The 143,163-nt window shown below is 41.7% G+C and overlaps 6 protein-coding genes and 1 long non-coding RNA gene across 15 annotated transcripts in view; 4 read left to right on the top strand and 3 right to left on the bottom strand.

The window, feature by feature from the left end:
• Nucleotides 1–15,372, top strand: part of glra2 (glycine receptor, alpha 2) — a 17,172-nt gene extending 1,800 nt beyond the window's left edge. Inside the window, exons 3-9 of one of the 9 annotated variants that reach the window (XM_021321879.2) lie at nucleotides 4,129–4,156; nucleotides 4,233–4,300; nucleotides 6,790–7,013; nucleotides 8,745–8,827; nucleotides 8,928–9,280; nucleotides 11,179–11,328; nucleotides 14,130–14,402. In XM_021321879.2, the coding sequence (XP_021177554.2) occupies nucleotides 4,129–4,156; nucleotides 4,233–4,300; nucleotides 6,790–7,013; nucleotides 8,745–8,827; nucleotides 8,928–9,280; nucleotides 11,179–11,328; nucleotides 14,130–14,402 (1,179 nt within the window). Of the gene's footprint in view, nucleotides 1–4,088; nucleotides 4,301–6,789; nucleotides 7,014–8,744; nucleotides 8,828–8,927; nucleotides 9,281–11,178; nucleotides 11,329–14,129 lie in introns of all 9 variants that reach the window. The other 8 variants (XM_012873266.3, XM_012873262.3, XM_012873264.3 and 5 more) reach the window with 8 other exon arrangements.
• A 16,293-nt stretch (nucleotides 15,373–31,665) lies between these two features.
• On the bottom strand, nucleotides 31,666–43,687 carry fancb (FA complementation group B). The gene is made up of 8 exons (XM_012873246.3): nucleotides 42,540–43,687; nucleotides 41,324–41,479; nucleotides 41,148–41,237; nucleotides 40,291–40,419; nucleotides 35,585–35,757; nucleotides 34,530–34,948; nucleotides 34,204–34,444; nucleotides 31,666–32,184 (listed from the first exon to the last, which is right to left on the bottom strand). Exons 1-8 carry the CDS (start codon nucleotides 43,452–43,454, stop codon nucleotides 31,743–31,745), a joined length of 2,565 nt encoding a protein of 854 aa, XP_012728700.2. The 5' UTR covers nucleotides 43,455–43,687; the 3' UTR covers nucleotides 31,666–31,742.
• Nucleotides 43,688–44,599: 912 nt separating this feature from the next.
• Nucleotides 44,600–71,965, top strand: mospd2 (motile sperm domain containing 2). Its single transcript, XM_021321851.2, has 15 exons — nucleotides 44,600–44,992; nucleotides 45,076–45,133; nucleotides 45,478–45,633; nucleotides 47,641–47,727; nucleotides 48,912–49,066; nucleotides 49,973–50,033; nucleotides 50,188–50,226; nucleotides 50,318–50,442; nucleotides 51,665–51,838; nucleotides 59,393–59,508; nucleotides 68,342–68,435; nucleotides 68,541–68,637; nucleotides 69,836–69,956; nucleotides 70,568–70,670; nucleotides 71,445–71,965. Exons 1-15 carry the CDS (start codon nucleotides 44,969–44,971, stop codon nucleotides 71,595–71,597), a joined length of 1,563 nt encoding a protein of 520 aa, XP_021177526.2. The 5' UTR covers nucleotides 44,600–44,968; the 3' UTR covers nucleotides 71,598–71,965.
• Nucleotides 71,966–77,351: 5,386 nt separating this feature from the next.
• On the bottom strand, nucleotides 77,352–82,790 carry LOC105933635 (ankyrin repeat and SOCS box protein 9). Its single transcript, XM_036139226.1, has 7 exons — nucleotides 82,587–82,790; nucleotides 82,419–82,498; nucleotides 81,068–81,175; nucleotides 80,623–80,773; nucleotides 80,264–80,398; nucleotides 78,150–78,341; nucleotides 77,352–78,022 (listed from the first exon to the last, which is right to left on the bottom strand). The coding sequence occupies exons 1-7, from the start codon at nucleotides 82,669–82,671 to the stop codon at nucleotides 77,871–77,873; spliced, it is 903 nt and encodes a 300-aa protein (XP_035995119.1). The 5' UTR covers nucleotides 82,672–82,790; the 3' UTR covers nucleotides 77,352–77,870.
• Nucleotides 82,791–82,914: 124 nt separating this feature from the next.
• On the top strand, nucleotides 82,915–85,749 carry LOC118563612. Its single transcript, XR_004931303.1, has 3 exons — nucleotides 82,915–82,972; nucleotides 85,121–85,338; nucleotides 85,427–85,749. It is a non-coding gene; the product is annotated as an uncharacterized LOC118563612 (long non-coding RNA).
• Nucleotides 85,750–89,986: 4,237 nt separating this feature from the next.
• On the top strand, nucleotides 89,987–102,411 carry gpr143 (G protein-coupled receptor 143). Its single transcript, XM_036139225.1, has 9 exons — nucleotides 89,987–90,582; nucleotides 94,911–95,020; nucleotides 96,156–96,250; nucleotides 96,604–96,696; nucleotides 98,405–98,514; nucleotides 98,598–98,706; nucleotides 100,136–100,253; nucleotides 100,345–100,600; nucleotides 101,839–102,411. Exons 1-9 carry the CDS (start codon nucleotides 90,327–90,329, stop codon nucleotides 101,934–101,936), a joined length of 1,245 nt encoding a protein of 414 aa, XP_035995118.1. The 5' UTR covers nucleotides 89,987–90,326; the 3' UTR covers nucleotides 101,937–102,411.
• A 342-nt stretch (nucleotides 102,412–102,753) lies between these two features.
• Nucleotides 102,754–132,184, bottom strand: tbl1x (transducin beta like 1 X-linked). The gene is made up of 15 exons (XM_012873255.3): nucleotides 131,840–132,184; nucleotides 111,978–112,084; nucleotides 111,405–111,550; nucleotides 110,115–110,334; nucleotides 109,288–109,420; nucleotides 108,867–109,008; nucleotides 108,708–108,771; nucleotides 108,499–108,596; nucleotides 108,112–108,172; nucleotides 107,237–107,358; nucleotides 107,086–107,160; nucleotides 106,868–106,995; nucleotides 105,878–106,043; nucleotides 105,695–105,796; nucleotides 102,754–104,739 (listed from the first exon to the last, which is right to left on the bottom strand). Exons 2-15 carry the CDS (start codon nucleotides 112,033–112,035, stop codon nucleotides 104,713–104,715), a joined length of 1,542 nt encoding a protein of 513 aa, XP_012728709.1. The 5' UTR covers nucleotides 112,036–112,084; nucleotides 131,840–132,184; the 3' UTR covers nucleotides 102,754–104,712.
• Nucleotides 132,185–143,163: the final 10,979 nt, after the last annotated feature.

The following is a 143,163-nucleotide window of genomic DNA, read 5'->3' as shown; positions in this document are numbered from 1 at the left end:
TGCTATCTGTTGCCAAGGAACTGGGCCTCAAGAAACTCAATGGCAATGAGCATTCTCTCCAGTTACCAGCAACAGTGAGGACCTTGCTTAAACTTAATTACAATCCTCATCATGCCACTGCTGGTTATTTCTAATCTGAAAACCATCTCCAATTCAATGTCAACCTTTATTAAATGTTAGATCAGAATCAGGAGCTGGAAATATCGCAGCCACTCAGAAATAAGACCCTGGTTTTCACAGCAGACAGGGATGCCACCATGATGGGGCCAGAAGATTTATGGTACCCCAGGGGCTAGGCTGCAGACTATACCGACCTCCTCTGTTGTTGTTGTTGCTTTGATGCTGAGGACACACACGGCTTCCATCACTGGAAGGGTTTTGAGTGTGAAAAGCCTTCCCTTTTGGGGGGCTAAGGCACACTCTCAGCTCCTGGGGTCAGGGAGGCCATTTGTAACAGTCTATGGACTCCAGTAGGTAAAGCAGTTTAAAGAGGAAAACACAAGTGTACAGTGTCTTGCCCTTTTTTTTTTCATTGGTATTGCTAAGTCACGGACCAACGCACGGCAGCACACAACTGTGAGACGGAGATAGAATTATGACATCCAAAAAATGTGGTGTTTATTTGTAGTCATCTCCTCTTAATTTTACGTCTCTGTTAAATTATGTACAACCAACTGCCTATGGTGAATAGAGTCCACCTCTTCTTAGTTCAAGCTCAGCATAAATGCAGATATTCTGTGAAAACCTTAGAGGTTTGTTATTAAAAAAAAACACTTGTGAACAAACGGCGTGGTGGAGACCGGGGAACATGTCCTACTGCTCAGGGATTAAGCTGTGGAGAAGTTTACAGCAAGGCGAGTTTAAAGAGCGACCATGGAATGGTTTAGATAAAAGCTTTTTTTAATACAACGGCCTCGTCAGAGTCCGGCTCTAAGTACAATTGAGAATCTGTGTCTAGGCTTAAAAATTGCTGATAACAGCAGATCAAGGCAAGGCAAATTTATTTGGATAGCACATTTCAGTACGAGGACAACGTAAAGTGCTTTACATGATTAAAACATGGGAAAATAAAAACAGAATAAAAGCAAGTAAAAAAAACTATTGGAATCAAATGTAGGAAAATAAAATAAAACATAGGAAAATGGAAACTAAAAGCAAATATTAATGATTTTAAAAACAGTTGGACTACAAACTTAAACTAATGATGTTTTAGTAAAACAGTTTAACTAGAACAGTCAAAGGTAATCCTAAGCAAATGTGTTTTTAATCTTGATTTAAAGGAACTCAGGCTTTTAGCACATTTAGTCTTCTGAAAGTTTCTTCCAGATAAGTGGAGCATAGGAACTAAATGCTGCTTCTCCGTGTTTGGTTCTGGTTCTGCAGAGCAGGCTGGAGCCAGAAGACCTGAGTGGTCTGGAGGGATGATACGCTGATAACAAGTCTGTGATGTATTTAGGTGCTAAGCCATTCAGTGGTTTATAGACTAACAGGAGTATATTAAAGTCTATTCTCTCAGCTACAGGGAGCCAGTGTAAGGACTTCAGAACCGGGCTGATGTCCAGTTCTGAAGAGGCTTCATTCTGACTAAGCCTTAGCTACTGTGCTGTTTTTTCAACATTTAGATGTACAAAGCTGGTAGAGACATACCCCAAAAACACGTGACTGTAAGTGCAGTGAAAGATGGCCTGACAAATCATTAACTCAGGGTCGCTAATTACTAATGCACAAAACACTTTTTATATTTTTACTGAGAGAAAATCTATTAGAAACCCTTTGTGTTTGTAACTGACAAAAATTTCCACCACATCATGTTTGTGTCTTGTATAAAAATACTTAATAAAAACCATCAGTGTTTGTAGCTGAATAAAATGTCTGAATAATTTTATTCCCGTTGGGGAAATCCCGGCTATGCCAACATTTCTCTGATAGACTTGAGATGATTGGGGAAAATGTTTTGTTTTTAAGGTTATAATGAGCCATAAGACACTGACTTTGATGATTCAACTCAGATCGTTTTGATGCTAGATGCAGGTTTGACGTTAGCACAGGGATCTCTCTGTATTAAACACATAAATCTAAGCATCTTGCAGTCAGAAAGCAAACAAATCCGCATTAAGCGTCTGTGCGGTAAATCGTTAGTTTTTGCTGGTGAACTTGCTAGACGTACTTTGAAGAGTGTCGAACAGCCTTTCTAAAAAGGCTGACCTAGATTTCCTTGCCGAGTTTGTTGTGAGGAGATGTTGCCAGTCACCTTCTTTTTTTTTTTTTTTTGCTGTAAAAAAGTGGAAACTTGACGACAAACGGAGGCAAATATTAATACAGAGGGCCATGAAATATTGATGAGGGAAACACAGGGGAAGGGCAGCGGGAAGAGCTTACAACTTCACTTTTCAGTCTGGGGGAGGAGATTTGCCGTGATTCTAAATGCAAGTCTCGCAAAGATATTTTAGTTTAGGCTGTTGCGGAGAAAAGAAAATACTCTACCTAATGGAGTGTGGATACCTTTTCATCAATTTTTTAAGAAAGAAAATGCCAGTTCATGGTTCAGACCTGAAACAAACCTTTCACCTTTAAGTGTAGTTACTTTCTTAATTGATTACAAATAAACACTATGAATATATTATTTATGAATTAGAAATGGGATTTAATGTGGTAGAGCAGCACAAAAGAGTGCATAATTCTGAATTCTAGTTACAGATAAAACCTCGCCAAAGTCTGATTTGTATTCTTATTCTGCTCCCTTTACTCTGATACCCCTAAAAAACATGCTCTACATCCTCTTGCCTTCAGAAGTCCCCTTATCAGCAGATAGAGACCGCCTGTCTCTAATTTAATCTCCACCTGAGATGATAGACCCATTAGGCAGAGCATTAATTGGAGGAGTAGCTAAGAGAGCCACAGCAACTCTGGAGGAGCTACAGAGATCCAGAGCTCAGGTGGAACAATCTTGCAAGAGAACAACAGATGTACCCTTTAAAGTTTGCTACAAGAGGGACATAATCAAACATTTGGAAAGGGACGCTTTGATCAAATGAGACCAACTCTCTGTGGCCTATTTGTAAAATACTGTGTGTGATATAAAACTAACTCTGCTTATCAGCCTGACTACATTTTCCCCACGGAGAAATGTGGTGGTGACAAGGTCATGCTGTAAGGATAGAAACAGGGCTCTCCTGGAAGAAAACGTGTTGGAGCTTGCAAAAGAAACAAGACTGGGATGGAGACTCACCTAGAGGGTCAATAGAATAATTTTCATTAAAATAATGTGCTTGTTAGAATTGCCTAGTCAAAGTCCAGACCTAATTAAGAATCTATAGCAAAGCTTGAGATTCCATCCAATCTGATCGAGCTTTAGCAGTAAAAAGGAGTTGGCAGGAAGTATTGATTCAGAACTACCGAGTGCAAGGGCACGCCACACTTTCTGGATTTTTATTTTTTAAAATCAAAATAAAAAAAACTGTTTGGAAAACCATGTATCCATTTCCGTTTACTTCACAGTTGCGCTCTTGTATTGGTCCGTCGCATAAAATCCCAGTAAAATCCATTGACGTCTGTGGCTGTAACGTTTGCAAAATGTGAAAGGGGGTGTGTATACTTTTGCAAGGCACTTCATCATAAGAGAAGCCGCTTTTTATATGTTAATGGGAAATTTTGCTGATCAGATAATTCACTCCTCAGCTGACACACCACTTTGCATGTCTGCATGTCTTTGATGCTGTGTGCACGAATCCTCTACTTAATGTGTTAACAACAAATTCCCCCCCCGAAAGGATTACCTCCATTAGACATCATTACAAACATCATTAAGCCGATGCACATAGCCGATAATAATGTTACGTTCGATTTTAATTGCTCTTTCGGAGCATTCAGCCAAAAAAGGCAAGTGTAATTTCACATGCAACACGCCGCCATCCGGATAACATAACAGCATACTGCTTGTTGTATTGATGCATGTTCGAATACACGCTGAAGCAGGAGCGGCCCCAAGTTCCCTCTCACCTCAGACTCCCTGCTAAAAGATGTGGTTGAAGGCGTGTGTTTTTCGTTTTGCCCCCCCCGGTCATTGTCATTGTCATTCCATTTCACAGGTCCTCCTGTAAACGTTACATGCAATATTTTTATCAACAGCTTCGGCTCTGTCACAGAGACGACCATGGTGAGTGCTTCTGGATTTTATATTGATATCTTCCCTGTCCAATTTGTCAATGTGTTATTTATCCCTCAACCTGCAGGTCCACCAGTTAATGTTACCTGCAACATATTTATCAACAGCTTTGGTTCTATAGCAGAAACTACAATGGTGAGTGGAGTGTTGTGCAAAGCCCTGACCTCCCCTCTGGAGTTAAGATTGAATCGTTATGTTTTTACCCGCTGTTACTTTGTTTTTGTTTGTTGTTTTTTTTACTTTACCCCATGCATCTTTTATTTAATTGATTAAATTGGCGGGTTAAGCATTGATTTCTGCCCCCATGTGGCCCTTTGCAAACATGTTTTCCTCAGGTCCGCACTCCAACAAACCCAAACAAGTAATCTGGTTTAGGGCAGGCCGAGCAGATAAAAACGGGGTGGTGGTTTAAAACTATGTACATCAATCTGTCAAAGCGGAGAAAACGTAGCATCTATGAGAACATCTAAACTAATCAAGATCAAAGGATGCTTAATGGGAGATTATAACCACTTAGATAATAAATGGAAAATGTTAATTTGTGCAGGGAGCGGGGAAGACGTAGGACTGCCAGGGATTTACACAGCCTCAGACAGGCATGGCAAATACTTGGAACCGCCAATATGCTGACGAAATGTCAAACAACATAAGGGCTTTTCATCAACATGACATATCAATTACTCTAAACAACTGAGCTTTCTGACAGTTCATACTATTAACAGTAGCATCAGAGCTCCACTCATCCAGCTCCGCTAATCCATCATTTATTTACCTACTATAAAGGCTAATTCTGACAAGGAACCAATGGAGAAGGTCAGTTTAAGGAAAATTGTAATGCAACCCAATCAAGAGACGACATGTAAGGGTGATTAAGACTTTACACCTAGATGATGGATGTTTCCGCAAAGCATTCATTCAGAATTGGGTTCACCCGGCGTCCTTTTCATTAATTGTTCAGTGTCGTATCGCAGTGTTGCAGACTATTGTTTGACAAAAGGAACACAGTTTAGGTTTTAAAGCTTCATACAACTAAAAGTAGCATCTGAGTGCATGTTTATGTGGAATTTAGCTACTTTATATGTTTTTTTTTCTCTTGATGAAAGAAAAGATAGGTCTTATGACTTTGCATGAACATCACAATTATGCTGTTATTATGTCATTCTTTGTCCTGAATGGGATCATCATCCGACATTTAACCCCAATGATTCTTAAAAACAATAATTGGGTGCACAAGTAGGAAGCTATTGTTGTCTTTGTCTAATTCACAATAGACGCGCAATATCTGCTTGAATGTTGCACCTCAGCCGCATGAGTTTAGTAGTCATGTACAAGCTTTTGTGGCTGGATCTTTGACCACTCTTGGAGGTTAAATTAAACTCAGGTGGGCCATTTTTTCTATCAGGAACGGTGGAACCTATTTAATTTGGTACAGGCTGAGCTTTTAAACATCGCCTGCAAATTGTCAGAAAGGATTAAGCTCCTCTATTCCTCAAGCTCAATGGTAGTCTGCTTCATCCAGACTTTGTTCGAGACCATTGTCTTGTTAGAAAAGCTAGACTGCCCAGACTTCAACCATTCAGCTCTTCATTTGGAGACGGTGATTGAAGAATCCTTTATTATTCCGTCCATTTTGTACAATGCATTAGTTTCACAACGTGACAATGCCACCACCTGACCCATCGAGGCCGAAGCCTTGATAAGTTAAGACATTTTCAAAGCTTCAGCACCATTAACTGTCTGAGTTAATGTATGTTAGCAGGTGAGCCTGTAAAAATCCTAACCTGCACTGCAAAAACTTATCTAAAAATAAGTAAAATGTTCTTAAAGTTAGTGTATTTATTCTTTATTTGTGCAAGTAAATAAGGTGATCTGCCAATGGAATGAGTATTTTACCCCTAAAATAAGATAATTCGACATCCTGCACTTTAAATAAGATGATGGAGATGAATTGTTCCTATTTTAAGTGCAAAAATCTTATTCCGTAGACAAATCATCGTATTTACCTGCTCAAATCAAGGACAAATACACTAATTTTAAGAGCATTTTACTTATTTCTAGTTCCGTTTTTGCAGTGTGAGTAGATTAGGAAAAAATCAGCTATGAATAAAAACTTGTGAACCCAAATGTTGTTTTCAGAAATGATTATACTCTTAAAAAATTAGTTAAATAAATCACGATGATGATGATGATGATGATGATGATGATGATTAAGATGATGATGATGATGATGATGATGATGAAGAAGAAGAAAACTTTCGAAAAGAGCTGTATATATATTGATGTTCTCATTGTGTGGCTGTGTACATTTTACATTAAGTAACCAAAGTTATGGAAGCAGAATGTGTAAATCTACAAATTACAGTTTAAGTGAAACAACACACGCTTGGAGTTTTGGTAAGGTTGCTCGCTTGCTTCTTGAATTACGTCATTTATCGATGATAGAAAGACATTTACAAAGATTTGACAATTTATTACCAGTAATTATATCTTTTACTTGGTGAAAGAGTCATATTATAGCACAACATGTGCGATTGTTACTTCATATTTCCATCGTCGGCATGCATTCCTCATAGCCCCAAATCGCTGTGCAGCAAAATATGCAAAGCCTCTTGTGGTCTCTGCAGGATTACAGAGTGAACATCTTCCTGCGGCAGAAGTGGAATGACCCACGGCTGGCGTACAGTAAATACCCAGACTCCTCGCTCGACCTGGACCCGTCCATGCTGGACTCCATATGGAAGCCGGATCTTTTCTTTGCCAACGAGAAAGGGGCCAACTTCCACGACGTCACCACGGACAACAAGCTGCTGCGCATCTTTAAGGATGGCACTGTGCTATACAGCATCAGGTGACGTGGAGCATGTTTAAATGTTAGAAAGGTAGAAAATATGCCTTGCAAAAGCAGACATGCCATTTTTTTATAAAGCTGTACTGTGTTTACCACCAAAAACCTCAATGGATTTTATGGGGATTTTATGGGAAAAATCGACAAAAGATGTGAGACTTGGCAGGAGGTTCACTTTCACGTTTCAGAGGAGCCTGGTCCAAATCTAAGTCCAATTCAGAATGTTGTGACAAGACTTAAACACTATTGCTCACAGACTCCCTCCGTCTACTTTGACAGAGCTAGAGCTGTTTTGCTATAAAAAAAAAAATGTGCAAACATATCTTTTATCTAGGTGTGCAAAGCTGGCAGAGATATAAACGTGCAGCTTTAATTTATCTGAAAGGTGCCTCTATACAAAGTATTGACACAGGGAACCAAAATATAAATGCACAACCATTTTGTGCATTTATAATTCAGATTTTCTTTGTAAAATAAATGTAAATCAAGAATGCTTTTCCGTCCTTTTCACATTTATGCGCTGCTTTATGTTGGCCGATCAGAAACAATCCACATAAAATACCTGGAAGTCTGTGGTTGCAATGTGACAAAATGTGAAGAAATTCAAAGAATATGAGAACCTGCAAGGCACCTCCAACTTAGAACAGAATGGGGTTAGAAATATTTTGGGAAAAGCTTTTATAATTAGGAATGGTTTAATACATTAAAAATGATTTCTGGATATTTTTACCTCATGTCTAAAAGCTAACGAATTGTTAGTAGTTGCAACTAGCATAAGTTGTAGTTGCAGTTTATAGTTCTGAGTAAAATAGTGAAAGATGCATTCCCTTATGAACCAAAAACCTCTGCAGCCGGCATAACACCAGAGCTTGTTCAGTCGCTGCTTTCCTTAAACTTCCTCAGACTTCAAAGACTCTCCATCTAAAGCATGCAATTTTAAATTGATTTCATCTGGGATGCTCACTCCTTTGAAATACTCTAATATGTTGAACATCAGTGGATTTCTAAGGCAAGACAGATTGTTTTTATTCTTATTATTCCTTCACAGAAAGGAACTCTGATTGAAAAGCGCAAGCTCATCCAAAGGGCTTTGAGTGGAAATCTGAAGGAGAGAAAGAAGATTGTATTCTCTTTTTCTTGCCTCTAAGCAGAGCCGAGCTCGCAGACGACACCATCTGTCGTCTCTGGATGTGCGACATTTAAAGGCTCTTACAGCTGTTACTGTAAACATGGCGCAGGTACAAGATTTGAAAACAGGTTACCTCCCATTTCAATGCAACCCCCCCGCCGCACGCGGCATTCAATTTCTTTTCTGCAAAGATACGATGCAACGCGGATCAATTTTGAGTCCATTTGGAGAGCAGCTCAGGGCTGAGTGGTGCACAGGTGTAGAGGTGGAGTGGGCGAACGAGAGAAATCAAAGTTGGTTAACCACACACTTCAGTCGGGGGTGGGGGAGAAATGACAGAGCGGGCAGACCGCCGACCGCAATGCATTACTGAAACAATAAGTTGCAGTAATGAAACTGTGATGGGAACCCGCTGAAGGGAATCCAACAAGACATATTGCAGGTTCTCGGCCAGACCCAGTGCAGAGACTCGTGAAAGGTGCCGACAGTAATGTGATTCTTCAATCTGTCGTCAAATCACGTGTTCTGGCACTAGTTCAAGGTTTCATCGGATTAATCTGCTGAACCCACTTTGGTTTATATTATGACCTTCTCTCGCATCGCAGGTTGACGCTCATTCTGTCCTGTCCAATGGATCTGAAGAATTTCCCCATGGATGTTCAAACTTGTACGATGCAGCTGGAAAGTTGTGAGCGCTGATCTTTTGTGTTTTTTTTTTTTTGAACGCACATCCCGAGTTGAAAATCCGCTCTTTATCTAAACACCCTCTGTCGTTTTGTTGTCTCCAGTCGGCTACACCATGAACGACTTGGTTTTCGAGTGGCTGGAGAACGGCGCCGTGCAGGTCTCGGAGGGACTCACCCTGCCGCAGTTCATCATGAGGGAGGAGAAGGAGCTGGGCTACTGCACCAAACATTACAACACTGGCAAGTTCACCTGCATCGAAGTCAAGTTCCACCTGGAGCGGCAGATGGGCTACTACCTGATCCAGATGTACATCCCGTCTCTCCTCATCGTCATCCTCTCCTGGGTGTCGTTTTGGATAAATATGGACGCTGCTCCCGCGAGAGTGGCGCTGGGCATCACCACTGTGCTTACGATGACCACTCAAAGCTCTGGCTCTAGAGCTTCTCTTCCAAAGGTACAGTTTGCCTTTTTATTTCTATTTGACCATCAGAAGTATTAAAGATCTCATACTTTAGTGCTAAGTGCCACATTTTTTTTTCTCACCAGTCATTCAGAGGTACATACAACACTTCTACTTGAACATCTTGCTGCAGTACACCGTCTTGCTTTTGTGCTCCTTGCCCCTATATTTAGCTTCATCCATCTTCCCGGATCACCATGTTTTATGGTGGGAATAATGTGTTCAGGTTCCTGACCAGTGTTAGTTTTTCGCCAAACATAGAGTTTTGTACTTAGAGTTTGTTTTAGTGCCATCCGACTAGAGCACCCTCTTCCACGTGCATGCTGTGTTCCCTAGTGGCAAATTGGACTTCTTATGGCTTTTTTTTGTGCCACTTCTAAATACAGGCCAATTTTGCACAGTCCACAAGTAATAGTTGTGTTAGGAACAGATATCTAACCTTCACCTTTGCCGCTCTGAGCAGTGGATCTCTGCAGCTCCCCCAGAGTCGGCCTCTTGGCTGCTTCTCTGATTGAGTCTGCTCGGCCGGCTTGTCAGTGGAGGGGAACCTAAAACGCACACCAGGGGGAAAAATTAGGATGCATCATGAAATATTGTTTTTCTTTCTTTTTCATGTCTATTTATGATTCGTCTCCAGAAAACACATTTATTCAGTTACAAGTAAACATAGAAAGTGAAGCTATATGTATCATATTGAGCACATGTTGTTAATGGAAAACTCTAATGTGTGCCGTGAAGCCTTGCTCTTAAACATCATTGAAGTTCTTCATTGTATAATTGGTCGACCCTGAAAAGAGGATGGTTCATATTATTTCACTAAATGGTAAAAATGAATGTGGCAGTCATGATCATAAGCGTAAGGGAACCTTTCTAGGTTCTTGCTTTATTCCTGACCACTTAATCTGACCAATGAGAGGAGCTTTATAGAGTTTTCTGTTTTTACGAAAACTATGCAGTGTTTGTAACGCATAAATCAATTGCATTCATTACATTTTATCCCTTAAATTTCTTACCATAATTAGGTGAAAGTAGGTGGCACTCCTAAAGCAATATTTCAAAACAAGAGGCCCTAATTCGTAATTCAGACCAACACAAATCCAAATCCTAAATGGCAGGGTAAAATAAATGAAAATAAATGTACAGTCTATTCAAACAACAGGGCAACGCAAACTGGCACAAACACATTTAATCACAAGCAAGACCATATTGGTAGAACTGCTGATCCAACGTACCCTGAAGTCAAAAAGGCAATTGTTTTCACACGTTTGTTACAGAAAACACGTATGCATTACAAACAGCAGGGCGATATTGCAAACGCTTCCTTTCAATTACGGAAAACAGCCACGCACAGTCCTCCAGGCACAGCAGGATCTCAACAATCAATCCATCTCATCATTATCAAAGGCTACAGCCGGCGTCACGACAGACGTGAAAAAACACACGCGCGCGCTGATAAATATTTCAAGAGAAGCTTTTGAGAGCTTTGACTCATGGAAACAATAACTCTGCGTCCTCAGAAAGCTGAGTTGCTCTCTCCACATGCTAATCAGCTGTCATGAAAGAGGCGGGGTCTCTGGGATGAAAAGGAAAAGCTGCGAACATCATGTTTAACTTTCCAAACATTACAGATGAAAATCAGCACTACTGATTATTTCCCATTGTTCGGTGCCAGTCTAACACTTGACACTAGCAGAAACGGAGGAAGACGCCTAAGCAAACGCCGCAAATATTTACATCAAGTGAAAACTAAAAAAAAAAACAAAGGAAACTGAGTTAAATTTCCTAATCAGTTCAGTTTGAAGTGAAATCAGAAATTCATGCTGCATTTTGTACTGCAAGTGGATGCTGTCACCGTGTTGGGTCTAACAAAGAAAATCTGTTTTGTCTCTCAGGTCTCGTACGTGAAAGCCATTGATATCTGGATGGCTGTGTGTCTGCTCTTTGTATTTGCTGCATTGCTAGAATATGCTGGGGTTAATTTTGTCTCCAGGCAACAGAAAGAGTTCCTCCGCCTGAGGCGAAGACAAAGAAGGAATCACAAGGTAAGGCTTCAAAGACTTTACAAAGTTGCTGTTTGGATAGGACACTTTTAGGCACTCCAGTCTGACTTTGGAGCTCAGTTTTCCCCTTCATCTACATACATAAATGATGCCTTCAAAAAGCAAGTATTTTGAAAGCGGCTGCTGCTGCGGTGCTCTATTGATGATTCTGCATCAGAAAAACCAGGCCAAGCCCATTTGAGCTGCATTAAAAAAAAATAAAAAATGTAGCTACATCTGAACAAATGCAAACACTTCTTATGAAATCCTCCCCTATGGGTCAAGCCTGAAAGGTCTACTGCTTGAACTTGCCTGTTCTGTATGCAGTGGAAGTTTAAATCTGAAAAAAAAAAACATGTGCCAGACATGATGAAAGTAATTTAAATTAAATTCATTTTCCAGATAGCAAACATAATCTTGAGATGGGGTAGCCTACTCACTTTTAAAAACTTTCAACCCAGGGGGCGCGGCAACGTGAAGAAGTCTGCTTTGCAAAAAAAAAAAGGCTAGCCGTATTTTCAGGTCTGTCGGGGATTTTCTGGACGTAGTCCTTGAATGAGCCTAAACATCTGATTGACTTTAGCTGATGCTGTTACTCAAAGTCTGTCGCGCTAAGTTTTAGAAGTTTCTCATTTAAGCTAGCACTTTTATCTGTAATCCAGCTGGAACAGTCATTGTGACATTTGACACATTTCTTTACTGTAGAATATTTTATATACTGTTGTTATTACCACCTGTGATGGTGTATGATTGCATATTAAACATAGGATTTTTTTTTCTAAAATCTGTGATCTAGAGGTATAAAAATATTATCATCTGTGAATATTTTTTAAAGTTGTGTGACAGAGTGTGTCTGGTGTATATACTTTTAAAATATCTTGTGTAAATTGAGCTTGCAATTGTATGTCCTTGTTTATCAGGTAAATAAAAGATTTGGTACAGGTTGAACCATAGGTGGCGACAACAGCAAGAAACTAATATTTCACAAACAAAAGCAATTGTGAAACTTGTGGTGTTAGAAAATCAGAAAACTTCTAAATATTGAACATTTCTTCATACTGATGGTGTGTTTAGTTTAAAGAGCTCATAGTGAAATTGCAATGAGCTTATCTATACTATCTTAGTCACTGATATGTTTTATTGATGCAATGATCTCAGTAAAAACACAAAATAAAAAACCCTTCTTGCCTAATTTTGAACAGTCACGCAAAAAGAACACATAGGCACTGATCCAGGAGTACTTTCTAGGTTAAGGAAAAGTAAAAAGGCAATGACAGGAGTGGCTCTTTCAGTGGCTTCATCTCGGAAAGATGAGCTCAGGAGATGGGCTCTCAGTCGGTTTTCAAGTCTAGAGGATGATAGAGAGCAGATAGTTAGGCACAGAAAGGCTTAGACAATAGCCATGTCTCAGAGAAAGATAGAAGTGACCATCCAGTAGTTCTGCACCCATTATAGAAGGACACTGCTATTTCCTAAAAGGCCGCAGAAAAATCTATGAGAGTTTGCTAAACACACATGTTCATGACTCCAAATGACTCAAAATGGGACCTGATGACATAAAGAAGTAGATCTCACCTCCTTTTAAAACAGTTCCTATGGTCAAACATAGCAAGGGAAGAAGCATAATGCAAGTATTGCTTCAAGAAAAAAACTAAAAAAATAGATACAAAATGGGGGAAGATGGAGGAATAAAGACACCCTTTCACCTTGTCTTACATACATAAAGCTTGCTACCAAGAATGGAAAAACACTTTAAAAGGTTTATATATGTTTTATGTAAATTTTGTTGAATTATTTGCAGACCCACTGCAGCCACCGCTTTTATTGGCGCCCCTGATAAAGAGCCGTAAAAGATATCAACATAAATTCATCGTTTATTGCAGAATTGCATCTCACGCTGAAAACTCCAACCCTCGTTTCACTATAACTATTCTGTGGAAGGAAAAAGAAATCCATACGTAAACACCACATAATCTCATTTTATATTATGCAGAGGGTAAGTCAGGATTTATGATAATATTTTGTCTCCACATGCCAAATCTTTTGTCGTGGCAGGCATGGCTTGGGAGGTCAATCGATTTTATGATTAATCTAAATGTTTCTCAAAATGTGCTTAATTCCTTCATGTTTTAGATCCACAATTTTGAAATACACCTCCACACAGATACCTCAACCACAAAAACTGTTAAACCAGCTTTAAGACAAGGAAATGTATCAATCAACTAATATAAGTAATAAATATAGTAGCGCTGTACGAATACAAACCATTTAACATTTAGTAGTATAAGTGTTTTTCTGGTGAGTGTCCAGTTCACACAGCTGTTCAAACATTATTCATAAGGCATCTTCAAACTTTTTAATTGGCTGCGGATGAGGGTTGATATTGTTACCGAAAAACATTGAAAGTAAACATCGAGTGTGTGCAATTACGGCGAAGCTACTGAAATGCCCTTCGGCCTCGGCTCTGCGTTTTAGTATGACAGCAGACGGGTGCGGGGTAAATGGGAAAAACGGAGGAGGTGGTGCCCTGCTTTTGTTTGGCTGAAATTACGATTGAATCCCCCTGCAGCATTCATACTATTGCTTTTTCATTAAAGTGCATCTGGTTATCCTGCGTATTCTAATTCATTTAGAAGAGTTCGTAATATCTGGTGATTAACATGCACGTGTAATCGCTGTACTGCGCAAGTGCACGCCTCTGGCTACTGAGACACAAGGCATGACATTTGAGCTATTGCGGTACATCAAACTATCATCCACACATTCACATGTTTTTTTTGTGTTTGTTTGTTTGTTTTGTTCAGGAGGAGGAAGGCCGCTTTAATTTGGCTGGGTACAACATGAGTCAGTGCATGCCCACAAAGGACGGCTCGGCTGTTAAGAATGCGGTTCCTGCTCCGAACCCCCAGCGCTCAACTCCGAAAGACATAGACGCTATGAGGAAAAAGTTTGTGGACCGAGCCAAGAGGATAGACACGATCTCCAGGGCGGCCTTCCCTCTGGCCTTTTTGATCTTCAACGTCTTCTACTGGATCACATACAAGATCATCCGACATGAAGATGTCCACAAACAGTAATGGATGGTCCCTCGGCTGACGCCGTTGTCTCTTCCCTTTTCTCAGACTGAGAAACGCCAGGGGAAACCGAGAGGCACCGCGGCGACAACGGCGTTGTTTTCTTCAGGGATAATGTACAATGTTCACGCATTACAAAGATAAAATGCTCACGTTTCTGATAACGTGAAGGTTCTTGAATCACGGACACTTTGTTTGTTTGTCGCCCCGCTGCATAGTATCTGATAAAGACTAAGCGAGTCGCCGGACAAAACGGACCAAACCCCCCCCCCCCCCCATGAATCAACCTGCTCTGAAATCTCTACAACCAAGGAAACATTCCACGGATTTGTGACCGTAGCTATAGCTTAGATCCTCAAAGACTGTTTTTGATGCAAAGTTTCTTATCGGGGACGTTCCAACTGTTTTATAGTGTACTGTTGTTTCGGCACTTCTTCGTCTCTGTTCAAAACGAGTCCTCAGCAAGCGGAGCATGTATACATGTATTAAAAATCAAGGAGCTGCACACGTCTCAGGTACGGCTGTGAAGGAAGGCGATGGAGATCTGGGGCGGGGATCTGCAGATTCCGTTTTTATGAAATACCTGAAGCCTTAGATATTAGATTTGGTTCGGATGAAGTGCTACGCTCTTGTATTCTTTCTTTCTTTCTTTCTTTTTTTCTCCACACTTCTATCTAGCAAGTGTTCACGGATAACTGATGTCACAAAAAGTTGTGGGTTTTGTTCACGTGTTTTTCATTTCTGCCCTCCATTTTCACAGTTATTCGTTAAACAGGCGGATTTTTAAACAAATGTATAACTGGGGCCAACAGACTCTGATTGTACATTATTCTGTGTTGTCACATGCATACTTATTTATTCATAATTACTCCAGGTATATTTCGTACTCTGTTTTGTAGATTTAGTTCAATGAAATATTTATTGTAATGACTCAAAGGTTATGTTTATAAAGTTATATCTTTGTGTAAACCTATTCAGTTTCCTCTGCAGACTATTTTCATGTGTCATCGCACCTTCAGGTAAGATCAGGGGCTTTACTGACGATTCAGTTTTACGGAAAATTGGCTTTTCTCTAAAGCATATCGCAAGAAAAGATCACAAATAACCTAAAATACACAAAGCACATGTCTATAATAAATAAACATTTAAAAACATAGCACAACTTTGTGTAATTTCAAACGTTTGTCAGTCGGTACAATCGTTTTACATCCTTTCTACTTACATTTTGTAGCTGTGAACAAATCACTGCCATGCCATGCTTTAATCACTACTTAAAGCATAGCGTGTTAGTTTGTTCTGCCATAGTTAGGCTGTTTCATAAGCGAAGATGAATTGAGTCGTAAATTACAATCTGGAAACTTCCATTATATTATATTTCTATTCATTTTAGTTTTAATGCCAGTTTGGACTGGCATTATCACTGAAATCTATGATTTTGGAGCTGCTGCTCAAACCAGGATAGCTTTAGGTGACCTTCTGCTGGGAGATGCTATTTACTGGAGGCATTTAACCATGTTTCCCTACAGCAGACTATCAGTAGAATAAGGAGGAACACTTCAAATTATCAGCTGGCAGACTGGGCGCAGAAAGATCCGCTAGCAGGTAGCGTTGATATTAAACGTCCATCAGTAGACGACTCGGTTTAGTTACCACGAAAACTCAGTTACAAAGCGACCTGAATCCTCATATCAATGAAATATCAAAGGGGCAACAATGACGAGCATCTACATACAGTGGGGGAAATAATTATTTGCCCCTGTGCTGAATGTGTATGTTTCTCACAATTAAATTAATGGTCCAAATTTATACAATTCAATTCAATGAAATGTTATTTATTCAATTCAATTCAATTCAATTCAATTTTATTTATATAGCGCCAAATCATGAAACATGTCATCTCAAGGCACTGTACAAAATCAAGTTCAATCATATTATACAGATTGGGTCAGATTATACAGATTGGTCAAAAATGTTCCTATATAAGGAAACCAGTTGATTGCATCAAAGTCCCGACAAGCAGCATTCACTCCTGGGGAACCGTAGAGCCACAGGGAGAGTCGTCTACATTGTCCATGGCTTTGCAGCAATCCCTCATACTGAGCAAGCATGAAGCGACAGTGGGAAGAAAAACTCCCCATTAGCGGGAAGGAAAACCTCCGGCAGAACCGGGCTCAGTATGAACGATCATCTGCCTCGACCGACTGGGGTTACAGAAGACAGAACAGAGACACAAGAGAAACAAAAAAGCACAGAAGCACACGTTGATCTAGTAATCTGTTCTACATTAGATGGTAGTAGCGGGTGAGCCGTCTTCTCTGGATGATGTCACAGTTAACAGAATATCAGACCAGGTGTACCTACTATGAAGAAAAAGAGAGAGAGCAAAAAGTTAAAAGCTGAAATGACGACAGTCATTTCAATGTAATACAATGCAAAACTGGAGAACAGTAGAAATCAGTAGAGTGAGAAAATTAGACTCTGATGTCCTATATGGGGCCAATTCACAATACGTCATCTTAAGGCACTTTACAAAGTCAAATTGGGGAGATAAATCAGGCCGCATCGCTAATGATCAGGAAGATCGCCTCCTATCTCTGTAAGTCGGCAGAACTTTGATTGTTTTAGACATTAGACATGTTTTGTTATCTCCAGCCTCCGGGGCCAAATAAAAATGCTGTACTGCATGTAAGATATTAACTCACTAAGATACTGATCTCACTTTAAAGCCCCATTACGTAACTTTTGACCCGCATATTAGCCTATTTGAGATATATTATTCAATTTTCCATGTCAATATACAACACACAGCGTGTATTGATGGTCTGTGCGGGCTGTCCTTCTCAAAAACGGCTATGCAACTTGAGAGACGCGGATCCGTCACTCAAAAAGTCATGTGACCACCCCTTAAACAAGAGAGCTACCACATGCTAGAGGTCTACAGGGGTGTTAAACCTGCAACTTTAAGGTCTAGGCACCCCCAGTGGTCACAAGTTGCATATTGTTGCTTTAAAAATTCTGATTTATTCTTTGGAGGTAAAGTATTATTTTTTTATCATTATTAATATTTGGTCAAGGGGTTAGGTAGGAGAAGGCTCTCTCTTCTCCTCTCCGAGCCAATAAGTCAAGGTGATGGCATGAGCCATGGATCACTGGGTGGCCCGGGGTGACGAAGATATGATCTGACAGTGGGTATCCAAAGAATGTGTGACGATAATGGACTTCACACTGTAGTTCAAAGATTCTGTCACTTTGTGTTTGACTGCAGGCTGACTGGAAAATCGAGATGAGGAAAAAATGTAGAAGAAATCCCCTCCGTGATTCATATTACCCGTTGCTTGAACGGAAGGAATGGGAAACACTGTGGCTAAGTATCCCAGACGGGGTGAATTATGGACAACAGAGTAAAGATGGATCATGTCTTGTTATATACATACATAAACTGCTCCAAAAAAATGAAAGGAAGACTTTTTAATCAGAATATAATATCAAGTCAGTTACATTTCTGTAATATTGATCTGGTTAGTGAAGTTGCAGGTTTTGCAGGTGGATGCCACAGACATTTTTAGTCATTTTGCAATTGACTAGGGTCAGTATCACTACTGGAGAGACAGACATCAATATGTGCCATTGCCAGAGGGTATGCTGTGTCTCCCCCCAGCACAGTCTCAAGAGCAAGGAGGACAGTCATGGAGACAGGCGGTTACTCTCTTTAACCCATCAGCAGGACCGGTATCTGCTGCTCTGTGCAAGGAGGAACAGGATGAGTTCTGCCAGAGCCCTGCAAAGTGACCTGCAGCGGGCCACTGGTGTGAATGTCTCTGACTAAACCATCAGAAAGAGACTTCATGCAGGGCGTTCTGAGGGCCCCGCAACCTAGAATTGGCAGGTTTGTCAGAGGCTCCCTGTTCTTTTCAAAGATAACAGCAGGTTCAGTCTGAGGTTACGTGAAAGAAGTGAAAGGGTCTGAAGAATTTACAAAGCCTCTGTGGGTTGGTAAGTTTTATTTAGTGGCATCCTTTTGTTCCGAACACATTACCCATCATACTGATCCACATCGCAGCATGATTTTCCTATTGAGATCTTGTGTTTTTATATATATATTTATATATTTCTGTTTGTAAATTTTTACTAATAAAAAGTGTGAAAAGGTCTGGTGTGCATTTGTTTTCGGCTCATTACTTGGGAGAAGTTGCTGCAAGGGTAGCTAAGGTTCATTCACACTGGATGGAGAGCATCTGCAAACAGCAAGCGAGTCTTTTTGCAGAATCTAAATTCAATGTAAGTGAGGATTTTAGCACAGGGATATGCTTTGATCTAAATCATTCAACCGTAGCTCTGTCTGTATGTTTACTCGTTCTGCTGGAAGGAAGGAAGAACCTCCAGCCCAGTCTCAAGTCTTTTGCTGCCAAAGAGAAGCATGCCACTAGCATGGTGCAGCTACTGTTGTATGTTAAGTGCACTGTAGGTTTTTAGCCACGTGTAGCAATTGTTTTTGCTTGTTTTCTACCACATATTATAGCTCTTGACATTGCTGATGGCAACTGCGAACAGGTTTTCTTATGGCTTTGTTTCAAATCCCTTTGACAGATTTTCCCTTTGTGAACAGTATTGACATTAAATCACTCACAGATGGAGACTCAATTGACCAAACAGCCATGTTTTTGGACCGCGGAAGGAAGCTGGAGCGCCTGTAGAGTATGTTGACAGTACGTTGAGGCGGATGGTTGCAATGTGACTAAATGTGGAAAGGTTCAAGGCGTATGAATACTGTAGGAGGGCACTGTATGAGAATGAAAGCATTCTCCGACTGCTCAATCAAATGTCTATTAAAGTATTCAGTCGGGCTGAGCTTTGGGGAAGCATCAGAACATCACGCACCAGTTCTTTTCACTCCACAAGCCACGGTCCAGGTTACCCATTACTGTCCCAGTAATGGGTAATGAGTAACAGGCTAAAGGAGGATTCCTCTTACCATGCCCCCCCCTCGTAGACAGGTGATGGTGATTCTACTCAGCTTAACACTCAAAGGTGCGCTCACCTTTGTAATTAGAGGTGGATGCACAGCAAATCCCGGTAATTTCCTGCTCGACGTAGCTGTCAATGAGCAATTATTTCTAACGTCCTGATCACTTCATGCACTGACCTTCACTGTTATCTGAGGAGGAGCAGCTTTCCTGCCTTTTTTTTTCCTCAAATACTACAGCGATACACAAGCAGCTGTATCATGATGACCACACTTCGGTTATCTGGAATAATTTTGTACAGACCTAAATACATAAATTACCTCCTTCAGCTTTTCTATAGACACCACAACCCTGTGGCTGCGATTGAAGTTCCTGTCCTCTGTTCGCGAATAATATTTGCATCCAAAGAGCTCTGGGGACTATCTGTGGTTAAGAAGAACCGGAAGCTTACTGATGGAAGACAAATACCTTTTTTTTAGCATTTCTGGTGGCGCAGATGCAGTATGGAGGCCAAAATGAAGTAACAGTGCATATTTGTGAAGTGAAAGGAACAGGATACATGATTCTCCATCTTTTTAAAGAATAGAAATCTAAAAAACAAAATGTGCATTAGTACTCAGTCCCCATTTATTCTAATACCACTCTCTAAATGCTGGAGGAACTAAGTACTTTCAGTAGAAACTTACGTCGGCCTGTGGGAAACTTAAGCTCAGGACAAATGTAGTTGGTCTGTGAAGGCCTCAGATTGTTTTAAGAGGACATTAGTGAACTTTATGATGACCAAGGAATACATCAAACAAACAAGGAAGAAAGTTGTGGAGAAGTTTTAAGCAGGGGACACAGCAAAAAAAAATGTCTCTGTTCATTTCCCCTCAAAAATGAAAAGGAGTTTCTATGTGCGGTGGCGAATCCTTTTCTCAGCTTGGACAGCGGACCTGCAAAAAGGGAACAAAAAGTAAGTAATTTCTGTCTTGAAATGAGTGTATTTGTTCTCGATTTGAGCAGGCAAGTTTAAACGGTCTACCAATGGAATAAGAATTTTGCGCTCAAAATCAGAACAACTCATTTCCATTATTTTATTTCAAGTGCAGTATATCTATCGTATTTTAGGGGTCAAAATACTAATTCCATTAGAATATGATCTTATTTTCCTGCTCAAATCAAAGACAAATATATTCATTTCAAAAAGATTTTACTTTTAATTCCCTTTTTGCATTCTTGGTTGAAGGTAAGACGGAAGGAGCAAATGTTCCCCATGCAGCAGGACAATAAACACCAAACATATCCTGAACACATCATTCTCACAGCGAGATGAGATACTGGCAGCATTATGCTGCAGGGATGCTTTTCTTTAGCTTTTCTAGCTGCTATTTTAATGCTGAAGACACAATAATTAAAAACGAATCACTCATTGTGAGCATGCCGCTTGAAAATGTCGTGTCTCTAATTGGAGCCTTTCTGTGCAGCCAGTTAACCGGCCCTCCTGAAAGGAAAGGCTTCATTTCACAGGCTCCGCGCGGTTCCGTTAAACAACTCGCGAAGAAAAAAAAAAGAAAGAAAAAAAAAAGACTTGTACCATCGTTACACCGTTTAATGTGAGTCCTACTTTTCCCTCATTCATGAGCTTTATTAGAGTGCATTTTTAGGTCGTGGGGATGCTAGAAATGAAGGTTGCCATGGCAGCTGCACATTTGCTGATAGGACCGGTGGGAGAGAAATGCTGGAAATTAATGTTGTTAAGAGCACTTTGTGCAAGGCTTCACTAGTAGTAGCTCTGACGCTTGAATATAAATATTGAACTAAATCAAATTCTAACTCTACTGCATCACCTTGATTGATTATATTATGATTAATTCAATTACACTCCTTCAACTACAAAACTGGAGGAAGGAGAACAGTATTTGGTGAACAAAATGGAAGAGTGTACATTAAATTGCCACTGATTTTTGTCACTTGGTTAAGATTCCCTTCATTTTGCTTGCTTTATAAAGTCTAAGAGTGGCAGCTTCTGATTTCATTAGTCAAAGCACATAAAAAGCTAAAAAGGCTAGTGTACCTTAAAAAGGCTCATGATACTGACGTCAGCAGCTCTTTAGTAAAACAAGCTATTACGTTCTCACAGAAATTGGCTGCCTGACATAGTATTAAAGTAGCATTATTCATCGTTTGCTGCTATTACTCTTTACTGTCTCGTGCTGTTTGTTCTCTGTCATGATCCCAGTTTAATTTTTACCAAAAAGTGACTAACAAAAAAATTGCTTATGTTTATATTTTCATCCTAATCGCATTTGGGTGAAATACTGCAAACATAGAAGCATTAACATGTTCCTATCATGGATCACATTTCTGTCCCAAGGGGGCCCTCTGCTCCCAGAATCGTATACACAGTCGTGCTGAGCATCAGCGATGTGTTGGAGGTGTAATCAATGACTTCCATTTCTGTTTGGCTGACACAGTGAGATCCCGGGTCAACAAGAGTGGAAACCATGTGATCTTGGTCGATACCAGGCGGCAGGTGAAGAACAAAGAAACTGCAGGTTTCAGAGCATAATGTTTTAATTTATGTGACCCAGATGCTCTTTTCAGTTCTTCTCAATGTCCTGACACAGTTCTGGTGCATGTGCAAAACGTGTTTTTATAAAAATGGATTTGTGTTAGATAAGATGTGATATTGGTTTCTGAGGCAAATACATAAATAAATAAACAAAGCAACCAATTTTGAATGTCTTTGTGTAGACAATTTTCAGGTTTGAAATTGTAGCTGAAGTGAAAAAGTGAGATAAATACATGATGATATCGTCTTTAAGGCACAATGTGTCAATTGCTGTTTTATGCTGATGTCAAAAAACAGTTTTATTTTCCGTCCCCCGTTTCTTTTAGCTCCATAAGCTATGTAGCAAGGGTTAGGTTTTATGTTTTGTATTTTATTTTATTTTGGGGGGGCTGGGGTGATGTTGCCTTTGAAATTACTGTAAGTAACTGGGTTGAAATCTATTCAGAAAAGTTGTAAAGCAGAAAAATGTGTTGCCATGGTTGTGATGCTACTGCAAACAGATTGGGATGCTATGTCTTTTGCCACCCTGCTACAAAGCTTTTTAAAAAATTTGGTCAAAATGTATATTTTTTATTACATTGGTTTTATTAATTCAGTGAAACAACTTGAGCATCATCATTCTAAATTAAAAAGATTATTTTTAGACCTATTTCCTGACAGAAACAATAAAATGATGGAGGTAAGCTTTGTCATGGCAACCAGGAATCCAGCTTGGTAAGACTTAACCACGTCTTGATCAAAATTACAAAAAAGGGAAAACAGAATGGAAATTGTATTTGTATTACATTAAAGAAAAAGTAAGCAAATGCTTTTGAAGAAGCTTTCCACGTTAGAGCCCCAATAAATGAAGGAATGTTTATTAAATGAGATCAGACAGGCTGGTTCCTTTTTTTTTTTATTTCCCGCTGTGTCCAACAGCCTTTTAAAGAGATAAGCAGGATTTTACGAAACCCTAAGCTGCAACCAAGAGGCCCATGGTAACTCAGAAGGATGTGTAGAAATTCACAGCTCACTTCGGGACAATTTCTCTGCAGGAGAGCTATTAGTTAAGCTCTCCACAAATACGATCTTTGCAGAGGAGCATCTACAAGAAATCCATTGCTGAAAGACAGCCACAAAAACTTCTGTTTGCAGTTAGTGACAAGCAACGTAGGAGACCCAGCAAACATATGCAAGAAGCTGCTTAGGTCAGATGAGACCTACGTAAATTGAACTTTTCAGCACTTTTATGCACATCACCTTAAAAACACCGTCATCCCCCACTGTTGAATGCAGTGGTGGCTGCATCATTCTGTTGGGATGCTTTTCTTCAGCAGAGATAGGGGAACTGGTCAGAGTTGACAGGAAAATGTTTGTATTTTACTAAGAAGAAATTATACTCAACCTTTTAATGCAAAAGTTAGGCTTTAAGATACAAACATATCTAAAAAATATAGTTAACATAAACTGCTGTGGAACATGGCAAAACTATGCTCAACTCTGACTAGCTAAAGGCCTCGGTCACAACTAATCTCTGTTTTACAGGTAAGATACTGACTGCTTATAACAACTCTAGTCACACTTTTTTTTTTCTTTTTTTTTAATCAAAAAGTCTGAAAAAGACAAGTGGTTTCAGCAGGTGAAGACCCTGCAGCGTCCTCTCGCCGTTCAGAGCGAATAAAAGTTAACAGATAATAATCAGAAAACCAAATATTTTATTTGGATGGCAGTCAGGGCATTAAGGGAACACCAACACAGATGAATTTTCTCCTCCTCGTGAGCTCCGTTTTCCCCCTGGCCACATCCTAGTTTTGTTTACTGCCACCATTTCAACAGTTTGCTTCATTGTTTGAAGTGACAGAGGTGACTGTATCACACCAAAAAGAGCTGGGAGTGTTTTATGTGGGATAGAAAAGAGCGGAGGAGAGTATCCGTGTGTGGTTCAGAAGGCAGAGTGGCCTCTTAATGCTGCAAACCGGAGCTTAGCGACATCACATTGCCTCAGCAGCATTAGCATCACAGAGCTACACATTAAGGGGATTTTTTTTTTTTTTTTTTTATAAAATATGTGCCACAGAGAGTTACTTAAAGAGGAGCAGACACTTTAAAGCTACAGTTTATTTTCTTCTCTTAAACTAAAAAAAAGATGTTTTTGCCACATTTTTAGCTTAGACTTCTACACTTTTCCAGAATCATTTTTTTCTACATTATTCTGAACATTTCAGTGCAAAACTAAATTTCTGTGTTTTCCAGGAATCGGGGAACAACAAAATACTCAAGCGGACGTATATTTCAGTAGAGCGCTAAAGAGTTATTTAAAAACATTTCCCCTCTTTCAGGATTTGGTCCAAGAATATCCTCTAAATCAGGTCATATGAAATCCATAAACTCATAAAATTTGGATTGTAAGTACAGAGGTTTCTTTAGAGCAATGCTTGTGACCTTTGACACCTTTACTCTGTTTGAAAAAAAGTATGTGCTGTGTTTGGTAGCTAAACTTTGGCATATTTAGGAAGCATGAGTTGAGTTCAGTATAAAACAGACAGCCTGAAAAGCAAAGAAATGTGCCTTTTTAAATTTTAAATGAATGTGAAATGATCTACCTCTGCCTCTCCGCCCACTTGAATGCTTTCTCCTCTGCTCCCTGCTTGCTTGGATTTTCCTGCCTTTCACTTTTTATCTCTTAGCTAAAACTACAGAAAGTTGGATTTAGTTTTTTTTTTTTTTTTTTTTTTTTTTTTTTGCTTCCCGTGTGGACTATTTTAGTTTTCAGCTAATCCACACAAGATGCCTCTTTACACCCCAGAATACTTCTCAGGAAAAACGCTGTCATAGAAAGACTTCAACATGATTTCAGCTAATCAGCAAAAGATGCTCACCTTCACCACAGAGCCCGTTGACACGCTTCTACAAAAAATAGCTGCTTGACTCGGAGTGAATGGAAACACCACGTATGGAAATGAAACAACCCTGCTTGTGATGCCGAACTGTGACCACCAGCCCAGAAACTCAGAGAACAAACAGGTACCAGAAGAAAATTAGAATAAACCCACCAGCAGCTCTCCCTGGACCACTCAGGACGCAAGGCCAAATGATCAAGGATCCCCACACCTAGACACAGAAAACTGGCTGATATTATAGAGAAGTGTCCCAAGAAAAATGAAACAACAACAACGGGTTGTACTCACAACAAATTATAGGAATAAACCTGCTGGAAATGTTGGAATTCCACTACAAAACAAATTTGCTCAGCTCCAACATGACATGCATGAAGATCATGACAACAATTAAAGGTATGTCAACAATCTTCGCTCTAAGCTACCAGAGAAAAAACAAGCCACAGGGCCAAGAACCCTGATATTATGCAATGGATCTGTAAGTGAGATTAAACACCTCTGTAACAAGAACAGAACAGATGTGTTGATTTGTAACTATTTGAACTATGGCCTGGTGTCTAACATATCAGATATCCTTCCAAGGATCATGAAAGAATGCCAGAACCTGGAAAAACTCATAGTACAAGCTGAAGCCTAGGGCGACGCACCCCAGATAAGAAAATCAGAAGTATTGAAAGAGGATTACATTCGTCTGCTAAATTTAGTTGATGGCCTTAATGTCAAGGTATTTCTCAGCGGCTCTCTCGTACCCATTAATTGTGGAGATGAAATTTTTTCAAGAGTTCTGATGCTAAAGAAATGTCTGGGAAAAAAACAGGCAAACAAACAGCTGTAACCTTAATGGACAACTTTGACATATTTTGGGAGAGGAGATATCTGTTCAACAGACATGGTTCCCTCCCTGGGCTGCCACCTTACCGTGGTGGAGGGGTTTGAGTGTCCCAGTGATCCTAGGAGCTATGCTGTCAGGGGCTTTAAGCCCCTAGCAGGGTCACCCAAGGCAGACAGGTCCTAGGTGAGGGACCAGACAAAGCGCAGCCCAAAACTCCCCTTATGATGAGTACAATTGTTGGACCTCGTGTTCCCTCGCCCGGACGCGGGTCACCGGGGCCCCACTCTGGAGCCAGGCCTGGAGGTGGGGCACGTTGGCGAGCGTCTGGTGGCCGGGCTTTTGCCCATGGAGCCCGGCCGGGCTCAGCCCGAAGAGGCGACATGGGTCCCCCTTCCGATGGGCTCACCACCTGTCGGAGGGGCCAAAGGGGTCGGGTGCAATGTGTAACGGGTAGCAGTGGAGGGCGGGGACCTTGGCGTTCCGATCCTCGGCTGCAGAAGCTGGCTCTTGGGACGTGGAATGTCACCTCTCTGGTGGGGAAGGAGCCTGAGCTTGTGCGCGAGGTTGAGAGGTTCCGACTAGAGATAGTCGGACTCACCTCGACGCACCGCTCTGGCTCCGGAACCAGTCTCCTTGAGAGGGGCTGGACATTCTTCCACTCTGGAGTTGCCCATGGTGAGAGGCGCCGAGCTGGGGTTGGCATACTTGTTGCCCCCCATCTCGGTGCCTGCACGTTGGGGTTTTCCCCGGTGAACGAGAGGGTGGCCTCCCTCCGCATCCGTGTGGGGGGACGGGTTCTGACTGTTGTTTGCGCTTATGCGCCAAACAGCAGTTCAGATTACCCACCCTTTTTGGAGTCCTTGGAAGGGGTACTGGAGAGTGCCCCTCCTGGGGACTCCCTCGTTTTGCTGGGGGACTTCAACGCTCACGTGGGCAATGACAGTGGGACCTGGAGGGGCGTGGTTGGGAGGAATGGCCCACCTGATCTGAACCCGAGTGGTGTTTTGTTGTTGGACTTCTGTGCTCGTCATGGATTGTCCATCACAAACACCATGTTCAAGCATAAGGGTGTCCATATGTGCTCTTGGCACCAGGACACCCTAGGTCGCAGTTCAATGATCGACTTTGTTGTCGTTTCATCTGACCTGCGGCCGCATGTCTTGGACACTCGGGTGAAGAGAGGGGCGGAGCTCTCCACCGACCACTACCTGGTGGTGAGTTGGCTCCGATGGCGGGGGAGGAAGCCGGTCCGACCGGGCAGGCCCAAACGTACTGTGAGGGTTTGCTGGGAACGTCTGGCGGAGTCCCCTGTGAGGCGGAGCTTTAACTCCCACCTCCGGGAGAACTTTAAACACGTCCCGAGGGAGGCGGGGGACATTGAGTCTGAATGGACCATGTTCCACGCCTCTATTGCTGAGGCGGCTAGTCGGAGCTGTGGCCGCAAGGTTGTCGGTGCATGTCGTGGCGGCAACCCTCGAACCCGCTGGTGGACACCAGCGGTGAGGGAAGCCGTCAAGCTGAAGAAGGAGTCCTACCGGGCTTTTTTGGCCTGTGGGACTCCGGAAGCAGCTGATGTGTACCGGCAGTCGAAGCGGCAGGCGGCTCGGCTGGTCGCCGAGGCAAAAACTCGGGCGTGGGAAGAGTTCGGAGAGGCCATGGAGAAAGACTTCCGTACGGCTTCGAAGCGATTCTGGTCCACCATCCGGCGTCTCAGGAGGGGGAAGCAGTGCAGTACCAACACTGTTTACAGTGGGGGTGGTGTGCTGCTGACCTCGACTCGGGACGTCGTGCGTCGGTGGGCGGAATACTTCGAAGACCTCCTTAATCCCACCAACACGTCTTCCATTGAGGAAGCAGAGCCTGAGGACTCTGGGTCGGGTTCTCCCATCTCTGGTGCTGAGGTTGCCGAGGTTGTTAAAAAGCTCCTCGGTGGCAAGGCTCCGGGGGTGGATGAGATTCGCCCTGAGTACCTTAAGGCTCTGGATGTTGTGGGGCTGTGTTGGTTAACGCGGCTCTGCAACATTGCGTGGACATCGGGGGCAGTTCCCCTGGATTGGCAGACTGGGGTGGTGGTCCCCCTATTTAAAAAGGGGGACCGGAGGGTGTGTTCCAACTACAGAGGAATCACACTCTTAAGCCTCCCTGGTAAGGTCTATTCAGGGGTTCTGGAAAGGAGGGTCCGTCGGACAGTCGAATCTCGGATTCAGGAAGAGCAGTGTGGTTTTCGTCCTGGCCGTGGAACACTGGACCAGCTCTACACCCTCAGCAGGATTCTTGAGGGGGCATGGGAGTTTGCCCAACCAGTCTACATGTGCTTTGTGGATCTGGAGAAGGCATTCGACCGTGTCCCCCGGGGGATCCTGTGGGGGGTACTCCGGGAGTATGGAGTACCGGACCCTTTAATAAGGGCTGTCAGGTCTCTGTACGACCGGTGTCAGAGTCTGGTCCGCATTGCCGGCAGTAAGTCGGACTCGTTTCCGGTGAGAGTTGGACTCCGCCAAGGCTGCCCTTTGTCACCGATTCTGTTCATAACTTTTATGGACAGAATTTCTAGGCGCAGCCAAGGTGTTGAGGGGATCCGCTTTGGTGGCCTTAGGATTGCGTCTCTGCTATTCGCGGATGACGTGGTCCTATTGGCTTCATCAGGACGTGATCTACAGCTCTCACTGGAGCGGTTCGCAGCCGAGTGCGAAGCGGCCGGGATGAAGATCAGTGCCTCCAAATCCGAGACCATGGTCTTGAACCGGAAAAGGGTAGAGTGCCTTCTCCGGGTTGGGGAGGATGTCCTGCCCCTAGTGGAGGAGTTCAAGTATCTTGGGGTCTTGTTCACGAATGAGGGGAAGATGGAGCGGGAGATCGACAGGCGGATTGGTGCAGCGTCTGCTGTGAAGCGGGCGCTGTACCGATCCGTTGTGGTGAAGAGAGAGCTGAGCCAAAAGGCGAAGCTCTCGATTTACCGGTCGATCTACGTTCCTACCCTCATCTATGGTCACGAGCTTTGGGTCGTGACCGAAAGAACGAGATCCCGGATACAAGCGGCTGAAATGAGTTTTCTCCGTAGTGTGTCTGGGCTCTCCCTTAGAGATAGGGTGAGGAGCTCAGTCATCCGGGGAGGACTCAGAGTAGAGCCGCTGCTCCTCCACGTCGAGAGGAGCCAGTTGAGGTGGCTCGGGCATCTGGTCAGGATGCCTCCTGGACGCCTCCCTGGAGAGGTGTTCCGGGCACGTCCCACCGGGAGGAGACCCAGGGGAAGACCCAGGACACGCTGGAGGGACTATGTCTCCCGGCTGGCCTGGGAACGCCTTGGGATTCCTCCTGAGGAGCTGGCCCAAGTGGCTGGGGAGAGGGACGTCTGGGCCTCCCTACTGAAGCTGCTACCCCCGCGACCCGACCCCGGATAAGCGGAAGACAACGGACGGACAGACATGGTTTCTCTCTAAATAGGTCAGGTGCCAAATGCGTGATTTTCTATTCTGTGAACCATGCCCAATCAGCTTTGTCCCAAAACAAAGATCAAATGACAACAAATGATAAGCCCAGTACATCGCAAACAACCCAAGATAAAGATAGCCAGAAAGATTACACAGAAAGAGACTACATCAAAATTACAGGAGGATTCATCCCAGATCTCAACAGAACAAAAACAGGACTCCCCTTTAACTCCCACAGAGAACCTAAAACCTCTTTCCCCGCGGACGTCGGTCGAGAAGGCGACTACCTCCCCTTTTTCTCCACAAAGCCCAGATGTTACCTTCCTGCAATTCATATTTTTCAGTCAGGTTTCCGTGCTCACCACAGTACAGAGACCGCCCTCGTCAAGGTGTTTAATGACATCCATATAAATGCAGACTGTGAAAGAACCACAGTGCTGGTATTAATAGATCCTCAGTGCAGCATTTGATACTGTTGATCACTCCATTCTGTTAGAACGCCTGGAAAACTGGGTCGGCCTTTCTGGTATAGCACTCGACTGGTTTGAATTCTACTTACAGGAATGGGACTTTTTTGTGTCGGTAAGTAACTTTACATCAGAAGCGACAAAAATTACATGTGGGGTTTCCCAAGGGTCCATCCTGGGTCCCCTCCTATTCAATATCTACATGCTCCCTCTGGCTCAGATAATAAAACAACAGTTACCATAACTATGCAGACGACACACAGCTCTACATCAATCAGCTCTACAGTGCTTAGTAAATGCCTAGAAGAAATCAATGCATGGATGTGCCAAAATTGTCTTCAATTGAATAAAACAAAACTGAAATAATAATTTTTGGACCAGTAGAGGAGAGAACAAAAGTTAGCACACAGCCACAGTCTCTTCAGCTGGAAACCACTGATCAGGCCCAAAATCTGGGTGTAGTGATGGACTCAGACCTGAACCTCCAAAAGCATCTAAAGACAATTACAAGGACAGCTTTCTATCACCTGAGGAACATTTCTAGGATTAAAGGACTAATGTCTCAGCAGGATCTGGAAAACTAATCCATGCATTTATTTTTAGTCGAATTGATTACTGCAACGGTGTTTTCACAGGTCTGTTAAAAAAGTGGATCAGACAGCTGCAGCTGATCCAGAACGCTGCTGCCCGCGTACTCACTAAGACTAAGAAAGTAGAGGACATCACCACAGTTCTAAAGTCCTTACACTGGCTTCCTGTATCTCAGAGAATAGACTTTAAAATACTTCTGTTAGTCTATAAATCCCTGAATGGCTTAGCACCTAAATACATCACAGACTTGTTATCAGTGTATCAACCCTCCAGACCACTGAGGTCTTCTGGCTCCAGCCTTCTCTGCATACCTAGAACCAGAACCAAACACGGAGAAGCAGCATTTAGTTCTTAAGCTCCACTTATCTGGAACAAACTTCCAGAAAACTATAAAAGTGCTGAAAGCCTGAGTTCCTTTAAATAAAGATTAAAAACACATTTGTTTAGGATTGCCTTTGACTGTTCTAGTTAAACTGTTTTACTGAAACATAATTAGTTCAAGTTTGTAGTCCAACTGTTTTTAGTATTTGCTGTTTTATGTTGTTTCTACATTTTATTCCAACTTGCTTTTATTCCGTTTTATTCTACTAAATTTTAATCATGTGAAGCACTGCATTGTCTTTGTATTGAAATGGGCTATGCAAATACATTTGCCTTACCTTTGGGTTTTCTGTCTGTTGAGTCAGTTGATCAATGAGTTGGACAACTTTTGAAGTGGTAATGTGGTAAATCAAAGCACGTTATGTTACAAAAAGACATACATTATCCTATATGTTACAAGAAGAGAGTCTGGAAACTCATTTGTCCTTATTTGATTTTCTATTTCTCTTTACTTATCCAGACCTGGAAAACCCTATAAACTGGTGAAGCTGCCGCTGACCATATGTATCCGATTTGTGTACCGAGTTGAAGATCACTGCAGTGAAGATCGTCTGCACAGCATCAAAAGAGAAACAGCTTTTTTTATTGAATCAGTGAAGAGTGAAACACTATGACCATGGGGGGAAAGCACCACTAAAAGCTTTTGGTCAAGTACAGTCAGGAAATGTATAAAGATTTGCCCTGCCACAACCTCCTGTCCTTAACTTTAGTCTTTATTCCCTGCGGATCAGCACGTAGCACAAGCAGCAGCCACAGATATTAAAGGGTGCCTTTTTAACGCAGAGGGTCTAAAGGGACAGGAAGTGAATGAGGAGGGAGCCGAATCACAACAGCATCCGATTAGGGCTGTGAATCCCAAGAGATCCAACAACAAAAAAAAATCGTCTGAATGTTCGGCCAAAGGGAAATGGACAGATAAAAACCGAAAGAGGCTGAGTAGACTCAACTCTCAACAGTCTTTGTTTGTTGATGTTTTTTTTTTGTTGTTGTTTTTTTTACATGTCCTGTCCTGATTAATTAGGCATACAGCATGGTGGGTCTGGTTGCCTTATGGTGTCGGGAGAAATCTGCTCTCTGGAAAAGGTTTATTCTACCTCTTGCGTAACTGAAATTAATATTTTCAGATTCACAGTTGCCTGCTTATAATGACTAGTCTTAACACAAAAAAAATATTTTACCAATTTTTTATTAAATCTGTGTTTATCAGTGCCAGTGTTTTGTAGTAGAGAAACAGGTAACAAGTACTTTCAACAGAAACCATCTTCCCAACATCTCAGTTGACCCGTCATCTGTGCCTGTTGAAGAGCTGCCAAATCTGCGTCCATCTTGACTTTTGAAATGCTTTTGATCATCTCGCGATACCTCCCGGCATCCACCAGGGGGCTCAGCCTCACCCTGCTCTTCTCCACGTTCTGCTGCCACGCCTCCCTCCTACACCTAATGAGCTCCTCTGCAGAACCAGGCCCTTGAATCTCCTCGTGTCCAGTGCGCCCCTTATTGCTCTCTTCTTCCTCTTTGCCACACAGAAGTGAGGATAAGCCCTCTCTGAGTGACAGCACCTCTTTTTCCAGAGCAGAAGCAAAGTCTTCAGCTGTGCTCTGACGTGTTGTGCACTTGACAGGCTGGATGGAGCAAGAATCAGGGAGGTATGTCAGCATGGAGTCCAAGAACTGGAGCATTTGTAATTGGCTGCAAAGGAAGAGTAGAATCAGATTCTGCATGTTAAAAACACATTAAACACTGCAAGAAATAATAATAAAAAAAGGTTCCTTGGAGCCTTTTAATCATTTTTGTCGTATGCCATCTGATTCACAGAGACATACCTTTTCAGTTTTATTAACAGGATTTGTAATGTTAAGAGCTCTGCTTTGCCAGAGCACCAAAATCTCTTTGATATTCGGGAGAACATCACACAGACGCACGCCTTAGCCAACTTCAAAGGCTTGTCAACTTGGACTGTGTTTATGGAAATTCAGCAGAACTACTTTGCAGGACCACCTTTCTGTATGCATTAACTAAAACGGCATAATTTAATATTCTGAGCAGCGATACTGCAGTTGACGGCTTAAGGAGAAATCTATATTCTGGATATTACAAGGCTTTAGATCATATTAGCAGCATTTGCTATTTTAGAAACGTGCAAACCAGTGAATATGTGGAACACGGTAAATCAGGAAAGATAAAACCAGATCCTGTTTATTGGACACAAAAGGGCAATCATATTAAAATGGATTGAACTAATTCTCCCGCGGTGCAAATATTATTTTACGTTCTCATTAAACATTACCAGGAACAAAAGAACATAAACCAGCTCCATTTATGGACAGATTATCCAGCGAAGACTAACCACCATCTAAGGAATTGACATTCAATGTCTTGCATTCTTTCACCTTCAGCTTATTCAAGGTACATCTCCAGGCTTCAGTGGATTTTATGTGACAGACCAACACAAAATTCCTCACAGTTATGAGCTAAAAATTATGATACATTTTCTATTTATTTGTAATAAAAAAATCTGATACGGGTGGCAGGCAAAAGTATAGGCACCTGGCAATCTGATGCTCCTCAATAAAAACCAACAAGTGATGTCTAAAAATGCACCTAACCCGTAGAGTCCAACTGCGTGTAATTTAATCTCTGTACGAATTAACCGCTACGCGAAGGCCTCAGAGGTTTGGTAGAGAACGGTGGAAAACAAAGGCCGTCATGAAGATTAGGGAACACGCCGGATGGGTCAAGGAAGGAGTTGTGGAGACGTTTAAAGGGGTTTTGTGCTATTGAGCAATATCCCAAGCTTTGAACATGTTAAAATGGGACGAGTGTGGCGCCACTGCAAACCTAAGTGGCTACGTCCATCCGCTCGAACTAATGGCAACGAGAACATTGGTCCATGGTAACTCTGGGGGAGCAGCAAAAATTCACAGCTCGGGTTGGAAGATCAGTCAACAGGAAAACTATTGCGCACTTAATGAAGCGTGGCAAAGGGAAAGTTATTGTGAATTAAGGCCAAGTCAGGAACACGGATCAAAACGGGAACTTTTTCCATACAAAAAGCTGTGCGTGGCCAAATGAACGAACAGTGCACGTCACACTGATCGCACCATTCCGACCGTGAAACGAAGCGACAGCATCATTTTGTGCGGATGTCGCTCTTCACCGGGATCAGGGCGGCTCGTCAGAGGTGATGGCGGCGTGCTTGGAGCTAAATGTAGCGCAATCCAGGGAGAAAACCTGCTGAAGACTTGAGACCGGGGGCAAAGGTTCTCCTTCCAGCAGGACAATGCTACAATGGTTTAGATCAAAGCATATGCATGTGTTAGAATGGCCCAGTCAAAGTCCAGATCTAAATCCAACAAGCCCCCCCCCCCAACCTGATTGATCTCTAGCTATCTTGCAAAGTAAATCTGTAGAGTTGCAAAGCTGGTACAGATAGACCAAAAAGTTCTTCAGCTGTAATTGTTGCGAAAGGTTGTTCTGCAAAATCCTGAGGTCAGATACTTACACCTTTCAGAGTTTCATTGTGTAAACTTCCCATTTATTTGCTTTAGGTAAGTTTATAACCATAAAAAAAATTATAAAATACTTTAAAAAGTTTGGGGTTGACAAAAGGTGAAAAGGTTCAAGGGGCAAGAATACTTTGCAAGACATTGTGTACAGGTGGGTCTGCAGGCATCAATTAGGCTTTCTCGGATTCAGCCAATGATTTACCTGGAGTGGATGGATAAATTTCCTTGGAAAGGGTTTATCTGATGCCAGCGCAGCAGCATTGGACCAGAACATCCAGGGGAATCCAAAAGTAGATGCTCAGGGCTCACTTCTATCTTTTTAAAACCCTCTCTCCTCTTGATCCAGCCATCTACGTCACCCAAACTATAATCTGGAGAGTCAATGCGAAAGAGCCAGTGATCCAGAACGGTCAACAGGCTCAGCAGGTCTTCTCTAATCTCATCTGAAAAAAAATAAAAAGAAAGAAAACGATAAGCGATAAACGTTTCATGATTAAAAGCTGGAGTTGTGAGCTTATCAGATTTCACCTGATCTGATTTGAGGGTTCTGCAGTAGAGGCTTCTGGCAGAGATCATGAACGTTAACTGAAACATCCCCGCAGTGCAGTACAGCTGTTGCCGGGCGGCTCTCAGGGACAAGAGACTCTCCTTCCTCCACGTAATGAAGCATGGCGCGGCACTTGACACAGCCAGAGGTCAGCAGAGGCGCCAGCTCGGTCGCCGCAGTCACGGCCAGCCTGCGCGCCTCGGGATCGTCGCCGGCGACGCGCCGCTTGCTTCTTTTGGCAGCGGGCTCCGAGAACGGCCGGCCAGATGACGAGGCGGGGAGGGTGGGAGTGGGGGGGCCGCGCGCAGGCAGCCAGAACACTTGGCTCCGGGTCTGGATTACCGCAGGCGAGCTCTGGCCCGGCTCTGTCAGGAGGGATAAGCTCACACCGCTCGCTGGTCTGGAACAAAAATAACACCATCATGAACAATCAGATATCACACAGATAGCGCGTGAGCAAACTGGAAATTAAACAGGAACCTGCGGTCAGTGTGTGTGTGTGTGTGTGTGTGTGTGTACACGTAGGGGCAGCTGGTGTGCTGATTAAACACACACAAGCTGGTGAGGTTACATCAGCTGTAAAGGCTGGCAATAAAAACAAAACTCTTTTTGATATGTTCTCAAAGTAACGTGGGAACGTGCGGATGAGGGAGTCGGCGTTTCTCGTTCTCCACACAAGACGGCGGTCATCCTGTCCGCGTGTGTCTGACGTGACGCTGGGAACCGCAGTCCGACCGGGTAAACTACTGTACTTTATAAACTACAGGTGCATCACATTAATGTGGAATATAAAAAATGATTGAATTCAGTGTTAGGTTTAGGGCTAACCCTAAAACGAAATTAGCTCGACAATCTTTTACATTATTGACAATTACTTGGTTATAACATTTTTTGCAAGGATGATAATACAAAAGGTCCGACAGTAGTGCTTTGTTGATGTTTGCGCTTCAGCTTACAGACCAAATACTGGCAGTGTGCATCGTCCAAAAAAAAAAAAAAAAAAAAAAATGCAACTGATAAATGTGTATGTATTTACAGGCCACTTTCTGCAGATAGTATCAGTCCAACAACCAGCTGGTCCCCAGTGATGCGATGCCACAGCTTGTCAGCTTTAGGTTTGGAAGACGGCGCCGGCGTTTCATGCATCTTGTCATCCAGAGTCTCGCCGTCGGAGCCCTCGTCGCTGTCCCACAGGGCAACAAGGCCTTCCTAGACAGAGAGCACGGAGACCGTGATCGGCGGAGACAAAACGCGCGACGCCGCCGGCAGCGGCGGCCGTTTAGATCCCAAACGTCTCTGTTTGCTTTTCAGGCACAGTCGCAGTTGACTTTTCTCAACCCTGTCCAAAATGAAAGAGTGCTGCTGCTGCAAGACTGTTGGTGGAAACAAAGCTACGCTGCAATGCTTTTGATTTTATCTGTATTAGTAAGGTTTAACGTTGATGACTGCATGTTGGAAAATATTAAATCAATGATTAGCGCCCTTTAAGTATGCCAGCGCAATAATAATCACCTTATACAGACAGTTAAGACAGCCAATAAACAAATCCCAGATGCTTTCGCCCTTCGGCTAAACCTTTTCAGGAAGAAGATAATGTGGGAAAAAGGTTTTAGGAACTTTATGCTACTTTCAAAATAGCACGATCAGATCAACAAATGTTATGACAAAATCTTTGGTCTTAACTGAAACTTATTGTGTCTAAAAAAAAAAAAATAACTTGAATACTTTTTGTTACGTACAGTTCCATGTTTATTTTGCGCTCTTGATTCGTGTAAACTGTTTCTTTTTTTTAAAGGAAGATACAATGATCCAAGAATTTATTGTGGATTTCCTCTAATTCAGACATGGTCAACACTGCAAAATGAATCTAAAAATAAGTACAATTTTCTTGAAATAAATGCATTTGGTCTTGATTTGAGCAGATTATCTGCCAATGGAATGGGTATTTTGATACCTAAAATAAGATAATTAGATATACTGCACTAGAAATAAGATGATGGAGATGAGTTGTTCTTATTTTAAGTGCAAACATCTTATTCCATTGGCAGTCTTATTTACCACCTCAAATCAAGGACAAATCCACTCATTTCTAGTAAATTTGACTTACTTTTAGTTCCCTTTTTGCAGTGAAAATCATAAATTTAAGGCTTGAAAATATTCCCACCCTCCCACAAATAATGGACGAAGGTCTCTTTTGCAAGTGGAATACAAGCCCCCGTGCTATTTGCCGGCACCGACAAGCTTCTGACTGAGTCCTGGCGGGTTATTTAACCACCTTTCTCATCAGAAATGGTAGACTTAATTTAACGGGCTTGGTTTCCTGGCACAGACCGAATTATTAACTGTGCTCAAGTTTCAACCATCTGACCCAATCTGCCAGCCTGAGCTAAAAAGGAAATGAGTTAGTTAACGCAGCAACCGCCCAGGAACCAACCAATGTTAAAACCTGAACCAGAAACTGCTGGTATACTGAAATAAGCCCCCCCACCGACCTAAAAATAACATTTTGAACTGCACATACGGATTAGGTGAATGTTTTCAGAACATGAAATGGTCACAGGAGACTGAGAAAGTTGGCAACAATTAGGGCTGACCAATGTCGAGATTTTTTCCATAAGAGATGTAAGATCAAACTATAGAATTATACATTTATGTATTCCAGTAGGTTATTTTTCAGCTGTTTCTTAAATTTAAGTACAGCACCACAAAAATGTTGCCTGTGAGGGTTAGGTTCAGGGATGCCTTTTTATTATTACTTTATAAAAGAAAAACATATTGAGATCAATATCTTATATCAGGATCAGCCTAAAATATCTAGATATTATTTTTGGTTGCCCAGCGCGAGCAACAATGACAAGAAGAATGTTGGGGTTTTTATTAAATTTTTTTGCTGAAAGGCTGTTTGTTACTGGTGCATTTTAGAAATTATTACAATAAAGGAAGACAGCCTTTAAAATTTTAAACTTCACCTCATATTAAAAGCTAACCGGCTCAAATTTGGCACACGACTGGATGCTCCAACGGATCCCAAACACGGCTCAAAACCACAATGGTACAAAATTATAACCTGACCCTAGCCAAATGAATTTCGCTCTGCCTAGCTCCACTCTAGGCAGAGCTAAGCGGAACGAAATTCATCTGGCTCGCCAGGTCAACAAAATTATACCCTATCAAACAAGTCTGAACTATCCTCTAAAACCTGGGCTGTGCCAGAAAAACAATTTATTTAAATTTTGCTTTAGCATTTACTATTTCTAATAAAAGACGTGCAGCCAAAAGTCCAGCCTGATATATAACTTAACTTTTGTTGAATGATGTAATGTTATTTATGAAAATGACTCAGTTAGCTTACAGTTTATGAGGGTTTCTTTCATGTTGATTGAACTTAACAGACATAGGTGGTTAACAACATTGTTTTACAGCGGGGTCTTATTTAGGATCCTTTGAATGTCTGGAGTTCGGTTCTAACTGGAGAGTCGGGGTAAAGACTCCCCAGAATCTGGCTCCAAAATATACAAACTATCCCTTTAACTCGGTTTGTTGACCTAATTTTACTTTAACATTCTTGGTAAATGAACCAATAGAGTTTGCCTGCAAGGCTTAAATTAATGTCCTTGTTGCTGTTAGACCGTTTTTTTACAGGACAGACAAGTAGCACAAATTACTTGTTCAGACAAGATTCAATTGCCTTTCAACCACCTGTCTCCCCAGTGTCAAACAAATATTCATCAGGGGTGGTAAATACATTAAAAAAGGAGTAAAAACAATCGGAAATGAAGAATGAATCATTCCTATTTGGTGACCTCTAAAAATACTTTAAAAGCCAAAAAGGTCAAATAAGAAATACAACTCAAAGTTAAGACCATCTTCGTCAGCTCGTAATATGAACATGACATGAATCCACCCGAGGGTTGGGCTGATCGACTGGTTGCTCAAGAACTAGCTGTTCAAGGCAGCGCACCCCAAGAAGAAATACCTGTCTCATAGGGAGGGGAAGCTGTCCGAAAACAATGAGCAGGATTTAAAACGATATTTTTCTCACCACTCCTGCCTGGCTAAAGGCCCTGTCCTTATAACTCTACAACACACAAAATAAACACCCTCCTTCAACAAGAGACAGAGTTTAATCCTAAAGCCGGGCTTCAATGAGCTTTAGCTTGCTCAAAGACAAACGAAATGACAAACTTAGATAAATTGATATACACTAAAGGCCAAAGATTAGGAAGCAAGATACAAAACTACAAAAGAAAAAGAAGAGTTATACAAAGACTGTGTAAACAGAACGACATTAGCTGTAGAGAGTTTTTCGTTACATTTTGCTTTTAAAGAAAGGCAGGATAAACGGAAACAAGAAACGGTTCCCAAATTATTTGGGCCTGTGGTGTCTATAGCTGCTAAGAAAAAGTGTTTTACACCCTTACAAATTTCTTCAGGTTTTTTTTTTTGTTTGTTTTTGGGGGTTTTTGTCACACCTTAAGGTTTCAGATCAAACTTGCTCTGTACTTTTCCAGCCCTTAAAGCTATACTCGGTAATCCAGTTCAGATTACCACTTTTTGTTATGTTGGGTAAAATCATCCTTCCATCCTGAAAGTAGTTCATACATTGTGTATTCACAAAAAGGAGGTTTAAAAAAAAAAAACATTCTCTGTGGGAGCTGCAGGCCTGTAAAAACGATAACTAATCCATGCCGTTCGGTCTGAAGGGCAGGAGTTTCAGAGTTTTGTTCCTGCCCTCACCCATAGACATTTTAAACTCACTCCCCTCCGTCCCTCAAGTTCCGGGGGATTTGCCTTATCTAGTGGTTGTCCCACATGCCAATCATTCTAACGCGCTCACATAACGACAGTGTGCGCGCTCGTACCTTTCTCGTTTCCGCTTGCTGGCTGCGCATGCGCACTTCTAGTGTTTATGTATCCGGTTAGCTTAGAGGCTAGGTTAGCGGGATAACTTAGCGGTTAGCTGTCCATTGTAGGTCTGCTGCTCTTGCAGTAGACTTTGAACATGGCTGAGAGTCGTAAGAAACGAACCGCGTTCATGTTTATGAGAAGAAGAGGAAGGCCTCAGTAGAAGGAAATAAGACTTTGGATTTTGGAGATTTTTTTTCACGCAATCCCCTGAATAGCGGTAGAGCAAGGTCTGTTATTCAAAAAGTGACTTGGAGAAACGTCCGGGAAAAATATATCAAATCCAACACCTATCCAGTCTGCATAGGAGCCCTGTATGAAAAAGAAGACTCAAATTTTTTCCTTAAATGGCATGTTCTCATGTTATTCCCATTTTGAAGAGTGCCTCAGAGATACGGGTCTGCGTCTTGCATCTTATTCATACCTTAAGGAACAAAAGAAGTCCCGGATTCCAAGTGAAAGGTTGCTTGATGCACCAATCAACACAACAAATTAGGCAAATATTTAAGCATTTATTTCATAGAATTTTCTAGAGGGGCCAGTAAAATAGATGTTGGTGATTTTTGTTCTGTTTATTTTAACATTTTGTGGATAATCACAGGGGCTATTTTAAGTGCATCTTTATGTAGACGTGCAATACTGAGAAAAGTAAATGGTATTAGGAGAAGCCCCCTTTTGGCTGGCATTCTTAAAAGCATTTTTACAGAGTGCGATATTCCTCTTTGAAAGCGTCCATAAAGCAGCATGAACACACAACTATCTGTTAATTAAATAACCACTAGGTCAGAAGGCTTATGCACCCAAACCAGACGGTTTTGAGGGTTACATGAACAGTACCTGCTCGGGCTGGCTGAGGACGGCCTCCCTCCCCGACAGCATCTCAGCGAGGACTTGGATTGATTGCTGCAGAACTCTGTCCTTCACTCTCACTTCTCTTTCAAGCTCTTGAAGGACGTTCAATCCACTCTAAATTCAAAATAATATTTGACTGAGAGGAATCTTTACAGGCAGGATACATAATGAACCGCTGAACGAATGAGCAGAGGTCAATGTCAATGTGTTGTAAAGTCACAGAAAAGCCCTCGTCCTCGTATAACACTCTACCTTTCAACACACAGAGCATAGGAACGGCTTTTAAATACATTTCAAAAACAAACCTCACTGTATTCTACAAGGACTTTATGCGACAAACCAACACAAAGTGGTCAATACAGTCATTGAGAAGTGGAAGGAAAAAGACACTATTTCCATCATTTTTGACCAACAAAAAAAGAAGAAGAAATATGGTATTTCTATTTTTTGCCCCCCTTTTACACTGACACCCCTAAATAAAATCAGTCTATTTATTTATATATATATATATATATATATATATATATATATATAGATAGATAGATAGATAGATAGATAGATAGATAGATAGATAGATAGATAGATAGATAGATAGATAGATAGATATTTTTATTTTTTTTAAAAATACTTGTTTTCACTTGCATGTTCAGCTCTACTTTGTGTTGATCTATCGCATAAAACCCTAATGGCAAAATGTAGAAAAGTTCAGCGGGTATGAATACTTTTGCCAGCAATAGATACATCTAATATGTAGACGATATCAGAGTAATGCAAGTAGACTGTTACACTATCAACCCAAACTCTAGTATTTCTTCGTCTGTAATGTTTTTTCAGGGGCTCACCTGTAATCTGGATTCCAGAGCTTGAAGAGTGAAGAGTGAGTTTTCTTGAGGGGGTAGGCTCGTCTTTGGCGCTTCAGAGTCTTGACCACTCTTAAAAAAAAATGATTAGACTATATAGAATTATCTGCACCAGTGATCTTTGTTAATATAGCATAAAGTGACTGGGGAAGCCTTACTGAGTAAGAAATACCACAGAGGTCAGTGATGAGGAATTTTTCCAGCGGCTCCCTGGATAACACTGGACCCCCGAAGAGCAGCAGCGCCTGCTCCGTTCCACATCCCAGGAAATCTCCCACGTGGGCGGAGCTGACCTCTGACCAGCAACAGGCTATCTGGAAAAGATTTGTCGCATACACTGGATTGAAAGCTCATCCGAATATCATCACTGCGTCTTGCAAAGGCGTTCACGCTCCTCGAGCGCTTTCAAATTTCGTCATGTTTCAGCCGCACACTCCAATGAATGGTGAAGAGAAAGAAAAACCTTACATGGCTTTCCATGTCTTTGACAAATATAAATCTGAAAAGCGTTTTGTGGATTTGTACTCAACCCACTGAGTCAGTCACCACTTCATAGAACTTACTTTTATTGCATTTAAATGATAAATGGCTTGAACTTGCATAGTATTTTACACTACAATCAGTCATTCACCCATTAGCCCATCGTTCAATGGAAAATAACTCATGGTCATTCGAACAGCATCCGTGAAAAGCGATTTCCAATTTGTGCCACATATGCTCCGTTAAATTTAGAGCCGTACTTTTAACTTGGTTAGAGCAGCGCGCTTGCGCTCAGAGAAGGATGCAAGTACCCGGTTCGATCCCCAGTGCCTGCACTCTGGGCAAACCTCTTTTGCAGCCCTAGTTTTCTTCTAGAATCAATTCGGACCAGCTTCCCAAGAGCATTCCCAAAGCATGATGATGCCACGACACATTCTTTGGCTCACGGACAATATATCAAGATTTTTTTTTTTTTCTATAGGGCTTGGGTTTGCAGCTGCCAAGTGTGAGCAGGCTGTACTGTAAAGTTACTTTAAGACTTTCTTTTAACAATTCCCTTGTTCTAGATCTGGATCCACATTTGCACAGTGGAAAACTGCTTGTACACGATTCATACTGCGTTGCAGCTGCACATATTTAGAATCAAACGAATAACCGACATCTGAAGATGAACGTGTGGCTGAATTCACAACATGCAGGCCACACCTTTCAGATTTGTTAACTATGTATTCTTCTCTTTCCACTTTACAGCGATCCCCCCCCCCTAGTTTGTGTCATAAAACCCTGATAAAATATTTTCAAGTTTGTTGGTTTTGGACTGAATGGGGAAAAAAGGCCTGAAGGGGTATGAATCCTTTTTACGGAACGCTGTATAGCCTTCATGCTTATGCGTACCTGAAATGTTTCCTTCCATACAGCACACACATGCCCCTGTTTAAAGAGCACAAGGAGCAGACACCCGCTTCTTCCGGTGTTAACCACCTGAACGTCGTCGGCCTGCTCAAAGGGCAGCTCACACGTGTCCCTCACTGTCCCGTTTTCAAAAAGCACCAGCTGCTTTTGCGAGGTGGCGGCAACCACCGCGCACCTCAGCGCGTCGCCCTCGCCGTCAGCCCGGAGGACGCGCACGCACTGCGTGATGCAGAGATAGGGACGGGGTAAAATCAAAGAGCCGTCAAACACTTGGCCCAACTCGAGGAAATAGCCAAGCGTCGACTGGGGTTGGTTGGTTAACAGCGGCTCTGAAAGCCCAAGAGCAAAAAGTTGCCCTTTATGGATGGGAAGTTCTCCAAAAAGCCAGCGCGAGGTTTGAACGGGTACCTCCCTGACGCCCGCTGCCAGGGGGGACGTGTAAAACGCGCTGTTGCCATGGCACCACAGCACCGTGGGGCCCTGCAGGATGCGCACCTTGCCCTTCATTTGATAGGGCAGCTTGAACTCGATGCAGGGCTCCAGCCGGTTTGGTGAGCCGGCGAGTGTGAGCAGGCTGTACTGGAAGCTGCCCCCCTTCTCGCTCCTCTTTGTCACCAAAACAAACGGAGTCTTGAGCCTCCTCTGGACGTCCAACGCACTTTCACACGTTACGACGTCCACGCGGGCCGCCAGCTTCCTGCTGATGGCGGCCGCCCCCTCTGTTGCCTTCACGAACGCGTTGCCTTCACGTTCAAAGTAGAAAGTGCGGAATGTCAGGCCGCTTCTTTCGCTCCCGTCGGCGCCCGGGTCGGGTTTGCAGGTAAAGAGGACGACCTTTCCGCCGTGCGAGAGGCTGTGGGCGTTTCGACGCGAATCTTCCGAGGAAGATTTCTCCATTATTGAGTGACGCTTCCGGGCAGGCTCGCTCTCTGCAGGCTGGAACCGGGTTGTCTTTTTTTTTTTTTTTTTTTCTTGACAGACTCACGTTGAAGCGAGAACTATACGACAAATCTCTCTGTAAGCAGTACAGAGACGCGCATTTAAGTTTTCGCACCGGCTAGGAGGAGCACAGCCTGTCCGTTCAGTCAAAATAGCCCGCCATATACCAACGCCGAAGTTGGCTTCCGTGTTGTGGAGCCAGGTTTTTGCTGTTGGTAAAGGGCTATTTCGCGACTTTTTGGAACATTTTGGACATTTGAACTTTTTGGTCATTTGTTGAACACAAGTTTCACAAATCAAATAAATGTCTGGAATTTTTTTATTATACATTGATGGGGAGTAAGGGGGTGTTAAAGCTGTGATAAAACATGTTTATCCTACAAGACACATTTGTAAGACTGTAAAATCAATGTTACATGTATCGGCTGCAACTCTGAACTGAACAAATTAAAAGTGGTGGTTGCAAGTAGAAAGTACAGCTGTGAATGGAAGTTTACAAGAGATACTACAAACAAAACAACAGCTTTCCTGGCCGTTGCCATATGGAAATTATAACCATAACGTTTTTATTTTGGAATTCCGACTATGTTAACTGGAATGTTTTTTAACTCGGGTTTACCCCATTCCAAGCTCATGTTTTCGAATTCCGAGGCAAATGGAATGCAACATAAGACAGGTTCTTGCCCCGGGCTGTGTCTCCAGATTGACCCAGAGACATTGGAGTGACCAACCATGCCTTCCACTTTTGTTTAAAAATGTGTATATTCATATTTACAAGGAAGAGGTATTTATTTTTTTCTGTATATTGTACTTAAAATGTCTACAATGAAAGAAATATGGAACCGTAGTCAAAGTTGTATGCTATTTCTGATTAAAAGGGATTCTATTTTTTTTCTGAATTCTGTTTCACAGTGGATTTTGTTTAAAAAAAATATTTGTCTTTGGTTATTTATTTTGTTCTAGTTCTTCAGGTTAGAACTGATCATAGTCAGCCGAGATACCACAAAAAAAAAAAAAAAAACATTTTAACAGCCTTCAGTTTCCAGTTATCAACCACAAGCTGACTTCAGCGCCGCTCAGTTCAGCTAAACTCTTCCTGTCTATCCAAGTGCATTGTGGGTGAAACAAAAGAAACGCGATTTGCGACCATAAAATAAAATATGTGGCTATGTTTTTTTCCTTCGGTGGCAACATTAGTTATGTGAGGGCGAAGACAATTCTCCATTCTAGCTGTCGTTTCCGCGCAGATGAATTAAAAACCGGCCCTGGGAGGTGTGGCCACGCGCGGAGCGGAGCCAACATGGCACCGTCCTCGTCCCCAGTTTCACACTTTAAGCAGTGATTCTTCAGAACAGCTAGTTTGCTAACTAACTTAGCTGCCTGAACAAAAAAAAACAAAACAAAGAAATACCAAAACAAACAGCGACGCGGAACTACCGCCACAGAGCAGGGGCGGCGGGGGACAGCCGAACATGGCCGAGCAGGAACCGCAGCAGGTAGCTGATGACCGTTAGAACCGTTTGTTCTGCTAAGAGAGGGGGAACGCGAACCTAACCCGAAACGACTCCTCTTTCAACAGGACCTCGAGAAGAAGATCGAGGAGACCAGGCAGAGATTCAAGAATGAGTTACTCCAAGGTAACGCGTGGATAACTTTCGCCCTGTCGACGTTAATTTGCCTCTACGTGATTTTTTTTTTTTTTACTCGATCTCGTTGACTGTCGTTTGCATACATTTGACAGTTGGCGCTTTGAGGCCAGTTAAGCTTGACCAAGGACGTGAACTGCTCCGATGAGCATTTTAATATCACATCTAACATGTCACCACCCCTGTGAATGCTTTGCTCTGCTTTGTTATCGACTCATATGGACAGTTATAGTTTTAAAACAGGCCAAAGTCAGGCTGTGTTTGAAAGTGAAACCTGCCGGCCTGCTTGATCTGCCCGAGCGTCACGTGATCTGGTGTTTGTGTCGTGTTTGCAGATTCCACAGAGAAGTACGACTCCAGGGATGTGGGGAGGCTGGAGCAGGACGATGCTCTGGTGGAAGCCTACCTTACATGGAGGCTGTATGTGGTTGATGACGCCTTGAAGATGATAGACGAAAGCCTCCTCTGGAGGAAGGAGTTTGGTATAAATGGTAAGATGCTGGGACATGTTTTTAGGTGTCTTTGGTTTGGAAGAGCGTCAAAAAGCCTATCAGATGACACTAGGGTCATATATCCAAGTTATAACACTGAGGTCTGATTGTCAGGTTTTAAAAAGCGGAAAATTACAGGTAATTGATGCCTCTAAACTTACATTGAATCCTGCAAAAATCTCAGGAGCATCCCTATTATAGAACGGTCTCAAAAATCGTCTTGCTTTAAAAAAAAATGTTTTTGATATGGCCAATTTTGACCCCTAAAAAATGCTTATATGCCACATATAATTTAACTTAGTTGTCTCAAACCCAGTTGTTTTTGCTCTGATCCGCCGTTTGGCCGGCTCGTTCTGATGAAACATGACACATCCGGACCCCTGCTCAAACCAAAACAACTTGAGCTGCACCAGTCAGGCGCTTTTCCTGTCAGTTTCGGTTTTGTTTTTTCTTTGAGGTCTCACCTGGCTGCTTCTTTTCATTTCGTTTTCTGTAGCTGGTAAGACATAGTAGAAAAAAAAAAGGTTCAGCGGGGTTTGCACCAGGCTTGCATAAAAGAGACTTGCGTCTAGTAAAGGTATACTCTAGTATCAGTTTCACAAATAAGGACATACTGAATCTCTTTAGCACATCGGCATCAAATCATCTGACTAGAAGACTGACTAGAAAATCACACATAGATCTGCACATAGATCAGATCTGTAGGTTTTTTTTTTTTGTTTTTTTTAAGCAGAAGGTACAAGATTTAGATTTTACCCCAAGTATGTTGGTAGTAGGAATATAAATAGATCTGATTTATAACCTTAGCTTGTTTTCTTTTTGGTGTAATCAGAAATTCTCAAACTGCAGCCTACGAAGGCAAATAATAAAAAGCCTGTTATTGATGGGATATCACAGCTAGTTGCATAATCCCAGATTTTTGGATTGGAGCAAAAACCAAGCAGCGCCCGACTCACTTTTAAAATAGAGCAACATTTGCTTCTGACTCTTTAGTAGGACTGGGTTTAGCATTTGGTAAATATTTGGTAACGTTTTCACTTATATAACCCATTTTTGAGGACCTTACATTAATCTCACGCTAATAATGCTTAAAGAAATAGGCAGATGTATCCGAATCGGCTTTAATAGCCAAATAAGGAACGTGACTTCGGTTTCAAGCGCTCACTGCGTACAGGCGTTTAGTATAAATATATGTAAAGTTTAGAGGACATACAATAAAGGATAAAAGGAACAGCGTGTACTTCCATTTTATATGCAAAGAAAAGGGGGTGAAAAAAAACAAAAAAAAAACAAGAAAGGCAGGTTGTGATAGACGGCATTCATTGCTAGTTCCCCAAAGTAGTGAAGTTCAATATCCAGCTTTGCTCGCAGTAGAAATGTTGACGTTGGCACATGTGTTGCAAGCACCCAACACAAATCTGTGGTCGCCCTTGTGCTTATCTCGGAGAAACAGAGCGTCTTTGTGTGTTAAACAGCCATATCTCCGCGCATAAGTTACCGCGGAGAACAATGCGCTCTGTTCCTCCTGAGAACTTTGAAAGACTTGTTGTTTGCGGGCCTTTTTAATCCAGCAAAATTAAATTTTTCACGGAGTTGTTTTTAGGAAATGCGGCGGTTTGTTTGAGTCATTAGCGACTCGGCCCGTCGGGAGGGGGGGACGGAGGACTCGGACCGCATGCCGTTGGGTCCTAACTTTGACCTTTTTAAAAAGCAGATGCGAATGTTGCTGGTTTATTTCTCTAGCTTTTTTTTTTTTTTTTTTAGGGAGAATCTGGGATCGTCAACAGCAATATGTCATTTAAATCCGCTTTACATGTAGCACAGCTGAGGGGGGAAGAAAACAACTAATGTGATTGAATCATCGCATGCCTTGAAATATTGACTTGTGGGAACCACGAAGCAAGTTAACGCCGTCCAGGCATCCTCCGCCGTCTGCTTGTCATGTTGCCTTGGGCTGCGTGTGATAACCGCAGCGCCGTGTGTTTATTTGTTTCTTGTCGGCTGTAGATGTCAGCGAGAGCACCGTTCCCAGGTGGATGTTCGAGAGCGGCGCAGTCTACCTCCATGGCTACGACAAAGAAGGCAACAAACTCTGTACGGCCACTTTCGTACTGCAGCTCCACGCCCACACTCGCTGACATTTAACGGCACACACTTCAGGCTGATATGAATAAGCACCATGATGTTTGTGCAAACTGTAAATTAAGAAATGTATAACATCTAATTGATTTTATTTCAAACGGAAAAGCGGCCATTGTTCCTGTTGCCGCTGTAACGTTTTTATAGTTCTGACATTTTAATCTAGAGTTGAGCGATTTTTTTTAATTTGGATATTTGTCTGAAAAACAGGGTTCCCACGGGTCCTTGAAATCCTTGAAAGTTTGTGAAGCTGAAAAAATAAATTCAAGGCCCTTTAAAGTTCTTGAAAACAGCCAAAACAACACCTTGTCCTTGAAAGTCCTTGAATTTTTTTGTCGGGTTGAAAGTTCACACAGATGACGACTCGTGTCATTATTTTACTACCACACGATCTTTTTAAATTATGTTGATTCCGCAGACTTTTAATTTGCAAAAGTACGTTCGCTCTTCTTCGTTAGTTGGTAGGCTACGGTTTAGGCTTACGTGCGTCCAATAGGTTACATTCACGCAGTGTTGCCAAATCAGAACTTTGTCGCTAAATTTAGCGACTTTTCAAAGTCAAAAACTAGCTTAATCAAAGATGAAAGTAAGTGAAACAAATTGATATAATTCTGAACATCTCAATGCTGCACTTTTTTCCATAAATTTCCATGAAGCGGTAGGCTAATGTACATCTTATATGTAATGTAGTATGGCATAGCCATGTACTGTGGATATAAATGTAGGCTATGAATATGATCAATATCAATGTAGGCTATAAATTAAGTCCACTTTCCTGCATTGCTTCTGACCCAACAACTTCTATGCCGTTTAGTCTTTTATTGAATTTGCATTGTATTAAAATATGATAACCTATTCAGCGGTCACAGTAGGTAAATGCCGCCACGTGTGGTCCTTGAATTTGAGGAAATTGGTCCTAGAAAGTCCTTGAAAGGTCCTTGAATTTGATGTTCACCCAGGTGTGGGAACCCTGGAAAAAATGTTAGCGTTTTTTGAATCCATAGCTTTTTAAAACCCCGGTGTGCGTTCTCACTGCTACGCGACCCATGCCTAGAACACTTTTAGCTCGTCGTTGTAGTTGGACGAAAGGAAATAGGTGAGCAGTTGTGAGTTATTTTGAGACGGCTGTTCTTTTGCAGTCTGGTTTAAGGTGAAGCTGCACGTCAAGGACGCCAAATCAGTCGTGGACAAGAAGAAGTACATCGCCTTCTGGCTGGAGCGGTACGCAAAGAAAGAGCCCGGGATGCCCCTCACCGTCGTGTTCGACATGACGGATTCCGGCATCAGCAATATCGTGAGTCCGTCTAAGGGTACTTTTTTTCATTATGTGTCGACTCCTCAGGGAACATTTCAGTTCTGTTGTGGGAAAAGGGAACCGCTCGGGTTACATCTTCACACCTCCAGGTGTTCCAGGCGGGATGTTTGCAGGGAGTCGAGCTGTTTTTAACACTTTGAAGATTAAAGTAGCCTTTAAATCCCGACGGGTCGAGCCGAGTCGGCCGTCTAATCCTTCCACTCGCTCTGTCGCAGATCTTTCCGCAGCTCTCGGAGAAAAGGACTGCTACATCTGCAATCAAGCGACACGATTGAGGCAGAAAGTGTAAAGAATATATATAGAGGAGCCCAAATACAAAATGATCTTTTGTAAAGGTGGAAAGGCGTCGTGTGGGGTTCTTTTGAGGTCGGCTGTGAGCTGGGCTACAGTCGGTGTGATCTCATTAGAGCTTAGGAGTGAGTCCACTGCAGAAGAATGAAGCCTCTAGCCGTTTATGGAGCCCTGCCAAGGCCTGAAGATCGTATCGCTTGGCGTTCGGGACAGCCTCTCCAATAAACTCCGCGAACACGAGCAGCAGAAGCAGTGCCACCCGCTTATGATTCACCCATTTGTTTGAAATAGTTCAGCTGAACTTTTAGATGAAATCTTCATTAAAACATTCCTGATACAGTTGACCAACCCGCAGAAACCCAAGACGTTTGCATCGGCGTTAGAAAGGGGTTGAGTTGGAAGTTGTCCAGACGAGCTCGCGGTTGATTTCACGTAATCCTCAGCGGGTCATTTCAGGTCTAGAGGCGATCAAAAGAGAACAAACGTCCCTTGGTCAAAATATTTTTCTTAAGCATGTTTTATACTTGAAGTGTTTTGATGTTGTTTTCTTTATGAATTTTTTAATTTATCTTTTTTTTTTTTCATCTGTTTTAGGACATGGACTTTGTAAAATATGTCGTTAATTGCTTCAAAGTTTACTATCCAAAGTTTTTATGTAAGTAACATTACACTAAGAGATATACAGCAACTATGTTCCAAAGATGCTATGTTACGGTCACTCCTTACGAGGGATCTTGCTGCTGATTTTTAAGTCTAAAGTGCAAACACAAAGCATATTCTCACTGAGGAACTTTGTTTTACCATTTCAGCCAAAATGATCATAGTGGACATGCCTTGGATCATGAACGGTGAGAATGAGTCGGCTCGACTCGGATCGATGGTGGCGGCTCCTCTCTGACTCCGTTAGCCATCCTGAGCTTAAATCTGGTCTGGTTACAGCCGCGTGGAGGATCGTCAAGTCTTGGTTGGGTCCAGAAGCCATCGCCAAGCTGAAGTTTGCATCCAAAGCTGAAGTCCAGACATTTATAGATCCAGAGTACCTGCCGCCTCATCTGGGTGGAACGGTATGTTCTTAGAACTCCTTTATGTAGAAATTAAATGTTAAACTTGTCTAAAGGCTGGTTCACAGGGCAGGATTTTTAGCCCGACTTTCGCCCCGATCTTCCCCTTCCGAGAGGCGCCGATTATCAGCATGTCTCTTAAAATAATCTTTTTAGAGATTTTCCTGCTGTGTGTGGTTTGCTAAGAGAGATCGGGTCCTCTCCAACCTCAAATCGGGGATATTCAACATGTCGGATCGTCTTGCCCTGATATCCTAGCTTGTGTGGTTTCCTCCCAAGACAAATGAGCGCGCAGCCTGTTGACTGTGGCGACAGCCAATCAGAAAGCGAGGTGAGGGACTCCCCAAGAGAGTGTTCTTCCTGGTCGTCCATGATTATTTACTCTGAACTCACATTTGATTTTCATAGGATTAACAAAATTTCCGGTCTGATATCTGAATGATCTTGAGTGAAATCTGTCCGTGTGTTGAGCTCGCCGTCTGACCGGACACCACACGCTGTACGAGCAAACCTGTGTTATGTAGGATTTTTTATCGTTACGTGTGGTGTCTCTCAGGCTTTAAAAATAATAAGCCGACTATTTTAAAATCCTGCCGTGTGAACCAGCCTTTATACATATTTCTCATATTTAAGAGAAACTACATCATCATAAATTACATGTAGTCAGCTTTTTAAAAAAAAAAAGTATTTTCACTCCTGGAACTCTGCCTTTTTTTTAAACATTACAGGAGCAAACACTGTATTTTAGTGGGAAACGGGTGAAAAATTATACATGGGTCTTCAAACGTTTACTATTAAAAGTAAAACTACCAAAGTTTGTGCACAAATATCCACAGTGAGTCAATAACTTACAGAAGCTTTCGCTGTGATTACCGCTGCACATCTAGAGACTGAATTATTTCTGCCAATTCTTCTTTGCATAGAAGGTTTTTAAGCCTTCTTACAGATTCTTAATCAGATTTGGGTTATGACTTTGACTAGGCCATCCTAGCACATTAATGTGCTTTGATCCATACCAAAGGGTCATCAAGTTTCTGTTAATTTATCAAACTCCGTACATCATAAACACAACTTTTATCATTTAACTTTCCTCCCCATGCACAATCTATGTCAGCACGTTTGTCCATTTCTGTCATTTTAATAATGAAGATCAAATAGTAGAATTGTAGCCTTCGGGTGCGCTTTGCAAACTAGAGAATAAGCCGATTTTCCCCTTTCTTCCCAGGATCCCTTCAAGTATAACTACCCCCCTCTTCCAGACGATGACTTCCAGACGCCGCTCTGCGAGAACGGGCCGATCGTCAGCGAGGACGACGCGGAGAGCAAAGAGGGTGAAATGGAGAGCAGGGATACCCTCGAGTCTAGCTATAACTCTGAGATTGTGGCAAAACCCAAAAAGGTAAATTGTTTCCTGAAGCAATTTAAGTAGCTTCTTTTCTTATAATGAGAAGTTTCTTCAATTCTGTTCAAAATTGAGTCACTTGATTGTATAAGACTTGCGACATGTGTTTACTAGAAGTCGCTCTTTGACCTCATTGCAAATAGGAAGGCTCTTTCACCTAGTATTGAGTGAGAGTTTAATTATTCCATGTAATAGAGAAATTGCTGTGGTTTTTGACTCTAACACAGTTAGCAGCACCGGGCTTTCTGTTGAGAGGAGCTCCTTCCAGGCAGAGGTGACCAGGTCAGACTTTCTGCGTATAAAACTCCCAGCCTCTCCCAGAGTGTAATCAGGCCAGTTATGGGATCGTCAGAAAACTGGTTTTCATGGTGTGTGTTGAGTTTGTTCCTTAGGGATTTTTTTTTTTTTTGCCTTGCCTTAAATCCAGTTAAGCCCTTACAGGCACGCCGCTGCTCCTCGGTTCCTCACGGTGTCCACAGAGGATCTGTTACTTAAGCTCCTCCATGCTGTCACTAGATTCCTCCTCCCTGCAGCACGCAGCACTATCACCGAGACGGTTTGCCCTCTGGAAGTTTTTTGAAGCTGCTGTCGTCTCCTTCTCACTACGGTTTCTCAGTGCTGCACCCTGGATGTAGACGGCCTGCAGCTCATGTCATGTATGTCACAGCTCCTCCCAGCTCCCCCATCAGGATTACCCAGATCTCCTATCTTGATATTTTTAAGCTTTCTCTCTAGCTTTTGGTCAAAATGCTTCATAAATACACGCCGTAAAGTAATAAGACAGACACTGTTAGGATGGACACATTTCCAGGGTTTCTGTGCGGCCTGTGAAAGAAAGGGAGTCTGATTTAGGCGGTTTCCAGGTCTGGATGTGAGTGAGTTTAATGGACTACGGGGAAAGTTTTATTTTCTGATTTTTTATATTTTCTTGTTAATGTGCAACGTTTGTATCCGTACATCAGTCTGCGTGTCTCTATCGATGTATCATCCATCCATCAATCAGTCTGTCACTGTACCTCTGTCGAGCTGTCAGTCTGTCCATGTCCATCTATCATATATCTATCTATTAGTCAATTCATCCATTTGTATATGTCTCCATCGCTGTGTCTCTCTCCGTCTGTCCATCCATCCATTCCTCTAGTCATCTTTTTCTACTTTTTTTCCATCCAGTCATCTCCTTCCTTCCTCTACACTTGAGTTATATAGGCTTCCATATTTAAGGCCTGGGTGCTGTAGAAAACTTCATAATGAACTTCTTTGTACTTAAAGTACTGGTAAAGATTCCCAGAGAACCCTGGGAATTTGATCCTAGAAAGGTCTGGAATTTGAAGGCTAGAAATGGGTTGGGTCCTTGCATGTAGGAAACACTGATTGAAAATAATGAAACTTGTAAAAAAAATTCTCCTCCTTGTGTAATTTTTGTTTTGGCTGCTATTTCATAGAGGTTTCAGTTTTATGGAAGATACATTTTAAAAAGGGAGCACCGGGCTTAAGGTCGACTCGCCTATGAGAAGAGGAGAAACAGCAGGTTCACCTGTACTCTACATGAAACAAACCACGTTAGCCACAGCTGCCCGCACCAAGCTCATAAGCTCTACTGAACAAACAAGGCTCCTATTGTGACGCTGCCACGCTGATCACTAAAGATTTAGACTTTAAAAGCAAGTTCTTTTTCAGCCTGAGTTGAAGCTAGAGGCTGAGGTTTAAGCTTATTTTGTGCTCCTGCTGGAAAACAGCAATTCCTACATTCTTTTTTAAACTTCACATTGTTTCATTTAACATACCAATTTATTTTGTTTGTTTTTTACATTTATTTTATGTTTTGGTCATTTAGTACCATTTTGATTGTTTCACATCTGGCATTTTATGGTATGCATGAATGTCCTCCCAGTTTCTACCAGCAGCAGATCGCCCAGTGTTGATCTCTAATGTTTCATAAGCTGACCGATCCAAACAGGGATCAGACTCACAACCTGTGGAAATAGGGTGGGAATCATCTGAAAATAATGCAGAAAATTAAATAGTATTTTAATGTTTTAAAAACTATTTATACCTGTAGTTTATCAAAATACTTAACTCCCAAGAGACAGAAAACAACATGGAATTGTTCAGTAGTAGTTAAGCAAACAAAATAGTACAAGTTGGCTAAAGGGTGCATTGAGCTATTTATTTCACAGTAACAGCAAAGCAGTCCTCTTCAGGATTGGCTAAGCAACAGACTATTTAAGTCAGCCATGTTGGGAAGAGGAAGATATTTTTCACTCTAGCTTGTCAAAATATAGTTACACAATCGCTCTGAGGTAACCCCCTTACAGACAAAGAAAATATCACTGGATGTATGTCAGGGGGAAGTCCAGAAATAGGCCTGTTAGCACTCAGATGGTCTTTGATAAACATTTTCAGGGTGAAAGGTAGTTAAGCAGCTTTAACTGTGACTGTGGAATTCAATTCAGTTTTATTTATTTTATTTTTTTCACGGCTCTAGTGGCTCACTTTTTTTAACACAGCAGGCTGACAGGAAGGGGGGGGATGGAAGAGTGGGAGAGACATGCGGCAAAGGACCACGGGTCGGAGTTGAACCCGGGTCGACCACGTCGAGGACTAAGGCCTCCGTACATGGTTCGCGCTACCCGCTGCGCCACCAGCGCGCCCAATTCAGTTTTATTTACATAGCGCCAATTCACCACACGTCATCTCAAGGCACTTCAATCAAATCATACACATTGGTCAAAAAGTTTCCTATCTAAGGAAACCCAGCAGATTGCATCAGGTCTTGACAAGCAGCATTCACTCCTCATGAAAGAGCGTAGAGCCACAGGGGACAGTCGTCTCTATAGGGTAGTTCATTGTTATTGTTTTGAGGCGGGTTTTTCGCGCATGCGCGCCGGACTGGTAGGCAAAAGGCGAACACAATGGCGGACGCAAACAGAGAAACTGACGAGTTCTCCGCGTATTTTTCTTCTTTAGATAACGTACTACAAGATCGTTTTAAGAGTAAGTTGATGGTTGATGGTATCAGATTGCCAGATCCACACAGCAAAAGCCTGAAGGGACGGAGCTAGTCTGTGAAATGCTGGCCAAGCGCTCCGTACCATGACATATACAGCTGCCTTATAAACATGGCAGGCCAGTACAGACAGAGAGCACGAAAGCCATGAAACCACTGGACGGCTACAATTATTTTAAATCGGGAAAAAGGCTCCAGCAACGCCCGCGACGCCATGAGGGATTAATCGGTCAGAAAATGGATGGATGGATGTTGTTCACACATGTTTGTGCAACAGCACAAAGCGGCGTCGGACACAGGCCGCGTCTCAGCAGAGGCCCGGTAGGTTAAAAAAAAAAAAATTTTTCACTACGGATTATTTAGGTGTTTTTGTCTTGTTAAAATGGGTGGCGGTGTCGGCGACATTGCAGCGTAAACACAGAAGTACTAGCGCCCGTGAACCGGGGCGTAATAGCAGCAGCAGCTGCTGTAGCCCCTGCTGCTAGCTGCTGCTAGCCGCCCCGGCCCGGCCCGTGTAGCCGGCAGCGCCGGCCCGTGTAGAGTTTACGCAGCAGCCGCTGGCTGCTGCCTCAGCCCGTAAACTGGCAGAGCAGCCGCTGCCTGCTCCGCCGCTGCTGCTTGGCTGCTGCTGCTACCGCTTCACCGGCCCGTGTAGCGATCTGTGTACCCTCCGCCGCTATTTAAGTAGAACAATGACTAGAGCAGAATTAAGTTGTATTTACCGGAGATGAAGTGTAGACTGCAAATTCTGTCGTAGTACGATGCCCCCCCAGTCCATTGGGAGTGTCTGCCTGCGCTCTTTTCATTGAAAATATCCATTTCTTTCTTCGTCCTTCCTCCTTTGGAAAACGACAGAAACGTACATCCAACGATTTGGAATGCCTCTCTGTGCAACCGGGAGCACAACAAGTCGTAGGCATTGCTTAGATTCCATAAATAAACGAACTAAAAGTACGCTCTAAATCACCCGTTTTGTCATGTAGTAGACGAGAACAGTACTGTTTTCTGCCTACCGGCGGGACCCGGATGTAGCGCTGACGTCACGCGGGACGTCACACGTGAACTACCCTATTGTTGATGGCTTTGCAGCAATCCCTCATACTGGAGAGGAAAACTCCCCATTAACAGGAAGGAAAACCTCCAGCAGAACCGGGCTCAGTATGAATGGGGTTTCAACCCAAAACCTCAAGCCTGGTGGTGCACATCTGCCTCGACTGACTGGGGTTAGAGAAGACAGAGCAGAGACACAAGAGAGACAAAAAAAAGCAGAGAAGCACACATTGATCCAGGAATCCTTTCTATGTTAGATGGTAATAGTGGATGATCTGTCTCCCCTGGATGGTGTCACGGCTAATAGAACGCCAGACCAGGTGTACCTACTATGAAGATAAAAGACAGAGAACAAAAAGTTAAAAGTTCGAGTAACTTCTGTCACCTAATTCCTGCCAACCAGATGTTAGAAATGACTCTCTGAACTCTCCTCTTGGTTGAAAACATCCTCATTCACAGCAGTGGTTTTATCTAGTAATTCCTAGGAAACCCAGGCATGGAGGAGTGGGCAAGCATGAGATTTTCTCTGTCTAACCCGGAATAAAAAATGCCTGGATCTCTCTGTATTTTCTCTAAGTTTAATCCAAAAATCTTGAACATGATCAAATATTTCACTTATTTTTACTGTTGCTATTACAGTTATAACAATGTCATCTGTATAGTTTTTTTTAGTCCTAATCTTGACACATAGACTCCACCAAACTGCTTTCGGACAATACATATTTATCAAGCACTTCTTTTTGAGAAAGATGTACCTTTTTGCTCTTCTGCTCTTTAAAGTGCAAAATAATTAAATCAAGCTAACGTTAGCTGGTTAATTAGTCGGTTTATCTGCTCATGCAGAGCAAATATGCTGCTCATTACTTGCAACTATAGCTTTAAAACAGCTTTACACCAACAAGAGGGAAGTTGCTCTATTTCTTTTTTGCTGCTGGAAAGTAAAAGCCTGTTTCAGCCAGCTGGCCAGCAGTGTGTAGCAACAACTGGGTGGAGGGGCAGTGCTGTTTTACAGTTACCCAGCACTTTCACAGGCCTCTCCTTAGAAGGACTTTAGTCCACAGAGACGGTACGGAGGAATTATTTTTCGTAAAACTGGAACATCTTGAAATTGGTAACGAGCCTAAATCCAAATTTTGGTTTTTACTGTTTGAAAACTATGAATGATAAAATATCAGCATGCAAGGCAGGGGTGACAGGGAAACATTAAAATGATGATGGACAACGGCATGGTTTTAAGTTTTCCTTAGCCTGTTGTTAAGCAGAATTCTCCAGCATTTATTTTAATATTTACTGTTTTGTCTTAAATGTGACTAAACATGTGGGTGGCTCTGTGTTGTTACGACAGGCCGTTGGAGCTTCGATCCTGCCTGAGTTAATTTAAGCTGTCTCCCTCTGATCCATCTTGTCTGAATGAATCAAAGTCTCTTTCCGACTCTCCTCCATCCATCCCCACCTTAACCACCCTCCCTCCATTCCCAAAGTCCTCTGAGGTCCAGGAAGCGCTGAGCTGATAGCTTAATGGCTTCTGAAAGCTAATTTCCTGTGTCTCTCCTCTTTTTTTTTCCCCTATTTTTTTTTTTTTTTCTCCTTTTTTATGTTTTCGGAAACGAGGGTTGGCTGTGGTAAGACAGTTTAGGATCACGACCACGCCAGAGGCCCGGTGTCGGGAAGATCCCTGCGGGCTGGAAAGGCCGGTTGTACTCGTGACTCGAGCGGTTGAGTACGCCTCCCTCCACAGCCGACCGACGTTGCCGCCACCACTCCTACACACGCCCATCCCTTCGTTCATCCATCCATCCATCCCTCCATCCACGGACCTCACATTTCCAGATCGACCTCAACAAATTTCAGTGTTTGTGACCGCCGGACCCCTTATACTCAGCAGCTTCGTTATTTTTTTGCACGCCATGGAAACACTAATGCAAGCGAGAGACATTTCACAGTTTAATTGGCTTTTAGAAAAGGCCAGCGCACTTCCTAATGTCCATAAATATCTCACATTATTTGTCTCCTCCAACCTCTGATTAATGACTACTGAGATAATTACTGTGATTTTTACAGTAGACCAACTTATTAACCCTTAGCACTTAATCTTCGATCAAACCTGCTATTTGAAGCTGCTCTTTAATGTAAGCCGTCTGTGCCTTATAATCTAACACCAGCTATAGCCAAGTATGCAACTTGAAAGTTTTTAATCATGTGGAAAATCTTGTATAATGTGCCTTTAATTTGTGTTGCCTTTAAGTGGCATCTTTTATGTGTATTTCAGATTCAAGTCATTTGTCTTTGCATTTCATCTCTTTCACTAAATGTGGAAATGGCATCTTAAAGGTCCTTTTATAATGGTCTTTAATTTCTCCCATCATCTATAGTCACTTAATTTGTTTCTTATATTAAGCTGCCCTCTATTTTATTCTTTCCTATTAACCTATAATGGAATTTCTTTTTTAAATTGTATTGTGTGGCAGAAATGGGGCCATTGATTGTTCTCATCCCTGCAATGTACTGTTCACTCCAATATCTGTAACAAAGTGCAATCCTCTTTTGAAATTGTAATTTAAACTTTAATTTGAAGTTGGTTCACGTTTCCAATCACTTTTACTCAAAGGTAATTGTGTTTTTGTTTTAAACTCTAATAAATAGTCATACTGGAAGCTGATTAAATCTCTTTGACGTCTTTTTTTTTTCCGGTGCAGCTGCATGACAAAGAGACACATGTCATAAAGCTACATTTTATTTTAGCTTTAAAAACGAGGAATATACACTTCCCTACTGAGTCAGCAGCGTTTCTGTCACGTGTTCCCCTGACCGAGCCCACGTCCTTCGTCCCCCGTTTCCCTCTCCTGACGTTCTCGCCGTCTCATCCAACCATTCGCCCTTCGTGGTCCAAGCATCCGCTTCCTTCAGCCGGCCCGCTTCATCTTTAAAAGGGCTTAGCCGGTCATGTAACAAGTCTCCCTCGGATCCAGTCGGCCTTTGTGCGGTCTGTGGTCTGTCTGGGAAGGATTTGGGTCAAAGTTTGTCAGCCTTTTTTTTTTTTTTTTTTTCTGGTTCCCCCCATGTGAGAAATCGCATGACTTCTGTCTCTGTTTGCCTACTTTCACTCAGGGTAGGGGGTTTCTTAATGTTAAAAGTCATGAGACATGGGGTTATACCAGTTCCGTATTATCATGGATACACTTGTTTTTGTACGTGTTGGTTTTTTTTCTCCCCCTCTGGATGCTGCTAGTAGCAAAGTTCAGGAGTCGGCTTGAGAGAGTGTAAAATTTGAAAATAAGTCTCCTTAAATAAAGAATGAATTCTGATAGCGCTGACATTTGGCCCCTACTTTAATTAACAGCTGGTTAATTAAGGTTGACGGTAATATGATGGCGACCTCTACACGGAGGTCGAAGGTTTCGTTCAGGAGGGGAGCGAGACGAGGCGTAGATGACTAGCTCGTCTCGTCTTCTGCGTGTTTTCTAACCACAAGGCTTTTTTTTTTTCCGTTTCAGGTGAACTTTCTAGAAGACAGCTTGAGGTCAGACGACGGTGAAAGAGACACAAGCGCGAAAGCGAAAGGCGTAAGGAAGCCACAGACCACGTTCAAAGGCCTTCTGCTAGATGTTAGGTAGGCGCCGTTTTTATCTGATTCTCTTAACCTCTAATTAGTTTTACTATTGATTATCACTTTAGTCAGACTTGAAGGTTTTAAACATGGTAAAAAATAAAGTAAAAAATGGCATAGCAGGAGCTAATGTGCAGACCTCACCTTTTTTTCCCCCCACTTTACAACCATATACTTTGTTGGATTTTATATGCTTTTATGCCATTAAAACCAACAAAAACGGTGCATAAGGAAAACTATTGTTTTCAAAATGTTCTACAAATAAGCCTGAAAAGAGGTGTTTGTATTTAAACCCCTTTTACTTTCAGACCCCCACATAAAACCTACTGCAGAAAGCCATTGTTGAAAAAAAAGTCCTGTTTACTATTTCCCACAAGCCATGGACGGGGGGACGGAAAACATTCGTTAGACGCTTCAGTCAGATGGAGACGAAACTGAACATTTTGACCTACATGCAACTCCATATGCGTGTTGGAAAACAAACACATCACCCTGAACCATCGCTACCTTGAAACATGACGGTGGCGGCGTCATGCTGTGCCAATGACTTTCCTCATGAAGGCTGGTCAGAGTTTTAAGGGGGACGAATGGAACTAAACGTAGAGTAATTCTTGGGGAGAAAAAAACTATTGGCAGCTGCAGTAGACTTGACATTAGGGTGGGGTTTCGACCCAAAACCTCCAGCCAGGTGGTGCACTTTGTAATGTAGATCAAGGTATATCCATGATGTGTTGGAAGGGCCTAGTTCCTGTGTCTAGATTTGTAAACCGCTGTGCACAGATGCCCTCCATTCAGTCTGACTGAGGCCAAAAATTCTTGTTTTAGGTGTGCAAAGCTGACAGAGAAAAACCTCAAAAGAATTGGAAGGTTATTCTAAAAAGGTTTTGAGTGCAAATGCCACACTTATCCTTAGTTTTTGTTTGTAAAAACAAAATGTTAAAACCATGGATTTTTTTTTTCTTCCACCAATGCCCTACTTTCCGTTTATCAGATAAAATATCTTGACGTTTGTGGTTGTAAAGCGAAAGAATTTGGATCCATGATGAGTGAATATTTTCAGTGTTCGTCACGCTGCCAGTTGTCAGAGTTATATCAGGGCGTTGCGCTCAATTTTAAAGCGGCGTGACGCTCTGATTAATGGCTCATTGGCTGACATTTGGGTTCCCTTAACGCAGGGTTTCCCCCCAATGACCCACTGACACCTGTCCTGCACTTCCTGTGGCAGCAGCACACAGACCAGCTGCTAACATGTGGAGAACAGCCAGAAGAAAACACGCGATCGTCTTTATAGAAAAGATAAACACAAACACGTTGTCTGGAGGAACTTCCCCAGAAAGGCAGACAAGAAAAAGCTGAACGCCGCTATGCGCTAAGCTAACACAATGCAGGGAATCCCTGACATTTTAGAAATGTTTCCTTCTGGATAAAAGCCAGAACTAAATGGGACAAACTGCAGTGGGGCTTTGTCTTCAGCTTACAGTTGGTATCTTTAAAGATATATTAAGCCTTACTCTTGGTGAGTAGTATTCATTGTTGGTCTATTGATGTGTTTATCACCCTCGAAGTGCTGCAAAACCGTTGTTTAAGATGTTTACTTTAAGATTGGTTTATCTGAAAAAAAAGCTTTTTTTTTTTAGCTCTTGTCGTTCCCTTTCTGCCCTTGTAACAAACAGTCCTTTAGGAGTAAGTGTGAAGTCATGCAGACTGACAAGAAACTGATGGATCAGAGAGCGGAGCTGTCTGTCACTCTGAATCAACATGCTATGGGCCCACATGGGAATAAAAAAAAAAGTTTTCCAGCAAGGCATGTAGCATTTTATGCACTTTTTTTTGCATACAATGATTGTATAAAATATCCAGTTAAAATGGTAGGGGGAAAAAAACATCTATGGTAAATAATATGCAATCTCTCTACAGTTCTAATGTGACACACGTCATGCACTTTTTTAGGTGATGCCAAAAAGTGTTTTAAAGCAAATTTAGCCAGACTATTTTAACCGCTTCAATAATTCTCTGGTCTAGCTTTGATTTTGTTGAGTCGGAGCTTTTTATGGGGGTCTATGGGTCGAAAACAAAAAATTTAATCCATCTTCATCTAAACATGTCCAGTAAACTCTTAATTTAGTTTCCAAATCAGTTTTTTTAAAATAATTTCATCGACTTTGATAAAAACTCTAGTTCCAACTTCACATCATTATTCTACGGCTACCATGCTTCAGCGTGGGCATGATGTTTATTTCATGTGCCAAATGTACTTTTTTTGGAATTGTGAATTTAAAAAACACCATACCACCAGGTGATTTAAGGGGATTATAGATCATACAAGATGTTTTCTTTGGAAGAAAAGGCTCCTGGAAAACGAAAAGCTCAGCAACACTTTATTGACAGACCAATGCGTTTCAGCTTGTGTCCTTTTTCAGGGTCATTACAAATCACCACATCAGTTATCTCTAAATAAGATGTACAATGCAGAAAAAAATCAACTAAACCAAACACTCATTCACACATACGGTACATAAACTGACCAATCAGCATACAGGGGGATGGAACTTGCTGACTGGCCCCATTAATCCCACCGTTGCAACAGTACTTCAATAATTGGGCACCAGTTTAACCAGTCAGCAAGTTCCTTTTGGATGTCTGAAGAAAAGGCTCCTGTCATACAATCCCACACTTTTGTCCAGACATATATGGAGAATGCTCAAAAGCGTCCCACGTAGAGCTCAACCACAACTTCTTGCAGCTCTTTGGGAGTTGCTCTCGGCCTCTTGGGAGCCACACTGACCAGTTTCTGTCTTCTTTTAAATTATTAATTTGGGAGGGATGTACAGTTGTTGGTAATGTTCAAAATATCCCATAGTTTCCTTGCTTATCAATGACAGTCAGTTTAATCACATCCACTGTAATCGCTGCCAGTGTAGCGGAGACCGATTGCTGAAGCTGAATGAACAGATAACTAAACAAAGTATTAGCAGAGGGCGTGAACACTTATTTTATTCCCTCTAATGGATTTGCCACTTTTTTCAGTTAAGTTTTACCCTGTGGAGGTGACATTAACAATGCTAAAGCTTTAAAATCCTTCATTGTGAATTCTTTTATGTGTCTGTAAGGCCTGTCCTTTTAAACAGTGGTGTGTCTAAACTTTTTTTTTTATATCCATGTTGCAAAGTGATTAACATATCGTGAAAACGGAAAAGCTGTCCTCAGCTGCAGCAGCAAAGCTAGTTTCAATTTACCAGTAGCCACATCTGCATTACTGTCATCGCGTTAAACCGTTCTCGTCACGCCTACTAAAGCAGGAAGTCTCACAAAGGCCTCTTCCCCCGTCTGCGTGTGAGTGGCGACAACATCAAGCCAGTGTCATGGAAATTTACTGCTACTCATATTCAAATAAACATGAAATATGAAAATGGCTGATGGATGCATCAGGGATCGTAGCGGGATGTATGAAAGGAGTGGACAGGGAAAAAGGGACAAATGGGGAAGTCTTCTGTGTGTATAAACAAAGCTCCCGCTTCTCTGCATAGCTTTGGCCCAGTTGAGTCACCGTGTGAGTCAGCGGTTAAATGGGCCTGAACTTTGTCCCCGTTTTTAAAAAAGTAGACGGGGACGTATCATCCATGCAACGCCACACCGTGCTGTGCTCACCTGTGAGTTCAAACGACGGCGAACCTACAGTCTAACGTGTTAGATTCATTTGTGTGAGCCAGGGGTTTTATTTCGGAGGGTTTTGTGTTTTGTTTTACCCCTAAAGATATATATTTTTTTAGCTTTTTAAAGCCACAGATTTTTATGTCTTCTGTTTATAGTGGCTGCTTAGCTTTTGATTGAATAAAACAACAATGGAAAAGAGTTAAATTCAGTTCAAACACAAGTTATCCCCCCTCCCAGCAAAAATAAATGTAATTATAGTTGTGGAGCTTACGTTTTAAATAAGCCACAATCACAAAATAGTCCCTTAGTGAGGTTTAATCTGTTTCTGTGCATTTGCGCTCTTGGCCCGGCAGAATTTCTCTTTGCAGGTTCACTGCAGCATCAACCACACAGAACGTCAATATCAGTTTGTTTTCACCTCACAATGTTAACAGCGGGGCCCGAGAGCGCCTCTCTGGGTCTTATCAGCTTGTGTCGTAACGTGCTCCTCTCTGCTGGACTTAGACCTCATTCGTGTGTGTAGGACCAGAAGTGCCAGCTTATTAGTCACTATACGGTTTGTTTTAGTTTTAATTCCCTGCGCTAATAGTTATCCTGGTAGTTTATCTTCTAATCCACTCTCTGTTCAGAACATGTCAGCAGGGAATGATCTGTAGGCAAAGATTGTGTAGTCTAAAACTGATATTTATTACATACTTGGTATAATTCGTGCCGTTTTCATATATGTGCACGACGTCAAATGGCTGTAGCCTGTAAGTTGCTGTAGCTGTGGTTTAAAACGTTACAGAGGAATAAAACTTTGGTTGCTTACTCCTTTCAGAGCGGCAGAAAGTTTTAGTTTTCCTCGCATGGACTTTCCGCTTCAGGTCGTTATTGATGTTTTTCTGCCTTTTTGCCCTGATTGATCTGGTGAGACGTGAGCAGCGATCAAGGATGCTTCCCCCTCAATCTTTCATCGATTTCAAAGTGAGTCGGTGTTGTAAATCAAACACTGAAGCTGAATTCCACTGAGAGACGCTGGCAAGCAATTAATTACCACTAAACAGGGGCGCCGTCTTCCTTTCCCTCACAACATGCAAAACTTAGCCTTACCCTTTGACCTTTGCCACATTTCGCAACAGTTCGACCGCAAACTTTAATCTGCTTTCTTGGGATTGTCAGGTGGAAAGTTTTCAGTTTTCTTTTTTGTGGGGGAAAAAAAAAAAACCGGTATAACTTTCCAAAGATGCTCAGCATTCCTCGTTTTAACGCAGGAGGACGGTTGCACTTTTTTTGGAAGAGTTCTTACAAAAAATACTACTTTATTCATAATTTTACAAGTATATTTTCCAAATGTTATGTCTATTGGCAACAGTCACACAAACTGAGTCGCCGAGCGGCTGAGTAGGGCAATTATTGTTGACGCGCTCGCCGTTCAAAACGTCAGTCCAAGGCAAGGCAAGGCAAATTTATTTATATAGCACAATTCAGTACAGAGACAATGCAAAGTGCTGTACATGATTAAAATATAGGAAAATAAAACATAATAAAAGCAAGTAGGGATAGAATGTAGAAACAAAAAAGAACATTAAAAACAGTAAAACAGTTTAACTAGAACAGTCAAAGGCAATCCTAAACAAATGTGTTTTTAATCTTGATTTAAAAGAACTCAGGCTTTCAGCACTTTTACAGTTTTCTGGAAGTTTGTTCCAGATCAGTGGAGCATAAGAACTAAATGCTGCTTCTCCTTGTTTAGTTCTGGTTCTAGGTATGCAGAGTAGGCTGGAACCAGAAGACCTGAGTGGTCTGGAGGGTTGATACACTGATAACCAGTCTGTGATGTATTTAGGTGCTAAGCCATTCAGGGATTTATAGACTAACAGAAGTATTTTAAAATCTATTCTCTGAGATACAGGCAGCCAGTGTAAGGCCTTTAGAACTGGGGTGATGTTCTCTACTTTCTTAGTCTTAGTGAGGACGCGGGCAGCAGCGTTCTGGATCAGCTGCAGCTGTCTGATCCACTTTTTAGGCAGACCTGTGAAAACAGGCTGCAGTTAAGATTATTTTATTGGTATTGATCTTCAAAACACCCATTCCAATGCAACATAAAAACTGATCCACAGGTTCGAGCCGCATTTAAAGGCAAAAACAAAAAAAAAAACATCCGAAGCTTAAAGCTGTCAGCAAAAAGTAGACGTCCCCCTATCACCCACTCACTGGAACTCATCAGGTGAGCAAACGGGTGATCTAACAATCACTACCAAAACCACGTGATCAGGACACCAGTCTGTGGCGCTGGTAAATTGGGGAAGTGTTTAGAGAAGATTTAATTAACAAACCACATCATCGAGACCAAGCAACACAGCGGACAGTTTTGGTGAAGTTTAAAACAGTCAGGTGGTGAAACAAGGTTTTTCCTTTTACATTTCTCTGAGTTATTAAAAGAAAGGTGAAAAGCATGTGTGAATACTTTTGCAGCAGAGTTTTAATGTCACCTTTACCAAATAAAGGTGACGCTTGTTCATTCAAGCGTTGCATTCAACTTTTTTTTTTCTTTTGTCACCTCACACTGTAATGTCATTTTCAAGGGTAACGTGAGCGGAGTTCTGTTTTCACCGTGTGACGGCTTTGAAGTGAGGATTTCTGACTGCTCTAAGCTGTGAATTATAGTGATAAACCGATTTAAATTGGGCTTTAAATGCAGTTATACTCCCGCACTGTGTTGGCTTTTAATTCGAGGCTGGGGGGGGGGGGGCTTCAGAGGAGAGTAGTGGTCTTTGATCTTGTGTTTGCCAAAGGTTCCTGGGCTCGCTCTGAGCCTGTCTCTACAGCTGTTTGAAGGGGAGAAAAGAATACACAAGGACATTAGGAAGAAGGAAAAAAGCCTTTTATTCTTGGCAGTTTTAGGCCATGAAAAATAACTAGGCTGCGTTTAAATAAAGTAATAATATTTATACTGGTTTTCCTGTTTGCAAAGCTCATGTCCCCAGTGTTCACTGTGCACTGAAGCCAAGACGGTCTAATCACATGCCCTGCACAGCCTAATTGGACTGTTGCAAACTTGGTTGGAGGACAAATTAGGTGCTCCTCATCACAAGGAAGGCAAAAAGAACGTTATGCCTAAATTTGTAGCTGTTTTTTTTTCTCTTTCTTGGCTATGAAATGCATCGCTCTATCCTGCTGCCTGCAGTTCGGCTCACACTAAATTGTGATTTTCTGCTCCGGTACACAGAAATATCCATCTCTAAATCACCTCCCCTTTGGGGACAAAATCAGAAATTAAAACAGGAAGTTTGGATTTGATTTATTTTTCTCTTGCAAGTCTTATGACTTATACAATTCATTTTATGCCATAGTTTAATGTTAGTTGGCATTTTTTAACTCCCGTTATGGTGGTTGTTGTTTTTTTCTAATCTTCATCTTATAATGAAACTGAAAGCCTTAAAATAAGTTCATCTTTTATGAGAGAAGTGTTATCGGACAGTAAAAAAGAAAATCACCCATTGCTTAAACGGTAAATGTATTCAGTGAAAAAAGTGCTCCATTAAAGAACATTTTATTTTTTGTTTATTTTTGCTAAATCACCACCGTGTGTCTTTATGACAAGACAAAAAGGATAAATCTGTGTAAAGACGCCTTATTTTGAGGCAGGTATGGTGGAGGATCTGTCATGCTGTGGGACGGGTTTCTCTTCTGTATTTTTTTTATGAATTGCTTTAGGTAGCAGGACATTTTAGATTAAAGAAAGAAAATCTGGTGAACTCCACCAGAAAGCTGAAAATGGATCAGCATTAGATCTTTCAACAAGATACTGATCCCAAATCAGTGTTAAGTTAGACAAAAAGAAGCTTAAGGGAGGTTCCCAGGATTTCTTTGGATCAGTGGTGTCCAAACGTTTTGCCTCCTGGGCCACAATCGCTAAGCTGAAAGCACTCATGGACCACGTCTTCTTTTTCCAAATAAAAATGCAAAAATGACATGTTATTGTGACTTGATTGGTTACCTTTTCAACAATAAACTAAAATGCTATATTTCAACAACAGAAAGTCCTATTTTTTTGTAGAAAAGGAACCTGTAAGTCAATTTAGAGCCACAGTATAAGGGTCTGGCATGTTTTTCTTATTAAAAGAAAGTTTTTTTTATTTTTTCATTTTCTATTGTATGTGTGTGGCGGGGGTTAAATAATGTCTGTTTTGCTGGTATTACACTGTGTGTATTAAATGGGTTGTTCCCTGGTCTTTCTTTTTTTTTTTCTAGTAATAGTCACTCGATGGTTTTAATCCTAACTCGGAATTTCAAAATGAAGAAATAATTACATTTGTCAGTGAAAACTTCGCCCTAAAGAAATTACAAAAAAAGTCGACCAGCATAAGCTGCTTCTGCTGACGGGCTAAACCACCAACATTGGTCCATCCTGGCTGGGGGCCACACAACATCTTTCCAAGAGCCACATATGGCCCCCGTGTTGCACTTTGAGTTTAAAGGGTAATGCTCAAAGATCCCCCCTATGTAGGCTCCAGTTTTTTTAAATGGAATAAAAGGAGTGCTGTCCTAATTAGCTGACAGGGAGCCAATAAGTGTGGAATCAGTGGTTTGTTAAAAAACAATCAATATTTCCCCACCCCACACTGAGTAAATGTACTGAAATACTAATAAGTATGGAGGGAAGCTATAAATCCCTCTTTAATCCAACTGAGTTTAAGATTCAGGGGATTTTTTATTTTTTTATTTTTTTTTGGCCTCATCATTATTTGAATGTTGACGCATGAACACTCAGAATGAGTTTTCTTCCTTCACAGCAAAGCAAAAAAACAGTTTGCAGCAAAAATATAAATATATAAACCAACAAATCCCATTTGCGAAAGCGTGCCTTTCATTCTTCGAGTCGCAGGACATTTCTACAGCATCGGACCCCTTTGGGAAAGGGTGGTGTTTAGCAGGAAAAGCTTCATATCCCCAGATAATTAGACCTCGCAGACACCGAGGCACGAGGAGAGCAGCGGAACAGAACGTAATAAGATGCTTACAAGACAAAACAACAAAGCCTGCGGAGTAACAAAGAAAAAACCGACGCCGTCATACCACATTTTCTAAGAACTGAGCTTCTGGTTTTCACTTTTGTTTTCTATTGTCGTTTTTGTGTGCTGTCGTTCCTTGTTTAACGTCCCCCCCCCCCCCCCCTTCATCTGTTTTCTCCCTCAAGTCCTGCTGAGGAGCTGAGCTTCGGTTCCGGAGAGAACGAGAAGAAATGCCTAATCGTTTTGAGCAACGTCGCCAAAAACCAGGTGGCCTTTAAGGTAAATGTGCAATCATTTGGCGCGCCGCACCTCTTTGCAGGCTTGACCAATGAATTAAAAGCGTCTAATCCAATTAACCCGCGCCTCTGGCCCCCGCCTGCGCAGGTTCGCACCACGGCGCCCGAGAAGTACCGGGTGAAGCCCAGCAGCAGCAGCTGTGAGCCGGGGGCCTCGGTGGACATAGTGGTGTCCCTACATGGAGGTACGGCACTTGACGCTCGAAATAATCAAACGCTGCACTTCTGTTGCCTTCCAAAAGTGCAGGCGGCCACTTTTTCTTTGCCTGACATGCACATTTCAGGTGAGATAAAAAGAATCGCCTCCGCCCCGAAACAAAACCGTCAGTCGGCTGACGGGGAGTCGAACCGCGGCGACGACCTTCAAGCGCCGACACGTCAGCTGGAGGTTTTGATGTGCTGAGCGCGTCTAGAGGAGAATCAGCAAAGCCCACGTTAGAGCTGCTGTTGCCTTGAGTTTTTATGCTGTGATCTTGAGTTTTTTTTTCTCTCTCTTATCTTTGCAAAAGCTTGTTAAAGAGTTCCTTTACACATGGGCGGGCCTCTTTTTAGCGAAGAGTCAAACGGGTTGAGTGCCGCTTATTCACACCGCCTGCTACTCTTAATATAACAGAACAATACAATCATATCTTTGGATTATTAAAAGTAAAATTACCAGCAGAAATACTGAGACGCCAGACCCTCTCCCACCACAAAATCACAAAATCATTGAAAAAGAATGTCCTCCGGACCGGGTCCTGCTTTGTTGAGACGTTTCGACTCTTCCACTAAGAGACTTCGTCCGACGTCTGAAGAGTTCTGAGTAAACTCAGCCTTATAAGCGGCATCTTTGCATAGTGGATCGACACGTTTAACCGTAACAATCAAAACTGGTTGTTCACGTACAAAAGAGGACCATCAGGCTCCCAGCCAATTATTAGAGCTCTGACGGCCGCCTACACTGCAAAAAGGGAACTAAAAGTAAGTAAAATCTACTGAAAATTTGTATCTTTTTCCTTGATTTGAGCAGCTAAATAAGATTATTTGCCAATGGAATGAGAATTTCTAACCCTAAAATAAGATAAGTAGCTAAACTGCACTTGAAATAAGATGATAGAGATGAATTGTTTTTATTTTAAGTACAAAAATCTTATTCCATTGGCAAATAGTCAGATTTACCAGCTCAAATCAAATAAAAATACACTAATTTCAAGAGGATTTTACCTACTTTTAGTTCCCTTTTTGCAGTGTATTGTTCCCAGGGGTCTGAATCATGCTGGCTATGACAGCATTGTTACTTTTTTTTTTTTTTTCCCTCTCTCTACTTTGGATTATCGATATGCTTCAGGGCTGCTTGTGAAATAGTTTTCTTAAACGCTCTCTACTGATTGGGTTTCTGCGCAGGTTCCCAGGCTTCCCCGCAGGACCGATTTCTGATCATGGCGGCAGAAATGGAGAACGTCGGCTCGCAGGAACTCGCTCAGTTCTGGAAAGAAGTCCCAAAGACCAAGATCACGGAACACCGGTGCGTCTCAGTTCAGGTTTTATTATTCCTGCGGATGAAGCGAAGGAGGATTCACTGTGGATTTTGGAGATTGCTAGAAATAAAAACGAACCACTCAGCTTAACATGACATACAAAAAAAACAAAAAGAAATGTATTAATTGTTTATCTATGTTTATCACAAAATGAACAGTTCTCTCTTTGGAGGCTATAATAGAAATGCAGTGCAGTCTTCTTGGATGATGCTTAATTATGTAAAATAAATTAAAAACATTATACAGTCTTTAAAATACAGACAGTTTAGGGCCAATCTTGGGAAGGGAGCCAACTTGTCCGTCTTCCTGTCCGTTTCAAAGGGAACTCCTATAATAAACAAGCCATTTGATAAGGTTTTAATTATTAAGATGTGTATTTGCACAGTAGAGTTGACTAGTTCAGGACAAATGAATTGCTGCAGGTCATTCTAACCCACATTTGCATTTATTGGCCTTATTTCTGACCCTTAAACTCCCAGCAGAAAGCGACTGCTGTCTGACGCAGATATCATGTCCTCTTGTCAACATCTAAGTCCCGCTCTTCGTCGGGTGGTTCTGGTTTTGCACATCTGCTCATTGGACTCTGACTTCCTTGCAGATTGCGTTGTCACATCCTGGACAGCGTGAAACCAGCAGCCAGCCCTCGCAGGGACAGCCTGCAGGAGACGTCGAGCAATGGGCAGCAGGAGTTGAGCACAGCAGTGAGTTCTTGTGTCGGGGTTGTTGTTGTTTTTTTTTTTTGTCTCTGCTTCGCCGTCATTGCTGAGTCGTGCATCGCTAAAACCACAGGTGCCATCAGCTTTACAGTTTACCGACCGCTCTTACAACAGAGGATGCAGTTGCCTGCAAAAGTATTCACCCCCTTTGGGGTTTTTCATGTTTTGTTGCCTCCCAGCCATGAATTTAAATGGATTTCATTTACGGAACATGTTTGAAGATGGATTATTTTTATTGAGAAGCAAAGAATAAATACGACAAAATAAAAAGAAAAACGTAGGCGCCTGCACCTGCTCCCCGCTCCCACCCTCCTGCGTGTCTTTATTAAGGAACATGTTGAACTTCCTGTGACTCTGCAGCAGCTTCACATGAGAGAGACAGGGCATAACAAGTGAAGTCAAACTGGGATTGAATGAGGGCAACAAAAACTCCAAAATGCAATCATTTTTCATCGATGCCGCAATGACGACACTACATTTGAGTAACAGTCTGGATTGTTAGCATTCTTCTACTTGGCATTTGTTATTGCGCCTTTAGATACCAGAAAAGGAGTAGTCTGTTAAATAAATGGTTTCATCACCTGCTCTACCCACAGCTGAACAGATGCAGTCAGAAAACCAGAACATTTTAACCAACCACAAATGCAACACTTTGCTCGCACAATTAACATGTTTCAGCCGACGGTGCATCGGTGATATGCGTGATGATATCCGTGTGCCTCAACTCCAGCCTTTTTTTTTCTTCTCCCTCTCCGCCAGCTCATGCGAGTGATGGCCTGCAACTCTCGGCTGGAGCAGAAAGTGAACTCGTGTCTGTGGGTGCAGAAGGTTCTCACCGGGCTGGTGCTGGTCCTGCTGGTGCTGAACCTGCAGTGCCTCTACCTGCTGGGCACGGCGCAGCGGCCGTCCTGACCGCCGCGTCTTCTCAGCCCCGGGGGAGGGTGCCGACGGTTCCGGCCGGGCCACGTTAGACCCGCCTGACGAGGACGGCGGCCCCGCGCTCCGGTCTCCGCCGGCCGCCGTCTTCAGAGAGGAGCAGAGGCGACACCCGGGACGCGGAGACCGTCCTGCTGTCTTCTCCGTTAATTTAACAGAGACAATTGTAGCTCCTTTTTATGGCTGATCAGGAAAACATAATTTATATTAATGACATTTATTAAAATTTGTTGGAAGGATTAGTCATATTAAGCTTCATGTAGAATTTTTTTTTTTTATAATGTATGAATCTCTAAAAGAAATCTATTTAAAACAACGCAATCAAATAAACCCTTTTTATTCACCTTTGTGTGGCTTTTATCGTTTATTTCTCATGAAATTAAAACGCGGCGCATACACACCCACGCTATTCTTCAGCAGTAACTGTTTCGGCCACAGAAGTTGCCCAGTTATGCAACAACGTTCCCTCTCTTTAATAAACCCCCCCCAGTTAACGCAGAGCTTTGTAATTGAAAACATGGCGGCGTATGACCTTACTAAACTTCTCCGCGCTCAGACCCGGCAGCCCACGAGAGAACGCCGTCTCCGGCATCTCATTTTGTTTTTTAATTACCCCAACACTAAACTCAACTAAAAATACCAAAGCAATTACCGGCAGAGCACGAGGACGTGGCACAACCCACTTGTATCTTAGTGGGGAGCGCCGGTATCTCTTAACAAGATCCAGCTCGGAGCAATCAGGACGCGAGCTGGGGTGTGAGAAGTGAGCTCGTTATTAGATGTTTGCACACCCGAGAGATGCCTGAAATCAACAGCTGCCATTTGGTTGCAGTGGGTGGGAGCCGCTTGGAGTGATTCGTGCAACATGAGAGAACTAATCTCGCTTTGATTATAGAAACCAGTTCTTTTGGATACCAACACCGCATATTGAATCCTCGATGATTTCAGTTTCAGTATACGCTGACCCCTTTGATGTTTTACACGTTCTATCACAACACAGCCACAAACATAACATTCATTAGGATTTAATTCAACGGAGCAACTTAAAGTTGACGTGCTTTTCCAATTTCTGCCACAAAAATCTGAAAAGAGTGGCTCGCACTGATATTTATAACCCCTTATTACTTGAATACCCCTAATATGCTTAATTAAGGGCAAAGAGAGCATTAATTATTGAATAGAATTAACTGTATTGTTCCACAATGTGGTCTCCTTGTAGACAGAAGACCTAAAACTAGATTTAGAGAAAGATTTATCAGAAGAGGAAAAATACTGTGTAACTATTAATAGAGAATAATGCATATTTGGATAAGTATTAAATATTTGAGTTAAAGAAGAAGAAAAAACAGCAGCTGATTATAGAATAATATAAAAAAACTGCAGTTTGGATGAATGTACGAACAAACACTCCCAAGCTGCCAAGAGGCCAGTAGTAACACTGGAGGAGCTCTAAAGAGCCAAAGCTCAATTAAAATGCGTCCTTCGTGGAAATGAGGAAAAGCAAAGGCTTGATTGAAGGAAAGCCACAAAAACGTGCATTTTCAGTTTGTCACAAGCCAAGAAGGTGAAAATGGCAAACGTGTGGAAAAAGGTGCTCTGGATAGACTTATATCCATTTTGTAAGTTCAGCCTGCGGCCAACACCCCATATGTAGATGAAAACTCACTGTGCAGTGTGCACATCACCCTGGACACGGTATCCCCTCTGTGAAGCACGGTGGAGGCCGCATCATGATGTGGGAATGATGTTTCTTTATCAGGTCAGGGAAGCAGCTTCTAAGCCTGGAGCTGAAGCTCACTCTCTAACAGGACAACGGCCAAAGACACTCCAGTGTCTGGGACATCGTTCCACCTGGTTCCACGCCTGGTTTAGATGCTTTCATCTAAACCAGGCGTTCCCAATAGGGGGGTTGGGACCCCCCTATCGGGGCTGCAAGACACCTCCTGAGGGTCCCAGGAAGATTTGTTGCTGATGTGCTAAAAAAAATTATATTTCATGATTTGTGAAACCGATATCAAAGTATAACTTTACAAGATCCTCAACATTCCTCATTTTAACTCAAGAGGGAAAGCAGCACTTTGAGTTCTTATAAAAATACCCCTTTATTTTCGTAACTTTATGACTATATTCTCGTAATCACCCCCGACAAAAGGGGGTCACCATTCTTCAGCACTGTAATTTTGGGGGTCGCAGCCTGAAAAGTTTGGGAACCCCTCATGTAAACCGTTCCACGGTCCAGACCCTAACCCCAACTCAGAAGCTATGGCAAGGGTTTATGTTACAAAATAATGCTCGCCAACCAACCTGACAGGTAAGATGTTTTGCAAAGAAGAATGGCCAGAAAACACCCAGATGGTTGCGACGCAGTCCTACACACATTTCCAATAAAATGGCATAAACTTTGTGGCTATAACGTGGCAAATGTATTCACGCTATAGTTGAAGGGGCGTGAATACATGTGCAAAGAACTGTAGTTTCTTCGGTACATATGTGTCTAACCATAGCCGCCTTATCTTCGTCTTCTTGTTCTGCAGCTGTTTGCAGAAGAAACAAGATCGTGTGATGTGAGGCTTCCACTGGATGCAACCTTGCACTTTCATGTGCAAGTTTCCTCCTAATTCCTCAGAAAACCCTTTTTTTTTTTTTTTTTTTTTTTTTTTTTTTTTTTTTTTTTGTAGAAAGTGCCACTGTATACAAGGAAACAGGAAGGAAGGCAGAAGATGGGGGTTAATGGAGTGTGATCCTCTGGAGAATACCAGTAAAAGCTTTGGTATCACACGTACACATGCGGATTTTAAGTGCATCTGAGTGCCACGGCGTACCTGGCTAAATGTAGGAAAACATCAGGCCGCGCTGCGAGGGGCGCCCTCCATCAGAAACGCTGCTACAGCTGAAGTGGATCGTTCTTTAAATGGCCACGGGACCCCCCCTCCCTTCCCTGACAGGTTCCCTCTCACCAATTTGTCAAGATCCAGCTAACCGCCGGGCGTTGTGTACAACATGTGTTTCCCTGCTGGTCAGAAAGCTTCTCGGCGGAAATTGATTTTTACATTAAACGGCCGGTCACGTCGAAAACATGCCTCGGTGTGTTTCTGACTCCTGGGCGCTTGTGCGACGTTTTGGAAGCAGGCAGTGATGTAGTTTGCTGGGCAAGTTTGGACATAAGGATCAATGCGAACTTAATGGGTGTTGCATTTAACTAGACGGGCGAGCTGAGTGACTTCTGCTTTGGTCGCCATGTAGAAGGTGTTCATCTCCGTGGAGGAACTGCCTCCAAGGGCATCTCTCTGAGGGAGCTGGTTTGATCAATGCTTATAATACCCAGGGCTAACCATATTCAGCCTTTCAAATAAAGGTTGTGTAAGAGGAAGTCGTATTTCCAGTTTGCCACGTAGTGCTCTGGTCGTCTGGTTTCCGACCATGAGACGTGGTGGTGGTGGCCACATCACGCGGTGGGGATGCTTTTCTTCAGCAGGAACAGGGAAGCTGGGCAGGGATGGCGCTAAATGCAGGAAATGTGAAAAGTGAAACTGGTAGCGAGGTTCACCTTCCACCACCTAGAAAACAGCCAGAGCTACAAGAGAAGGGTTTGAATCAAGACAAATCCGCATGTCAGCATGGCCCGGTCAACGTCACGACCTTGTCAATTAATTCCCAAACACTTTATAACTCATTCATAAGTGTTTATTACACATTTATTACACAGACAAAACTGACCGGTTTCTTGCCCAGTATCTGTTCATCTATATATTTCATCTAGTGTTGCTTATATCAAACATTTCAGACTAAGTTACTACCTTGTAAGCACAAACGTGTCAGTTTTGTGGTCCTTTGTGTTCTGTTTCGTCAGCAGGTGTTTTCAGGTTGCAGCACGCCTAGAGATGCATATTTATGCCCTGTCTCTTTTTTATTCATCAATCATTAACGCTGAGCTAAACCATTTCCAGGCAGATGGATGTCAGTGACTTTGTTCCTCAGCTTTTCTTCATGTTCTTTAGGTCAGGGCGTGGCGTCTTGCTTTTTCAGGTTATAATCAGGCTTGTGTGTGTAGACTGAAATTGAGCGCAGTTTGTGATTTAACAAAAGGATGGTTGTTTTTTCCACATAGGGCCAGGTTATTTTGATTTATTTTTCTGTTAATAAAATCTGTATTTCTGATCTTGTCAGACAAAAACCAAAACATATGAATAGGCCAAATACTTTTTCACAGTTCTGTATAATTTTCCTTCCTCTTCACAATTTTGGCCGCGCTTGGGAAGGCAGCGCTTTTTTGTACGAGTTCTTGTAAAAATACTACTTTTTTCTCATAATTTTACGACTTTGTTCTTGTAATATGACTTTCTTCTTACAATTAACCAAAAAATTAATAAAAATAAATGAGAAGAAAAAAATCCCACCCTCTAAAAAAGGGGTCACCAGTCTGTTAATTTTGGAGATTGCAGGCTGAAATGTGTAGGAGCCCTGGGCTATCATATAAAATCCTAACAAAATGCATTGAAGTTAGTGGCTGTAACATAACTTAATGTGAAAAAGTTCAAGGAGTGCTGTAAATAAAAAACAGTTTATTTTTTTTACAGTGCCCCTTGAACGCTGCATTTTCCTGCAGCCACATCCAAACTCGGTTTCTACTTTCAGTCTCTTTGGTATTAGGACATCCACTCTGATCAGAGGTCAGTGTTTTTCAGCTCAGTTTTGAGCCTAGATAATTATTATTATTTCTTGTATATTAAATGGCCTTCCAAAAAAGCATGGTGTTTCACAGAGATCTGCAACAGATCAGAGTGAAAAGTTGAAAACAAATAAAATGCTTGATACCTGTATTGTTGTAAAAACATACAGAAAACAAGGTTAATCCTGTGAAGCAACTGAAAAACTATGAGGTGCATTATTTGAAAGGCAGCTTTAACAGCTTGAGGCAAAAGGCTTTGTTATGATTTGCTAGACTGTTCAAAAGGAAGTTTACAAAAATAACGGAGAAGGCGTGAGGAGTTTCATGGCCGCTGCACGGAAACATCCTCTGAAAAACATCCTGCGCTGAGGAACAACCTTCCATAGATCCCCTCCCTGTCTTCTGCACGGCCATCTTGTTTGCAGTATTACAGCGGGACGACCTGAACCGAATATTGATGATGATTTTGTAATTAACAGCTAAGATTTGCCTGATTTTAGAACTATGTAGCCTCTCATGTTTTAGCTTGAGAGTTGTAGACGAACAAGTTGGTCAGTGCGGTATTTTGGGAAAGTAAGAATAGAGAGGTCCAAATAACACATTAACAATCAAAATGAATACACTTCCTAAATGTGTCATCAGTGGAGAAACTGTGTCACCTCTGGGACGCTATCTGATAGATTGTGTCATATCATTGTGTCCGGTGCTATCTAAGTGGGGCATGTAGTTCCCAGGTTAAGCAGTCCCTTCCACAGATCTCACTCTGTACACGCTATCACCAACTACTTTTTTGTATCTTTTATATATTGATTTTCTGTATAAGATCATCTTGTGTGCAGCTGCAATAAAAATTTATTAACACTTCCATTTTTACCCTGAAATAAGAAAGCAATCCATCGTTCTATTAGGAGAAATGTGCAAAAATAGATGTTTTATCAGCGGTTGACAATATGTCACTTCTTTGCAATCTCTCGTTAATAGTTTAAAATGAAAAGGACCATATTTGAAGCAAACACCACCAATTAAACAAGAACAGAAAAGGAAAAGGGGCTTTAAGTAAGTCATTTTAAGCAGTAATGCCTACAAAAATACATTAAAGCTTTATTAGTACATTTCTCTCCAACCCAGAGGAAGCAAACATGAAGAATTTAGCTTGAATTAGTCCTTATATTGCAGTTTAATTGTTGAATTTTCATCCTGAAGACAAAAGCAGTAAAAACGTTTATCTAGTGTCTTTTTTTAAATACTGTTATAAAATCCAGCTTTTATTTACAATCTGCAAAGAAATACAACACAAGGAGGATTCGTGTGTCGTATAAAAAAAAAAAAATAACCCTATAGTAGTTTAACTCTGTTATGTGCTTTGACTTTTTTTTTTTTTCCTGCTGGAAATGTGTTATTGCTTATGAATATTTTAGAACCAGACGTTTAAGTTTCTTTATAACCAGGATTAATTATTCCAAGCTCATCTTGAGGCTCTCCTTCAGAAAGGAAATGACTCTGCCAGGTTGTGCAAGTTCTCCCCCTGCTGGCCAAAATGCGCATGGCGCACGGTCTGGGGTGGCAGGGTGGAAGTGATTTCAGGGCTTTTGAGCGTCCGTCTGCTCCGATTGGTAGAGAAGGTACTGTATCAGCTTTGTGGGGAGGTGAAGGTCAGGAATGCCAGCCAGCCTCTGCTTGCCCACCGTTCTCCTGATGTGTAGCCGGCACAGCTGCTTTAGAGGAGACACTCCTGGGGTCATTGGAGAGAGGGTTTGATTACCCGCTGACGGCACCGGCAGCACCCCCCAGCACTAAAAGGGAACCTTGAACGCCACCCCCGTCTGTGTTAGCTCACTCTGGAGCTGTGCTCTGAATACCTCCTGCTTCTCTGAGCAGTCGCCCCGCCCGGCTGTCAGGGGGAGCCAGGTCCAGGGCCCGCTTGCCCTCTGAGTTCACCAGGAGACTGTCTGCCCCGTGATCCAGCAGGGCAGAGACCAACTCGGGGCTGGAGAGACGCGAGGCGACGTGCAGAGGAGAGTCCCCGGAAACGCTCCTGTTGACGTCTGCGCCTAAAGCAAAGGGGACGAGGGTCAAATGTTTCACTACTCTCCATCGTCGCATTTTGATTTTATCTGACTAGACCACCTACCTTCTTCCACATTATTTGCTATTTCCTCTGCGTGGCCCTGGGAACTACAGACGCTATTTCGTATGACTTTTCTTCAACAAACGTTCTTTCTTGCCACTCAATTTGTGGAGTGCATGACTAATAGCTGTTCTGTCGGCATATATATTATACCACCAGAGCTGTGGATCACTAACCTGACCCTTGCCAGACGGATGTCGCTCCGCCTAGCTCCACTCATCCATCTGGGACAGATTCATAGGAATGGCGTTTCAGAAGGCTGGGCTTTGCATATGATTGGATAAGCCACTTGTCTATCATCTTTATCGAAGTGCTATTTCAACCACTCACACCGAAGCTAACCGGTGACGCTGATGAGAGCGACGCAGGAAAAAACAAAACTTTTTTTTTTATGTGTTTGCGGCTCTAGTGGCACGCGTTTTATTGACAGTGAGCTGACAGGAAGAAGGGGGAAGACAGGCGGCAAAACGCTGCGGGTCGGAGTCGATCCCGGGGCGACCGCGTTAAGGACTAAAGGCCTCCTAACATAGTTCGCGCTAACCGCTAACATCTCCGGGGCCCGTCCGGCAAACAAAACTTGCCAAATGCGGTCGGGAGAAGGGCGAAAACATGGTTTCCACCAACAAAAGCCTTCAGAGCCGTTCTCTGATGTTCTTTTAATGAAACAATATTAGCTAGATTGGACAACACAGAAGAAATAGCAGCATCAATGAGCCGCCATTGCTGTCTTAATCAAAACAGTCTCACGGTCACTTCTCCACTACGTCACATCTATGAAACTCCAGCCCTGCGTCCTGATTGGCTGGACAATAAAATTGGTTGGAGAAATCACTTTCTATGGGAGATGTCCCAGATGGATGTGAGTGAAGCTAGGCGGAGCGACATCCATCTGGCTAGGGTCAGGTTAGTGGATCACTGCAGCTCCTCCAGAGTTTCCATCAGGCTCTTGGCTACTTCCATGATTAATGTGGCATTAATCAGGCCACGTCCTGTTAGGTCTGCAGCCTTGTAATAATTAGCTTTCTGTTTTCAGATGAGGCTACTGCACTGCAAAAGGGGAATTAAAAGTAAGTAAACGTTTCTTGAAATTCGTTTTTTTCCCTTGGTTTGAGCTGATAAATAAGACTATATGCCAATGGAATGAGTATTTTTACCCCGACAATAAGATAATTAGATATCCTGCACTTGAAATAAGATGATGGAGATGAGTTGTTCCTGTTTCAAGTGCAAAAAATCTTATTCCATTGGCAAATAGTCTTATATAGCTGCTGAAATTAAGGAAAATCTACTCATTTCAAGAACATTTTACTTACTTTTAGTTCCAATTTTGCAGTGTGAGCGGCACGCTGACCCATCTGTTGTCTTTCTCTATCTCCATTGTGCTCTTCCTTCACTAATGCTCTCTCAGGCCATCACAGAACATCTGGGTTTAGGGTTTATAGATTTAAATTGCACAGAGGTGGATTGTTTTTCCGACTAAATATCACTTCTGAAGGCAATCGGTTGCGCTGGATTTGCTTCAGGGGTCTCAGAATGAAGGTGGCTGGACATGGATGAACGCCGCACTTTTCAGACTTTTAGTTCAGTTCAAAACTTCTCGTTCTGTTAAGGGTGAGTAATGCTTCATTGAATGCAAATTAAGAACACGTCGCTTCATCTTTTTTCAAACAGGCAGCTCGGATGCATTTTGAAACGGTCTGATTGAAACGAGAGAAAAAAATATAAAAAATACAGTCTGCGTCATCGCAAGCTTGAAAAACGTGTTATTGCTGTCTATCGTCCACCTTAAAATGAATTTTTTTTTTTTTTTGCGAGGTTAAGTGGAGACGCCCGACCCCTTCTCACCGAGCTGAAGAAGCTTCCTCACAGAGCTCAGCTGCTGATTGGAGCAGGCGACGTGGAGAGGAGATCCTAATGTATCAATATGCTGATCCACATCTGCGCCGCCCTCAACGAGCGTTTCGATGCATTCAGGGTGACCTAAGGGAGAGCAATCAGAGCGGTCAGATTGAAAAGCGATGCAGCTGAAGGTAACGGCTTTGGAAATATGTTTGACACTCCTGTTTAACTTTTCCAACTTAAAAAAAAAAAAAAAAAAAGAAACGCCTTAATACAGCTCTCTGTCTGTCCTGGGGATTTCTGTTAACACTGACTCAGCTCAGCAGAGATTATGCATGCACATGCTGTGGAACGTGACCTCTGACCCTTGGCGGCAGCCCAGTGGATCGGAGAGCCGGACGGGCTGGTGCCCCGGGGGGTCGCCCCGTGTCGGAGCAGCAGAGACGCGCAGGTCGCATGGCCCCCGGCACAAGCTTTAGTTAAGGCCGTGTGTCCGTCCAAAGTTGCGCTGTTCACCTGCGGCGGGACGGACAGTGAAAAGTTGCTTACACGACACATCTGGCCCCTGCTTTGCTTTGCTTTTTGTGCATTTTGCTTCCTTTACAGGTGGAGTTTGGATGTGGGCCGGTATGCGCACCGGGTTAATTTCTCACTCATTCCCATCGTCTTCAAGTTAAACCTAGCAATGATTAAATCTCTTGGTGCATGAAAGAATCAGAAGTTACTCTGTGGGAAATCTGAAAACACAAAGTTCTGATTTGACAGTACCGCTCTGTCTCTCTCGTTTCTTGCCGGGTACGGATCACCTACGTTTGCTCCGCTTTCCACCAGCAGCTTGGCACAGTTTGCGTGGCCTTGCATGCACGCTCCGTGAAGGGGTGAGATGTGGTCCAGAGTGCTGAGGTTTACACACATTCCCTGTGAACGCACCAGGACACATGGATTCACTCAAATATGCAACAACAACAACAACAACAACAACAAAAAAAACTGGCTGCACAAACTGTGCCTTGCAAAAGTATTCATAACACTTTATACGCACATTATTACCTCAAAGGTCCAATATATTTTATTAGACACGTGATGGACTAACACACAAAGTAGTGCATAATTATCAAATGGGGAAAAAATTATACAAATACAAAGAAGAAGCATACTTTTCTATTTATCCTCTACACGCTGTTATGTTAAAATCCAGCGCCACCGGCTTCGTTCAGAATCCAATTGTATGTAATTTCTCCTCGGTATAGATACAGCTGGCACAGGCAGAAAGGGCTGGAGCTTACTGGTCAATCTGGAGTTTCACAATTTAACTATTGTGAAATTTGTGAAATGAAGCTGAAAACTGATCAGTGTGCTCCAGGACGGTGCGGGTTTTAGGTCAGCCCTCGTATGTAGATCACATGACCTAGGAGGTATTCTCCTCGAGACGCGACGATGTCCTAAAATGTACGGCGTGCTACTGACGGCAAGATGGCGGTCCTTCTGCGGCGCAGCACCTGATTCAGCCACTGTTTGTTGAAATGCGGGCAGAGTCCCTCTAACTGATAGGTCCGGCTGTTCTGTGAAGGCCTCTGAGCTTTGTCAGAGAACATCAGAGAACAAACAGCATCACGAAGACGAAGGAACGCACCAGACCCGAATAAACCTCGTCAGAGACCGATAATCCAGTCGGTGACAAGACTTGGAAAACTGATCTTCACAAATGTTCTTCAGCCAGTCTGGCGGAGCCGGAGCTATTCCAGCTGATGTTTCGTTTTGTGGATGTTCATAGCTAGTAGAGACATGCCCCCAAAAGACATGCAGCAGTGTTGGCAGCAAAATGTGGTTTTGCCACGTACTAACTCACAGAGGTAGGATTAAAAAATACACTTTTGTCTTTTTTTTCTTTTGGCAGAAATATCGAAACCCCATTTAGCACTAGTTTGTGTTTGTCTGGGTAGAAAATAAAATAAAAAATCCAAGTGAAAATGTGAGAACGATCAAGGGGGGGATGAAGACATTCGCAAGGCATTGCTGCAGGTGAAAAACACTAAAGCTCCCGAGCATAATTACAAACTAACCTTTGAAACGGGGTCACGGGTCTCCTCAACATGTGCGACAACTCCCAGGCAGCACAACCTGATCAGTATTTTAATGTTTTGGGCGGGTTCAACCGTACCTGAGCGATGAGTCTTTGCAGGCCCAGAGCTCGCCCATTAAAAGCGGCGTCATGAATCGGGGACCAGTCGGATTCAACGTCTGCAGGTGGAAAAGCACAAAATGGCTCAGACCTTTGAATGACAGACACGATGCCTGAAAATACCGTGCTGAAAACGTTAAAACTCACCGCTCATCAAAGGGTTGGAGAAGTAGACCGGCGCCGCCCCTGCACATGCCGTTTCTGGCTCTTCCTCTTTGTTTCCAGCGGACATAATTCACCTGCTGTAAATGTCCTGCTTGCTTCAAGCTGGTAGGATGTTTGGTCCTATTTTAAGAGCAGTTCTTGTCGGTTTCGCGCTATTACCTCCCAGCAGGAAGGAGGCCGTCCGACTGTAATGACTCAGATCCGGCCAATGAGGGTGCAGATAGAGGAGGGGGAAGCCAGTTAAACAACTTGCTGATATGTTGTTGAAACTTGACACTGCATGTGCACACTCATCCTCTCTGGCAAGTGACATGACGGTCTTCCTCTGTTGTGTCTGGCTTCATATTTTTACGTTTGGATCAGTTTAGGTGAGTATAAAAAGGTCTCACTGGAGTTTTATGTCTTTTGCAACTACAAAATGATTTACTTTAATTCAATTGATCTTATATCCCTTTTAACTTGAGTAACTTGCCTTAGGCTAGTGACACAGTCATTTTGGTGACAAACACGCTTGACCTCCGATCTTAAAGTTACCCATAACAATATATATTAGCAGGAATCAATGATTCTCCAATGTTACGTTTGCATTTTTTTGTTTAGGGAACCCTGACTGACTCGGCAGTAACAATTTGGGTACAGCTATAGGTGCTGATTCGGACCCACAGTGACATCTGTGTAATTCAAAGTTTTATAACGCTTGGAACATTTTAACAAGTATCAACCCAAAGTGACGTCCATTTAGCCAACCGTTGCTGTCGTTTTGATATTGTCTGAGTGTGCGATGTCATCATTTAATTTCCAATATGGAGGCGTTTCTAATCAAGCGTTTGATTTTGATTTTTTTTAAAGCTTTGTTTTGGTCACTAAAGGTAAAATTTCACTCGTAAAATGTCTTGGATTACACCTAACACACCCTGTACGCACGTTGTGTGCTGCCAAAACGGTCTAGGAGAGAATCCAGTGTCACGTGTTTGCCACAACAACAACAACAAGTACAAAGAGTTGCTTGAAAATTTTAGAATATTCATATTTTTTTATTTTGTTTTGTCTTGAGGAATAAGATCAGTGCACATTTTATCAGATTTAAAATAATAAAAAAAAATACATCAAGCTGATCTAGCTTTAAATAAACTATATCATCACCACGTGTTAACTGATACAGAAAAGCGCAGCTATATTTGTTTGTTGTTAAAACTAAATAATATGATCCTGCATTGGCTCTCTTTTGATAATGGTTTGTTTTGTGGCATTATAGATAACAAAAAGCAATACATGGATGCAAAACAACTAACCCTAACAGAGTGAAGTACACCTGGGAGCATTTTTTTTAGATGAAATATTAAAACCAAGCATTGATTGCATGCACACATCACCATCACAAAGGACAGCTTGGATTCTGTCGGCCATTAAATTCCAAGTGCAACGCATTCTTTGAACGTCAGTAATAGTTTTTCTCGGTTGAAAGAGCCTCTACCCAATACAGATGACAGTAGCCAAGAAATGAAAAGCTCACAGAGATGAAAACCCAGTAATTAAAGCACAAATTTGAAGGCTGGGGTAAAGGTAGATTTAGAATAGAATAGAATAAAATACAATACAATACAATACAATAGTATAGGATAGAATCCCCTTTATTTGCCCCCTGTAGAAAAATGCAGGGTTATCAGCAGCAAAGCGACAGGGAAACTGAAACATACAGATGCCTATAAAAATAAGAAATGATAATCATAATAATACAAAAAACGTGTACAGCAAGGTCCAATATAGAACATACTGGATGTAAAATTTACAATAGTGAGGGAATTGCTGACTCTACATAATGTAAACGTGTCCCAGCTCCTGCACTGGGCAAAGGGGGCTTCTTAGGACAGAGCTGGCCTTCCTGATGATCTCATCCAGTCTGTTGAATGTTGGTAAGCTGCTGTTCCAGCAGAGAACGACGTAGAAGGGCGCCCCCAGTTTCCTCAGCAGGTAGAATCTGCTCTGATCCTATCCAGTGAAGAACATCAGAGTTGAGACTCCAGTCCATATCATTGTTCATGTGAACACCAAAGCACTGATAAGAGTTCACTGCCTCAACATCCGTTCCCTGGATGTTCGCCTGTCTCAGGGTTAGGAGGGTCTGCACCCGCACCTTCATAGAGGAATAATAAAAAAAAAAATTCTGATGGACGTCAGCCTCTTTCGTGTATCCTGGAACCGGATGCATGAGTTTTGAGGCCGAGGTGTGCATAAAAAAAAACGTTTTCCAAATTAGCCGTACAACAAGCCGATCATTTTGCATTTCACACAATATTACACAAGGACAGCTATTTCTATATAAGCAGTATTATTTTATTGGCCTGTGTTCGCAGTCAAATAATCCATAAAGCTGACGTTTGTGAAATAATAAATATATTCATTAAATACGTCCAATGTGTCGTCTTTTTTTTTTCTGTGCCATATACAGAGAAAATTGCCTGGGTTCCTTTGGGTCAAGACCCAGCATATTACAGACTCCGTTTCATTTGTTCTAGCTGTACGTCAGATATTCCCGCAGTCGTTCCCAAGTGTTCTGCCCCCGTCGTTTGAAGCTGCCGTCTTATTACAGCGAGCACAGGCCGGCAGAGGGCAGCCACAGAGAGCAGAAGCTCAGATTAAGCCCATAGCTGACTGTATTCCTCTGGATCTTGTTAATTCCTGGCAACGGGCCTCAAGCCGCCCGCACAATTAACTCTGCGCCGCGTCAGGGAAGGTATGGATTAGAGCACAATTGTACTAACTGGTATGAATGCCCTCTCTGTTGAACTGAAGCTCGGAAGGTCCTTGATGCTTTGTTTCAGATCTCCAGCCAGACGGGCAGACCTAGCAGCTGACTTCTGTTGGATCAGAACGGGGAGGCACGCACGCAGGGGTTAGCTGACCTTAGCAGGCAGGGCGCAGCCGGCGGTCAGCCTTTTATCATTAATCAAAGAGGCTAATTTGACTCCAGACCCCTATCTCTTGCAGCGCATACATTCTACATGAATCACTGTTTTCTTTTTATTGTGTTTGACTTCTAAATTCAAATCGAGTTATTGGTGAAATGTTTCTAAGCAACTACTCCAAGATATAACATGTAGCTCCGTGCAACCCTTCTATTCATCCCTACCTTTCTTTTCTTTTTTTTTTCCCCCCAGTGTCCTGTCTAGCAATGTGGCAATATGAATTGTTGTCTTAATGCCAGATAGAGCTCGACAGATTTTGCTTTCACAAGTGGAGCAATCAGCTTTCGCCACAGTGCTCCACTTTATTTATGCATGTAAATGGTTTTATTGATATTCCTGCAGGGAGAATTTCAAATTATACGGACACTACAATGGGAAAGTAGGAAAGTAAAGGAAGAACAAGAAGAGAAAAAAGAAAGAGAAGAGGTGAAAGAAAGAAGAGATAAAAGGAAGAGAATGATAAAACGTCCTCTGTCTGCTCCATCACCTGGAAAGAGACGCAAAAAGAACAGCACAACCAACGGACATAAAGCAACAGATACAATCGTATAACACCTTGATACCATTACTAAATCATATGTATTATTATTTAAGCTGACATGTGTAAAGTCATACCTGAAAAAAGAAAGTGAAAGAACATAAATAAATAAATAAATTATGGGCTTTCTGTATATAAGTGAACATTTAATACCTGGAACCCAGCACCTGTGGGAGTTTGTGAAAGTGCACTAGTTTAGGTGAAAATTATCCAGAAGAAAATAGCTCAATAGTGGTTGTGGAGAACCAAAGGCCCGCCTTCCCCGAGCACAGAGGCAGGAGTCAGGGGACCCGTAACCCCGGATTCCGAAAGGGGCCCCCAAAACAGGGTGCCCAAGAGGGGCCAACACAGGAAATCTGCAACCCCCCCCAAGGAAAGAGGAGAGACGACCCTGAGGAAATCCCCCAGCCACCGCAATGCCAACGCCCCCAAGAGCCGCGGGGACAAACCCGTGGGCTCCGCCGGCAGCCAGCCCCGCTGAAGTGGTCCTGGCCATGGGCCCTGGGGGCCAGAAGCCCCGGGGGCGCCCCGCCCCCGCGGCGGGGGCCCCGGGGGGGCCAGGCCCCGCGAAGCAGTCACCGGGAATGGGCCAGCACCCACCTGGGACCCCGCCCCAAACCCGAAGACTGTCAATGCCCCAGCGGGCCAAGGCGCATGCCAGCGCAGCGGAGGGGGGCAGGACGTGGGGGAATGTGCGGAGCCCATTCCCCCACGCAGCAGCTTGAGATGTTCTTGGGAGAGGGAGCGGACCGGACCCGAACCTGGGGGAAAAAAAAAAAAACTCATTCACACCATCCCTCCCTAGTGCCCCACTCACCACACACAGACTTACTAAAAAAAAAACAAAAAAACGCTGTACACACATTCCCACATAACACCTCACATCCAACGATCCCAAGCGTGGGGGGGGGGGGGTCACCACAATTCAACTATAGGACTGACTGTGCCCGACCCCAGGCCCCGCACCCGGACCAGACCTTACCTTTCTTTTCCTGCTGAGGAGACGGATCCTTGCGCTTTTTTAATGTGTCAGGTCCGTCCTGGATATGTCTTCCTGTTTCTCACCTTTAAACTGTTATAGATCCGTTTTTATATGTCAAACCCTTACTCATTCTCAACTTTTCTCACCGAAAGTCAAAAGAAGAACGAGCTTCAGTAAGCCTGTAGAGCTGTTGAGTGCAGTATGAGGTAGGGCTGGATGATAATTCAATAACAATGTATATCGATGATAGAAAAAAAGGGTCAATAAAAAGTTCATTAGAGGTTTTCCTTCCTTTTACATTCTAGCCTATCATGTATGTTAACATTACATCCTCCCAACCAATCAAAAACGCCCCTAGCTCCGCCCCTAGCTCCGCCCCTAGCTCCGCCCCTAGCTCCGCCCCTAGCTCCGTCCCCTTCAAAGAGTTCTGAGCACACACGTTCTTTTTCCTTTTTAAAATACTTGCAGTTTTGGTAAAAAGTTGGTTGAATAAAGGTTTGAGTTTGAATTCAGTGTTTGTTTGTTCTGTGTCTAAAAATAGGTTGCCGAGCAACCGCATAAAATGGCCAGGGCTGCACTTAAATATGTTTTGAATTTGCCGATAACTATCAACATTGATCAATATCATTTCTATTTTATATGCTTTTTTCTCTAATCGTCCAGCCCTAGTTTGAGGACAAGGAACCTATCCGGAGTGTACTAGCTGCAGGCTACAGACCTGCATGTGTGCACGTGTCACCATGCTAGCAGACTGTTCGCTACACACATGACCACAAATCCCATGTGATCTGATCATGCGTTTACCCAGTCTCTATCCCGTTTTGAGCATGGATCTACAACATTTATCTCTCTCCTTTAAGGCGAGGACGTTTCCCCTCGCTTCAAACCTTTCCCAGCGCCTGAAATGTGAAAACATTTCAGACCGAGGCACGTTTCTGCTTGTGGGGAAAGTTGTACAGAAAGCCAGTTTAAGTCAGCACAACGACCCTTTGTGATTTGGTCCGTCGCGCCGAATCATTTGTGCTGTTTTCAGCTCACAGGTCCAGCTTTTCTCATTTTGTTTCTTTTTAAATAAGACGGCACAAATGATGAGCCCATGATTGTGCACACTGAGGTCGGCGGCAGTGGCAGATTTATTCTCCGGCACATTATAAAAGCTGCTGGGTTAACCCCGAATGCTGGGTTGACTCTGCTGAGATGGACGTCGGGGTTGTTTTACCCTACGGCTTTCTGAGTGGTGCGGAGTAGACAACCTTCTTCGACAACAAAACAAGGGAGCTGGTTATTGACTTGAGGAAGAGAAACGCCTACCTCCATCAGACCAACAGGGCAAATAGTGTGCAGTTGCCGATAAAGGGTGGAGCTGTGACTTTAGTTCCTGAAGGAACATCCCCCATAAGAGCCGTCTTTAGCCTTCGGCCACGGCTCCATCCAGAGCTCGTGTGAGCGATGGAAGCTTGTCAGGACTTGAAGGATGCAGCTCTCAGACACTGAATGTCTTCCAAGTACATGTTTAACTCTGCTGCTCCAAACGCTGCAAACTGACACCAAGGGAGGAAGAAGGCACCCAGAAATTAAAACGGATCTATCTGGAGAAGAGTTCATACCCACAAAACGATGCCGGGTTTTCAAGTCGAAATCTGAAATATTTGGCATGCCTTCATATTCAGCTCCCTTTACTCTGAACCCCCTTCATAAAATTGCATAATTTATCATCATCATGGAGACCAAAGAACACAGCAGGGATAGGATCAGAGATAAAGTTGTGGAGAACTTTAAAGCAGGGTGACGGTGTAGGATTCGAACATTTTCAGGAGCAATGGTCAAGCTGTCATCAGACAACAGAGCAAATCCACCAAGCTCAGAGTAGCCGCCAGGAGGCCACGATGACCGGAGGAGAAGGATATCCACGGCTTCGGTGGAAAAATCTTTGGACAGAACAACTGGTGGTCATGTGCTCCACGCAGCTGGTCTTTAAGCAATAAAAGCTAAAAGACAGAGATGGTAAGAAGTCCTATTTAAAGTAAGCTCCAGGTCATGCAGGGTAGACAGCAAACATGCAGAAGAAAGGTCTCTGTTTTTAAGAATCAAGAGGGTTTGTTGTCACCACAGCTTACTAATGATGACATTTCCTTGAGACAGACACTCGCTCAAGATGTACACAGATAATAAATACATTAGACACAACAGTTCTAGCATTATTATGTGCGCGGCAGGAAACTGTCTCTGCACATGAGCAGCGAAAGATGGTGGTGGCAGCATCATGCTGCGGGGACGCCTTTCTTCAAGAGGGACAGGAAAGCTGTTCAGAGTTGGTGGAAGACGCTGAACGTGGAACAATGATGGCAGAAAATCTGTTTCACTAGGAAATACAAAGATCAACATTAAACACACAGACATGGACATAGACAACGTTATTGTCATACAACTGCACATTCATAATGCACATTTGAGAGAAATCGGATGCTTTAGCCCAGTCAAAGTCCAGGCCTAGAGAAAATTTACAATTTGAAGGAGCAAAACTTAAAAAAACGTACAATCTTGCTACTTCGTTAAGTTATTCACCATCAATGTCAACTTTATTTACATGGCGCATTTAATACAGATACTTCTGTCCAAAGCGCTGCACACGACAAACAATATCAGTATATAAATTAAGAAACACTCAACATGGAATGAGAATAATCGAAACATAATAAAGGTTAAATAATTACTAAAAATAGTAAAAGATACTAAAAGAATCTGCTCAGCTTGATTTCAAGGCCAGTGCCACAGCAAATGCATTCCTTGGTTGCCTCATTGATGTTTTTAATGCATAAAGTTCACAAAGTTGGTGTTTTAACCTTTTTTTTTTTGTTTTACACATGAGGCTGATGTTTTACGACCACTTATTTAGCCCCACATTAGTGAGAATGAGCAGAACCAGGGGAGGTCAGACACGCACTGAGATTCAGAGAGAAAAGCTGCAGGGCTGCTTCTGCTCGCTCAAACAATCAGTCTCTTTCACGCAGCAGCCCTCTTCCCTTTGTCGGCGCCCTGCTTTGTGCGGCGGAGTTAAACTTCAGGGATTAAACTGAAGCACATGATGAATCAGCCCCGTGATTTGTCAGGGAGAGCTGCCTCATGGACTCGCTCATTTCCCTTTTCTTTTCCTTTCCCCTTCTTCTTCCTCCTCCGAACACCACCACCACCTCCTCCTCCTCCTCCTCCTCCTCTGCGTCACCCCGCAGTCCGCGATGGCCTCCCCGCGGCTGGAGACGTTCTGCTGCCCGAACCGGGACGCCGCCACGGAGCTGGCCGTCTCCTTCCAGCCCGTCCTGTTCGGCGCTCTGAGTCTGGCCAGCGCCGCCGTGAGCCTCGTGTTCGCTGTGCTGCAGGTCCTGCCGAAGCGCAAAGGATACAGGAGACTGGGACAGTACCCTGTGCCGCGGCCCGCCTCCTCCTCCAGAATCCTGTTCATCATCAGTGTTTGTGACATGCTGGGATGCGCAGGTAAACACAGCCGAGGACAGGTGACCTAGTTTTCATCTGCCAAAGGCTAAGAGAGGGCTGGGTGGGTGGGGGGGGGAAGGAGTGTGGCTCTGGGTTTGATTACGCACACGAATAGTTTCTTTTTAACCCTTTTATTGCGCAACATAAAATGTTTTTAAAACTTCCTGTATGTCTCCCATAAAATACAGTTTAAGTTTAGACCAGTTAGACTAAAACCTGTTTGGTCACCCTTATCCATTAATTGATTAGTGTTGTGGTCTGAGGCTATTGTGGGTTATTGAATTAAAATAATTTTCTCATCAGAAACCAGTGACCATAAAAAGATCAAACAAAATACTAAATACTAAATTAGAGTTCATGCTAAAGGCTCTTTCGTTCTTACTTACTTACTTTCTTGCTTTCTTACTTACTTACTTACTTACTTACTTACTTACTTACTTACTTACTTACTTACTTTCTTTTTGGTAAAACATTTATGCTATTTTTATTTGATTTTCTTCCTTTAAAATATTTAAAATATTAAATGTTTAAAATATTTATACAATATTTAACATGTTGCTATTATTTTAAAAGTGAACAAAAGATATATTTTTTAAGTACCCAAATTGAATACAAATACTTACCAGACTTTTCTGCTTTCGTCGTATATGACGGCAGGTGGCGCTGTTTCGTCTGTGCGTTTCAAAAATGCTTTCCCAACCCCCAAATAGCTAATTAGCAAGAGCGAATAAAATACATATGTGAAAGGTTTAAAAATGTTTGAATGAAGGCAACCATTTAAAATAAATACGCTTGTCTTTTTTTTTTTAATCATAATGCGATTTAAAAAACAGCGACACCGCGACAAGACATGCGCAGTGATGTCACTGGGGGCGCACTAAACACAAATAAAGTGTGTCGGATTATAGGATACGCGCAAAGAAGACATTTTTGGTTTCTCCCTTGCCAGGAATGTAGTTATTTTATCCAAATATTAAAACGATCTGAAACCAATCTCAGCTCGTCGTTCTTTTTGACAACAAAACAGAAAAACAGCCTGTTTCTATTTATTATTTCATATTTTCAAACATGTGTTTTTGTTTGTTTGTTGTTTTACTTTTCTGAATTATGAGGAAATCTAGTTGGCCTAAAATCCACAATCCAACCACTAAACTCAAAAAGTTTAAGATGCGCAAATTTTGAGGTTAAGAAAAAGTTATTCTTTGGCCACGGATGTGGAAAGTTTTCCAATCTATAAACAAGCCGTAAGCATAAATATATTCTTTTGCTAATTTAATGTGTTAGTTTAGAAGGTGAGTAGACATTTCTTTCCTGTGTGAACATGAATGAAATACACAATGACATTGTTCGACTTCTCATGGTGATAGACTTTTGTTTCGATTGAATGAGTCGCTGCTTTTTTATTTGCAGCAGCAGTTTGCTCCCTATATTTCAAAATGTTTATTTTATTTTTTATTTTTTTTTGCCGGATTTCACAAGGAGGCAACACTGTGCGCCCAGAAGATGAAGAAACAAAATAATAAAAAAAAACACACTGGTTATGAGTTACTTTACACAACATTACCCACTTAAAATAAGATTCAAAGATTTGTTTAACATGTTTTTCACTTAATTTCCCTCTTATATTTACTAATTCTTTGCCATTTTTACTTTTGCTTTATTATTCTTTCTATGAATCTTAGATGTGCATTTAAAACTGGGTGACTATAACAACCTTACTTCCCTCCAGCATGTATAAAGTATCCTGATCCTGATGTTGGATCTTTGATCACTTTAAAAAAAAAAAAACTAATTTATGAAAAATGAAATATTCAGCCATTTAATGCTGCTGCAGAAAGGCTGCGAGGCTTAGGCGCTCCATGTATTTGTAGTAGTTTAAATACAGCTGTTAATCATTTCTTTTACAGGCGGCGGAACCCACCTGCTGCTCCTTCGCTATTATTGGTACCTGTTGTGGAAACTCCATGCGCGCATTGCATGAAGCTGGAAAAGCAGTAAAACCAGGCTTTCCTATTGCCATCATAGATATAAACGTTATTAGATTTCCATCGGGTCAGCTTTACAGAGAGTCCCTGCAGAGCGGCTGAGAAGCTGCGGATTGCAAACCACGGCAGAGACCAGTCATCGAAGAAAAAGAAAAGGGGTTTCCGGGTAATATGAAGATGTTTCTCCAAAATCCCTTTGGCAGGAGTGGGAGAAAAAGTGGGATCGATGATATGTGAATAAAGAGGGGACTGTGAGGAAGGACAGAGAAATGAGCTGAATACATCACATGACAATCATGGAAGATGCTTCAAATAAATGGTTTTTGCTGCCATAATTTGATAATGCAGGATTTGTGAGTGTAGGTAATAAGATCAACTCAAAAAGTGCTTTTTTAGTCCAGATTCTTCATGCGTATTACCGCCAGGCCTGGGGAGACTTGGATGAATGTGAATTTTTATTGGATATTTACAAATGCTTTATCTAATATCACAGCGCGTTTCAACCAATTCCAACCTGGACGTGGCTATATTGATTTTGTTTTGACCCAAACGGATCCCCCTGGAAAGTTTGTTTTCACCATGCAAAAGCACAAGTAACCAACTTTTGAACAGAAAATAATCACGTTGTTGAGTAAAAATAAGTTTTTAAGCTTTTGCAGAAAAAAAAACATTGTCTAATTTTATTGAGTGCTTATTGTCCCAAAGATATTATGCATTTTTCCCCCTCCATTCTGCTCTTCGCAAAGTAACACAAGTATTAACAAGTCAATATCAGCAGTTGAATAAGTTGGCTATCTGCTCAGGAAGCTAGCCTGCAGTTTGCTGCTTCACACACATGCAGCCCGTAGCTGTAATTTTAAAACAGCTTTACTTTGGTAAGAGTGTGGGTTGCACCGCTTTAGCTTCCGTGCCATCAATGCCTCTGTTTCTGTGACCAGATCATAATTTCAAACAACAAAAGTGGGAAAATGTAGGCTTCTTTCAGCCAGCAGACTGGCAGTGTGCAGCAATAAGTCCGCTAGATCACTGCATGCTCCATGCAGCTGGACAAAAAGGTGTTGAGATCAAATCCCGTACACGATTAGCCTGTTCGTTATCGCCAAACCTGCTGAAATCTTGGGTAAATGTGAACGGCATTTAGAGATACCACCAAACTTTTATTTCTAGACCAAAACCGAGCCCACTTCCAGTCAACACTTCTGTATATTTTTAGATTTGTTTCACCACAAAAACGCTATTTGGGAAGTTTGTTTAAAGACGTAAATAACTGTCCATTAGACAGACAATAATCTTATTTGTGTGTAACAAATCCCTTTTTAAGCATTCAGGAGAAAAAAATAAGCCAATGCTCACACCCGATAGTCATGATTCTCTCATGAGCAATAAAATAATTCATTATATTTGCTTTCTTTTTGTTGTTGTTGTTAAATGCAGCCTTATTGTTGAATCATGCAGAAGCCTGCATGTAGTCATAGCCCGTTTTGTTGTACCAAGAAATATGAAGGTTTTAAAATGTTACATATTCAAAAACACTAGCTTTCTGTCGTTCTATACCTTCGGTTTAAGTGAAATGCTTCCCCTCCCCAACCTGTTACTGCAAATTGCCGTTTTACTAGCTGAAAGAAGGCTGCTACGATCCTCCAGATTGTGCCAATGCTGTTTTAAGACTAAATTTCTATGGATTGCAACTGCAACAATCAAAATAATTCTGTATTTTTGTGGCGGCAGGAATAATCGTTGCTTTGAATTTCTAACATCTGAGTGTCGATTCCTTGACGCTGTAGTATTCCTGCTCAAGCCGGCCACACCAGATGAGTCTCACACCAGCCTCCCCACATGTTTTCGGTCCAAGCTGTCGCTCAGCAGGCAGAGGAAGCGCAGCTCTGACACTTGGACCGCTCGTTCATCTGCTGCTCCTGGCGAGAAGACAAGCAGGTGAAGTCATCTGTTTCCACGGCCCGGTGAGATCCGTCCACCGCTCAGGAAGCAGAACACCTTCGAAGCGTGCAGATGAAACAGGGAATCGCGTGCGGGTTCCGGGAGACCTCCTTGTTTTTGTTGTTTTTTTCCCCCCAGTCTCGTGAAGGAAATGGAAACACCCCAATAAAACAAACCCGCTGCAAGCTCATATTTCCATGATGTAAATCCACCGTTAAAAGGACTCCCTGACTGACACTAATTAACTCAAGCATTCAACCACAACAGCTCAGAAAAGTAAGAGTGTGTTTAAATGCTAATGAAAGGCAGGTAAATCCTAAATGCCCCCCGTCTGTGCACGTGTTTGTGTTTCCTCCTCTCACCGCCGGCTCTTGACTGGAGATCATGCGAATCTCTCCGTTTCAGGGATCATCGTCAGATCGTCTGTGTGGCTGGGCCTGCCGAGCATCGTCGAAGGCATCTCGGTGGCCAACAACACGGACGTGCTGCCAGAGGCCTTCTGTGTTGGCAGCGCAGTAAGTGTGAAGATTTCACGCCACGTGTAATGTCTCAGGTTTATATTTGGCAAAGAAAGGGCGTTCCTTTCTGCGATCGTACACGATTCCTGATGCTTAGACGTCACGGGAGGTCACCTGTACTGGTCGGTGCTCAGTGAGCAGCCGGGAGGAAACGATCTGTCTCCGTTTGTAATCCTGAACGGTTTCCAGTTACCATGGAGACTCTTATCGTATGGTGACCTTGAGTAAAAACACGGTTTCAAAGTGCCGCATTTACAAAAACATTCAAACAAAAGGAGTACAGAACAGCTCCAGTCATTCCTACTGCTGCTAAAGCAACGCAGCACACTGCAGCGATATGAATCTACGTCAAACTCTATTCATGTCCACATATCGGTCTCATAATCTATGAAAATCAATCTGTAGGATGGCTTACAGTTAAATGTCCTATATTAATCAGAAGATTTCAGTATATTTATCTGGATTATAATTCATTTGAAAACAAGCAAGGATACCACTATTAAAACAACATAACTATTAATAAACGTTACTAAAAATATATTATGTTGTTATTTTACTCGTTAAGGATTAATTTACCAAATTAACTCTCACACAAACAAATTACAGATATTACAACAATTCTACTTTACATACTTATTAATAGGGGACATTTCAACTAAGGATTCAAAAATATTATTATCGAAGGATTTAAAGGAGATTGAGTTTCAATCGAAAGCCTAAAGAAAGCTTTATTAGAAATCAAAACTTATTTTTGATTTCTAATATTCACTTTAACTGACAGGGGGAAAAAAGAGATGGTTCTGAGTCTTGATTCGTTAACCAATCAGAAGCTGACTGGGAGAAGTGTGAGGAAAAGTGAAAATGTCTAGTTTTGTTGCTTATTTCAGAGACTATTTAAAAGTTTCCGCTCTTTCTACTAGAACAAGTGGATATGACGCGGTCCATTAGTTGGGCTATCTGCTCTGGTAGCCATCCAGCGGTTAGCTGCTGAACAGACATGCTTTTTTTTTTTTAAATATTGGTATACTTAGCTTTCTATGCCTAATTGACAACAAATGCAGGAGATCTTGAAAGCAAGAGCTTTAAAAATCCTGATCTGTGCCTGATAATCGTCCGTGTTAATGTGTTGCAGATGTGGATCCAGTTGTTTTTCAGCGCTTCGTTTTGGTGGACGTTTTGCTACGCCGTGGACGTCTTCCTGGTGGTGAAAACCTCTGCCGGGATCAGGTTGTTTGAGCTTCACCTCTCCCCCCCGCAGTTATTACCTCAAAACCATCCTCTGACAGACGGCAGGATGAAACAAAAAGACTTATCTTAAAAAACAGACAAGAGGCCATTTAGATTGAGCTGAATGTGTAAAAACCCTTCTCTGTCCCTTTTTCTTTCACCGCCCGCTGTGAGTGAGGAGCGGTTTTGATGGTACGATAATACCTGTTCATGTTCCTCTCATGTCTCCTGTCAGAGCAGTGTGTTCGTTTTCTGTAAGAGAAGAAAAAAAAAAACCCACCATCTACATGAAACAGATCTGCAGCATGTGCTGCGAGTCCAAGTCTCATGACTTTTTCCTCCCCTCCCCTCAGCACCATTGTCCTCTACCACATGATTACGTGGGGTCTGGCTGTGCTGCTGTGTGTTGAAGGAGTGGCCATGCTCTACTACCCATCCATCTCTGAGTAAGATACTTTTCTGGTTTCCCAAAGATAAACCAAACAGACACTTTCATTGTTAAGGGTAAAAGCTATTTGAATAGTTTAAGGAGTCATCTTTCCATCCTGGAGAACAATGAAATTATTAATACCATTCAGGCTGGTTTTTTTGTAATCTTTTCCCAAAAGAACGCCTTTATAAGAAATGCCTCCAGTGGGATTTTTGAAATATAAATATTTCACAGTTTTGTTTTATGTGGATCTCTACTCTGCTTTTAGTTGAGTTGGTCACAGTATCCAAAAAAACATTTCTAGTTGTGTTGGTTAGCATTATACATTTCTGACAAATCTTTCATTGTCATGTGGGGTTCCTCAAGGTTATGTTCTAGGCCCCTTTTCTTCTCACTTAATGTAAGTCCACTGCAACAGTGTATAAGGAGAATGTCTGTGTTTATATTAATGCTGACAACATGTAGCTTTGATGTTCTTTTCTCTGCGTGAGAAAACTATATACAGCTAAGCACAGATTCAATGTGGCAGATTTAAATTCAAAGTCACATGTTAATTTCACCAACATGTTTGTTCTGATTAGAGGTTAGAGGTTATTGTTTTTGGAGTGGCTCAGGCCGAGTCCCGACTTGAGTCTTTGATTAACCTTGGGATGGAGCTAAAGATTAGGGTGATGGCTTGCAGGTTGTCCAACCTCAAAGACTTGGTGCTCCTTGCTAAAGATAAACTGTCAAAACACCAGTGGGAGAATGCAAAACGTTGGTCAGCAACTATAAGAAAGTTCCTGTTCCTGTAATGTTAATGAATAAAGTTCCATTTACTGTTGACAAGGCGAAAAATCGTACTTGGCTCTCCGTTTTCCAAAACAATATAGATAAAAACAGATTTCTTCCCCCAAAACGTCACGTGTATAATCTCACTCATCCAGGACTTCTGAAGAAACCTTTTGGATTACAGACGTAATGTCTTTGACAAACAAGAAAACAAGTTTTGTAACCTTCTACTTAAGCACTTAAGAGTTTTTCCAAATCAGATTTTCTTTTTATATAATGCTGTATTATCCTTTGGAAAATATCCATCTCGCTTCCCTTGAGGAAAAAACTCTTGGACAAATGGAAATAATTTGAAATTGCTGATGTCAAAGATGATTAGTGCTTTTGGTTTAAACTCGCCTTAATTGCTGCCACAGCCTTTTTTAACCGTTTTAACAAATCAACTTTAGATTGACTTCTGTCTAGTTTTTTTTACTTCCAATCCAGTTTGTTAAAATGCCATTTCTTTTAACTTCCAGGGCCTTACAGGAACAAGCCTCCAAATATATGTCAGACCTGTTATGACCTTAGATCGCTGATGCTCCCTCCTGCTCACCGTACAGCAAGAGGGCATCGATCCTTGCAGTCAGTCGATCCGTGACTAAGGAATCGATTTCCTCCATCTAGTTGCTGCATAGATACTGTAACTCTTTGAAAAAGTAGCTAAAGGTGCTTTTATTTCCAACTAGACTTACCCCCAGTTAGAACCATATCAATAATGCTTGTTATCTATTTTTTAACTTATCATTAAGATGTATTTATATGTTTTTTGTTTGTTTTAGTTCAGTCTGTAGTTTCTTTTTCTTAGTTTTACTGCAAACATGCTGAAGGCATGTAGGTTTAGATGCAACTTCTCAAATCCGAGGTTTTTGATTCCCGCTGCTGAATTACTGATGCCGTTTCTCTGTGTGCAGCTGCGAACAAGGCCTCCAGCACGCTATCCCTCACTACATCACCACGTACGCCCCGATGCTGCTCGTCCTCATAGCCAACCCCGTGTTCTTTAGCCGGACCGTCTCCGCAGGTCAGTTCCTTTCTGTCAATGCCCCGTTTGCAACGACTACAGCAGAAGGAAATAAAGCGGACCTTCTGCTCGTCTCTCCACAGTGACGTCTTTACTGAAAGGACGACAAGGGATCTATACGGAAAACGAGAGAAGGCTGGCTAACGAGATAAAAATACGCTTCTTTAAAATAATGCTTGTGTTCATTGTTTGGTAAGTTACCAACATGTAAAGCTCAGTTAGGCTGCGCGGGCTTGAGTTAGTCAAAATTGAAGGTCTAAACAGTTTAATTGTTCTGTTTACTGTTTACTCTGCCTTATTTGTTTATTTTTTTTCTTTCTTTTTGCTTTTTCTTACCTACTCCTTTTGATCCATGGTATAACGAGGACCTAATGTGTATATATTTGATGCACCTCGTCCTACTTGACTCCTCTTTTCTTTGACTACTGATTACTGAGCCGATGTGAAATGTGAATTTCTCCAATGTGAGATCAATAAAGTTTATCTTATCTTATCTTATCTTACGTTATATTCAACCAAAGGCACAAAGAGCACTGCATAGTCTTATTTTGTAAACGTCTTTCTTTAGTGATTCAGTGCGTATAAGGCGAAGAAACGTACCACTACCCTGGTCGTTAGCTGCCATAATCAGCAAATCACCACTTGCAACTAAAACTCCCCCAACTTAAAAGGGAAAGCATTCCCAGGTCTGCTCCGATCTCCAGAACCAGAACCAGTTTTAATTAGGCCTGTCGCAATAAATCAATTTATCACACAATACATTTTAAACGCACGATCAATTGAAATAACATCAATCATTTGCGTATGCATGCTTGCTTGCTTTTTTTTCGCCCCCTTTGTGTTTTTCTCTCCTCTCTGAGACTGGATAACAAAAAAGTTTCAGGACGGTGCGTCGTTTCCTCAGTGTAGGAGGAGCAGGGAGGCACGTGTTCAAAGGTTTAGCGTGGAAGCCTCGTGAGGGAGAGCCAGAGAAACGCCAGTTTGAAAAGAAAATTAACTGGTGTGAAAGGCCAAGAGGACCGCTGCAGAGTTTTTTGGACGGCGGCCAACCACTTTATCTATCTGAGCCGTTACGTCGAGAGGACATACTTGAGTTATTATGCCATTATCATATTAGTTGAAAAAGGTCTCCGAATAATAGTATTATGGTTTATCACAATAATTGTAGGAAGATTTATCATACAGAAAAAATTTGTTATCGTGACAGGGCCTAATTTTAATCTCCAAGTTGCTTCGTACAACAAGGAATTTGACGTCGGTTCCACTTTGCTCTCACTGAAGACATTTTAATTATTTTCTTTTTCGCTCACTTATGTTTGCTTCAAGTGTCTGACCCTGCGGTAATGATTGTTGGAAACTGGTTGAAAACCACACAATTTAGCATCTTTGTGTTTAGTATTTTTGGATACTAAATGGTGTTTTTTGTGCAGCTGTAAAAAATAAATAAAAATTCAGCAGATATTTTTTGTGATCAATCACGCAAAACTATTAGATTACATTTAAAATGTTCTGTAATCGTTGTTGCTCTTCATTTTTTTTTTTTTTTAATATGGAATACTTTCCTTACAGCTTTTTGTAAGTCAGGTTTTCTTAAACATTTTTTTTGTCGTTTTCCTTTTAGCTGGGCTCCAAATATCATCAATGAGTGCCTCCTCTTCTACTTGGAGATGCAGCCGGACATCAGCGACAGCAGCCTTAGAGATGTCAGGAACGCGGCTCTCACCACGTGGTTCATCATGGTTGGTGAAGTAGTAACGATAGGCGCTGTTAGATCATCCTTACTTTACATCGATATTTTACATCGAAATATTTTTTCCGTGTGTCTTTCAGGGCATTCTGAACCCAATGCAGGCTTTCCTCAACACCCTGGCCTTTCACGGCTGGACGGGCCTGGACGTGGACCTGAGCCCGCAGCGGAGCAGGGAGCTGGCCTGGGACTCGGGCTCTACCTCGGTGCCCAACACCACCGGGCAAAACCCGGGGGTGGCGACGACTCTGCTCTACCAGGGCCACGTCCAGGAAGCGCAGAAGAACAAGATGGGGAATGGACAGCAGCACTCTGACGCCATCAGTGTCCTCTCTGAAGGTAATTGGCTCGGCAGCGGTGCAAGAAGCTCGCCCGTATATCAGGGCTGGTGATGCTCACGGATCCAGTTACACATGATGCGCCTCATGTGCCGGACGTTTGCCCCTCACAAACGTCTTTGTTTAAAAGGACAAGCAGTTTAATTTTAGTGATCTTCACCAGAAAAAAAAAAAACATAATTTTTTACATCTGTGCCATTGGTGACTTGTTATGATCTCGGCTGAATAGCGCAGCATTAAACTGCTCTCCGTGGGGATTTATGGATCATCTGTAAATAATGTCCTGAAGTGGATGAAAGCATCACCAGTGTATCTGGAATGCTAATACACAACTGTGAGGCACGGTTGCTCATTGTGTCATTTAATCAGTGACTTTGTGACTCTCTCCGTTTACGGTTGTTAGGCATCATTATTTACAGATAATCAGATGATTAGCAGACATGCGCATAAACTGAAAAAAAAAACGTCCTATATCTGTAACTAATGCGGTGTAATACAACAATCATGTGACAAATACTGGTCCAGCTGACTTTCTACACCCCTGCTAAGCTTTTTAGCAGAGGTAAAAATAAAAAATAAATAAAAATGAATGGGTTGTTTTTCTTTTTTTTACCCGTTGGTCAGCAAGAGCTACCTCCTGAAATAAAGACGTAGGCTGCAGTGGCAGCATTCAAGCTTTCTTTGACACGTTTTAGCAGCTTGAGCAACTTTCTGATATATTAGTCATAACCGCCTCCGTCTGAGCTAGATGTGCCCTGTGAACCTGCACTGTACGTGTCAGTTTTATTCCAACACTACAGCTCTGTTTGTGCACCGTGTCTTGTCACTAGCACCTCTGACAACTATTTAAAAAATAAAGCTATTCTTCTAAAAGGCTTATGGTTTTCATTCATTTAATTAACTTTTTTTTCCCCCCTTCATCAATGCAGTTAAAGACAAAAACAACACTAGTGGTTAGAGAGCAGGTGCTTGTGTCCTGGAGAGGATGCAGGTTCCTGGGTTTGAATCCCACCGGCCCTTGAAGACCCTAGGCCTCAGAATTGAACCCACAAATGGGTCAAATTTCATTGGAATGTGTGTTGCAATGACAAGGATGATTATCGTCATATTTCTTTAGAATTACATTTATGTGGGCTTTCCATTGTTTATGTAAAGCACAGATTTGTAATTCAGAACTAATTCAGTTATTAAAGTGTTGTGTGCAGCAACAAGTAATTTGCCCCTATTTTGTCTTGCTAGGTTCAGAGTCTAGTACAGTTGAAATCCACATTTCCAGCGAACTACCAGGGGACGTAGACGCTGACGGAGAGTCCTTGGAGAACTCTGAGAGACACTAGCTGGCCTCATCGACACTCCTCCCTCTCCTTTTTGACATCATGCAGGGCTTTTAAAAGTTAGATTTTTACCGTCTTGGTCGTGTATTACGATGGCAACCGCTCTCAAGATAGCTGCTCTCACACAATGAGTCCTGTTCTCGTTTGTAAGACCTTTATTTTCCTCTAGACGTCTTAAATCTTCTGTGGTATAGCTCAGTTTTGAACTAATCAGCAGTATTTTCCCTTGTAGCTGTAAAGCTTGCAAAAGGAACTGACTTTTTTGTTTTCTAGTGATAGGACTGACATTTTACTGCTTGAATTTCTTTCAGTTTTGTGCGCTGAGATTGTACACAACCAGACACTACAAATTTCAAGCTTACCAATGTTTTTTTTTTTTTGTTTTTTTTAAACCAAGGTTATTGTATCTGAAACTATCGGTCTGTATTTTTGCACAAATCTAATGTCTTATTAAATCACTTGGAGATTTGCCAGTGCCGTGAGTGGTTGTAAAAGTGTATTGTAGCAGAGTACAACGCTAAATTATAAACTGCTGAAAAAAGTTAAATTAAAAAAAGGAAGGTTTAGAAAACAGATCATCAATTGGGGGAAGAAAACAAATCCGATATCAGTACAGATATCCTCCTGGATGTGTGTAGCGATACAGAGAGGGTAATGTCTTAGGAACAAAAGGGACGCCTCATCATTTGAACAAAAGTGATCGACCCAAAGAAAGCTTAATCCAAAGTCATCGTGAAAGTGAAACTAAATGGTGTAAAGGTTAGAAATGATGAGAAAATGTAACATTCATAGGTTAGAAGAAAAACTAAAAACACAGGCATGTTTTCAAATATCAAAATATAGTAATTTATTTGAAACAATGAATGACTTCAAAGTTTTGTATTGGAAACAGGTGACAGCGCCCTTGATCGAGGTACAAGAGAGAAAATAGCTGTCAGCCCCCTTTTTTTTGGGCTTCTTGGCATGCCGATAATGGTCACTCCCCTCCCCCTAGAGACACAGCCCAAATCTCAGTCTGACACAGACAATAATGGCTCTCAGAAAAAAAAAAAAGAAAGGAAAAAAAAAAGCTTTGCAACACCTTTTACAATCCAATCGTTAAAAACATTTAAAGAAAAGAAAAATAAAAACATCGGAGCATCACAGAAAGTGCACTTCATGTCGCTGCAGCAGAAAATGCCGACAATGTGAAAGAGCTCAATAAAAAGGGAGGCGAAAAGAAGTGAAATAATCCTGCATTACTCAATCGCCGTCCACGTCACGGAATTTTAAATGAATTTTAAACCAACTTTTTAAAAAAAATAAAATAAAAACAGCATTAAAAAAGAAAAAGGCTCTCGTTTTCAGCAGGCCTTTTTCATGAACTCTACCCTCTGGTTGAAATGTCCAAATGTCCTGCAGCTAGACTTCCTTAGAGTGCCGCAGAGGAAACGTGGAGCTAATTAAGCCGTCATAACTCATTTAAATCAGGTGGATTCCCTCACAGGCTGGATTTATTGGCAATAAGCTGTCAAATTAACTCAATCAGCAAACCACGGAGGAGACTGGTGACCGTTCCCCTCCCTTATTTTGGACAAGTTAACCCCCTGAAGGCATCCAGCAGTCAGCAGAAGACACGTTAGGGTAATTAATAGATCGCACCCCATGATTTTATTTCCCACCTCATTAAAAAAAAAAAAAAAAAGACTGCTATATAGCCGACCGTGTTTAGAAAGACTGCCATGAAAGAGGGCGACAAGACATGCAAATTTGTTGTTAAACTGAGAGCGAAGATCCGACGGCTCCCGCCGATAAAAAGAGCCCCTGTCGCTAGCGATAAAGTGTACTGTATATAAACATATATACACAGTATATAAGTCTGTGTTTTCATCTGATTTACACATCTTTACATTCTTGAAATTTACATCCAAAAAAAAAAAAAAAAAAGGGAGAAAGATTCTCTTTGTAAACCACAATTTTCACATCTAGTTCTTTTATTTTTTTTTATTATTTTTTTGTTTTTACAAAAACAGGCCGTTTCAGGGCGTTAGCGTGATTACTTGGCAAGATTTCCTCTTGTTGACCTGCTATAAAAAAAAAAAAAAAAAAGGAACTAGGATCTACCTCGTAGCGGCACATTCAATCTGACTCTCAGAAGTCCCGTCTGCGGATGACGCTGAAGAAGCAACAAGGACTGTGGAGACTTACTCCTCCGAGGGGGAGAAGCTAGGAACCCCCGTCGGCGGACTCTGGTGATAATCGCTCGCTTTCGTCTTCTCGCCCGTTTCGATCGTTTGGACATAAAGTCGCGTTTCCAAGGAGGAACTATAAGCCTTTGCGTGTCATTTTTGTTGCGTCTCCCAGCCACGAACACCTGTCTCTCATTTCCCCTTCGTTCTGTAGAAAACTTGACTCATCTTTTGTGTTTCCACTCTTCCAGCTCAATAACAGCTGGACCTGCAGCCTGCGGGGACCCCAGCACGTCCTCGTTAGAAACCTTTTAATACGTCGATGCGCCCGGGAGGGAGTCAGATCCACTTTGAGGGCTTTCTAAGCCAGTTTCCATCCTCTCTCAGGCTCATCATTAAAAAAAAAAAAAAAAAACACACATCGACATTAAGGTGCAATGAATTTAGTTGGTGTTCGAGCTGCTGCCGTCATCTGGTTGAGGTCCTGTGAGGGGTTCATTTCAGTCCGCCGTTACAGCCCTTCTTGAGCGAGGAGAGTGCGTTCGCCGATGTCCAAAGAAGGCAAATCTCTGCATTTTTTTCTGGATCCATCATCCTTCATGAGGCGGGGGCTATTTTCGGAGATCGAGTACACAAACCTGGAAGCGAAGGAAAAGGGTACAATAAACACAAAATAACCCCCCAAGTGTTCAGAAAATACTAAAGCCTGTACGGGTGCAGAAAACAAAATAGAATCAAAAAAGTTTTTTTCTTCAGTATTTCAATAGAAAAAAGGAAACTCATACTATTATACCCAGGATGAAACAATTCTAGGGTTTTTCTGCCTATAAGCTTGGAGGATTTTGAGAGGCGGGTGCTGAAAATCCAAACTTTCATATTTTTACAACACCGGAATACTAAAAATGTTTTATGAACATGCTGTGGTCTACACAATATTGGGATCAACTTGACACTCTTCCAGCTGACAGTGCGCTGTTTCCAAGCATATTACCGGAAAGTTGAGTGGAAGAAAAAAAGTGGTGTAGAAAAAGATGGAAGAGGAGCAGAGCTTAATATTTTATTTGCAAATTAAGGTTTTTGGAGTCTATGGAAAGAGGAGAGGACCAGAATTCAAGTTGCCTGAGGTCCAACGTAAAGTTTCCACAGTTCATGATGATCTTCTTATCTTGCTAAATTGATGCAGTAAATCAACTCAATGCAAAGAGTCCTGACCAAATCTTAGTGCATGCATGTACTTTTTCAGGCTCCTGACATTTCTTGTGCCTGAGCCCCTTTTTCTACCAGACTTTTTCCTTCCACTTAATCTTCCATTATTCATACTTGGATACAGCCCTCCTCTTTAGCAATTACTCTGACACCTGACATTGTTGTGGAGGATGTTGGTGATTCGATGCTAGACAACGGTCAAGTCAACCCCTCCCCCACAGTCGTGTAGGTCAAACATGGCCGTAACATTTCTCTAATAAACGTTCATTGTTCTCATGTAGGATTCTAATTTTCTGGGACAAAAATTGCAAAAGTTTCACTTTTTAAATTGAATTACTGACAAATTAACTTGTGATGCTGAAAGTTATTAAGGTAGCAGTGCCTTACCGAGCCGTCTGATGCACTGGCTCCCACTTTATCTCCTGTGCTGTTCCAGCACACCTCAAAAATGCCACCGGTGCCCCTGTAGCTGTGAACCAGGGCTCCAGTCTGAAAGAGAAGCATCGAGGATAAGGACAAAACAATCCAGCTGCTGTTTCAGCTGCAGGTTTCGCCCGTTCCGACTCTTACCGTGGTGTTCCAAATGTGGACGCACTTATCAAAGGAGCCGCTGGCGAGGTGTTTGCCATCTGGGCTGAAGGCCACGCTGTAGACAGGCTCCTGGTGCTTGGTCAGGGTGTGTATACAAACCCCTCGATCCACGTCCCACAGTCGCACTGTCGAGTCAAAAGATGCACTGTGGGAGGGGGGGGACACACACACACACAAACAAACATGAAACCACAAGTAGAGCATCAAAGCCTCTTCATTTTCCTGGTGACAACATCTCTGTTTTGGTCTTTCCTATTGTTTTCCTTACAAAAGCTGTGGCTTTTATTTTCTAAGCAGTTTCACAATATGTCTGGAGGGGTGGGGGGGCTGACAATACAACAGAACTACAACATACAGTAAGTTTTAGCATAAGCTTGTGGATGCAGAAATGTAAATTTAAAACAGATATTTGCACTTTTAAAAAGATAAAAATGTAGGAAAATCCCACACTAGCGGTTTTAAGGAGTATCTTCCAATCAGCATCAAAATTAGCAGTTTTCTTCTTGGCTGGTTTCATAGAGGCAGGTGTTTTGAGTTGCCAGGATGGATTGTAAATTCCCACGACAGCTTCAGACCTAAACAGAGTCTGGAGTCTGCGGCAAGTCTCAAACATTGCTGTTCACAGAAGATCTCCCGTGGAGCCGTTTTGCAAAGAGGAGTGGGTGGAATGTCTCTATTTGAGGTATTTCTCTACAACACTGCACATCTAATGTGGAGCCGTATTGAGTCGGGGGGGGCTGAAACCAAACAAATGCCCCGATTTTCAGATTTTAATTTGGGGAAAAAATTGAAAACCATGAGGCATTTTTGCTTCAGCTCACAATGACGCACTACTTTATGTTGCCCTGTCACGTAAAAATCCCAGTAAAATACATGAAGGTTTGTGGTTGTAGCCTGACAGAAGGTTCAATAGGGTGTGAATACTTATATATACTAGCAAGGCACTACAGAACCCAAACAACTTCCTACCTAGCAAGCATCATGTTAGAGTTGGGGTTATTTGTGCCTGGCCCGGTCGGGCTCCACTTGATTGTGTAGATTTCTTTGCTGTGAGCCTGGAGGTCGTGGATGCAGAGCGACTGTTTCATGCTCCAGATCTGCGTGCGGCAGCCACAACAGAACATGAATACAGATTCTCTCTCATAGGCTTGTTGTCCGCAGCCTTAATTGAGCCAACCTGGGTTTACCTTTAAGGTCATGTCGTCGGAGCAGGAGGCGAGCAGCGTTCCTGATGGATCCCACTTAATGGCATTGACCTCGTTCTGGAAAACACGGCGCTCGTTATAAAATGGCGGAAACAAGGGTCAGAAAAGCAGCGCGGGAAAAAAAGACGCTCACCGAGTGACCCTGGAAGGTCTTGAGTGGGAGGTCGCTGCCGAGGCGACACACGTGGATGCACATGTCTGTGCTGCAGGAGGCAAACGTGGTGTTGTTCTGCCAGTCGACGTCCAGCGCAGGAGCTGAGGAGCATTTACAAGCGCGTTCATCACAGGCTGCCATGTTGGCCACCTCATAATATGACAGAGCGTGACATTTTGAAAAGATGATTTATTTCAGTAATAAATTCACAAAGTGAATGTCATGTAGATTTATGACACTCAATAGTATATCTTAGTGTTTATTTAAGTTATAATTGCTCAAAGAGACATGTTAAATGTAGTCGTCAGCTGAAAAACAGTTCTAGCTCATGTCCTGAACACGTCTGTGTTTTGACTCTGGAAGCATCGACTCCAAACGCCACAACGTTCACAATCCCCTCAAGACTGTGGTTTTCTTTTTTTTAAACCACATTTTTTCCTTCCACTAAACTTTCCAATAATATGCTTGGATAAAACTCTCTGAACAGCGAGTTTCTTTTTTGCGGCTACATCCTCCGTAGGGATGGTGTCAAAACCTTTCTGCAATGAAAGTCAGGACTCTTCACAGGTATGTTATGCTGGCATAAAATACCTTTTCTGTATTAAATATCCTTTTTTTTTTTTTATTAAATCAGGGTGTTCAGCTGTAAGCCATAATCAACAGGGATTAATAGAATTAAAGGGTTTTAATATATTAATCTGAGTGTAATGAAGCCATAAAACAAGTTTCAATTTTTTAGATTAAATTACTTGTATTAGAATATCATTTAATAGTTAATATATTCATTTAGATGGACCTGCATCCTTTGTGTTGGGAAGGTTTTAACGTTCTGCATTCACAGCGAGGAAACTGACCTGAGTGGAAAGGAAACTGCTGCTTGGCTTCTCCTGTATTTGCATCCCAGATGATTGTCGTCTGTAAAAATTAAAGAAACAATTTAAATAGTGGGGATGGGAACTTTTTTTTCTTTTAACTCCCAAAAACTGACTTATTGCCCAACTTCACATGTGGATTCATTCTCTGCGTTTAACTGTAGAACTACATGATTTATCGATAAACTTAAGAATTGACTAGTCCTAAAATCTGTTTGGTTTCTTGTCTCCAGCGTTACTCTGTATGACTATAGAGCAGATTCTGGACAAAGCAGAAATGAACCATGAATGAACCATGAATAACAGACATTTCGGAAGGATCTTGTTACTAAAATGCTCCAAGCGGAGCTTTGGGATCTTTAAAAATACCTTATCTACGCCAGCACTGAGAATACAGTTCCCCTTCTTGTTCCATTTGAGTGCAAAGATGGGCCCTTTGTGCTGCCCCAAGGTGCTGGCCAGATTTCCTGGAGAATAAAAGCACCTCTAAGATGTCTGAAGCTGTATTGTTCACAAAAGTGATACAATGACTCTAGAATCCAGAGAAACACAATGTGTGACAGTGATGGATGACGTACCGTCCTTTGTCCATATCCTGGCAAATCCATCATACGAGCCCGTCGCCAGGAGAGTCCCCTCGCTCTGTTAGACGGAAAGAAAACAACTGTTTCTCGTCTGTACGGCATATGGCAGGGAAGCGAGAGCGCCGATGAGGATAACCGATCCGAAAGCCTTACATTCCAGTCCAGTGAAGTGACGTCTTTGTTGCTGGGGACATCCTGGCCACCTTCTCGGATGCAGTGGCGGAGAACCAGCTGGGTGGAGCTGGAGCCATTGTTCTCGTTCAGGTTCCAGATCCGAGCCGTGGAGTCGCCCGAGCTGAAACGGAGCAGGATTGGCTTTATTGGCCACGGCTGTGTTCACAACGTAGGAATTTGACTTTGCTTAAAGCGCAGAGTCTTCAGGTATAAATAAAGAGCAGTATCTACGTCTGTGTGTGTTTGGGGGTTAGGGTGGAGTTGTTTTTTTTTGTCATACATTAAAAAACACTGACAGCCTGGACAGTTAAACTGTTTGTGGAACGTACGGCGTCATAAGCCATAAATCAACAACATGGACGGACGCGTCCCAGGCCCACCTCAGCACCGACACACTCACCCTGAGGCCAGCAGGTCACTGACAGGGTTCCAGGCGCAGATGAACACTTCGGACTCGTGGCCTCGGAGAACTGTGGATTTACTTGCTGGTATCTCAACATCTCCGTCCACCTCCATGGCCTCGCTGTGGTTATCTGACAAGAGCAGGCGAGCACACAGCAGGAGGTCAGGCACACACATTCTACAACAGATGTTACTACACAACTCAATTTGCATAAAAACACCAATAGCATCCCTTACAATGTAGGAAGAAGTCTGAACTTCGGTAAATTTGTTTGAAAAAAAGATTAGGAAGGGTTAATTTGAGATAAAAGAGCATAATTACCAAGACATTTACACCAAAGGGACTTCAGACATAGATCCTATTTTATAATGTATATATTAAACACAAAATGACTGAAACAAAGCAAATCCACCTCTGTATACAAGACTGTTAGTAACACAACAGTGTTATTTATCCAACTCTGGCATATCTGGTCTGCACACAGAAACACGTTGAAGACCCAATCAGAGTAACTGATGCAGCCTTATTGAAAAAATGTCCTACTCTAGCGCTGAAATCCCACCTCAAACATCTGTAGATTAGATCAGAAGTTTACACACACTGGCAGGAATATAGATTTTTATGCTTTTAGAGCTTATTTTAATGTTTTTTTCCATGGTTAAACATCCTCAACTATTTACAAAAAGAATACCGGGCTGTGTACGAGTTTCAACCCTCTGATCCAAACTCGTATAACAGTACATTTTTAATGATGTCCAAGGACCACGCATAAACCGGGCGACGCTTAAACCCTCCTGTGAGCCAACGGGGCTGTTTGGACCTACTCATGTTGTGAGTGCCGTTCTCCTCTCCGTTAACGGTGGCTTCTCCATTCTTTGGTGCGTTAGACTGGTTTCCTGAGGTTGAAGCGGAGACGGCGCAGGCAGCGTGCTGCTGGGCTAGCTTGTCGCGGAAGGCCTGTTGCCGCGTCTGCACCACGTCGGGCATCACCGCATCGATAAGAGACAGGGACTCGATCGGCCGACCGTCAAAGACGGTGCCATCCTGTCAGGAGGGAACAGACATTCACACTTAGATTTATTCATTCTGGTGGAGTAAAGGTATTTTGTTTGTCTCGCAACAAGCAGTAAGAGACACACACACACACTCACCGTAACGTTTAAATATTGTATTTAAAATAAATTAAAAGAGCTTATATTATTCTTTCTGGTTATAAAAGACAACATTCTGCATTTCTGGTGCCTTTTGTGTTTGAGCTGCACACTGTATTTCCCTGTGGGCAAACTTTAAAAGGGACACTTTTCCAATTTGTTAACTTGTTCATCACTACTCGTAGTAAAAGCACTAGAAATGTTCCTAATGCTCAGCAGGCCGAAGTAAAGCAGTTGCATATTTGCTCATACGATATGCAGCAGCTAATCGACTACGCAGGCCTTCCCTGCATCCTTTGTGCCAATCTATGTTTATTTGATGCAAATGCAAGTTTTTGAAAAAAAGAAGAAAAAAATCAATGTTTTGACCGTATTTATAAAAAGGTCATCTCCCAGAGAGACATTTACACACAAGAGTGAAACCAGGCCAGATGTTTACTTTATATTACCATTTCATTTCCAGTTTACACACAAAAAAAGGTATCTGTTGGATTAAAAAACAAACAATTATGCAATGATTACTAGAAATAAATCTTTTTAACTCATCAGTCACCCTTTTTGTGTGTTAACTGCAAATAAAATGTTAAAAAGGAAAACTGTCTTGGTTTACTTTTGTTGCGTGCAAGGCAGGATATTAGTAATGTAATATAATAAAGTTCAATTATTAATTATGTAAAACAATATGGTGATTTTGTGCCTGACACTGACATGATCAGTTTAGCTTATTAAAAATACTATTACTACTGCTACTACAATGAATAACAATAATAATGATATCTGGTAAAGAAAAACTGAGTCAGTCTACTGTCATCACACTTAATACAGCAGCATCTGCATGCATACATCTGCAAATCTTAAATAATTTTTTCCCATAAACAACAACAATATTGATACCTGCACTGCATCCAATAATCACAAAAGAACCTTCTCCATACCATTACATGCCAAGTCCCTGTCCCTCACCTCATTAATGCTGATTTCTGCCTCAACGTACTGAAGCCCTTTCTGCAGGATGGAGATGAGGGCAGCAGGGGGCACTAGTGTTCCATTGATGTTGGACTGGCTGATGTGGCTCTCGATGCCAAAGGTGAATGCTGAGTGGGTAAAACCTAAAAACACAACGGAAAAAAACGCACGAGATAAACAAAACAAAGACTCAAGGACACCGACTTAAACTGAGCAAAAGCAATTTGCATGTGCATGTTATGTAATTTAGCTAAGTAATTAGGCCTGAATGAGTTGGTGTTAAATTCATCTGTATCTTTCCCATCTGATATTGTTCCCATGCTTCCACACAACCACTAAAAAAAAAAAAAAAAAAAAAAAAAACACAGCAGCACACTTACTTAATATCACAGAGTGTGCTCTGTTTAATCACCCGTGTCACAAAACAGAATTAAATTATGCGCTTTGTCTTAACAAATTGCACCACTTAATTGCATGACATAGCAATGCCAGTGTATTATTACGCTAAACATTAATGAGTTTTCAGCTTCAACAGCTCCACCGTGTTAGGCAGATGTTAGGGAGACGAACCTGACTCTTGGAGGTATCGGTAGACCAAGAAATTCACTTCGTCGCTGGTAATACTCATCTTAGCCCAGCGAGTGGGGGGGAGGTTGGTTGGAAGGCTGAGCTCACTCCTATAAAAAAAAAAAAAAACAAGAAAAACAGTTAAATATCAATTATGTGGTTGGTCAAGTTGTAGTGACAGAAGGGTTTAAATATTGTCTATTATTTCACAAATGAGCTCGATCAAGATGTATTAAAAACCTGAGTACATTCTGCACGGAGCAGCTTGTCCTGACCTGCGCTCAGTGATGCAACAAGCCTTTTTTTAGCTCATGTTCACTTCAGCTGTAGTCTTGAAGCAGATTTTCTGCTTTAATCTAACCATCTTTGTAAATTCAGAGTCGCTTCCAATTGACCTAGTTAAATACAACAGGGGGTGGGGACGGGGGGGGCTCTTATAACTCTAACAGGATAATAAATGCAAGCCTTTTTTTCCAATAGAGAGCTGCAAACAAACAAAATACATAAATAAAACACCCAAATGTACAGTACGTACAGGTCAGAGAGGTTCGCCAAGAACAAAGCAAAAAGCCCGAACAGACAGGATGTGGATGGGTTGAGACACACAGGTGGAAAACTGTTTCCTCCGTCTCTCGCATTTGGAACAAATGGCCACAGTGTTGCGCGGCGGAGAAGTGCGGAGATACAAAGGGTGTTGTTTCAGGTATGAAAACTGCATGGCTGTCATTCCAAACGCCGCACAGGCCCGCTCAAGGTTTCGCCCGGTAGCGTAGCAACAGGAGACTTCGAGCTAAATAGACGTGGAACGGTGTTGTCCCAATTTACCAGTGGGCATGTAGCCAGAAGGGTTGAACATGTTGCACATAATGAATTATTCACTCTTTCACCTTGGTATGTTCTTTCAGAAAGAGAACATGCGGAGTTAACCTTGAATGTGCCACGAAAAGCATGTGAAGGGTAACAGCAATAATAAAAGCTAATAAAAAGGTGCAGTGAAAAAGACTGAAACAGCTACATTAGTCACTTTCCAACACTTAAAATGAAAAAAAAAAAAAAAAAGACATCAGTCATTGTTCTGGCTACAGTGAGTGCTTCTTTTTTAGTTAATTAGCTTACACATAGGACTGGGAAAAGGCCGACCACATCAAAGGTAACGCTGTAGCCGCTCCCAGGACGGCTGCAGCTACATAACATACAGCTGGAAATGTAATTAACAGGAAGCCTGAAGGGGCTCGGGTCCCATCGGCGTGGGACAGACAGCAATATCCACCCTAAGATGAATGCATGATGCCCCCACCCTTTACACAACTACCACAGTATTTAAGTCTCCCTCGACCAAGCAATGAGCTCAGCTGTGAAAACCCTCTGACACAGTGCTAGCTTAACCACCGAAGTGAGAAGTTGAGTCAGAGTAGATTATAACTTTTGATTTACTAAAGTCCACATGTGCAGAACAAACATTTCAATAAACACCGGGGGCTAAAGGCAGAGGGTGTAACGAGGTCTCGGGACATTAAAACACCATAACGCCTAGCTGCAGTTAGCATGTTAGCATGCGATTTCATCTGGTGAACACTTGTCTTTTGAAGTAAGAAAGGAAGTAGTTCCTTGAGTTGTTGTCTTGTAGTTTTGTTGACAAAGTTGGTTAACAATGAAGCTTCATTAGATTTAACAACGTTAACAGGTCACAAAAGCATTGAAGAAGCCTGCACCGATAATAAAATTCCTTTTCTGGGAGAATTTTGGGTAGAAGTAGAACAAGAAAGCAATGACAATGAGTGACAAGGCAAACACTTTATAAATACATTGACAATACCGCAACTGGATAAACATCAGCTGCTAACCGCGCTAAAAATATCTTCTGCTTTGTCACTCCCTTATAGTACCAACTTGAACGATTATTTCAGGTTTTAAAAAATACTATATTTGATCATTGCTAGTTTAAACTGTAGCATACTTTATTGAATAAACCTGAACCAGATAGCTCTATATGGGACGTTGGCCATTAACCAGCATCAAAGCATAGAAAGGTTTTAGTAACGTTTTCAAAAGCGCAAAATTTTCCATCAGGCCCTTCTTATAGCTTCAAGACATTTTAATTTGGTAGCCAGAGAACATGCAGCAGACCAGTTTGATACTCTGTTGAATGCAACCTCTGGTACTGTTGGTCCTTCGAGCTGAGCAGTGCTGCACCATGCGACGCTCCCCCAACCCCCACCCTAACCAACACCACCCCCCATCCATTACGACAACTACTGCCAGGATTAGCCGGTTTTCTAGGGGAAACCCTGAAGATGTATTTTTTAAAAACAGCAGTAGAAATAACAGTTGCATTTCACTTTTGATAAAAGTAAACTTTTCATAACATGGATTTTATTTTCTGTGTATAAACTATTGTACCGTAATATGGCGGACCGCCAAGCTTAACTCCCCCCCACCACTGGGCTAGGCGTTTTCAGTTTATTTTAAATTTGTCCCTATTTGAGACCGATATAAGCGTATGAGTAAATGTCCTGTCTGGGAGAATACTTCCCAATCAGAATAGCTAACACGCTAGATGTTATTAGCTTGACGCACACTACGCTGCGCCCCTCCTTTGAGCTGCATTACGCACCACCACCACATTCCATGGTAGCGAGCACACTTCCCAGAACCCACAGCGACATCTACCTCCAGGATTAGCCCGGTTTATGTGGGAAACCCTGGAGACTATTCAAAACAATTAGAGAAGAGACAGAAAGAAAAACCCATCCAGAGGACCTGCTTATTATTTTCTTAATTTTTATACCTGGATTATTAAGATGCATAAGGATATTATTCAAAAGTCTTAGATTTATGCACTGTAAAATCTCTAAGGTAGGATCATTCCCTTTTGCTGTTTGACTAGTTCAAATGATCTTAAAATGAGCACATCTGCAATTTTTAACACTTTAAACAAAAGCGTCAAAAGAATTAAGAATTATGTTACCAAGAGCTACTGACAGACGTGCAGAAATAAAAGTTGAAAAACGAGGAACATTTCAGTCTGATGCAACTAAATATCAAGAACACAGGACATGTAACAGGCGAACTGCATGGCCTGAATTAGATGCAATCCTCATAAGCTTAGGTTGCTATAGCAATATGGATTGTGTCAGACGCAGCAGGTATAAACGATCCAAGGCCATGCAACTTCAAAACATCAAGCAGCTACGCTGCATTCAGTGTACCAAAACAGGCATAGACTTCATAAAAAGATATGCCTTATGGATCTAAAATAAAAATACAATTTTTTTAGATCACAATTGAATGAGTATCTGAGACAAATCTTTATTTGTATCAAAAATATTAAATATCTTTATCAATTGGCTCCTTTAAACCGTTAGAGTATTGCATCTGTGCAGACTCTTATCACATCAAATGCTTAACAAGACTGAAGAAACCCTCATATCCATAATGATATTAAGTGCTTAATAGAAAGGCCCACTAAGAAACGAAAGACAATAGTGAGAACTGAAAAATCACCTAATGAGTCAATGATGAGAACGCCTGCTGGGAATATAAGGCTCATTAGAAAGTTTATTGCACTTTTATGGCAATTACTTTACAATGGCTACCCCTCCTCTTCAGGAACCCTGGACAAAAAGAATGGTCCTGTAAACCGTTTGTGTCTGCTCAACGGTCACAGCTGCAAACAACACTCCCAACATGTAATACCACGTTGCAGCCCATCGAGGGCAGTCTCAAATGACGTGGGGGAATTTAGGATGTGGGCTCTCCTACATTTGTTTGATGCCGTTAGATTTGCCCTAATGCGGAAAGGATTTAACCTAGAGTGGACAACGATCCGCTTTAATGTTAATAGAAAGTACCTGATAACTGTCACTATTTTACGTGAGCTTGATGGCCATGTTTTTCAGTTTGTCTGTCATGCTTCATCCTTTTTGGCAGAACAACTTGAGATGTCTTCTTTTGGAGCATTCCAAAAACGTGATCGGTCTTTATTTCAGGAGCAGAGGCAACATCACAACAGCATGTTTGGAGATGCTGTCAAGATGTCTTTAGTATCTTATATTAGCAATTAACACAGCTAGCACTGCTACCGCAATTTCTTTGAGTATCCGCTTCTCCTTACATATCTTTGCTTTGCTCTGACCTCATTTAATACATTTGAGATATTGAAAATGGCTGACTGAGTCTGGATCCCTCAATTGCACTCCCCTCACAGAAGATTGTTCTTGTCAGCGCAAACTGATAGCACTTATATATTCACTTTATTGATCTTAAAACGGAAAAGGACGCCCATTGAAAGAAAAAAAAAGGTCAAACTTTTGGTACCTAATAAAAACTCAATTTTCGAACCTCACCGTCCATGCTGACTTTTGACAAATTAGCTTTAGTTGCACTTAAAGTATCATTCCTGAAAGCTTACGTTAGTTTTTCTTTAATAGTATTTCAAGGGCATCTTTACAAAACACTCAAATGACAGATTCATACAAATGGAAATATTAAATAATCATGTTCCAGGCTCAACAGTTAATATACTATTCTCAGTATAATATACTCAGGAAAACACTTTCAAATAAGGAATTAGATATGTTCTGCACGCACATCACTGTGCATGTTACGCAATGGCCGATACCAACTGGGGGGAGGGTCAAAGTTAAGCCACCGCTGTTACACCAATCAAGGGTAGTTGTACTTCGGTTCCAGGCTCAGGTCCAGTCAAAAATATGAAACCAGCTCAATAAACTGGATTCAGTAATTCTTATGAGAAAAGATTTCAACACAGCCTCTGTAAACAGAGAATAATGTCACAACCCTTGAGTATTCTTAGGTTCCAAAGCTCATCTTCTGGGAGGTTTTAGTTGCCTTTCACTGTAACTGTGTCTATGTTTTCACTTTCACCTTACTGACGGTTAACAGGATATTTCTAGAAAAACAGACAAAAGGAGTATTACAGTATGCTTGAGTGCTGAAGGAAACAAAATTATGCAGTTATCAGCTTGCCAGAACAATGTCCATGTATGACAAAATGAGGAATGCCCTCAAACTGTAGCCATTGGTGTCTGTGCTTCAAAGAAGAAAAAAAATCTTCAGCCTATACATTTCCTTTTCTGTCGACTAATCATAACTATAACTGAACAGTTTTGAATTTGGGTTGTTTTTGCTTTAAACTACAACTGCTCCCTAGGAAGACTTTCTCCATGTTCTGAAAAAGAGAGATGAAGCTTATAATAAAGAGGAGTGCATTTCCAAACCAATCTCTGCAATGTATGGACTACAACAGCAAACTAAAGGCTGTTTAACCTAAGAAACTATGACCTTAAGTGACTGTTGGGTAAAACTGGACAGACGAGTCACACAAAAATGAGACGAGCTCTAAACTACACCTGTAGGTTAAAGGCTGGGGCGTTACAACAGGTGCAGGTCATTTCACCCTTTTGCCATTTTTATTTTTAGTTATTTCTGCCTGTTTTTGTTCAGGTAAGAATGGAAATTGTGTGTTGTTGGAACTTTTTACCAATAAGGTGTGGATTAATGCCTGCTTTTTTTTTTGGGGGGGGGGGGGGGGCACATTAATAAACAAGTACATTAAACTTAAAGTGCGATTTAGACAAGGGGTGACCAACATTGTGCCCGCACAAAATAGTCGCCGAGGACCCCATGTGACGCCCACAAGCCTGTTCTAACAACAGCACAACCTGCCAGTGAGCTGCATCCAAAGCTCACCTTTATTCTGTTACTCTATTCGCATTTGCATCTATATAGATTTGATGACAATATCTACAACAAAGCTTGAGAAATATGTTTATTTTACTTAAAGTTAAGATAAACTGACTTCTAGTTCAAAGGTCAGTACTGGTTGGCCTTTGTCTGATAACACCAATAAAGTAGCTCTCAGTTTCAAAAATGTTGGTTAGACTATTTTGCAGTTATATTTGAGTTTAATTTATAAAAGATTACTCAATTAGAAAAAAATTATATAGATGTGCAATGGTTTTAGTACACAGGTAGTAAAAATAGACGTAAAAGGGATGAAACGGCAATGTGTTGGTACGAATTGACTAAGTGGTCCTTAGCAAATGGCTGAATTGGAGGTGGATGAGGACAAAGAAACATGTCAATTGAAAACAATTACTGTGGCAGTCAGGGGATGACTGCTGTTATAACTGTGTACTTGAATACTGAAGCATTAGGTGCATTAAATAAATAAAAATGTTAAACATCTGATGAGGTGATCAGGGCAAATGCTGGTCTAAAAACATGCATTTGCCTTCAGGAAACTCGTAGAAAAGAATGAAAAGCAAACCGGTACAGAAATATGCCTTTATAATCAAATATAAATACACACTGAAGACAATTGAATATTCAGAGCTGAAATCCACCAGCCCAACACCGTTTAAAAACACTTTCCACAGCCATGAAGCTGGGTTTATCAGAGAAAGTTCTTATCTTTTACATAAAACCAAATGAAATTCCTTCTGCTTACAAACATTTGGCCGCAGAAATCACACAAGCAAGGAGAACTAAGCAAGCCGTCGTGTCCTACGCATGCAGTTTTGAGTACAATGATGTAAAAGAAAGAAAAAAAAAGGGAAGGAAAAAAAAAAAAGCCCTGCATACCACAGACCTCATTTTCTCCTGAACGGTCACCTCCTGACAGATGTGCAAACAAGACCTGGAAACAGCAGCCATTTTCTCTTGAACTGCTCTGCTGAGTAAAACCCGCCTTTCAAGCCTCTGGTTGGGCTGCAGTCTTGAGGGGGAGGGAGGGAAGTGTGTGTGAGAGCCAGAAAGAGTGAGGGAGTGTGGGGGAGGGGGAATCAAGAGGTGTGTGTTTGTTTGTGTGTGTGGTGGAGGGAATGGGGGGCGTATGAGGGGGATCTGGGTGATAAATAATGATTTCCACACAGGTAATCACAACACCCGGTTGTGTATTGTCCTGCGTCTTTGTTGTGCGAGGTGGTAAGTGACAGTCAATGTAGGTCAGCAGGCGGTGGGGGGATGGGAAGCCCTTTTCAGTTGCGAGGGGAAACACTTCTCCTACGGCTCCTTTGGGTGGCAACACTTGGTGTTTACCAGCAGCAGCAAGCTGCGCCCCAGAGATACAGTAGTCTGCAGGTTTCCACTCCAACCTAAAGCTCCACCCACACACACACATCAATCTCCTTTCAGACTACAATAACTCACACGTGAAATTACCCCCCGTTTTTAGTTAATCGGCTGAAATGAAAACCCGGCGAGTGAATGGTATCAAACTGGGCCTGGCAGGACCAGTCTATTAGCTCCAGCAGCAGCTAACAAAAAGCAATATATGTAGAGAGATCTTGTGGTTAAGACAGCCCTGCATTAACTCAAGCAAAAAAAATAAAAATTGTATTTTACGTTCCTGATATCATGAAATAACAACGATCAAGTTGCCTTACGATTCGGCACTGTGACACAAGGCAGGCGTGGAGGCGCAGCTAGCGTAGTTACCAGTCACGTAAAGCTGCAACTTCTCCAACATCAATCATTTGTCTTCAGTGGAAATTATCCTTTAAATTACGTCAAATGATTACCTCTTAGCACTTTTGTGATAATTTTATGACAATTTGTCAAATATCTCAAGTCTCATTGTGTAATTTAGTTTAACAGTGTATTAATACCGAAAATCTTGGTCTATGTTATTGCGTCTATACCTGGGTGCATTGATTCTTACGAGAAATAAGAGATTATGATCATTTTCGGTCGTCAAAGCAGAAACCAAACATCTGCCTGACAAGTAAGAATTGGTGCATGGTTAGTACAAAATGCCCCATTGCAGGTGACATAATTTTGTATCTAAAACAAAAAGGCTGCATGAAAGGAAACTAAAGTAAGTAAACTAAGTTATGAAATGGTGACAGAATGGATTGACCAGTATCTGGAAAAAGGCTTATACAATATCTAAGAGATTAGGATAATCTCTTAGATAAGATATTTTTAATACATTATTGATTTTTTTCCCCCCATAGTTGTCCAGACCTGGAGGAGGATAAAAAGCAAATTCCATACTCTTCCAGACCTGAATGCAAACATGGAGAGCAGACATTTCCTCACAGGAGCATCTTAGTTCCTGCTGGTTAGCTGCAAACTTTGTCTTCAGAGAAATAGCCGCTTGACAGATCGTGTGCAAACATGACACCAAAACGTCAAACCTCTGATATTTCCACCCTGCCAGAAATACCCCTTCACAAAAGAGAGTCTCTTTGGTTTTCTCACTTCCTGCAACAGCCATCTTACATGCAACTTTAATAGAAAATAAGCGAATCACAACAATCCCCACCAAGACAAACTATTAGAGACTGAATGACCAGAGATTTCTTTAAATTAATTTACAACTACCTCGTGCAGGTTTTCCATTTAGTAAAATTGCACCACAAAAGGTAACGCCAGCAAGTAATTTATCTCAGACTCGGAACGGTGACAAGTTTCAAACTTCAAACCTCTCATGTTCTCATGCTGAACTCATTGACCTCACATGAAAACTGTTGACTCCCACTTGGCTATTGTTGCTAAGCCTAGAAACTAAAGTCCAGCAGCAGTCACCTACTCCTCAAACATAGAAACTCTTTCATTTTACTCTTACTCATGTGAACTTTTTCATTAATATAGCAGTCTGTAGTTTATACCAATGCCGCTACAGACAATACCCACATATTTTACTCACTTAACGATCTTCTCATTTTGTCAGAACACAACTAAAAACATGTAATCATTCTATTAGCTTTTCCTTCCACTTATGTGCCACTTTATTTATCGCACCAGACTATTTTTTTTATTTTATCTTTTTACAAATAAAAACCAGGAAAGTGTACTATGCAATACATAACCTCTAAACATGGCACAACTGCAAGTCTAACAAGACTAGTCGCTCCACCTAAACTATGGAAAAAAAAAAACATGTGGAAGAAGGTGCTTGGCTAAGAGGAGACCTAAAATCTGGTCCACAAACAACGCTTTGTGTGGTTGGAAAATTACTAAATTACCATAGTGGCAGCATCTTGCTGTGGGGAAGCTGGTAGGGTCCTCAAAATAATTGCTATTTCAATTTAATCGGTGCTAAAAACGATTATTCTCTGTTTACACAAACAGTGAAGTGACAATTATTTTATATTTTTCTAAACAAGGGATACATTACTTACTACTTATTGGTTTTACCCTAATAAAAAAAAAAGGTAGTACTTTAATATTGTGTTTTTTAGTGACTTAAAAAAATACTGCCACAAATTTAAAAAAATGGTAGTGAGTATTTCTCCTGGTATCAGTATTATGTTTGACATTTTAGCATCATGACAACCCTGGAAGCTGGTCAAAGTTGATGAGAAGAACACAATGAAAGAGTCCTGAAGGAAAACCTGTTAGAAGATGCAGAGGCAGGAGGATAGAGAGCTACAATGGAATTATTTAGATCAATGCATGGTAATGTCCTAGAATGGCCTAGTCCAAGTACAGACCTAAACCCAACTCAGACTCTCTGGCATCATTTGTTTTTCACTTGAACAGCAAAGATACAGAAAACTTCCACATTCAAATTAATTCATAAAGTCAAATATTTCAAATATCTGCAAGAAGTTTTGGATTCAAACCCAAGATTTGACACTCGTATAAAGAGAATTACAAAAACTATCAGGACTAAATTGAATTGTTATGACCTAATACGATTCTGTCTATCAATAAATGTTGCTAAACTATGTTTTTATGCTATGATTGTATCCCATTTCTCATACTGTATCACTCTACAGACCCAGGCTAACCAGTCAGCAATGAAAAGTGTAGTCTCTTTTTATAAACAAGCTTTGAAAGTGTTGGACTCTATGATGGTACGTTTTGAGAATTTTAAAAAAAATATTCTTTCTTAAAATAGTTTTTAAATGTATTCATAACTTTGCTCCTGAAACTGTATGCAACATGATACAAACACACAGCACCCGAGGTGGCACTACCAGAGCTGCTGCCAGTGGTGACTGCAGAACCACATTTGCACAGAGCTCATTCACAGTAAAACGACCTCAGATGTGGAACACCATACTCGCCCAATTAAAAACCCTCACAGACCTAAAACAGTTCAACAAAGTAAAACAATGCCTCAAATCTACTAAAACCCGTCAACATTAGAGCCAGTTTTATATATAGTCTGTATTACATGCTCTGTATGTTTTTCATGTTTGTATCTTACTGCTTGTATCCATTTCGTCTTAGGGAACTGGTCTGCAAATTAGCTAGATGACCAATGAAAACGCCATCGGTTGCACTTCAAAATTGTAACAATGTTTTTACTGGTTGTGTCCCTATCAGATAAAACTTATTAAATTCTAATAATAAAATGAACGTTCGCACAAACCCAACACCCAACGTAAGTGAAAGTAAATGCAGGAACACCTTTCACTCAGCTAACACAACTCTGTTACATAAAACCACGGAAAGATACTTTGGCGTTTGCGGTCGTAACATGACAAAATGCCAAAAAATAAATAAAAAAGAATAAAGCTCAATTCTTTTGCAAGACACTGTACACGGGGCACAGCAATTAGAACTATCAATCTATCTAACTCACTACTAATTAATTAACTGCTGGGTGGCTCCTGTTTCATGTATTATTTAAACTGCCCTTCCTGGAGGCCTCTTTCTACCTGTGGGTAAAGCAACATGCCAGTATGAAAGTAAAAAAAAAAAAAAAAAAACTCTTGTTTTAGGTCTCAACATTAGACGACCTTATAAACAGAGATCACAAAAAAAAAACTGTGTGCATGACACGGTGTAGAGGGCACAATTGCCATTCTAGCAGAAAGCCGTGAACCCCTTTGTCTGTTTTGAAATATCTATTGCACCTAGAAAAATAACAAGACGGCAGAATCAGAATTAAAGATACGGCGACCTGCAAGGAGCGGATCTAAAAAGGGTGAAACGCCAAGTGTCGTGGCGCATTGCGATCGAGCCAGTTATTGTGTCAACACTTTGTCAGACCACGCGTCTCAGTCTGGTTTCTCCAAATAACGGCTGGTTTTTAGGTCAGGGGCGGCCCAAAAATCTCAGCCCTTCTCGATGCTTCATAACACGGCAGAAAGCCGCTCTGCGTGTCATTCGTGGCTTCAGGCTTAAGCTGAACTATTGCCTAGATCACATTTTAGTCTAAAAAAACATGTGCTTGCTCTCATAACAATTTAATAATAATAACTAACAGTGATCTTTAGGTGAGAGGAGGAGTATTTGAAGACCAAACGCATATTTCTTTTGGGGAAATCAAAAAGGTGTATTTCTACATTTACTTAGCAGGAGGAAAAAAACAAATGCAGCGTTTTTTTTTTTTCAGCAAGGCCCCTTTTCTCCTTTGATAATGAGATGGGAATTGTACAAATAAGCTGTACACACAGTCAGACCAGTGTGGGCAATGCAACGGTTGCTATGGTGAGCAGAGGATCTTGCTTTTCCATCAACAGCTGCTCATGCCACCTTAAATACCCCGCACTCGTCTCCTGGCGCTTTCTCTCCATCTGACATCAGGGTCAAACAAACAAGGCAGACAAGAGCGATGAAACACCGATCCTTATTCTGAGTCACCCCTTTAGCCGCGTCTTCAGCTAGCATTTCCACAGAGCCGCACAAATACCACACGCAATGCATCCAATGTGCACGCGTGTTAACTTGACTTTTGTTGTTTTCCAGCCAAAAGGAGGGTATTCATGTGCATATTGTTAAACAACTATTGTATTTTGAGCTGCATGTATTCTTTAGACCGTGTCTACAGAAAGATGCATTTAAAGCCATAGTTCAGAATAATAAAAAAAAAAAAAAAATACAGTTGCCTTGGTAATTTCTTTTAAAAGGAAAACAAAAAAAGAATTGTGCAGCTGTAACAATGAAACTTTCACTTCCAGGGTCAACATTTTATTCATTTATTTTCAGAGCAGGGTGTTCTATATCCATCTATCTATTTACTGATTGGCTGAGACACACTACAGGCAGCAAATTTCAAACACTAAGACCATTTTGCTTCAAAATGGTAAAATGACATGAAGGCGCTACATTTGCCCCGCTCAATGATAAAGGCAAATATTGCAAAACAATCTAGACTGTGTGAAATATGACATCCGGCTACAAAATATTAGGGATATGAGAGAGAGCGATAATAATAATAATATGGCCGTAGTTTGATAACGTGTGGCAATGCGACAATTACGGTGTAGCCGTAAGCTTCTCAGTTACGCAACATCAGAACAGAGTATAAAGATAAACCTGCCCAGGGTTTGTATTTCAGACACGTTTCAAACCACCATCTCATCCCATTGCTTATAAATATTTTGTGTAGGGCACAGGATCACCTCTACAGTCCATATCAAATAAACAGAGAATAAAAAGTATGTGTAGTAATGTACATTATTTCACAAACAACAACAAAAAATCATCCATCTGAGCCTTTTATTATTGATGCCATTGTGTTTACCTGTGATGGACTGCAGGATTTCTTTGCAGAAAAGAAAAGGAGACCGATTCAAATGTATCCTTATATGTTAAGTGTTGGTGAACTACAAACCAAATGGGTTTTCATTAAAATGCGGGAAAGTTTTGTTGCCTGCTTAACAGAAAACTAACAAACAGCGTGTTCTTTGATGCATTCAGCTTTGGGTTTAGTACAACAAAATCAGATAAAAGGGAAATATGCCTCAATGGCTAAACTGGGATACTCTAATTTTTATGAAATGTAATACAACACCCTCTACCCATGAACCTGAAGCAGATTTTTCTTTTATTATTATCAGTATATTTAAATGTTAAACAAAAATGTTAAAGAACCGGTTTAGAAATGCACCAACCCTGACAAATGACCCATCGGAACTTTGAAAATCCAAGATTTTGCCACCAGTTGCCAAGTGTTACAAAGCTGCGCTGAAAAGGACTTTCTTCAGTGTACACACAGTTATCAAGGGAAGAAACCCAATATTAAACCCAATATTAGCTACTTTTGAGGTTCAAAATTAAGTCAGAGGAAGGAAAGAAATATCTAAAACCTAGGGGAAACAGCATTTTTCAGGATATCACAGCATTTCTGCAGATTAATGAGATTGCGAGAAAGCGAGAGAGAGCAAAACTTCAGCAGATATCTGGAAGGCTGAATGAAGTAAAACAAAAGGGGGATGTTTTATAATTTTGATCATAGAAGTTCTGTCATGGGACATGCTGGTTGTAGAAATGGCAAATGGCCTGTACTTATATAGCGCTTCATCCATTCACTCACATTCACATGGCAACAGTGGTAAGCTGCAGTGTAGCCACAGCTGCCCTGGGGAAGACTGAAAGAGGTGGGGCTTCTACACAATTGCCACCACCAGGCCCTCTGACTACACACAGCAGGCAAGGTGCTTTGTGTCTTGTCCAAGGGCACAATTACGGAGACGGTAGGAGGCTGCGTTCAGCCAGCAACCGACCGTTTACAGGACAAACTCCTAGTTCTTGCACCACCGTCCCCACCCAAATGTTTTAAAACATTAATAAAACAGTCTTACAGTGACTGCTCTGCAACAGTGGCATGACATTGCCTCTGCTACCAAAACAAATTATTAATGACATCCCATGGGTAAAGAGGCGAAAAACATATTTAATACTGTTTATGTATCGTTTTAAATGAATCAGATCAAAACAGTCTCAGCAAGTCAGAGCTTCACAAAAACCGGATATCGCAATCAGCCACCAAACTCTTAGTCATAAAAAGGTTCACCTACACGACTTGCGTGAGAGTCCCAACTGAATAATGTACTGTGTTTACAGGCAATATCCACTTCCAGCGCTAAAAAGGAGTTTTGTCTGCATATTGACCCAGAAAAGAAAGAGGAATTGCAACACCACCGGTAACAAAGGCAATTAAATATTTTCTACTAATGTCACCTGGTGACCTAAAAGCTACCCACACCCTGTTAAACATGTTTAAAGCTGTTGCAAACAGCCACTCTTCAAGGTGGCGAGAACAGGCCCCAACACGGGGCGAGACGTGATAATGATTTACCTGTGAACAACCGTATGCAGCTTTTTAGTCAGAGCTGTAAAATAGAAACCCCTTAAATACAGCTCTCTATACATAACTAAGCCTCAGTAAGTTCAGCTGTCAATTTGATGTTTACACGTGATATCTTCTACATGGACTTATCTGCACACAGACAGGTGGCATCTGTTCAAGCAATGCTCTGTAGCCTACAGTAACCTTGTTTAGGCTAACATAGCAACAGCTCATGAGCAAAACTGGAAATTTCTAGTGCCAACAAGTTCCCTTGAAGGAAGAATGTGCAACAGTTTTGTCAGTGTCATTCAAATATTTCTCCTCTTTAAACAAAGGACTAACAAATTGAGTCAAGATGATTTCCATTGGACTATACAAAATGTTTTATTCATGGTGCTAATTAAACTAAAAATCACCCTGTAATTTCCTATCAGACTTAATTCAGTCTCGTTTGTACCATCGGAAACTTGTCAATACAAACAGCAGAGCATTTACTTTTAGCCGTATTGCTTTGAAATGGTGCCATTAAGGAAGTCCCCACAATTTTTCACTGAAGTTATTAGGTTGTTCATCTCATGGCAATCTCACACTGCTCAGCAAGATATGGTTTTGTACCGTTAACATCAAGATGTTCAGTCAAAATGCATCTTAGTTCCTCACTCGCTCTTCATTGGAACACAAATATAACCATTTAATTCAATTCAAAAATACCTAATTACTCCTGAAGGCCAATTAGATCTTGCAGTTGCTCTCACTATCTAAGGCTACGTTCAGACTGCAGGTCCAGATGCTCAATTCCGATTTTATTGCGTTGTCGTTCATACTACCAATTAAATGCAACCACTGTCAGACTTCTATCTGAATGCTTCAAGACCCCAAAGCGACCCTCGTGCGCAGATAACAGGAGACGACGTCACACTCCTGTGGTTTAAAGCCCCGTTTAATGACGTGCTCAGAAAGGGAAGGGTGACCGGAGGTTTTTGCTGTTGTATAGATGCTACACCTGCACCGTCAGTCGGTTGACTGAAAGTAGGCTCCTGCACTACTTTTCTGTGTAAAGAGAGATAAGTTAAGCTGTATGGAAACAACTTTACAAAGTAAATTAGCACCGCTAATCCTTCTCATTTGGGTTAACGCTAAGGTAACAGGAATTTATTCTCTGCTTTTTCCTGAGTTCATGTGTCAGAATTTATAAATCAGTCAATGTAAAAAGTCCTTTAGCAGTAGTAGGAAAATTGGAAAATCTCTTTAAAAACAGAATGAATTTGATCATGTACAAGGTTTTTAATGTAATTATCTCAATAGTGTGGTACATCTTATTTAGGGTTATACTAAGATAATCTCATATGGACCCATTGCCAGTAGGGCTGGGCAATAAATTTATTTCAATTCATATCGCAATAGACACCTGATCGATATCAATAGAAAATACGTCCAATAAAATGTTCAATAACTCCACTGAACTCGATCCAGAACCACATGGTGTTCTGGAGGATTTAGGCAGAGGAAAGGAAATTTAGCCTCTCAACCTCTCACAGCCAAACTAAGCATGGTTGATAGTAGGGCTGACCAATTTTAATGGTTAAAAGGTTACATTTTAATAGCGTTAGGGTTACAGTTTACATTCGAGGTTTTTTCCCCTGGTCCTTGTTTCAAATAGGTAACCAAAACACTACTCAGTAATTATCGATATCCACTGACATGAAAGGCTTATACTGTGATACATTTTTCAGCCATATCGCACAGCCTTAATTGCCAGTACAGTCTTTAGCAGCAGGTTTTCCACTTTTTTTAAGAGAAACACAAGGTATACTAAGATGGCAGAATGCACAGCAGGATGTACAAAGATTAGAAATCACTAAGAGAACATAAAACAGTAACTAAAGTGGTTTCTCCATCTGGCATAATATACGTTCTTTCACAACTTCCTGAACAGTTAGCACGAGCCTTATCAGTCACTGCGCACCTCTTTTCCTTTCTGAAGATCTATTTTTAAACACTTGGGCTTCCATGACTGCAGTCTTGATCCATGTTAAAATACTGCATATCAAACATATGAAAAACTATATATATATAAAAAAAAAAAAAAGGCACAAATGAGCCAAACATGCTAAACACTTAAAACAGCTACATAATACATTTTAAGGGCACATGGACCCATTTTAATTCAAATAACTACAAAGAAAGCACAACACCCAACATAAACTGTGCCAAAATAAGCCTAAAATTTGACAAGGTACATAAATACAGCCCTCAATAAGCCAATACGGCTGTGGGAGTAATCTTAGAGTAACCACTGGTGCACCAGCTTGGCTGGTAGCCCATGAACATTGCATGTCTCTGTGGGGGTAGAGAATGCCTTACCTTCCCCCACAGCCTATCATAAATAAATACTGCTACAGAAATATTTGGATAGCTCCAAACAGAGAAGTGTTGCACCACAAGACTGACAAAGCTCTTCTCGGGGACTTCCTTGCCCTACTTTTTTTTGCAGAGGATGCCTTTCTGCTTTAAACTTAACCCGCCCCAGAGGCTTTAGCTCTGTTTCCTTACACTGAATAGAATTCAATGTTGCTTTTCAAAATAGATTCAAGGCACGACAAGGAAGACCAGGCGAAATAGTTTTTTTTGGTTCTTTATTTGACTCAAATCAAAGACAGCGTCCTTATGGCTTTACACCCATGGAACAAAACAACCAGAAGACTAGCTACTTTCAGAATAATATAGAAGAAAAGGTAAAACTACCTATAACGCCTCACATCCTACAGCTTCTTTGACAATAGATGAAAGACCCACTAGCAGATATATTATAGGCTGTTTGACTTGAACAGATGAAGGTACTATCAGCATAACACCTGGGTCAAATGACTCAGGAGTAGCAAAAGCATTCATCAAGCTCCCACTCCCTCTTAGAGCAACTGAAACATGACCCCTAGACAGACATCTCAGTCATACCAACCACGAATTTCATCTGCTTCCATTCAAGCAGGCGGTGAATACAATTAAGAAGCAATAAGTGTGAAAAGGCTGACGTTGGGTGGGTGCCGTTTTTTTTGGGTATTCCCAGGCAATTTCGGCAGCCTACACTTGAAAACAAAAAACAAGACGGACATTTCACGTTACGACTAGATTTAAGCATTTTACCATAACCATGTTTACACACACACACACACACAAAAAAAGGGGGGTGGGGTTGTTTACTGAGAGCTCTGTTCACATAACCAAAACTCAGTTGTAAACAGGAACTGATCACCATGTTAACCTCTTTAACTTTGGGCCAATTTAGCGCTTTAAATTGACACTTTCTTTCAACATACATTAATTTCATTGGTAACTGTTGCAAGTCAGTCTATTTTGCTTTGTCGTTAAGCATTTTGAGCGATTACGGAAATAAATTATTTAAAAAAAAATGACAGCCTCAAGTATAAAGTTAATTGTACATTATCACATGAATACTTAAAAGAAGCCCCATTTTCTTACAGTACCGAGAAAGGTTCAGTGACAGACTGCCTCTTTCCCTTTCAACCCTGCGCCTGGTGCAACTATAACATTTTAAAACATGATAAATGTAATATTGTTCTGCTTGTTATTACTTGTGGGAAATTTAAGACGATGCAATTAGTGAAATTTGGGAACCTTATGTTGGATAGCAAATTCCTGCACATGAGCTGAATGTTTACTAAATAACTGAGGGACAATCTGAGCCACTCTCCCGTTACGGTCCACAACCATTAAGGAAGAGGCATTAGGGGGGAAAAAAATAAATACTTAAAAGAAAAAGGCATATTACTTCAACCCATGCTCTCTCAATAACAGGATAACGGACACTAACGGGATTAGTGGAAGTTTGCATATTCCTGCGTTGCATAATATTCTACATTTTCTGTGTGCCCTTTATAAAGAAACGTGACCAAAAAGCTGATGTAAGCTGCTTTATTATTCGGGCTATCGGCTATTGTCAAGTCCAAGTAGATGCATCTGCAACATGGGAAGGTGTAACCTAAGTAAAGAGAAACCCGTGACTGGATGAGCATGTCACAATGGGCGTAACTTTACCTTATAGACGTACCTTTTGTTCAAAGCCTGACTGCATGACTATCTACTACTACAAGCATTAGTGCCACGTGTGTCACCGTGGCTGCATTCCAGTTCGAGGCGAATTTGCGACAACGGTCCGCGAGGGATTCAGCCAGCTCACTGGCGCACGTAGCAACATGTAGGGGGAGGGGAGATGTGGCAGTACCCTGCGTTTCATTGGGTTACTAAAAAAAACTCTGGTCACTCTGGCTATGTTCACACTGCAGGTAAATGCGACCCAAATGCAATCTTTTTGCCCATATGTGACGTTTTCATGGCAGTGTGAACGGCCCAATTCCGATCTCTTCACCGAAAACAAAAACAACAAAAATTCAGCTTTGTGCCACTTCCATATGTGGTACTAATTTAGATATGTATCGGATATTTTTAAAAGCGTCCACAGTCTGAACTGTTATGTCGCATCTCATCCACCTTTTACGTCACAGTCCTGGATCACATAGTGGTAGGAGTTAGCGCTCCACAAAAACACCACTGTCAATAGCAGTGCTGCTTTCCTCTTAAACTTCTTCTTGCTATGATGTGGTCTTAATATTGTCGGCTCCCATTGCTCAACAGCTTTCTAATAATAATAATAATAATAATAATAATAATAATAATAATAATAATAATAATGATGATGCTGCCCGGTATCTGAGTTTTTTTTGTTTGTTTTTTTTACTTTTTTGACCACTTCTAAAAACAATTACATTCACCATTACTTCACCGTGACGTCTCCTATTATCTGAGCTTGCGGTTCGCTTTGCGGCCTTGAACCGTCCAGACAGCAGTAGGATGGCCGTCATATTTAATATTATGAGCGGCCACCCCCCAAAAAAGAAAAAAAATTATTAAATAAGAAAATAATTGGAATTGAGCATCAACACTTGCAGTGTGAACGTAGCCTCTGATTGGTTCCCTGGCACCTGGCTGGAATCGTGTCAAGGAAAAATTTAGGTTTTGTTTGTTTTTTAAACCAGAACTTTTTAAAACATTTGTAAACCTGAACACTAATTACAAGGCCATCCTTAGCGAAGTCACAATTGGTGTGTATAAAATGACTGGAATTTAATGTTAGGGGTCACTGACCTGAAGCAATCAGACACAAGGTGTTTGAACGTCTTAATGAACACTTTTACCCTCAGAGGCCAGGTCAGACATGTTAGAGTGCATTTTCTTCACATACTGTCTCTCTTCCAGGTATCCTGTTTATCAGGGTTTATCATTTAGATTTTCCAGCAGTTATACAGTAACACACAAAAAAAAAAACTGTCCCTTGGAGCTGGTGGCAGTCTCTTGTACAGTTGAAAGTCTTCCCCTCCCCCACACATGCGCTTCCTAACTCTGAATGCCCAAAATATTATTACATCACTGACATATAAGCTTTAATAAAACAACCGAGAGAGTGTACATTCGTACCAGGGGGGGTTTTCATTAGAATGGAGAGGAAAACGCAGTTATTTAGTCTCAAATTATTAGGTAACCTTTAACCCTTTAAAAGTCACTGTAAATAAGCATGGTAACACACGAGCAAGGCAGCAAACAGAACGCGTTAAGAGCCAAATAAAGTGGCTCGTTTCGGACAAGCGACAATAATTGAAAGACGCAAACGGGAATTTCACAACACACGTGTGGGGGTGAGTAAAGGGTGCGAAACACCGGCAAGCTCCCGCTTAAACGCCATAATGACAATAATCTGTTTCCAAGAGTCCCCATAATAAAAATGAAATAAAATAAATAAAAAGCTGGATGCAGAAAGAAGCGCGCGGGCAGCGCATCCGGAGCCTTTACCCACCTTTTAACTGTGAGAGTGAACTCGTGGTGTCCGCCGCCGCCACCTCTCTCTTCCTCTTCCACAGGGAGAACCTCCAACAACTTCAGTGAGCAAGCAAACACTTTCCTCCCATTTCGCCTGCCCGCGTTTTACGGCGCGTTTCAAAAAAAGTCGGGCCGGTTCGGCAGAGAGAGAGAGAGATAGAGGAGGGGTTCGGGGGTCGGTGCGGGGAGCTTTCTTTCGTCTGGCGCTAAAAGTTGGAACGAGCCCGGGTTTGAGGGGCGGCCGTGGCTGCAGGCTGGCTGCTCTCCGCTGGAGTTTCAGCGCTCACTGAGAGAGACGCACGAGCGCAGACACAGTGAGCAGCGAGCAGGAGAGACGTAGACGCCGGGGAGGAAGAGGAGGAGGAGGAGGAGGAGGGGGGGAGGGCTGCCTGACCTTAAACCTGAATACCCAAAACACCTTTAAGCGTGCAAAATCAGTTAATGTCATGCCTAAGGTGAAACGCAGTTTTAAGGTGTAACCTAGGCGAGTAACCTACATTTGAACACGGGTTTACATTCGAGCCCTGATCACATTTATTTTAAATCAAATTGAGCTTTTCAATCAAATATCTTCGTATTATCATCATAATCATTATATATATATATATATATATATATATATATATATATATATATATATATATATATATATATATATATATATATATATATAGACATGTTTTCTTCTTTTTTTGGTTTAGGCACAATTACAGTAGTGCAAGTTGTCTTTCTGGGCCTGCTTTCAGCCACTTCCCCTCCCCCACTCCCCGGCTGTTTTTCGCCTGCCTGGTCAACCAGCGCTTGATTAATTCTCCTTTCGCCTTGCTCAGTCATTCAGATTTGGAAAGTAAATAACAAGTTGACATCAGTGTGACACATTCCTTCGGTTACCGTAAACACCGCGGCAGCTGCGCAACGCACATTTTTGTGCTACTGCCACCTTATCCACGTATCACGCTTTTATTTGAACAACCTAAGCCGAAGCCACTTAAGTTCGAGCACATTAACTGCATGGGCTAACCAACCATAACCCTCTGAAAGTACATTTAATAATAATAATAATAATAATAATATAGTGGTTGATGTGCTCGCAGTCTAAAAAGTGACCATTGTGAATAAGATAAGATAAGATAGTCTTTATTGATCTCACAATGGAGAAATTCACTCGTCACATCGGCTTATACAAGAAGGTGCAGAGTAGGGAAGGTGCATTCAGTTATATACAGTGAATCTTCATATATACAATGGATCAAAAAGAATACCAAAAAATCCACAAAAAAAAAGAAGCGGCCAATGTATTGGCCAGAGAACTTTGAGCCCATGTCACTATTAAGAGTTTTAATTAAAATAATTGATAGATACAACACCAATAGAAAACTTTGAAAACAGTGATTCCTCTAAATTAACGCCAGGCTCAAAGCATGTCAGATGGATCAACAGCAAGCTTTAAGTACCATGGCATTTCAGTGATTCTGTGCCTGAAGCACAGGCTTAGCACAATTACTTTAAGAATCAGGGTCCACCTTTTTGTTCAACTGAACAAATTTCTAATTATTATGCTGTCTTCACAAGCCACTCTTAGAAAGCACAAATGCGAAGGCCTCTAAGAACTTACTGTACATACCCAGCAACTGTCTTGATGTGTAAAATAAACTTGTGCTGGTAGGGAACCAGAACCACAGGAGCTTACATCCTCCCAAATCCAGGACAACCATTAGTTTTGTTCTGATAATATGTTACTGTTTTTCTTCTGTATCCATGCATCAACTGACCATTTAGGAATTCAATTCCAGTGATCAAATAACCATTAAGTGAAATGATCAAAAATTATGTAATGCCATCAGTTTTACGTCATGGTTCAAGCATCTCACACCCACAGATGAGGGAATCTTAATATGCAGAGAAAGAGTGTTTGCGTGGTGTAGCCTGAAACCGAGTAAGACCAAGTAAGGTTTATTTTAGGAGCATTACTTAGTTTTTATGTGTCAAACTACCTGTGGCGGTGCTACAAATGTGCGCTTTAAAAAGGACATAAGAGCAAGCGATTTATAGTTTGAAGGAAAACAAAAAGAGAGAGAAAGATGGATTTCATCCTAATCAACAAACCAAAGAATTTTAGTGACATCAAGGTCTGTGCTGAGACCAGGACTTTCGCTTTCTCAATTCAAATGCAGCCTTTGGTTGATTCACTGACTTACCTCTGATATACCATTAAATTCATGGACAATTATTTGATGGTGAGTTTGCCAGGTCCCGTAGCAGCAAGCCTCCCAAAACCATGACACCACCGGCTCTGCTCTTTACAAGTTGGTATGATAATCTTTTGCTAGAATGGTGCATTTGGTTTGAGCCAATCATGGCCTCTTTTCTGGTGTCAAAAAAATTGAATTTTGGCTAAAGCTGCGGCAAACGAAACTAATTCCAGAAATCCTGGTCTCTATCTGTGTTCTTTCGGCCAAACTTTAACCTGGGCCTCATCTTCATCTTAGAGAGTAAAGGTCTTCTCTTTACAAGCCTCCCATGAAAGTTAAACTTGTAAAGTCTCTTTCTGCTTGTACAAGCACACACTTTCACATCCACAGTAGCAAGAACCTTGTGCAGATCCATTTATGACTCTTTATTGGTTCTGAACGTTTCTTTTAGTATTTTGCTCTTAGGGTCAACCTGCTTGGATGGCCAGAACCTGGCATGTTGACAGCTGTTTGAATGACTCTCACTTGTAAACTGATATCCAAACAGTGGAATGACTAATTTCAAATTGTTCTGAGACTTCTTTAAATCCCTTGCCAGACTCATAAGATGCTGCAATATTATTTCTGAAGGCCCCAGAAAGCTTTTATGATCCATTCACAGAACAAACATGGGACCATCCCAGCATCAAGAGCTCATTAAGGCCAGGGACCAAGTAAAAAATTGTGAGCATTATGTTTAAAACCACAGAGTTATCTTTGCTTTAATCTGGCCGAGAGAGAATAAAATAAACATTTTTAAATATCTATAAGTGTGCCACTCCAGTATAGTTAACTTTGGAAAAAGATAAGCTCATTGTCTCTTATGTTCCTACTTTTTGTTTCAGTATCGACTCGTCACAAAGTCAGTGCATTCCACAGAGCTGCAGTCATAATAATAGTAATACAAACTGTATATCAGCCTTTTCAACTGAATCTATAAAAAAGAGATTGGGAATTCACTAATGAAGAGATTGTATGGTTAATTAATATTATTACATCGCGTTCATGTACATTGTTTGAAATGCCGTGTTTGACTTTTCAAATACAGTTAGTAAAGTCTAACATTTTATAAATGAAAATACTTTGCAAATTAGGTTCAGTCAGATAAATTCAGGAATCAAAAGACAAAAAAAATGCCCTCTCCTTAGACTCTGCTGCTCAAGAATAGAGCAGAAGCCAAATTTGTCATTCGCTTAAGAACAATGGAAAATCGTTAAAAATGTAAACAGGAGCTCGTCACATAAAGATTTGGATCTGATACACAGCAAGACGGGAAAGGGACACGTGAAAGAGTTTAAAATGTTACAACATCACACCATAGAAACTGAGAACTTGTGTAACAGCATACTGCAAAAAAATAACATGAGATACGAACCATGCAAAGGTTCATATAAGGTTCTGCATCAATCGTGCCTGTGCGTCTGAACTGCCAAGGGTGTGACTTTGATCAACGGGTTTCACAAAAGAAACTGATTAGATGAATAAAGATAAAAAAAGCAATGACTGGCAATGAAAATATTTCTGTAACCAATTAGAGACCAGCATGAAAAGCCAAAAGGTCATAAACATACGTACGCACTCATTTGTCCAGCGTCCCACAGCTTTGAAAAATTAAAATTAGGAAACTTAAACGAAAAGATAAACACAAAATAGAAAATAGGAATATTGAGAAAAATCGAATGTTAGAGACATTTTATGAGGGAACAGCTACTTTTTTTTGTACCATATTTTTCGAACTATAAGTCACACTTTTTTTCATAGTGTGGCCGATCCTGTGACTTATAGTCAGGTGCGACATATATTAATTTTAAATGGTAAATCATACTGCACAACATGAACCAAGTAGTAAACGCTACCGTCCATAGCCACAAGAGGGCGCTCTAGGCTTGTGGAAACTATATGCTGCTCCTGCACCACTTAAAGATGAATTAAACCAATAACTTATAAACAATAAAGACTGAACACATGTACATATGTTGTTTCGCTGTTTCAGTATGCATTCACATAACGGGGCGTTGAGTGGTGCAACACGAAGGGCCCAGACCGTGACAGAACCCTGGGCTGTCTGTGCAGCTAATAACAGCTAGCGCTAGCTTACAGGTCTGTTGTACAGGTCGGTTTACAACTTTTCTGATGCTGCACGTGAGCTTTATGTTGCTCTGAAACATCCGTGCCATACTGTTAGCTTAGCATGTAGCACCGTTACGCTCACTGTCTAATTTCAGCGTAATTAGAATTACGCTGACGAGAACTTTCCAGGTTGGAGTTGGTGGCCTGTTGGGCTAATTTACCCCATTCAACCTCCAAGGTATGTTCCACATTATTCAGCCGATTGTGGATGCAGCTGTGCAATTGAATAAATTGCCTTACCAGATTAAATGTCAGTTTTTAGTGTTGGATTGTGTGAAATAAATTTCTAAATAAATTTAGAAATTTATATGCGACTTATATATGTTATTTTTCCTCTTTATTTTTTTGACTGATCGACTTATAGTCTGAAAAACTATAAAACTTTACTGTGTCTACACTTTTTTTTCCTGCAACTTGGATGGGGGTGGCGGCCCTAAAGGTTTTTTTTTTTTTTTTACCTGGGTGGCGTCCAATTGGAATAAAAGTTGGAGCTTAATGTGAGAAGAACATTGCGTGAATTGTAGGAGAGTTTTGCAACAAGGATTAATATGGAAGCAGTTTGTGAAAAAGTCCAGGACAGGAAAACCACATGGTCTGTTCTAAATATATCTAACATCGCTTCCTGCAGAAGTGTATCACAAACCACTTCTCTTGAGAATGATTCCAGGCAGATACAAATAAAGATTCTGGTACTGCAAGTTAGGCCAACCATGCATGCACATGCAGTACACCGTCCGTTTCTAACATTCCAGTTTGGAGTGCACGCAGTGCCACTGCACTGGACAATCACATTGCTATTTAAGGTGATGCAGGCAGAATACAGCATTCAGTCATTTTACAAGCACTAACCATGCACAGAAACTGGTAAAAAGGAACATTTTAACGGATTAGTGCCAGCCAAAGTTCTGAAGACAATCACTGTTAGTGTCATGCCATGACATTCAGCCTCTGTTTCAAACGCATATGATTCAACCCCCTTCTTTGAAGGCTTCAACGCTGTGGCGCCTTTCAACATGGGCAATATGGCGTTCTTCCCAGGGTGGCAGGGCCTAGGGGGAAACACAAAGCAAAAATAAGCCGTCAGTTGCTCCCCAAAATTGTTTTCCATCACTTATCTGTTTATCCAGTCCCTGGAAATGTTGTAACACATATGCATATGTCTATATTATAAATATTACATGCGGTTTAAGTTTGTCTCCGAATTCTACTACTGTCCTTAACATACTACTATCAATAACCCTTTACTTTTCGTTAATATACAAAGCACTCTTGGATCAATGCTACTGTGTTTATTTTTTCCTTTAACAGGAAACATGCTCAAAGTAATCTTCTGTGTTTCCTTAGATAGAACATTTTTGAACCAATGTGAATAATGAATTGAAGCTGACTGCATCGTTTGATAACCAGGATCAATGTGGAATGTGCGTACCTGACTTGTAATCTGTCTACTAGATTTAATTGACTTTTGTTTTCTAAAGTGCCTTGAGACTATGTGAATTGGCACCGTATAAAGAAACAGGAATTGAAAGCTAAAATGATTTGTAACTCATAATGCAAACGTGTTTCTAGATCAATTAGGTTTTTTTATGTAAAAACAATTGTTTTCTTTTTTTCTTTTTCTTTTTTGCAGAATGGGCCTCAGGGGTGAGGTGAGGATGTATTTGGTTGTTTGTAGCAGCGAGGGGGTTCCCTCAAACTGTCTTAATCAATACCGACTTCAGGATCTATATTAAAATCTATTAGATGTCGCTTGTCTTCCCTAACGTTTACTAATCCAAGCTGATCAGCTAGAGCATTATGCCACCAAGCAGAATTAAAATAAAAACAAATTTCTTCAGTGTGCTTTAAAAAAACGTCTTTTGTGAAATTCCTTACCTCACTGTGTCGTCATTGTCAGTAAAAGTTTCTTAATAAAAAAAATACACTACTGAATATTATCTTTAAAACATATTAGTATATTATCACATCAGATTGTTTTTTTTATGCCCTGTGATATCTCTCTCCCCCAGTATTTATCTGCCAAGGTAGCTGTCCCCTCAGGAATGCTTCCCAGCAGTAGGGATCTGCAGAAGTGATAAAAACAAACGAGTGCAGTTCACGGAGGACATGCACATGTCAGTCAGTCTTTCCTGTCAGATGGCTTCACTAAAGCAAATGAAAGACGTGTGCAAATCTCCTTGTATTCATATTTTTGGCCTAATACAAACAGTTTCCAGCTGCAAGCTGTTCCTGCTGCTTGAAATTGTCTTTACGCCTGAATAGGACGAGTGAATCTTTCCACTTCTGGTTGTTTTTGTCTTTTTTTTTTTTTCATCCTACCTCTTTTTTTTTTTTTTCTCGAAAGCACCCGTTCTCTGAGACTGTAAAAAGTTCTCACTTTCACACGAGCCTCATACCAACCCTGCATACCGGCCTCGTCACACACGACTGAAAAGAGATTACCGTCTGGTTCAGCAGGAAGCAGAACGTCTGCAAAAGCGCTGACGTTCTGCAGTCTGGTCCTTTAAAAATAACCATCACAACATTTGAATTGAATATAAATGACAAAAAAAATAAAATAAAATCAGGCCTTCTTGCGCTTCTACTACATAGAGTGCGGTAGAGTAGTTTCCTGCCACACAGCCGGGGCTGACCTCCCTAACAAAGAACAGGTTCAATCTGGGTGCCCCTCCCCCAACTGGGGAAGCTGATGAGGGTCACATGACCTTTCTAGACAGCGCTGAGAAGCGGTGGTAATATGTAGGGGTGGGGGAAGGGCGCTGCTAGTCACACGCCTCATGTTGTGTCATTTACCGCGGGGGTAGCTCCCTCTGCGGCAGGGGAGGGGGGGAGGGGGCATACAGTGGAGTATGTGGTGTTATGTTTTTGATATATATTTTTTTTAGAACTGAAAAGACCAGAGGAAGAAAAAGCTTTAGCAATTTGTTTTTAATATAAATAAAGCTTGTGGCATCAGATTGGGTAAAAAAAAGTAAGGCTTTTTGTGCTTGTGAGTACACTGTAACACCTCCCCCACTATCTGTCTCCCCTCCCCCTCTGCAGCCATCTACACCAGCTAGAAAAGCAGAAAGCTCTCTCTCTCTCTCTCTCTCTCTCTCTCTCTCTCTCTCTGGCGCACTGTTATGTCATAGCCCAAAGACCTATTTTTCAGACAAAAGCGAAGCAGACTGCAACCAACAAAGCCATCTATTTTCAGCTGCCCATGCCTTGACCACACTCGCATGGGCAGAGGGGGGGGGGGGGGGGGCCTTAGCGGACGACACGCCCGCACACGCACGCACGCATGGGGCGCGTCTGTCGCGCCGTGCCGCAATCATGCTCACAAGGGCGTCTGATCTCTCCAAAATATCCGCGGTGCATCAGGAAGCCACATTTCTACCCTTTGACACGGCTGAATTCCTTTTATGGATCAAGGAGGGGCAGGGAAGGCGGGAAAGGCAGGACAGATGTCAGAGATTGAAGGGCTGGGGACAGAGGTCAAGGGTTGGTGACCCCGGTCGCCAAAAGACTTGCCATTCCAGTTTAGCACCCCCCCTCCCCCCCATTCTCCCTTCCCACTCGCATAATAGCAAACATAATTACTTTACAGTCCTTTCCTACAGTGACGTCTAAATTGAGCCTTTTAAGAAGGTTGCCCGCCAGATCCAGTTTTACTTTGGTCCAAAGTCTTGGTTTCAATACGTTGATGTTTAACCAGGCTGTCGACTTAATAAATATTACACAATAATAGGTGTTAAGTTTTTGTTGTTGTCAGTCTGCCGTTATTTACTCATCTGGTCTTAATTCAGCAGTGTTTTTTAATAATAATTACTATATTAATGTCTTTTACAAAATGAATTAGCTCCCCACGTGTCGCCACATGTTAGAGGAAAAGGGGAACGCTAAATTTTTTACAACTAAGAATTTGAAAAAAAGGCGTGCCACGCATTTTGTTTCCAGTCCGTTCCCGTGACTCAATCCTTTAATGCGGTGAAATGCTCAAAGCCTGGGATATTGTATTCTAACCTAACCCTAAACTAAAAGTTGCAGAAAAGCTCAACTTTTCTGCAACTCTATCCCTGCTCTGTTCCTTGGTCTTGGCGATGCCGTTTGTTCGCCGTGCGGCCATAACAAGGCCTTCGCACAAAAGCTGTATTAAAGCTGAGTGTATTAAATTACACGCAGGTGGATTCTGTTTACCAGACAGGAGAATTGTGAGTATGGGATTTTGGAGCCTCCTTTTTCACATGTCACTTCCTTGTTCTCTATAATAGTGAACCTCTGAATGTATTGATATAAATGTGGGCGGAGTCTCCTGTTTACTTGTTCTGAGTTCAGTTCGTCTCGGAAGTCACAATGGCCTCACACGGAGGTTAAGGCATGAAAAATCAGAAAACTCTAGAATTTACAGATAATGGTAGTGTATCATGTATTTCCCTGTTTAACTCATTTAAGGACTGTCAGAAGCGCTAGTACACAGCTTAATTCAGCCGCATTTTTCCATATCGTGCATGGACATTAAACGGTGAACTCATAAAACTCGACTTTTGAGCACTATAGTCAGGCAACTTCAAGCAGCAATGACTTTACACAGGATTTTATTATGAGGTATTAACGTATAGGGAGGTTGAATATAAACGCACCGGGCACTTTTCCAGTCAAGTTATAGTTTGATCGTAGAGCACTTTAAAAGCAGCCAAAGTGCTTGAAAGCGGCTCAACTGCAGTTATGAACAAAAACGTAATGATGCAAACTGAGTGGTGCAGAGTGACCAATAGATGTATCAATAGGCAAAATGCAATCATCTAAAAAAATATCTAAAAACATGTTGAAATCTATGTGTCGCTTTCCTGCCATTTTAGAATGTGTTACTCTAACATTTAAGATAAAGATATTGAAGTTAAAACACAAAGTGATATGCAAAGGTTCAGGAAGTGTTACTACTTCTATGTTAAACCGCGGCGTAACACAGCAGCCTTAGGATCAGATTCGGATCGCAGATAGATCAACGGGCATTCATAATATTTCACAACAGGGCTGTTGACAGGGGTGGCTTTTCTAAAGTAAATAAACAGGGTGACCAAAATAGTTTTGTCTATGGAGTGGTAACGTCTTTTCTGGCACTTTTTCCTCCCATTGCTGGGTTTACTAGTCTGTGCAGCGCTGCTTCATATAAAGCAGGAGAAGCAGAGGGCTGTTTGCTGTGATTCTAGGAAGGTTATAGTTTTATTATCGCAGAGAAGCAAACAGAGTGGTGTTAGTTTGGACAGAAGGATGTTGTCACAGGTTTTACTTAATTTTTTTATTTAATTTTTGTTTGTTGTTGTTGTAAAAGACATTGTATTGTTTATATATTTTGTCCTCAGGGCCCTCCATTCACAACAGGCTTGTGATTTGGGTTCACAGTGTATACAGTTTTAGGTCTGAAATTAATAGGAATAATAGATTGAACAAAATTTTAGCTTTCCACCTTTGTTCCTTTTCTTTTTGATCCTGAAAACAAATGTATGTTGCCAGGCTCAGGTATAAAGGGATTCAGCTGGATGTGTTTTTTACTAAAGACAACTTATTCATCAATTATTAAACCATAATAGTTTTAGTAAAACAATATTACACCAGTTTTACATTTTATGCAAAGATGCTACTAGGGCACACTCTCACAGAAGAGGTCGCATAGATCTCTTACAGTAACTATTATGCTGCGTTTTTTTTCCCACTCGTATTGAAAAAAGTGAAAATTGTATTTTTCCTGCCCAGAAGAACCAAGAGGCTAGAGCCACTTGTTGGTGTTTGTGTGGGCAGGAAACAAGAACTGCACCCAAATTGTTTGTCTTTAGTCTGATTAAAGAAAGTGAAGATAGATATTTTCCATTTCAGAATCAGAAATACTTTAATAATCCCAGAGGGAAATTGTTGTTTCAGTTTCGTCTTTCTAGCATCAGGTGTTAATGCAACACGATGTAGCTTTATAGTCAGAACAAGTCTGAACTTTGTCTGGCATAACAGCGCTGTTGATACAGACGTATACAGACAGACACAGGCAGAACCCAAAAAGTACACACTGCAAGATAAGCGGACGACCCACACCGGTCCGTTTTCCGTGCTAGATTAAGAAAAAAAAAAATTATGAGGCTAATGTTGCTCTGTTTTCACCCCTGGCTGTTCTCGAATGTGTTTGTAGTCAGTTATAAATTCATGCATTGATACACATGTCAACAGCTACAGTGCCTTGCAAAAGTATTCTTCACATTTTGTCACATTACAACAACAAAAAAAACGCGGATATTTTTTGTGTAACACACCTGCACAATCCAAAAAAATGAGGCCTCGACAGCAGGTTCGTAAAGCTTGGAACTCCTCACTACTCCAGACATTTTGAACTGAGAAACTTCTTCAACATCAGAATAGTAGTCCAGTTGTTGTTGTTTTTTTTTTTCAACCCTTCTTGGATTGATCATGACCTGGATGACTGAGAATCTTCACCAACACCTGTACAATGTCGTACAGGAGGAGAAGGGAGGATGGGATTAATTAGCTTTCTTTATTTCAGCTCATCTGTTATGTGAAGGCTTCCGTTTTCTTTTTCTTTTTTTAGAGCAGTGGTGAACGAATCGCCTTATGAAGACCAAGGGACAGACCGGACAGGCCATCGGGATAAAGTCGCAGGGAACTTTAGCGCTGCGTTAAGTTATAAGATTCAAACACCTCACCTGAGTCAGTCATTTTAAGACTGAAATTGTATGACCTAAAAAACTGTAAAGCCACCAAGAGAGGTCGTGTCTGGACTGACTGACCAGGCAGCAGGAGGGCCATGGAAAATTCTGGAAAAGTGACAGAAAACACTCTATTGGAGCTTGTGAATGGATGGCCTTTGAATGCTTTGTCATGACACGACCACAATGAACGCAGGAAGGACGCTCCTCGCAGCATCACTGCCCTCCAGCCACACAGTTACAGGGGA

This window comes from Fundulus heteroclitus, chromosome 7, assembly GCF_011125445.2.
Source record: "Fundulus heteroclitus isolate FHET01 chromosome 7, MU-UCD_Fhet_4.1, whole genome shotgun sequence".
In the NCBI taxonomy this organism is placed as follows: Eukaryota; Metazoa; Chordata; class Actinopteri; order Cyprinodontiformes; family Fundulidae; genus Fundulus; species Fundulus heteroclitus.
Note: the sequence above shows the minus strand (reverse complement) of the source record. Positions and strands in the feature narration are given on the sequence as shown.

What these genes read in the sequence shown, in the direction of transcription:
- fancb (XM_012873246.3), bottom strand. Translation starts at nt 43,454, where the DNA reads ATGGAGAAATCTTCCTCGGAAGATTCGCGTCGAAACGCCCACAGCCTC. An exon ending in CTATCTGCAGAAAGTGGCCT is followed by an intron (nt 34,949 to 35,584) that starts GTAAATACATAC and finishes TTTTTGTTCCAG; the next exon opens with ACCAGCGAGCGGTGTGAGCT. An exon ending in AATTTATCCATCCACTCCAG is followed by an intron (nt 32,185 to 34,203) that starts GTAAATCATTGG and finishes CTTCCTTTGCAG; the next exon opens with CCAATTACAAATGCTCCAGT.
- LOC105933635 (XM_036139226.1), bottom strand. Translation starts at nt 82,671, where the DNA reads ATGTCCGCTGGAAACAAAGAGGAAGAGCCAGAAACGGCATGTGCAGGG. An exon ending in CTCCAACCCTTTGATGAGCG is followed by an intron (nt 82,499 to 82,586) that starts GTGAGTTTTAAC and finishes TTCCACCTGCAG; the next exon opens with ACGTTGAATCCGACTGGTCC. An exon ending in ACTGCTCAGAGAAGCAGGAG is followed by an intron (nt 78,023 to 78,149) that starts GTATTCAGAGCA and finishes CAATGACCCCAG; the next exon opens with GAGTGTCTCCTCTAAAGCAG.
- tbl1x (XM_012873255.3), bottom strand. Translation starts at nt 112,035, where the DNA reads ATGAGTATTACCAGCGACGAAGTGAATTTCTTGGTCTACCGATACCTC. An exon ending in CCGATACCTCCAAGAGTCAG is followed by an intron (nt 111,551 to 111,977) that starts GTTCGTCTCCCT and finishes TTGTGTTTTTAG; the next exon opens with GTTTTACCCACTCAGCATTC. An exon ending in TCCACATTTGGAACACCACG is followed by an intron (nt 105,797 to 105,877) that starts GTAAGAGTCGGA and finishes CTTCTCTTTCAG; the next exon opens with ACTGGAGCCCTGGTTCACAG.
- mospd2 (XM_021321851.2), top strand. Translation starts at nt 44,969, where the DNA reads ATGGCCGAGCAGGAACCGCAGCAG. An exon ending in TTGTGGCAAAACCCAAAAAG is followed by an intron (nt 51,839 to 59,392) that starts GTAAATTGTTTC and finishes TTTCCGTTTCAG; the next exon opens with GTGAACTTTCTAGAAGACAG. An exon ending in AGCAGGAGTTGAGCACAGCA is followed by an intron (nt 70,671 to 71,444) that starts GTGAGTTCTTGT and finishes CCTCTCCGCCAG; the next exon opens with CTCATGCGAGTGATGGCCTG.
- gpr143 (XM_036139225.1), top strand. Translation starts at nt 90,327, where the DNA reads ATGGCCTCCCCGCGGCTGGAGACGTTCTGCTGCCCGAACCGGGACGCC. An exon ending in CCTTCTGTGTTGGCAGCGCA is followed by an intron (nt 95,021 to 96,155) that starts GTAAGTGTGAAG and finishes AATGTGTTGCAG; the next exon opens with ATGTGGATCCAGTTGTTTTT. An exon ending in TACTACCCATCCATCTCTGA is followed by an intron (nt 96,697 to 98,404) that starts GTAAGATACTTT and finishes CTCTGTGTGCAG; the next exon opens with CTGCGAACAAGGCCTCCAGC.